The sequence below is a fragment of the Zosterops lateralis genome (genome assembly GCF_965231275.1).
Source record: "Zosterops lateralis genome assembly, chromosome: 12".
Classification (NCBI taxonomy): domain Eukaryota; kingdom Metazoa; phylum Chordata; class Aves; order Passeriformes; family Zosteropidae; genus Zosterops; species Zosterops lateralis.
The window spans coordinates 8,486,024-8,630,202 of record NC_139772.1 but is presented as its reverse complement, the minus strand read 5'-3'; the positions used below and the strand labels follow the sequence as shown (position 1 = coordinate 8,630,202).

Genomic DNA, 144,179 nt, shown 5'->3' with positions numbered 1-144,179 from the left:
TCCTCGGGGCAGTGGCTGCTGCTCACATCCTGAGATGCACAGCCAGTGGCAACTCCTTGTTCTCCTCTTTTAACCCACTAATGCCAAATTAGTGGGGAAGAAAAATGAAGGCAACTGCAGTGATCAAAGGGGAAATTTTGCAGAGAGGCATGTGTGGTTGGTTGCTAACTGAAACACAATGTCAGTGGTTCCTTTAAAGCAGGAAGTCGATTCTCCTGTCACTCATGGGGAGGCTGACGGAAATTTGTGCAGCCTTTGAGAGAGGCTGTTTGGGAACATCCCCGTGGAGGGATTTCAGGCCAGCTGCTGGCAGTGGGATGGAGATGTGGCTGAAGGGGCTGCTTTGTGGCTTGTAAGGAAATGGATTACAATGGAGCCCCCAGCCAGGGGCAGGCTCTGACCCACTGAGGGAGGAGGTGGTGATCATGGGCAAAAGGGCTGAGGAACAGGTGGGCAGCAGCCCCTGCCAAATCACCATCTTGACCTCATCAATAGCAAATAAAGAAATAGAGCAGAAACAAGCTACAGATGGCAAATAACTAAAGAAAAAGTCCTAAAACTGCAAAAAAGGAGCTCTTCTGGGGAGTAAACTGGCTCTCACACCACCAATTCTGACTGAGAAAAAGAGATTAAATTGTTTGCCTAATTTGCCTTATGTATTCAAGGCATGATTCAAATGCCCCAGCAGTCTGAATATCTTGAAGCATTTAGATGGTCAGTGATTATTAACAAGGCAAATAAAGATGTAAAGATGTAAAATAATAATAATAATAATACATAATAATATATTATAACAATAACATTGTAATATTTTGAAGATGTAAAAATATTCTCATTCAAGAAAAATCAGTCAGGGACATAGAAAAAGAAATAAATCCTGGAGACCAGTTTCTAATAATAGTCGATTGTAAAACAAAATAGAGAGAAGGAAAATGATACATTAAAAACCAGAGCATTAGATTACTTCAAAAATCAAGAATGCAAGTAAGTAAAATAACTCTATTTTTAGGTTTTAGGGTTTTGTTTGGGGTTTTTTTGGGGGGAGGGTTGGTTTTTGGGGGTTTGTTTTTTTTTGGGGGGGGTGATTTTTTGGGGTTTTTTTGGGGGGGTTTTTTTTTTTAGAATTGAAAAAATTCAACTGCAAACACACCTGCCAAAGATTAAAAATTCAAATTAACCTGTGGGACAGAAGCAGCAGGCAAGAATGGCCTTTGGAATGTGCTACTGGAAAAAATGTGTAAGATAAATGAAACACAACAGTCAAAACATCCAAGTCTCCTGTGAGTCATGACAGATAATTGTCAGGAACGTGGTGGATGGGGATAGCCAGAGAGCTTCAAAAGACAAGGACAAAACATCAGTTTAGTAACAGCTATTTACAAAAAAAAAAAAAAAAAAAGCAGGGACTATTTGTCCAGGCTTATAAGAAGTTGTTAGATGAACATCTTACCATGATGAGGAAAGAAAGATGGGAGCTTCTGGAGGAGAAAGTGACAACAATGGAGTTATGATAATATTGCCTTGCTAAAATGTATTTGTAAGACAGAATTAAGCATTGCGTGTTAGACTTTTCTAATACAGCAATCCAGAGAGAAAGGGGGTGGAGGGCTGTAGGATTTTGTGCATCCATAATGCCCTAGGGTAACTACATCAAAGAGCAAATGGAAGCAGTGTCCAACAGCATCCCCAGGTGCTAAAGCAGAAATACCAGCTCTGGTAAAGTGTCCATACGTGTAGGATATTATCACTAAAATACACAAGATAACAACTCCAGAACTGCCTCATCCTTAGCAAGAGTGATGCTGGAGATCTGTCTGGCCTGTCAGCCTCACCAGGACACTCCTCCCTTGACAATCTCTCTACAATAACAGTTATTAAGCATTGTTTTGTTTTGTTTTGTTTTGTTTTGTTTTTTCTTGCTATTTTGTGTTTGTTTGGTTTGCCATCGAGCAGAAACAAAACGAGTTTGGTACCCACATATGGTCAGACCTCAGTGGTACCACTCAGCATGTCTGAATCCCAGTGGCACAGTGAGAACAAGTCTCCAGAGAAACAAAGGAAGCCCCAGCAGCCACAGGGAGAGTGGCAGAGCCTGAACTCTGCACTCAGGGCCTGCCCAGGTTTCCGTTCCTGCCTCACAGCTGAGCTGGGACCAGCACAGTCCCTGTAGGAGATGCCACACTAGGACAAACCCCATCCCCACCTCCACACATTGTGTCACAGAGCAGTGCAATGTCCCTTAAATCCCACAGTCAAAAATCCCTGTGCTCCCTCCAGCCTGATCTGATAGGAACAGGGGCTTCCACTAGTGAAGAACCACACCAGGGTGGTTGTGTGAGCTACTGCACTCCCCCCAGCTCTGCCTGCAGCTCTCCCTGGGCATTTCCCTGATGAGGTGACAAATCTACAGCCCAGCTTAGCCCTTGGAGGTGACCGTTTCTGCATGGGCTGTGCCACAGCTGTCAGGTCAGCTTGTGAGCATCACTGCTGGGCAGGGCTCAGCTCAGAGCAGCAGCCTTGCACACAGACTTGAGGGTTTATTGACACTCCAAACCACACAAACCCTTCCCTGCAGCATGAGCCCTGGTTCCAAGAGGTCTCTATGCACCAAATGTTACCAGGCCCAAAAGTTCTCTGATTTTCTTTTGAAAACTGGTAACTACTTATTAAAGGTAATTATTAAACTTCAAGTTTCAGCAAATGCTTAAAATACAATGTCGGGTAGGAGCTCATATAAACTGCACCTGTAAGTTACATCTTTGCAATGCTCTTGTACATAGGAGGCTCAAAGCTATTTCTTGCCAGCAGCAGTGATCTGCAGACTTTAGATGTTGTTAAAAAGCTTACAATATCAGCAGGGCAACTGCTGCCTCCATTAGAAACATGATACTAAGATGCTGATTAATACCAGGAGGGGGCTTTAATCAGCCAAAGCCATATGCTATTTCACTTAAGATGAAAGTGCAAATGATAATCATTATTTCAGAAAGGATGTATTTAAAAGAAGAGCAGAACAGCAAGTGGCATCTTTTTATCATTAGAGCTTCTTCATGCAGCCCCTTTTTTTCTAAGGCTTTATAAGCTTTTATGAACATCTGGATCATTTCTTCATTATATAGGCTTCCAATATCATTATGTTTGATGTAGTGTTTTTAGTGGAGTTATGCTAAATGTCTAAATATACAATTAATTCCTATTAATTATAGTTTTCAAACTGGTGAAATTATCCATCATTAACTTAATCACTTGTATTTTATCTTAAAATTGTATTCACTCTTTTATAATCCCTACATCTAAAGCCATTTCTTCCCTGGGCTTTGTGTGATGTTTTGCATGCTGTTTGTATAAAGGTTTGCCAGCCATTTTCAACTGCTTGTAGAACTGAGGCTGCCAGCAGCAGACCATTTTAAAATAGAACCTAATTCAGCTTAGTTGTTTTACCAAGAAGTGCTTCAGAGAGAAGGGAAAAAAAAGAGGTGAATTTGGATCTGTAAAGGGCAAGACTTCATTAGACCTGATGAATCTTTAGTTCTGTATTCCTTACACCAAGGCATGGGGGGTGAGGGAGGCTTAACAAGAGCAGAGTAAAGGAAGAGAGTTATTCACTGGTTTCCACTTCACGTGGCAGTAATTCAGCATGAAAAGAGCCAAATTATTTGGAAGTCTACATTGACTGTACTTGAAGAATTAGGAGCATCTTTAATGTCAAGTTACAGCACATCTAAAGAAAAAAACCATCTCCAAAGCTTTTTATGAACACTCTGGCCTCATTTTAGGCTTCTTCTGTGGCTTAAATTGGAACTTATATTATGACACATTAGTCAAATGCCTCCCCTAGTTTTGAAGCTTCAAGTTGAATGGATATTCCCTTTTCTTTCATATGGCATTTGCAGAATGAAAAGAAGAAGAATCAAAGGATTAAAACCACCAGAACAGACCTGCTTGGCTCTCATCAGTCTCCTTTCAGGCACTGAGAGGCAGAAGGAGTGCAGCAAAACAAAACTGCTGTTAGCACTGATGAGACACAAGTACCAGCTTTGTGCTATGTTCTATGTCCAGTATGGAAAAACCCAGTTATTGTCATTGTCACTTATTTGGTTCCCAGCACTCCTCCTTCCTGCAGGAACACCTGGAGTGGGTGGGCAATGAGAACAGACCATGTGTCTTGGTTTGGATAAACAGGTATCTGCTAGGGAAAATTGGAGTCTCCCTTGGAATGTAAGCCCTCCTCCTTTCCAAATTATTATGAATTTGCAATTAAAAGGTTGTCAGGCAAAGATTTTGGGAATAGGTATAGCAGTTCTTTACTAGGGATATTAAAAATACAAATGTAGTACAAAAGAATAAGCAAACAAACAAACAAGGAATCCTAAAAAACCCTGACAGAGTCAGAAAATACAACTTGATGCCCTGTTGGTAAGGATGTTGGAAACAGTCCAAAGTCAGCCCTCCTGGAGTGGCAGATGCGGTCCTGTTGGAAGCAGAGATGATCCTGTGGAGCCAAGGGTCCAGAGGTGGGTCCGGTCTTCCTTTGGGAGTCCTGTGGGAACACCAGAGTGCCTGGTGACACTTGTGGCTCCTTTTTATCCAGGTGGAAATGGTTTGGCTCCTTCTACTTGGGTGGAGCATCTCACATAGGATGATGAAATGTGTCATGTCATTGGTGAACTTTGATGGCCCATTAACAGAAGATATTCCCATGGGGGTAGTAGAAGAGTGAACAGAGATAAGAAACACTACTCTACCTGGTTTTAACAGCTGGCTTTGGAAGCGATGGAAGACTGAGCAGAGATAAAAAACAATGCCCCACCTGGTTTTAGCATCTGGCTTGTTATCAGAGAAGGCAGTTACCCCCTCCCTTCTGGAGTTACAATAGAGAAAGTGTTTCAACCAATGGAATAGAATAAAGATGGGTTTTTTGGTTACAAAAGCCAAGACACCATGGTTTTCACTCCAGTCAAGAGCTTCCCAAGCCCCGAGTGCCCTGGGGCTCTGTCCATGCTCAGCCCAGCAGAGCACAGCCACGAGGAGCCTGTGCAGCATTGCAGTCCATCCTGCCAGCCCAACATCCCTGACAACACCTTCTGGATTTGATCTGAGGCCCATAGAAATCTGTCCATCTTCTGGACTCTTACCCCACCACAGCCCAGGACATACCTCAGGTGCCTGGTTTGACACACCTCAAGGAATGAAGCCATTGAAAAAGACAGTTCTCTTAGAGGTTCATCATCCTGAGCAGCTATTTTCTAATCCTATCACTCTTCTCCACTGTTGTAGGTTTTCTCTTCTGGACCTGAAGGAGCTTAAATGACAGTCATATGCATCTTTTACAGGGAATGTTATATTATCTTGGTTTTGTTCTAAGGGCCTCCTCTGCTTAAATTTACAAAGAACTGTTAAATAAATCAAGAGCACAAAGACCTCGAATTCTCACAAATACAGCTGTCTTCTTGTCTTTGCTTTCACTCGCATTTTGTGGTAGCATATATTTTCTCCAGTTTCAAATCTTCAATTCAAATGTCTCCTACAATTTCAGAGAGCTCTTGCCACAGCTCTGGATGTCCCATTCTTCTAGTCAGCTTATTTAGGATACTCTCTTTACTCATTATATGATGTGATGGCAAATGATCATTTGGGGCTCAAGGTTCCTTGAAGGAATACATTTCATTTACAGTTCCAGCTGCCTTGGAGTCACAAAACCATGTGCTCCTGCTCTGCTTGTCTTCCAGGCTCCCATTTTAGGAGGCTAACATACTTAAACTACAGTTCCCAGTACCTTAGATTACAAAGAAGCAGATTCTGCATTGCTCCTCCTTTTCCATAACATGTTGGAAAATTCTTCCGTCTGTCAAAAAAGCTTGACTGACACTGAAAATTTTTGTTCCAGGAGTGACATTGAGCAGGAGCTAAAGTTTGCTTTACTCCTTCTGTAGTGAGACAAGGTTGTTGGTGTTTTTGAAAACTTGTGGCAGCATGTGAGACCCAGCAGCAAAGTTGTGCCGGCTGGGGATGGGACCCTTTGGTTTGTTTTAATCGCTGCTCTCTTTCCTTTCAGCTCCTGCCCCTCCTTTGGCTTTGCTCTCATTTTTACTCCCCTCCTCTAAATGGAAAATTTAAAATATAAGACTCAGGTGTCCGACCCATGGCTCACCTCCAGGTGTGCCACAAAATGTCTGCTCATCACAGGGGCTGCTTTGGCTCCAGAGGGCAAAGCTTCTAGCTTTGATCAGTCCAGATGTATTTTCTCCTCATAATAAACTGAAAATTACTATCATCCCTTTTGGGTCTCCAACAGCTCATTTACCCTTTATTTCTTCAGTAAGGCATTCTAGGAATATAGTGGTAAAAAGCTACACAGTCTAATGCAGTTTTAAACCAAAATTCAGAAACAGTAAAACTGAATGGTCTTTCCACAAGTAAATTAGCTGCCAGGTGCTCTGAGATCAGGACAGTGACATTCAGACCCTGCACGAATTTAGGATTCACTTCAGAAGTTTCTAAGTTAGGCTAACAAGGATGGCCCAAAGTTGGCTCTTTGTAGTTCTGCATAATGTGCATACCATTCCTTTGCAAATCCCTCCTGACTAAACACAGAGAGGAGAACACTCTCAGTTGCTTCTGGGTAATGCAGAAGACACTCACATGGCCACTTTTCAAACTTATTCTGGAAAAGAGACCGTGACTGATTCCAGAATATAAGAAACACTGGACTAGGCCTGTGGTGCACCTAGACCAGTATTCTGTCTCCAGCAAAGGAGAAGTGACCTTTCAGCTCAGCCCTTTATTTCCTGTATCTCAACCGGTTTTCAGTAAAATAACCTGCCCACTAACATTTTTGCAATGTAGTTTCTTCAACAGCCTTTTGTGTGTAATGTTCAAAAAGATCTTTTGAAAATTGAAATATTGTTGTACACATGCATATTGACACCTCATTGAACTGTAGCAGGTCAGAGACAGGGCTTCCTTTCCCAGAAATTCTTGCCCACTCTGCCCTCACTGTTCTGTTTATCTCAGGATCCCCTCTAAACCTAATTTAATATTTTATTTAGTCACCATTTGACAGAAATATTCAGATGAAGTCTGAAATTTCTCATGTTCCTCAGGCATAGTTCACAAATGCCACAGCTACAGTGTGAATTGTCTCTGAGCATTAGTACCACCTGCAGCCTCCCATGGGTTCAGTCCATCTGGTGGTGCAGTGGGTGACAAAAAGCTTGCAGCTGCACCTAGACATATGATATAAACACAACATTTTGTACCTTCACTGCTGCCACAAATCAGCCCCTTCTGGAGACCTTCTTTTAATTTTTTTCCCCATGGTAAGATTCTTTAGAATGAATATACAGAACCTTTAAAAGATTAAGGTGCTTGGCTCCTAATGATCCCTTTGTTTACAGAAAGAGCTGGGGCTTGCAGCCTAAGGGATCTATGGGATCCAGGGTAAATAAACAAACCAGTCGATTTAAACAACAGCACAAGGACTGATGACCGAGAGGCTGTTTCTATTAAGGTGCCTCGAGCTGGAGTCCCAGCTCTGGCAGACTCCGGGACCTTTGAAAATCTTTCTGTATCCACTGCAGTCTGTAATTATCTTGTCTGTTTAGATTGTGATCTCCTCGTGTCAGTGATTGACATGATACATTTGTACAGTACCAGTAAAACAGGAGTCACAACACAACCCAGGTTAGGACCCTGAGGTGCTGCTTTAGTAACATCACTCCCCTCCTCTGGCATTGCAGTAATCCACAGCCACGTAAGAATATCCACCTGCTTTGGGCCATCTGGTATACATAAATGTCCCTGTGTCTTTTTACATGTAAATATAACTCTTTGAAGACTCTTCTTATTGTTACCAGTCACTGCTTGTTAAGTGCTGTCAGAGTTTTCTGCCCTACAGGAGAGAGAGGTGGATCCCAGGAGCCCTCCAGTCCAAGGAGAGCAGCAAAGATGCAGTGGGTGAGCCAGGAGCTGCTTCCCATTCAGTGTCCCCAGGAGGGGACTGCACTGGAGCTGCTGCAGGTTACAGGGAGCTGGGAAAGGGGACAGGGTGTGCATTCTGTTAACAGCCATGCTTTTGAGTGTGAGGGAAGCTGCAGGTTCAGGAAGCACAACAGATGAAATTGTGCTGACCAAGGAAGTAGATATACAGACAGAAGAGTGTGAAGCAAACAAAAAGGAACAAGAGGAGGGGACAGAACAAAACCATGGCTGCTCTCTAGGGGCAAAACAGATCAAAGCTCTCAAAGCTAAAAAAATTTAAAAATTATATAAAAGGGATTAAAGAGATGGAAAGTTTCAAAATTGGGAAGGGGGGAGGCTTCGGTTGTCACATGCCTTCTAGTGTCAGAAAATGTAAGAAGATCCTCACTTTCTTCACTATTGCAGTGACATCTGCCTTCCTGTGACAACGGCCCTGAACTGCAGAGCTCCAGTGTGACAGAATCCAGATTCCATAACAGATCTGCTCTACTAAGCAGGGATTATCTTTGCATAAGATTTGTATGAAGTGCCTCACACAACTGAAGCTGAATAGAGCTTTTAGACCCAACTACAGAACATAAAATGCAAAAAAATTCATCAGCATCACCCCCTCTGCAGGCTGAAGAAGCATGCAGCCCATTGAGCACACTGCAGTCTGAGAGAGAGGGTGTACTTTGAACTAATTAATTCACTGGTTCTTCTATATTTTTTAAAAGTTCAAATGCCAACATCACCCCTTACCTGCCAGTCCCATTTTAATTCTCTTTGTCTGAAAAAATTGAACTGAGAGAGAATCATAACAAAATGAGGTGATTAAGCCTCCTAGAACAAATACAGTTCCTTCTGCACAAGTGTTGAGGGGTAAAACTTTCTTACTTCCAAAGTCTTTTGAGAGTCCTGAAATTCTTTTCTTCTGTGTTGCATTTTGAAGTTGCTCCCCATGAATATCATTGTCAGACAATAGTAACTCTCCACCTACTGACTGTCAGTAGTTTTCACAGAGATGACATTTAAAAGACTCAGAGCTTGAAAGCTAATCTCTCTTCTCAAAAGTTATATTTCCCAGCAAATATTTGGATATATACCAGACAAATAAAGTGAATGCAGGTGTTCCTTGTAGCTGTTCAACCAAAAAGATGAAGACTGTATAAGAATGGGACTTAATTTGACAAAATAGTGTCTATTTCAGACTGGGGTTTTAGGTAACTGCAATTCTTTAGGAAAACGACAGCGATAATAATCTAAATTAAAATTTCATTTGATGCTGTTTTCTGTTGAATCCAGAATTTCTATGAATAGTGGATCAAATCCTTCAGCATATTAGCATGGGTCTCAGTGAAAATACCCACAGTGCCATGAGAGCTGTGATGGTTGCATTCAGAGTATCAAATTGTTTGTAACCCAGCCTGGCTACAGCTCAGTGCTTGTGTGACAGGATAGGCTTGAGCGTGCTCAGCAGCCCAGAGCAGTTCCACAGGCTGGGCTGAATTTCACCCTGTGACAGGTTCCCTGGCACCTACTCCAGAGGCAGCTCAGGTGAACTGGAGGGTGAATTGAAACCCCTCACTGCACTAGGAACGTCTGAAGTCCTTGACAGTGTCTCAGGAATATTTTTGCCATCTCCTTTCTTAGATATTGTTATTATTTTTTGGAACTATCCAATCCATTTGCACTTCAAATTAAGCCTAAGTTCTGAATGGCAGCAAAAGACCTCAGACATTTCTTTTAGACCTTAAGTTGGAGAGTTTCAGATGTTGCACACCAGCTTATGACCAGAAACATTATTTCAGCTGTTCCTCTTGCTATGGGTCACCCCTTTGACCTAATCAGTCAGATTAATGCAGAAGCATTTTCTGTAGTTGTGCCCCTACACCTGAGAGCATGAGATGTGATTACAGACCTTTGGAGAGCCCACCCTTTGTTTCACTGCTCCTATACAATGGTTGGTGTTAGTTCTGCTGCTGTAACCACTGCTGCACAAGAATCTTCTTTCTTGCTCCCATATTCTGCTCAAACCCCCAAACATCGTCCTGAAGCCTTGGCTCAGTGAGGGTCTATCTGTGTGCAGTGACATTCAGTAGGAATTTTTCCAAGAGCTCTCCGCAGGGTAGTGCAGTTGCACACAATCTGCAGGGAAGCTTTCCCATTCTTGAACTTTCCAATGCAGCTCTTTATTGGACATGAAATCCACAGGTTGATGATAAAACTATGAAAAAATCCAAATTTAGAGGAATTATTTAGCAGTTGAGACTTAAAATTGGGCCAGCTCTCCCTTGCTTATATCCATGATCTGTAGGTTAGCACGTACTACAGCCAGCTCAAAGAACTCACCATCAGATGATCTCTTTTCACTTTTGTCAGACCTTAATTGAGAAAAAACACATCTCAATGTTGACTTTGGATTTTCCCATAGCCTCTTCCATACCTAATCCTCTTCAGCCAAAATAGTCTGAATCTGGCAAGGAGATCTGGAAGGAAGTAAAGGTCCCCTTTCATCCAGATTTTTTTTTTCATCTCTCCACATTGTTTTGTTAAAGTAGAAAGAGATGAAGAACAATTCAAGAAATACAAGAGATGGTTCTTTAGAGTGATAAATAGCTTTCCAGAGAAAACTTAGGCATTCTCTTTAATAATATTGATATCTTCTCATAAGATGTCCCTCATGTAAGAATGAAAACAGATAAGGTGTCAACGTTCTCATGCATTATACCCTCACTTTTCTTTTATAAGTTATTATCCCAAGGCTACAAATTTTCCAGGGAGTTTTAGGCAGCTTGGAATATGTGTTCTTAAACAGAAAAAGTCACTTAAAGTTTATGATTATCTCTCCCCTATATTCAAAGAGCTAGTAAATACTGTTTTCTTGTGGTTACTCTCAACTAGCAAAAGAAAACCTGATGAGAATATAGGTGCCCTGACTGAAGCTATGCAGTTTTACCCCCTATTTCCCTGTGTTCCTGTGGATATCCATTCCTTAACTATCATACATGAAACATCCAGCCATTTCTATGTCCTGACAGGTATGTCTGATCTTAATGGGCAAGACTCAGTGTCACACAGGTCACCCCACACAAAAGCAGCCTGGCTATACCTGGAAACCCACCTACACACATTCCTTATTCAGATACACCCCACTGCAACAGGCACCACTGCAAGGTTTCTATGCCCTGCTCATCAATCTAAACTGTTGTGCTGTCTCACCCCTGTTTTCAGCAGACAGATGGTGATATTAAGAGGTTGCTGTATTTCAGCCTGGAGCCCTGCAGAGCTGTCTCAGCAAGGCAGAGCCTGGCTGGCACAGAGCCCAGGCTCCCCTCGCAGCCCCTGTGGGTGCTCCCTGTTCCAGGGCAGAGTGCCTGCTGCACTTGCTCTGTGAGTAAATCAAGCAAAGCACACTCAGTTCATCAAACCAACTTTTTACAGCTTCAGAAATAATGAAAAAGAAGCATAAATTTAATATGCTAGCAGCTGGAAGAGCAGAAACACCCTCTTCTGCAGCTAAGTTTCTAGTAACATCACTGGATGTCGTGGTCCTGAAAATTATGGGGTTTGGGTCCAGAAAGTGCCTTTCCCTTCATCCCCACGCTGCTCAGCCTCCCCAGGTGACTATCACTCTGTTAGAGTTTCTAGATCCTCGGAACAAACCGAGTTAAATAATTGACACTCTCCTTTGTTTGATTCAGCACACAGCTTTTGCCAGTGTTCAGACACCAGGGACCACAAAGCAGCCACTATAAATTTCCAAAATGCACTGTGCTGGTTTAGACTTTCCTCTCTGATGCTTTTCCCAGTATTAACTCTGTATCTTCTCAAAATTACAAATTGTCAAATTAAGCACAGTTGGTGGCACATTTATTATTGTTAAGTAAAGCCAATGAAAGAACATTCATTCCTTACAGAACAACAAGGATTTTTACAGAATTCCTGTCTTGGTTCCACACTTTTTAAAAATCCACTTTTTCTTAATCTCTTAAACTTGGGCTAAGCAGAGTTTTGAGGTTTGCAGAGCTGTTCTCCAGCTGAGTGTTTCCTTTTAGATATGCACACCTCCTTGTTGGACATTCATTATCAAACCTTGTGTTTGCCTTTTATCTACAAGTCCTCTTCAGTGTTCAGCATAAACTACATGGACACCTTGCAGATTGACATTTCTTCATTCATGCTTTACCTTAAACAGCATGCGAAGACATCAAAGAAGAGGAGCCGACTTTGATGTTACAAAATGAAAAACGCCTCATGATTTGCCAAGACCAGGGGAACTTGTAGTTTGCTCTTTTTTTTTTTTTCCCTTAAAGAAATACTACCGCTTTCCCCACGGATATGTGAAAATCTTTGCCATTTTCACCAAGCCCATATAAACATTTTGTTCCCAGTAAAAAAAACAAGCCAGATCTCATTGCAGTCTGTTAAAAGTGGGCCCCAGGACCTAAACTACAGTGGCTTGAACACACTCTTTATTTAAAGAACTTTTTTGGTTTTCACCTGTGTCTTTGCACACTACAAGTGTCACGACCCTCAGCATCACCTCACTAATAATGATAATGACAGTGCATGTGCTGTGTTTTTTTCATTCACAGGTCGCTGAGAGGGATTTAGAAAAACATGATCATTCCTATATTGTAGATAAAAGAATTGTGCAATGAGAGATGTTATTTGGTTTGGCCATGACAGCAAATAGCCAGCAATAAAAGAGAGCTGTCCCAATTCCTTGTGGACACTTGGCTCAGCAGCTCACTCTGATCATGAAATCAAATGTGACTTCCTCAGCACCAAAACAGACACAAAAAGTGCCAATAACCCTGGGAGGAGGCCGGGCATACCTTGTCAGAAGCTGCCACACAGCACAAGAGGAAAGAGCAGATTTGGTTCAGAACTCATGTTCCTATTGTTTTGAATACTGGGAAGGGAGGTTTGCTTTGCGTGTTTTCTTTCACTGTTTGAAGTGAAGAGCTGCCCTGTCCTTATAAGGACAGAAGGAATGTGCATAATTAGTCCAAGACTAGAGAACAGAGACATTCAAAATGAACATTTGTTATTGATTTCCCAGGCTGCAATGGAACTGAGAAGAATATCATGAGGGGAAAAGATACGTAATTAAATGTGATTTGCTCGAATGCTGCCAAGCCAGGTCATTGCATATGTATCATTCAACTGCATTGCTTCAACATAAAGTGCACAGTCCCTCTCCCTGGCACAAACCCCTTTGATTAACCAGCCTCCCTTCACTGGTGGAAGGGGCCAGCCCTTTTGTTGTTTTGCTGCCGGCAGTGTTGCTTGCGCTATTTCTTTAAGACTCTTCATCAGATGTGGTTTGTCAGGAACATGCCCAGACTGTAAGTCAGAACAGAGCTCATTTTCTTTGATGCGCATTTGTAGTGTGCCTGCTCCAAAAGGAGGGGAATGAAAACTTTGGTCACACTGTTAATCTGCAGGAACTGCATTTTAAACAACTGGATGTGAACGGACTATGCACAAACTGCAATGTTGGCTACTCCTTTCAAACAGAATTTTATCAATAGTTGGTGCCAACACAAGAACATATGTCAAACACTTAACCACAACCAACTCAAGAGAAATGTGTTTAGTCCAGACCTTCTGCCATAGAAAGACTTTATTTTCAGTTTAGGGCCTGAAGTTTTCCAAAACACAAATAGCAGCTTTAACCTCCTTTATTGCTGTATTGTGCTCAAGACCAGCACAGATATGATCAGTTTGGCTGTTTGGCTCTGGTGTTATAGGTTTTGTACTCAAGGCTTTTCCCCTCGAGCAAGTGTTTTGCATACTAAAATATCTGAAAGTGAAAGGGTTACACTTCCTTGAAGGTCCACTTGAATGGCTGTGAGAAGAAAGCCAAAATGGTAATCACATCCCTATGAGATCATATTGAAAGCAGCCATGCCTATTGCTCAGTCTTCTGATGTTGCAGGGGTCTGTAAAACATTTAATCACTGGAGTTTCATAAGTTGAGATTTGTTGTGAGTGCTGTAGAGAGCACTCGTCTTAGATAAAATGCTGCCTGGTAATGCTCTTACAGCTACATGAGCCAGAATGCAATCGAATATCCATGGTGATTTAGCCTTGCACCGTCATCCCAGAGAAGGGGATGCAGGATTTTCACAGCTACATAGCAGTGGATTAATATAACTATTCATTACAATTCATGGGAGGCCTGATCCAGCCTCTGAGAGTGGAAGGAAAGATGCCATTTGATTTTACTGCGAGTTTGGATGGGGTTTCGTGTGTCTAATCCTGTAACTGCCCTCCACTACCACAGCAGCTTGTCCAGGGCTCTCTATTACTCTGCTGCCCAGGTGGCAACTCTACAGCTGCTGGTTTGCTCTTATTTGTCAGTGGAGCCCAGGTGATCTTAATTCTGCCAAGCAGCTAAGCACTGCCACAGAGAGGTTTAATAGCTAAACCTTGTCCACCTTGTTTTTATTTATTCAAGCCTGTGAAGTTCTGACTGACCTAAAATTTAAGTTTGGCATAAACCACGTCAATGCCTGTCTTGGAAAGAAATAAATAATGGAGTTTTGAAAATGGCTCTGCAAAAACTCACAGATGAGTCTGTGTGTGGATGAAACCCAAGTAGCTCCACTCACAACATACTTCTCCTCTGGCCCAAAGTGTGCAGGGAGCCAAGAGACAATCCTCATTAGCCTATCTTCATTAAACTGCCAGCAATCTCTATCCAGTTAAGCTTGCACTGAATAAATCTTTTATTAAGACTATATTCTGAGGAAGTGCTTCTCCACCAATGGCATGGTTTGAAGCTTACTTTGAAAGATGCAGAAACCAAGCTAAATGTGGACCAAGATTAAAGAGGAAATCACTCACACAGTGGGTCAATCCAGATGACCTCTTCTGGTTTCTTGCAAACATTCAAACCTATAAACTGTCAATGTAACTTGAAATACTGGAGAAATTGGAAAGGCAGCTTATGCCTCTCAAGTGGTTAAAACAAAACAAACACCTGAGCCCATTTTATTGTAAAGGTTCTGTCTGAGCCCATTTTATTGTAAAGGTTCTGTCTTTGCTGCCATTACTGAGCAGCAGAATGAGCAAGTTTGTACCCTTGTACCAAGGGTGAAAGATGGTTCAGTATATGGTTATGTTTTGTCCTTTGTGCCTATACAATCCAAATACACATTAGATGAAAAAGCCTACCTGGTGTGCTAGAGCCAAACAAATGAAAAGGATGCCTCTGACCAAAGAGCACTGAGTTTTCACAGACAGCTCCTGAAATATGCCAGGTTTGAGGATGGAAGCCTCAGAGCATCAATCCTTTCCCCTTGGCTGACAGGCTCTTGCAAAAGAATAGAAGAGGTTTTCCAGCAGATATTTTGAGTGTCAGGGAAAAAAAAAAAACCCTTATGAATTAATGTGGATTTTGAGGAGAATGATATTGCCTAAAAATATCATTGTTAGTACAGGCCTTTTTGACAGACTTGGCAGGTTTCTATAGCACCTTCTGACTATATGAAGTTGTGTGTGTGACTTAACCTTTTTATTTCTGCCTTTTGGAGTTTAGTTTCTGTCACTGTTGCCCTCTGCATTCAACTCCTTTAAACCCTCAGTGCTCCTGACACTCATTGTTATTCTGCTCTCTGCTTTCAACAATATTCCACTGAGATTCCCTCCCTGTCAAAGCAGTGACTTGGTCTACCTTAGAAAACTCTAAGGATATGTTGATCTCTGAGAGACAAGTGAATATTTCTAGTTTCACTATTGTTATTAACAGGCCAAAATTCCAGGATTATATTGTTTAACAGAAAAAAAAAAGTGTTCTCAATGTTATTTATATCACTCTCAGCAAAAGAGATTTCATATTTTAGTGTTTTGCTGTGCTTGAATGGTGAACATTTTTAAAAACTGTTTGTCAGCATCACATTCCCTTCCCACCTGCTTTGCTGCTACGGCCCAAGTCCCACACCATGGCCCCAGTTTCAGGCTGCCTACCAGATATTGTTGAAAAGAACTATTTGGAGGCATAAGGATTAGCCAGGTGAAATCCTGTGTGATCCCTTTGTTTTGCAGGCCAAACACTGAAAAGCACACCATCTATAAGCCAGACTTATGCCCCTTTGTTCAAGAGCCTGAAATAAAGTCTGGTCAAATCACCCTAAATATTCTCATTAAGCATTAGCTCGTTCTTAAGGAAATAGTTGTCAGTATCAACTGCAAGAAGCCCTGTTCAGGTTTGTACAAGCTGTGTAGCAGCAGACTAGAGATGGGAAGGTAAAGGAAGCAGATTAAGCCCTCATGCAGTGTTGTGCCAGTTTCAGACACCCACATCCTGTCACAAACTGCACCCTCATCTCCAGCAGCAGCAGCCACTTCTCTACCAGTTTTGATGTGTGCAGACACCAGGGAAATCCCCCAGCCTGCAAGGGCCTTATTTCTAGCCATGGTTTCAGCCAGGCCCAGGATTTAGTGAGCTGCAGCCAGCAGGGACTGCAGCTCCCCCAGGCCAGGCTGCAGCTTCTGCTGCTCCTGCCCTCCCTGCAGCCTCCCTGCAGCACTGCCAGGACCCTCTGACACCCCAGAGTCTCACTTGAACGTGCCCAGCAGCTCCCCAAGAGAAAAAACAATGTCCCCCATCCTCTCTGAAATCCCACTCCGTGCCAGAAGACTAAACCAGCCACAAACAAAAGTGGAAGCATAAATATTTTGCAGTGAGTAAGAACAAAAAGAATCACCAGAATCACAATAGCAAGACCAGCACCCAGCATTAAGGCCTGAGAGCTTTGGAGAGGACAGGAGCATCTGTTTGTTGCATGGCTCAAGGCACTCTCTGCCTGCTGAGAAGCCTTGGGAAGCAACTCCTCAACACTCAGGAGTTTATCCCATCCCTCAAACACCTGCAGCACGGGCTGCTGTCAGGACTGCACTGCTATGCTGAAATACCTGCATTAGGTATACCTGAAATAACATTGCCTATTTTGGTAAAACCTGAAATAGCATTGCCTATTTTTTGGTAATATTTGATAGCACAGATTTGGGACCTTTATGCTGTATCATGATCTCTGAAAATTTCATAAACAAACCAGTTCATTACTGGCATAATGAACTGATCTCATGTAGCTGCAAACTCTGCTTAAGGAAACTGGTCCATTTCCTCCACGCTGGCAGATAACAAACATTACACAGCAGTGACCCAAACACTTCTGTGAAATCTTCCAGAAAACAAGGACTATGTTGTATTTTTCCCTTGGCACTACAGCTCTAGGATATAGTACCACAGTAATGTCAGATTCTCATTTATCTTTCCCCCATTGCTCTTCCACAATTTTGGAAGAAAACCACTTCACCTGTCTTTAAAGACCTAAGAAATGTCATTGGACTTGGAATTATTACATACATCCAACTAAAAGTATCATCTACATACTTTTCTCCTTACCTGAGAAACTCAGAAGTAGAAGTGAGACATCTGAATTCCATCAGTAATAAAAAAAAACAAGGAAGAGGGAAAAAATTTCAATCTATTGCAAATGGCCAATACAGGAAATAAGATGTGATATGTTGATAAATGATAAATTGATGACCAGTTGATAAATGGCCAATACAATAATTGAGGTATTACAATATCAAACAAAATTATTAAGGACTGAGCTGGGTCTAACAAAATACATGAGCAATTTGGGGTCTTAAATGTAAAAAAATAGCAATATTTTATTTGATTCATCCACAGCACAGCAGACTTAACAACGTGTTTGTGTATTCTAGGGCCTGACAGCTTACAGGACATCAGCTCTCCTGTGCATGAAGATGTAGCTTTGTTGATCCTTAGTTCCCTCAAGGAGTCAGTTACTTGTGGGTTAAAGATAAAAAAGTTTGGGTTGAGCACTTAGATCTCAAAGACTGAAAAATGGGACTGTTAAAAGATTAAATCAGGAACACCTTAGAAAAAGAGTCACAATAAAGAAACTGTGAGCATCTCATCATAACTGGATTGCTGGTGATCAAGCATGAAGTAGCCTGAAATGATACACCCTTCTGAAAACTCAAGGGTTCAGCTGAGAGATCGAGTCTGGAATTAAAATAGAGTCAAATTTAAATTCCAGAGTTCACTGGATGCTGTACTGGGATAAAATAAAGTCTGTCCTATGCTTTGAGTTGAAGCAGCTTAGCAAGGCAAACTTAAAACTTATACTTAGGAAAAAAGAGCATCTCTCCACATTGAGCATTTCCATCCCTCAGTCTCTAGCTGAGCATCATTACAGGAAAACAATTCAAACCTGTCACAGCCCCTCAAGCTTTACAATTTATAACCTGCTGCAAAACCACACTTGAGCCAAGCCTTTCTTGGAACTCGCTGGAGCAGCTGATGGGATTACTGCCCCAAAGTGTGTCTGCTGCCTCCTGTTGGAGCATAAGAGACTTTGAAACATCACAAATTCATTTTCCACATGGAAGATGATTTCCAGATTAATTTCTCTCTTCTATCGTTAAGGTAGTTTTCCACCCAGAAATCTGAGGAAAAAAAAGGGGCAGGAGGGTGTGGGGGGTGTGGTGAATCCTGGCTCGTATGCAGCCTGCATCAAAAGTTACCAGGGCTACAAACCAGTTAGGAAGCAAGCTGACAGACCTAACCAAGACTGCTGGGCCCCCTGAAGGAAAAAAAGAAATGACTGGAAGACATCAGAGGAGGAAAAATAAAAAATTAAAGTCCATCCTGTTGTGCTAAGCTGGTCAGAGCATGCCCACTTCATCCTATTTAGGGTGAAAGTGTCTAATATTATATCTGACTGGGAAAAAAAACAAAAAAAAAAAAACAAAAAAAAAAAACAAAAAAAAAAAAAAAAAAAAAAAAGAAAAAAAAAGAAAAAAAAAACACCTAAAGCAAGAAACTTAATTCAAAAGTTCTGAGCATTTTTCAGGCTTTTCCCCTGGCACTGGATGCCGCTGAGGGGCTGCCAGGGGCAGGCACAGCCTGTCCTGGGAGAAGGGATGGCAGCCACCAGGGCAGAGCCTGGGCTCGGGGGATCCATGGCCAGTGACAAATCGAGCAGTGATTCCATCAAAGTGAGAGAAACAGAGCTGATCAAAACAAGCAGAAGGCACTGTTCTGTCTGCTCTGTACACTCTGTACGCTGCCCCTTGGGAGCTTAATTAGTCCACATGCTTTGTGTTTCTATCTTGAGTCTGATGGCACACAGCTGCTCTTTTCAGCATCGCTGCCTCCTGCCCTTCCCCTGCTGTTAGGGGGTGCTTGGAAATAGAAAAGGTGGGATTGCCTTGAGTGTAACCCTCTGCCAGCCCTTGCTGATTGCCTAAAACAGAGCATTTTGGCCCAAATCATGAGGTAAATTGTTTCATAACCTCATGGGGGTTTTCCCACCTGGCCAGGGATGGGGAGGAGTCCCACAGTCTCAGAGTGCTGATCCCACCACAGAGCCACCCCTCAGAGCAAAAGTGATGAAAAAACAAAACTAAACCCTTTTCAGGGCAATCTTATCTGCTGGGGTGAGGGGAAAGCATTCTTGAGTCACTGTCAGCACGAAGTGAGGGGACAGAGCTGGTTCTGCTTCCCATCTCAGCTGAGGTAGATTTGTGGCAGAAGAACAAGCCCTGGACATGAAGTATGAAGGGATATAGATTATTTCAGGCTATTGAGACCTGGTACTTTCCCCATGGCCAGCTATGGTTGACAGTGACCAAGATTGTGCAAGGATTTAGAAGTAAAAAAAATACTCCAGGACCGAGATAGTGGTGATCTATTTATACCAAAATGCAGGGAAAAAAAGTATCTACTGAAGATGCCCAGCTGGCCAGTGAAGCCAAAACCGGGAGAAGACTCAGGAATGAGGCATGAGCTCCCACTCCTGGTTGCCTCTGTGTTCAGCATCAGGTTAAGCCTCACCACCATTATTTACAGCACAGGGAGGAGGACAAAGCTGGCTTTGTAGCCTGAGTCTGCCCAGGGAATGCCCCTATGCACTACATCTAATAAATGAAGGTCTTCAAAGCCCCTTGGCTGATGTCACTTCTTGCACAGGGTGTCACAGCCTTGGCCTTTCAGCTGGGACATTCCTATCTCCCAGCTGGAATGCAGCTGGCATCCCCAAGCCTGCCTGGAACCTCCCAGCTCAGAGAGCAGCTCATTTTTCTGAGCAGTTAAGAAGTTACACATTCATCTACTCCCGAGGTTTAACCATATCAGTATCCTCCTCCTCCTGCCTCCCCCATTAGTTTTTGTCTCTTGTAATCATTTTTTTTTCCCCTCATATTTTAGAAATCCCTGCTTCTCTACCTTGACAGTGATGGTAATGTCAGGTGCAGCACATCATGCCACACTCATGAGTTTTACATTCCTACAACATGCCAGACTTTGATACAATTACAGCTTGGCTGCACATCTTAATTTATGTTACAATATTGCTGCAGTGATATCAGAGACAAATGTTTAATTCGCAGAAACTCGGTTTCAAACTACAGTCCCTGAATGCAAACAGCAGACTTCAATATTTTTTCATCAATTTCTTAGTTCATAAAAATCAATTTTTGTAGAGTTTTTACACTGTACATAAAAGACTGTGGCATCAATTAGCCTTAATTCTTTTTTTTTTTCTTTTTTGGAAACCTCTTTGTAAGAAAATCTCATATTTCAGCAATTTGCATTATCCACACAATCTGCTTTGAAGTTCTAAGTTATGGTAAGAAAAGGATCCACTTATCTGCACATAAAAAATGTTCAAAGCTTATAAATTCCCTGAAACAGATGTACATTATCATTGGATTTGCCTTTCTCTCTTTGCTGTTGCATGGCTAATAGAGTTTCATGTGCCCCCTCACATCCTCCCCATTTAGCATCTTTTCTCTACAGAAGCATGCACCCTACTGTGCCAATCCACACTTCAAAGATTTCTGTCTATCTATTAGAAACAAAGCACAAAGTGAGAACATATGGCCCCTTTTAAATTTCCCACATTTAAGTCAATATCGTTTCTTTTCTCCTTTGGCAAAGAAACATAATAAGGTTTATCTTCTCCCTTCCTAAATCTGCTGGCTCTCTCAAACTGCTTGTGCCAATTCAGCAGTTACTTTGCAGTATCAGACTTGGCAGCACATATGAAAACAAAATCTCTAATTTTTTAAATTGCTTTTATTTCTTCAGATCAAGAAGATGCATTTAAATGATGAAAAAGGACAAAATGTAACTGCACACTTTCAGATAAGTGGATTTTAAACCCATGAAAGGGCACAACAGAAAGTCAACAGCAAAAAAAAATTGTCTTGTTCAAGTTCTTTTCATGGTGACATCTTTCTAAACTGACTGAAGGGATGGAAGAGTATTCTGGAATATAAGGCCTTGCTGCACCTGCCTGTGACATGGGCCAGGGGCTCCACAGAAACTCAGAGCTGGGGCTGAGGGTTTATCAGACCCAGAGACACTGACACCCCTCTGGGGACAAGGAACAGCTCCTTGTCTCAATGGCTTTGGCTCCTTGTTTTTCTCTGTTGGTGTCACAGACGTGGTGAACATTCCTCCTGTGTGCCTGGGAGAAGGAATTTTGGACCATTCCTTTGGAGCTGCTCCATCCTGCACACCCCTGGGGAGATGAGTCAGAGGGCACACAGGATATGCTCAGGGTGAGATCTGCTCTTCAGTGGATTTCCTTTGCAGTTGTGGGCTACAGAAGCAATATCCAAAGGAACACAGGCTCCAAGTAAAACAAACTTCATTAACTATTGTTAGAAAGATCAGCAGACACATAATATCCTGTGAGTGCCGAATTCCTGATTCAATTATAGCAAAAGGGGTTGCAGTGATGATGTTTTTAGCAGAGAAAGGAATTAAAGTCCTGCCCTGCTCCTGGAAACACAATGACTTGCTCCTTTAATTCATAGTTACCAGCTAAAATGACTTTGTGTTTCAGGCTCATAAGATATCAAGATTGTAATCTTTGAATTATTTTAGCATCCATTTATTAGACCAGGAAAGTTCTAATAAAAACCTGTCCCTAACCAGTGCAAGCTCTGAGTGTCCCAGGGCCCTGATTCCATGGGAGTATAAATTGAATACTTCTGTTCATCCAGTAAAGCTGCACAAAATTTCCAGTGCAATCTATGGAAGTCACACGCTCAGAACCATTGAGGTTGTGGCCTTAGCAGATGGCACACTCAAACAGCAAGTTGTGATTAGGGACATCAAAAGTAAAAAATATTCCCTGAAAAGGCTGTAAAGAGACCGGAGGAATGTGAGGCCCACAGAGCTGCCTTATTGCTTCCCTTCATACTTCTGCACTTACTGGAAAACTCTGAGTCTCTTTAATTGAGCTTTTCCTCCCCTCCACTCCTCGCAGGGTGAGAGGGTTAATTGCTTTGGACTGAAACATTACAGTTTTTGTACTCCTGCTTCCTACTGGCACATTGAGTATGCAGAGATGTTGTGTGCACACAGCACAGAGGAGCCCCCCAGCCCTCAGAGCAAGATGAGAACAGCTCCAGACCTCCCAGCCATGGGATGAGAACAGCTCCAGACCTCCCAGCCGTGGGTATCTATAGAGCACCCTATCTATGGCTTTGAAAATCAGCACTGGCCAAGTGAGATCTTAATGCTAATTGCCATAGCCTTTCACTGTTTATCTTAGTCGAACTAGCATTACCAGTCATGGTTGTTAACAACCTCAAGTGGCACTTTATTCATCTATCAACAGCCTTACCCTGTGAACAAGCAAGCAAAGAACTATAAACACCCACTCCAAAGTCACTCTGTAGGTTTAAGCTGAAGCCCACAGAAAAAAGGCTGTTCACAGATCATCAGAGAGCAGACAAAATACAACCTCCAAACCAATGTTTTAATCTACAAAGTTTTATTTGTCTTTTTAAACTTGTAAACCATAAAAAGAGCTTATCAAATATGTGAAATTAGTACAAGAAAAAAAGGATGACTCATAATAAACTGCATTTGTAAGGTCCAAATTCCAAGACATGCATGGGGCTCTCTTCTGCTTCCATTTATGAAGCTGAAAACAAATTTGGCCCAGTTTGTTAGGTGTTTCATTAGAAATTCCACAAAGCCTCAGCATGCTATACTTCATGAATTGAACAGAATGGGAAGGATCAAATGCAAGAATAAGCACTCAGCACCAGAAGGATCTGAACCCCATACCTTCATCCACAAAACACAACACCAAAGGAGTACATACATCCCTTAGCTGGTAGCAATTAGAGGCAGCTTTGCCTCTATGGACTAGGCACTCAAAGGAAGACACACACCCTCACAGACATGTCCTAAAACCCAGAAAGCACAATGCACATCATTACCAGTATGCCTGTTACTGGTAATGTTTGCCCACCGCCAAATTTATGAAGCCCCTTAACGTTATGTCTTCAACATTCCTAAAAAAACTTCTGGAACTTTTGACTCTCAGACCCCAGAACACCAGCCTGATTGATCAGGTTGGCCTGATGAGACAACCAACAGGCCCAGTCTGTCATTCCTCGTGGTGTAAAGATTATCCATTGTGTCAGTAGATTTCACAGGCATAGTTAGTGCTTAGTGTTTAGAAAAATCAGGGCAGATACTGAAACTTTGGGTAGTTTTGACCAACTTCTATGTGTTTGTAGTCAAAGAGAAAAAGAACTGCTATCACTATTCAAAATGTGTTCTAAAGGAATATTCCTAACATCTGTAGAAACACCTCTGCTTCCAAAAACATTTCCCTCAGCTGGGACAGGGACTCAGGACAACGGGGATGCCTCCTTATTCTGCCATAGCCCCACATCTGCAACTTTCCTGCCCTTTTCCTCCCCCTGCACGCTGGAGATCCACCTCTTACAGAGTTTTTCAAGTTTTCCCAGTGAAAAGCATTCTACAAACTACTGTTGCTGTTTTATGAGCAAAAACTGTACCAATAGAGATTCATAAAATATGAATAAAAACTTCATGCAGCATTTTCCTGCCTGTGGTGTGTCTCCCCCAGCCCTTCTGTTGGACAGTTCTGTGCTATCCCTACACTTCTCAAATCTTTCCCTCTTTCCCTTGCCAGTCTTTCTTCACAGCTCTTACCCTCACAGCAATCTGCTTGAACAGTCCTGCTAGTTTAAAACAAAGAAATTAGAAGACTTAATCCATGTGACTCCTATCATTTTAGCTCATTTAGGATTGAAGTATCTAGAAATATATAGAAATATAAAAGTAAATTAAAGCATCATTGAAAACCTCATTATTGAACAACTATAATGCAAGTTTCAGTAAGTTTCATTTCAGTGTATATCAAGTAATTTCAATATCATTTTTCTCTGTCTCTTCCTTTAAGACCATTTTAAGCACATTTTAAATGTGCACAGAATAAAAAAAAATACCCCAAAACAGACCCTTCCAAATCAAATCAACTCAACATCTGTTCAAATATGCAAACAAAATACATTATTATGTCATAAATAGAGGCTGGTTTTGCTGTTAAGTGCATTAGGAAAGAAATCTTCTTTCAGAAGCTATTTAGAAAACACATTAAGTTCAATTTTTAGTTCATGGCTTTTCAAACATGTTTCTGCTGGTATTTAAAAAAAAAAAAAAAAAAAAAGAAAAAAACAAAAAACCAATGAAGTCTGACAATTAATAGGATGCATAATAAGACTTGGTTCCCAGCAAAGCCATGAATAAGTCATGTTTGAGAATGTATTTTCAGATCTTGATAAATTGCATCAAGGTAATTAAAGGTGAGACTTGATTAGCTGACATGTTTCCAAACATGAACATTCTTGCCTGTACTCCAGGCAAAAATTATGGTGAATGTTTTTGTAAATTTCCGAGCATGATGAATTTTTCTCAAGTATAATCTAGGCCCAAAGGGGCCCAACATTCCTGTTAATTGGAATACAAATGAAATCTGTCATTCAGTAATTGAGGTACACGATGACATATGGAGAACAGTATGCATTCATCAGAGCTGTGTGTTTATGTGGCAACTTGTGGACCATGAGCACACACAGTGCTCATCCCTTTAGAAAAAATCCCCTCTGTCAGAATCCATTTTGTTCCACTCAGTAACTTCTGCTAGAGGACACACTCACACACACACAACACACACACCTTCAGAGCCCTTCTCCAGCTAAACATTGCTGCTCTATGCTCACCATGACTTAGAGTAGAAAGACCATAATAGAGGTCAAACATTTGGTCATATATTTGGGGCTGGTCTGCCAAAATGCCAGGAGATAATGTGTGCCTCATCATCCAAGGGCAGAACTGGGTCTCCATCTCTAACAATGACTAAATGGTCTGTGGCTGTTTCAAAGACATTTGGAAGTGCCTTGAGGTCCTCCAATGATATCAGTGTAAAGAATATTTGCTGCTAATTCTAATTAATTTACCAGCCTGATCTTTTACAGCAAAACTTCCATTTACTATTGGCAAACCCATCAGCAGTAAGATGCAGGGAAAATAAATACTGAAGTTACTGGCTGCACATTATGCAGACTTCCAACCCACCTTCCCGCAATGAAATTATAGGCACCCTTTAGCCAGTGGGAACCTGGAAGTCCTGGTAGAGATTTCACTGGGACAGAGATTTTACTTCACAGCCTTAGCTTAGGTTAATTTGCACTGTGGTCATGAAGTTGTGAGAAGAGCTTAGCAATCCTTTTCAAAACACTGTCCTCCCCAGAACTGCAGTTGATAGGGATGAGCAAAATTTTTCCATTGAATTTTTTAGCAAATAGTGCAAACTTCAGGATTGACTTCATTTTGCTGAACTGCCTTGTGTAAAAACAGAAGAAGGAAGTGAAAAGTCTGGAGTTTTCATCTGAAATTACTTAATGCCACTCCATTTTACTTTTCCCTATTAACAATATACTCAACTGATATTTTTTCTTTGGAAATAAATATTTTGTTTAACCAGAAACTAAACTCTTTCAAATTTTGATTCAGTTATGGTTTTGAACAACTTAAAACAATGTTTTTATTTCTTTTTTAAGAAAAAGCTTTCAGAATTAAGAGCAAGATGAAATATCAGTTACTCAACACAGGTCCAACAGCAGGGGACAAGAAATTTAACTTTGAAACTTGATATTTTAAATATTAGACCAAAGCATACCCAGTCCATACGTAATTTCCTGATCCTGTTCCCAAAAATGTTAATGCAAGTTCTTTCATCAGTGGGATCTGCAAACACTGACAGCAATTGCAATAGGCCCCTGAAATCCACAACAAGAAGAAAGAAATATACTTTCTGAACTAGTAAAACTTTAATTAACAGGGGGTTCTCTTGGCACAGTTTTTGCTGTTAAATAAATAAAGCATTTAGTCAAAACCATCTATATTTACTATACAAAATACTGAAAAGCAAACATATTTAAAAGATACGGAAATTTAAGGTTCTGTGAAAAGAAACTGTGCTACATGTTATTCACACTTATAATGCACATAACACAACTGCAACACAGTATTTAGATACTGTATATTCATACATGGCTGGTGTAAAGTTTTCATAAGGGGATGCCATGTTATTAAAATGTATTTGTGTTTCACAGACTCTGAGAAAGGCAGAATTTGTCTTTTGAATGTCCAAATACAATAAACTAAAACAAATGAATGCCAGGCTGTAACAAATGGTCAGTCGTGTTCCATGTCAGAGTTCACTTGGCACAGCCAGTACTGCACACTCCTCAGTCAGATGGGATTTTGGTAGTGCTGCTGTTTTCTTCTCCAGCAAAATATTTTTGGGTGAAGGAGCAGTTTTACCCCTCTGCTGCCCTTTCTTAGAAAACCCCACAATTCTGAAAGCACTCAAGCTTTCCAGAACGTTTTCTGGTTTTCAGCAACAATCTGCATTAAAAAAAAAATAAAATTGACTAAGAACAATTTCCAAGTCTCAGTCTTTCTGGCATACACTCTGCTGAAAAGAGAACAGCTTGAATTACTTCTTCAAAACAAATAGCATGGCATCCCTTCTTAGATGGAATGTACACTGTGTGTTTGCATGCGGTATAATGTAAGTCACTTGAATACATCAGACTTTTTTTAACACTATAATATAAATAAGCTTATTCCTTCTACTAGACATATAAATGCCTTTTTTTGTTTTTTGCAGTCCATAATTATATATACATTGAAAAAGAATGATACACAAGCAGCAAAAAAGGCTTAGACTAGAACAACTCAGTGGTAACTAACCAAATTCGTGGCCTTTTCATATTTTCAACACAGAAAATTCTGCATATAAATATTTTTGGACTTTAGGAATTTTAAAATAAACAGAACAGTATAGTTGTCACACAGATCAAACACATTTTAAAAACATTTTGTTAGATTTTACAGAACACGCTGTTGACAGCTAAAAAAAGTAAAATAAAATAAACCAGATTTTTTAAAGGGGACAATAAGTCTAAACATCTGCTGATCCAGGGAGACAAGAGACGGACCTAATTACCATGAAGTAGTGATTATATTCCAATTCCACAAGAAGGCAAGGCTTCCCACTGTTCTTTTACAAGGTGATGTCTCTGTGTTCTTAGAAAGGACAACATCCCTCTAAAACTGGTCAGCAGTAAGGTAATACCCCATTTTGGACTGACCAAAACTCTAGTCAGAAAACAAAAAATACCCTAATCATAAAGGGCTTATAACAACGTTGGATAGTTACATTTTACAATATATACTATTGACAAAATACCACAACATTAAAAATAATTAAAACCAAAAGCAAATACATTTATAGAACAATTAAGTCTTTATGTAGGAGTTCTCTACTTTAATGTTCCAAAAGAAATGTAGGTGTTTTCCAGTCACTTTCTACCTGCAAAATGGTGATCTGTACAAAATCCAACTGAATCTATTTTAAATCTGGGCTCCACAGAAAGAAAAACTCAATGTACTGACCCTTTTTTTCCCCCTATTTTTCCAATTTTCTTTTGACCTTCAAATTTCTCAGCAACCATTAAGGTCCTGTGAGTGTGGTCTGATTCTCCTTCATGGAATTGAAGCCCTTTGATATGGAAAAAGTAGAAGAATCCAGAAAGATTGTGAATGATATTTTTTTATACATGTCTCTAAAATGGGAGAAGCACAAATTGATAGGTGCTTGGGAAATTCAAATTGGAGGCACCAAGAAAATGCCATGGCATATGTTTCTAAAAAGTCACTGTTGTGGAAAAAAACAAATATAATGTTAATATTCAAACCACAGATTTCTAAAACACAACAAAATGTACCTGAGAGTGTGCATATTTATATATATATATATTTATATTTATATTTTATATATATTTGCCAACATTTAAAGTGAGAAAGTATATTTTCCTCAATTCTTTCTCAAAACAAAGAACTGTGGATTTAAACAAAACAACCCCCCCACCCCCAGTCAACCCCTCTTCTTCTCAAACCCCCATGAATGATACTTATGGCCCAAGCACTAAAGTCTAGTAATGCTTTGGAAAACCCAGTTTCACATCCTCCTCTTTTCAAACGGTACCCCAAACAGAGTGGAGAATAAGTAAGAGAAAAAAAAACAACCAAAAGAAGTATATTTAAATATTACACAGTATATAACAGACTGTACTTGTGTCAATGAAGAATCTCCAAGAAAATAAAGTGTAAGTCATACAAATGTAGCCCTGTTGACAAGTTTAGCTAATATTTCCTCGCAATTAAGATGATTTGAAAGGATGTGAACACAAACAGGTTACATGAACACAGTATATTAAAATTCCCCCCTGTAGCACATTACAATCAATAAAAAGAAAATAAAATCTGAATAATACTAGAGGTAGCAGCTGTTTGTATTTTCCATTATCTGAGTATCTCTGGAGTCCAACCCTTCCAACATTGCTCCCCTGATGAAAGGCTTGTGTGCGATCAGCCGACGTACAGCAGAGTGGAAAGCTCGATGTCTGCAAGAGTGTTTGAAGTATCTTTCCGAGTACAATGGAAGTAGTACTTGTACACAAGTGCGTTGACGACCTGTATTAAATCACAGCTCAAAAAGCTATGGCTGTTTGCTGTTTTACAAGCCACTTAAAAAAAACAAAACAACAACAACAAAAAAAACCCCAACAAAATCCACAAGGTGTTTGAGTAAGCTATGCGGTTCCACAACATATAAATAGGGTGAGTTTCATGAGTTCCATATAGCCTCTAAAATATATGCTAGCTGAATATTAATGGAGTAATGATAACATTAATCATAGTAATGCCTTAGTTCTGGTATCACAAGAACGCATTTCCTTCATTTGGGATGATTCTTGGAGGATGTTGGTAGGATCTCCTCTATGTCTGGTAGAAGTGGTGGTAGTGGTGGTGGTGCTCGTGATGGTGGTGGTGCTCATGTCTTTGTATCATTTGTCCCACTTGGCCTTCATATAAAATGACTGTGGGCAGGTCTCTCACATGTTCCTTTTCCACAACTGTCCCCGGAGACTGGAAGGTTTTGCACATTTGGTGATTCTCCTTTGCCCTCTGCTTATGCTTCTTGTGGATCTGTTGGGATTGCAAGGGAAGGTACGGGAGGTTCTGGCCCACCCGTGCACTGGGGGAAGCCATGGGCAAGGGCACCCCTTGGAAAGGTTTATTTCTAACTGCCCTTCCAGGGTGCACAGGGGCGACATTTTTGCCCTGGGCTTTGGGAGACCTCACAAAGTGCTTGTTTGAGTCCTGGTTCCGGAGCCTCTGTTGGATTTCTGCAATCTTGGCATACGAACTCTCGGCCAGATTGATGTGGTTTGGATCCACCACTTGAGATTTCCTATGGTGAGCATGGAAGGTCTCAGGCTCATGAGAACGGGATCTAGTTTGATTCACAATTCTGCCTGGTGGGTCATGTTTTTGAGCTGCTGGAGGAGATCCTAGGAAATAACAAGCCGAGTTAGTCATCTAGTATTTCAAAGTTTTAATTAGTAGCATGCAGTTGGCAGGGATAGCATTATCGGCAGAACAAATTTTTCCTAAGGAAGTGAATGCAATTATAGCTGTCTAGTTTAATTACATTTAATAATTCTGGCCAGTAAATAATACACAAATATGAATACCTATCTAGAGAAGACTGAACGTGTGTGTGTGTGTGTGTGTGTGTGTGTGTGTGTGTGTGTATAAAAATCCTTCTGTTCCCAACTCTTGGTCATCAAATTAACTGTGAGGGGAATAGTAAAACTCTGGCAGAGGGCAGGAAATTGAAGGAAATCCAAATCTCTTTGATTTGGGGACTAGAGCCAAAATTCCAGGTATGAACACACATTCTCCTATTTTTGGGTTAATGGGGAGTATAAAATATGAACTGGTCTCATCTTGGGAACAAGCTCCAACATCCAAAAGTCAATCCTTGCCTCACCCATACACTAAACTTAATAATTTAGATGTAAAGATTGTTCTCCTAGGCTCAGCTCCAAGTTTAGCTACACAAACAAATACATCAAAGCATCCTTGCAGCACATTAGCCACTCTGTTGTGATGCCACCTTCATCAGTAATTTATCTTGCAGTATTCACAGCCCTGCTCCTGAGTCACTACAGACAAATCACACAGCTTCACAATTCACTGTCCCTGATAGGGAACATGCAACTGAAGAAAGAGAAGATCATGACGTTACAACATAAATTACCTGGCCCAAACTTTGATGTGTAGTTTTCTATTCCTGCAAGATCCAAATAGTGGTTTCTCCTTTCAATGTTCTCATCAACACAGTGACGATAGCACCCACTTTGCTCTGGATTGTTCTCGCTCTGGTGGTATCTGTCAGCAGGAAGCAAAATTACAATTCAGCAGAACTTCTTTACAGTTCTTATCACCATCTGCAAACCAACAACTAATGGACCCTTTGAAGTGACAGGAGCTGCTCACAAAGAAACAACAAACACTTGAAATTCTGGATGACCAGATTTGCTATGACGATAGGCCTAAACTGACTGTTCCTTCCCCTCATATAAATCAACCCTGATGTTGCAAAGCAAAGGAGGCTTTCAAATTGCATCATACATGCAAAAGCAAATAAAACCACTCCTGGCATTTATTACTTTCTGTCTTAGGGCCAAATCATTCAACTGATTCTCCAATTTGGACATGCCAAAGAAAATCTGCTGTTTGATTCATGACCATTCCCACCGCTGCGAGGAAGTGCTGGGGTAATCCAGATAAATGTTCTTGTGCTCCTGCTTCAGAAAGACAGGCAACAGCACAGGTGTAGTAACTAAAGAGAGCCTAGGAAGACAAGGTGTTGGTAGGACACTCAGATGTAACTGCTGCTTTTCAAAATATAATTAATAAGATCAGATCAGATGCTGGCTTTAGAATTTCAACTCCTTTTCCTGCTCAGCTTTGCAATTTTATTTATAGCAGAACTATTTCCTGAGAATGAATATCTGAAATACCATTCATTTATGAGGCAGAAAAAAATCAGGCAGAAGTTTACAGTATTGTAGCCCATAATGCCAAACAATTTAATTCAGCAATTTAAATGGGAAGTCTGCAAATATGAACAATATTTTCAATATACAAACAGGATAAGCAGAAAACTCTTGATTAAGTTGCTGCTTGTCATTCAGACTGCTCAGTCTCCAAGAGCATGAGATTGGCTCTGCTATTTCTCTGTGCAAGTGCACTGATGTCAACCTAACACCAGAATTTGGCCTTGTATCCTACAGCAGTTGCTAAATATGGGCTCTGTACTGTATGGTGCCCAGTAGTCTGCTTTTAGTCTATTAACACATTTCCAAGTTTCCAGAGGCTGCTGATCCCCCTGAGCTTTGGCACAAATGGCTTTCCTGGTCTAGCTTGTACTGTTCAGGGACATTACAGAGCTGAGGCCCCTCGTGTCTCTGTCAGACAGGTCTGCAGTTTCTTTGATAAAAGTCACAAGACTCTAACCTACCTAGAAAATCATTTTTGCTCTGCTTTGATTGAGGTAGAGTCTCCTGAATGGAGAAGTCTGCCTGGAAAGCAGGTAAGGTTTAAAGATTCTGAGTCAGCTTTGAACTCCAGAAGTGACAAGGGGCACGCTCAAAAAAAAAAAAAAAAAAAGAGTGTCCAGATATTCTTTACTTTTTGGATACCTAACCAACTCAGTACCTTTCCTATCTCAGACACAACTTTACAGGTTGTTACACTTCAGCATGGCAACATAAAAGACCTCTGGGGCTAGAACTTGCCCAAGTGCAGCTGCCAGGCATGAATCACCTACAGAAACCATTGGGACTTGCACACATGTGCTGAAGACAATGCACAGCTAACCCAGAAAAATCACACTGAGTTTAATCCAACACAATTAAGCAACACTATATACAGCACTGTCTGTTGGAAATGAAGTTAACAGGGAACCTGTTATTTTGTTACTGTAATAAAATCAATCTCTCATCAAGACAGAGAAGAAAAAGTGCTGCCACAGCCCTACATTCTAATAACTTTCTTACATGCAAGATGACATTCAACAATATTCATGCAAATGCACAGAGTGAAGCAATTATACACTGATGAGAGATGTGCTCCACTGTCAAAGGGAACTCCAAGTACTCCTGAGAACTGGAGGGTCTGGCATCCAGGCCCACAGTGCTGTCCTGCAAACACATGGGAAGGCTTGGGCAGGCATCAGCCATGCCTCGAGGACTGTGTAAAAACACAGTGCTCTTACTGGGTTTGGGCTTGGTTTTGGTTTTAATAAAAAAATGGCAGTTGCTGAAGTGTTTGTGAAGTGTATGAAAGTTCTTTCCAAAATTCCCACGCTGATGTGTCATCCTGATGGCATGAAGCACACAACAATATAGCAGGAAAAGGGCAGTGACAGAGCACAGGGCAGAAAATGCAGGGACATCCCCTGAAAGCCTCACTCACTGAGAACAGAGAGTACAAGTCAGCCAGGGAGAACCAGGCTATCTAGCCATGCATCTAGCTACTTATCTTCATACTCATATTAGCCCTACAGGTGAAAACTCCCGCCTAGAGCTTCCAGCAAATGAAAAATCACACCCATCTGTCTCCCAACCTTCAGGATAAAAAATTTCTATCCGTTTTATCTTGAATATTAATCATATCTTGCCTAGAATTCCTAAGTGAATGAACATGTGAAACGTGCACTTTTCACAAGTTCTCATTGCTGATTTCAAAGGGGAGGCAACTGCATTAATATTGTGAGATTCTGATCTGAGCCTCAGCAGCTTTCCTGAGGGTTGTCAACTTGGCCAGGGTGCACAAACATCCCTGAAACACACACAGTGTGAACAGCACACCCTTCAACCTGTCTACATTTACTGGGATGCAACAAAAACTGGCAGATGCTGCCCATTGTCTGATGCTGATCTACTCAGCTCAAGAAACAGATTTGTTCTGGGGCAAAGCCTCTCACCAAAGGAATGAGAAGGACAAACATTTTGTCCCAACATTTGATGCTTCCATGACTGTGGATTTAATTGGAAGTGCCTGCTGTTCATAAAAACACAACATTTGCAGAGCCATGACTTTAAGGTGGATAAGAGGAGGGACTTCAAACCGAAAGGGGATTTTTGCACTAGATTATCAAACAAAACCTGCCTTTTGAATTCTCACAGGGCAAAACTTTGCTAATGGGCAGAGGGAGTCTGCACACCACATCCAGGCCAGCAAGTAAAACTACAGAGTATTCTTCAGTTCACAGAAGATTTTGTGCAGAGTTGCTGACACAAGATTAATAGTAATTTTATTCTTCTTTTAATCTGAAATTTGATTGTACTGGGATTTGCTGACTGGGATAACTCACTAACATTTTTTTCTTCATCCAAAAAAGGGAGGTACTGTTCTCTTGTCAGTTTTAATAAGACCGAATGCTCCTTCTCCTGATAAATTTGTTATGTATCCAGAGAAAAATCCCTAAATCTAAGGAAAGCCAAAAGTTTGGGGTTTTTTTTCTTTTTTAAATTTGCAGCTGAAGAAACAAACATAACTAATGAGTCAATGTCATTACTGTAACATTTCAGCAAACACTTCCCTCTGCCTTATGAACAATATTTGTTAAGAAACATAAAATCCTAAAATATATCAAATATACACCAAGATGACCTGTTAGCACTCTGGTTGGGTTATGAGTTGGTAACCAAGTTGGCCCATGCAAAGCTTGGCATTATTTGAGTTGATGAGTGAAAATGATGGGCTGGAAGGAGGAGAGAGAAAGGCAGGAGATGGCTGTGAAGGAGAGGAAAAGGTTTTAGGGCACTTTTAGCCAAAAACTTGTGCTATTAATCTCACTTATTTGCAGATGGCATCTAAAAAGACAATTCAGATCCTCCGAAGAGCTCATAGATAAGGAAAATTTCAGGATTTTTTTATTTTTGTTTGTTTTGTTTTAATATAAGTATCCAGCTATGGAATCTGGTCCTAAAGTCCACAATGAAAACTCCTGCAATTTTTCTATTTTAAAGTACGTTTTAAAAATAAAACAAATCAATGGTTGAGGTTTCTTCAGAGGTACCCAGTGCCTGTGAGGAGCCAGGGTTCATTCCCCTTACCTGAGGGAAGCCCTCTGCTTCTTCTCTGAGCTTCTTGCTTCTTCATTAGCTTTGTTTTCAGCTCTGTGCCTGGCACTCTGCAAATCTGCCAAGAGAAAGTACATCATTGTCACATTGCTGTCCTTGCTGATCAGCACAACCAACATCCTACACTGCAAATACAACTGTTCAGTAGATCAGGGTGTGATGTATCATTGCATGTAACCCTCCAAGTCTTGCTTTTGCCCACACACAGATTTTATTCAGATGTAGCCTCAATTGGAGAGTATCAGTCAGGGTGAGGTTGACCCTGCACTCCATGTGCCAGCCCAGGTGGAGCCACATTCACTGACAGGCTCAGTGTTGGCAATTCAGTGCTGTACTAAGGCATCACATACCTCCCCACCAGTGAGAATTTGCTTGTGTCTGCTCTTGAGGGAGTGATTCTTCTATTAAAATTGAGGTGACCAGGCTCTCCTTTTAGATCTGATGCTTACATTTTCTACTGAAATATTAAATACTTTTAAGTATTTCAATTTAGTACTACTCTACTACACTACTGAAGTAATTATGCTGACACAATTATTATTACAGTGAAGATAAGATGGATGAGCCATCATGGTACAAATATTTTTATAAAGGCAGACTGCCAGCACAGAAAATGTGCAATTTTTATGAACAGATTCTTAAAGTTTACTTATGCCTAATTGTTTATTTTTACCAGGAGTGCTGGTAGATATGCACTGGCAAGAAACATTTTACACCCCTACTCCTGCTTCCACACAAGCCAAGTGCTGCAATATCATCAGAGATAAAGTGGTGCAAGTCAAGAAGGCCTTAGATCTGCCCTTGAGTGCACAAGACAATCACACTACATATCCATCAGAAGGGGAAACCCTCATTTGCTAATGAGACACTGAAAAGAGGGCAGGTAATTTCACAGTCAAGATCATAAAGCAGGACCATGGGGTTTAAAATACCTACATAATTATTTGCCTTTAAGTATATATGTATTTGTATTAACGAAATACAGAGATGGATTTTCAAGGGACTCTGGAAGTTTTTTGTATTTTTTTCAATGGCTGACTGCACATCCTTACCAGTATGATTTAACAAGATACTCTTTTTCTTCTGGCTGCCATCTGGTGCCACAGTAAGTTTCACTCGCAGAGTTTTGCTGGAACTAGGAGAATGGTTTACTGATGCATCAACTACCTCATAGATGGTATGAAGCAAGCTGGTAATGTCCTGGAGTTGGATGGAAACACAAAAAAATACAGTATTGTGAAAATGGTATGAAACCTACAGTTTTGATGCTTACTATTGTTTTGGATTTGGCACTATTAAATGCTGAAGTATCCTCAGAAGTCACTGAATTCAGAAGAATTCAAATTGCACAGAGCATTACAATCTTCACCAAATGGGTTTTGGAGCAAAGCAGACGAAAACAGTAATAACAGCACAAGGTATGCAGGTTTCCCGAGATCTCAATCAGCAAAATGGTGTTCTGCCTTTTCTTTTCTTTGATTTACACAGAACCCATGGATAACTGTTCATACTTCACTAAAATTGAGTTCCCATGGCCAAAATAAATATATCAATTGAATAAAATCTTAAACATCACAGTCTTCCTTCCTTCCCTTGGTATAACAAAATGGTTGATTATCTAGAGGAAAATCAGTAAGAAAAGTGGCAGAACTGTAAACCTCAGGTTTGGAAATAAATTATGTCTGTCTTAATGTCACCCTACTATCGGTGTTCTGGAGTCTAGCTTATTATGCAAAATTCAACCAGTTTTAAACACACATTTTGAACTGCAAATATTATCCAGTCAGGCCTATTACAGAACCTTCTTCACAGATCCCTTTGAAGGCAATGGGATGTGAACAGAGGCTTACATGTCTGGCTATATTGGAAAGAACACCAGCCAATTTTAACAAGCCAGTGGTTTCAAACAGGAGAAACACTGTTTGGTAGCTGGTGATGCTCAAAGGTCTCTCAGGTTGATTTAATCCAGCCAGGCTCAAACAGGGTACTACCTGAAATTGCCAGGATGAAAAGGGCATCTCTTGGCTCACTGCTTTTCCTCAAAGGGATTTTACCCAAACTGGTCTTGGGCACCAACCTAAGGCCAAAGCATTCTGATCAAGCCTTCTGATCATGGCAGGCTATAAAGAGCCCAATGAATGCATATCTGAGAACTTCTACATGCTGGTCTTCCTTTTCCTTGATCTATCCTACCACCTAAGCTCTTTCCAGATGCCTGCAAGCACAAAGGAAATACCTAAATCATCTTTTGTTAAGTATAACTGGTTCTGAGGATTAAGAGTCAGGTCTATAAAAATTCAAAACCTCCATATTTTTTCCTTTGCTCAGGGGTCACACCTGCAATATGGGCAGCTCAAAGTTTAGTATGCCCTAATGGAGTTCACCAGCACTTCAGTAATCAATAAACCACACAGTCCTCATTATGGAACCAGCTTTAAAGATGACAGTAATTTCTACTCACAAAAAATTTAGGCAAATACTGATCTTATGGTCAGGACCAATGATATTAGAGGAGATGATTTTCCACCTCAATAGGAAGAATAAATAACTAAATCCTAGGGGTCCTAACTTTGTCTTAACACATAACCTTTCTAACTCTGCACTCAGGGGAATTTCTCCAGACTTGTAAGTTCAAGACAATATATTCATAAAAAGAGAAGTTGCAGTGTCTCATTTATTTTTCCACTGATGTTTTTTCTCTCATTGCTCCAAGAGTCTGTATGGGGTGTTACTACATGTTTTTCACATGTCACTACATGTCAGTAACTGCTTTCCATGCTCTTGACAATCACTGTCTAAAGCCTGAGTGTGGGGCAGAGTGCTCTGTGTCAATCTGGTGGACACCTCACAGCTCTATAACACACTTCTCACACTCCCTTCTCACACTTCCACCCTAATCTGAAACCTAGCCAGCCCTCTAAATGTGGCCAGACAGAGTCATATCCAACAGCCAGCTTGAAGGGCTGGATTTTTATTTCATCTAAGAGGAAAAACCCAGGCAAGCACACAAACAAACAAGCCATATCTGTTGTTTTATACACCCTCCATAAGTCATGTTCCAGGAGCATTGTGCTATAATCCTACACTTTGATAAACCTTCTCCTTCAGAAAAATACTGAAGCACAGTATTTATTCTTAACTGGGCTCCATACACTCAGCACGTGGGTGAATGGGGCTTTTCCCAAACATTCCTGGACAAGTGTTGGTTAACCAACATGTCATCTTTCCACACAAGGCTGCTATCAAGAGGTTATTATCAACTCTTTCATTCACAATAATCTGCCCTTCTTCCTTTCCTCAGCTATGCCAGATATTTGTAAAGCCAGATGTTTGTACATCTAGCCTATTTTAGCTTCAATAACCAAAGACAAAAAAATCCCCCACTGTCCTTTTACATGATTTTTTTTCAGCGTTGAGGTCTAACTTGCTAACTGGCTGACAATCTGCCCCTTGTGTTCTGTGAGGGTCTTTCTCAACAAGCTGCTTGACTCAGCAGTGTAAAAACTGCTCCCAAAGGCTGTCAGGGAAGGCCAAACATGGCATTTGTGTGACACATACTTGGCAAGTCGCAACTTTGTGCACACACATATCACATCAGGACAAGTTACATGTCTCAGCCAAACAGGCTCAAATTAACCCAAATTAATGTCCAGGCTGTGAAAAGGCTGCACAGAGGACTCAGCACCTTTGTGAACTTCCACACTACTGCCTTTGCATTTTGTGATGTGTTTGACATGCAGCTTTCTGCACAGAGCTCTGAACTGCTCTGCATCCTGGCATAGCAGGAACGTGGTTGTCACACTGGATGTGTCCCAAGATCGAGGTTAGGGACAACCACTTAATGCTTATGTTGATCTTTTAAATACTGACAACAACCCTGGTTTCATTACAGGATTCATTTACTTGTGGTCCTAATTTGGGGTTGGGAATTTCAACAAATTGACAGTTCTGATTTGGTCAAACAAGGCTGCTTGGGTCATTCTGTCTCATGTGCCACAGTCCTGGCTGAGCAGGCACCAGCTACAAGGCAGCTTAAGCCTTCTCTTGCTTCACAATTATTGCTTCACAATTATAATATATGAATTTCTGAGGCATTGATCTACTGGGAATGGTCTTTGTCAATAAAATCTGAACTGTGACTAAAGCTCCTTTCTCACAGCCCTGTTTCGGCAGCTAATATGGTAATGGTTTCTTGTCAAATTGGTAGCAATAGACCATTAAGGTATGGGTTACACACTCTGTATTTTATAGTTACATATATATTTACCTCCAAAAGTATTTTCATCTTCCAGTTGCCAGCAGACTTGTTTCCCTTGAAAGCTGTCCCACTGAACATTATCTGTATTTAAATTTGTTTAAAACCTGCCTAAATCCATTGAGACAGCTTTACCTTCTACACACCAGCTTGTGCATTTCACTATCCTCAAGAAATTTAGCATCAAAGATCAAGAATAAAACCTAGTTAAATGTTCCTCTTGCCTGGTACACAAACCAGCATAACCCAGAGCTCACCTACCGAAGAATCAAACTTTTCTGCACAACGAATTATGAGTTTTACAAATCATGGGATTTTGCAACTGTTGTGCTTGAAACTGCTTGGCCCTTCCCCCACAAAAAGTGTATTTTTAGACTACTATATTAAATGGGCAAAGAGAAACAAGAACAAACAAAGATATTTCTCTCCTTTATAGCAAATGGATTATATTTAGAGGGGAAGCATGCTGCATGACTCTAACTTTTGAAGGGCTTCTGGTATGCAGAATTTCTGCTGGGATCTCTTAATCAAGTACAAAAAACTGAAACTATGATATTTTTCCACAGAGAGGAAAACAAATGCTCATTGAGCAGTATCCAAACAGCCAGCACATGCCATACCCAGATTTATTTGTCTTTTGCTTATTGAACACCACAGTTGGTTCTTCTAGGGTGAAAACCCCATCCTTTTTTATCAAGCAGCCAATGCAACAAAGTATATTAAAAAGAGAAAAATTAATAGATTGCCTAAAATATTTCCCCTCAAAATATTAAAAAGCAAACAGTTAAGCCCACACATGTATGCTGCATTCACACATCTATAGGCAGAATACTTTATGGATCTTCAGTAGGAGATCAACAGTAATTTATAACATCCAGAGAAACCAATGGGTCTGAAAAAAGAATGACAGCACTGAAGTATTCCTCATTCCTGACAGAACATATATGAGACTGAGAAAGTCCCTATTCCATGCATTATTTTCTGTTTTAAAGGAATATTAGTGGTACAGGGATGACCTTATTTTTCCCATATTAACATAGATTATCATCATAAGACTGGTTAATAAATTTGAGATTTTTGTAGAATACACTAATAGGTTTTTCCGTTAGAATCAATTTAAAGAATGAGATATTTGTACCCCAAAAAAGTGCCAGCCAACAAACAACCCCCCAAAAATCATAAACTACCAGCCTCCTTTCAGAAAAAAAACACCTAAACAAAATAAAACCAAACTACAGAACACCCACAAAACCAAAGAGTTTAATAAAATGGAAAAGATTCAGTTTTATCTTTGTAGCTTGCCTGAGAGAGAATTCTTTTACTCCCCCTAAAAACCAGGAGAGGAAGTTTTATTTTCTCTTAATATTTCTATCTGACATGAAGCCACCATTTCTAATGACTGAAATGATGGCCACAGATACAGACAGGCACTGCTCCTCTATCCATTGGTTTCATTGCTCCTTCTATATCCTGAGTTAGTATAAACACAGTGAAAACCAACAGATTTCAAGATAAGGGTCAGGCTGATAAATCCTTGCCCCAAAAAAGCCAATATCCTTCCCCAAGTCAATGACTCGGTGCTGAGTTCTGAATGCAGATACAACCTCAAACCTTTTTATTCATAAGAGCATAGGAGTAAAAAAAAAAACTAAAAAGGGAAAGAACAAGTCACAAAGGAAACATAAGAGGAAAAATTGGGTATTTAATGTAAGACACAAAGAACATTTTTAGCATTAAAAATGCATGAAGAAAAACATCAATACCAGTTCATTACCTTTCCCTTGGAAAAAGATAAATACAAATGTCTCATTTGTACTTTGTTTGTAGTCTGATTTCTACATACAGCAGGATGTTTTTATTGCAACATCAGCTCTGTTTGATCACATACATTTTTGAATCATTCTTATTTGGAATGCAAAAGGAGCTTCACTTGCTATCTGCTCAAAAGCTGCTCTAGAAGAAATTTCTTTTCCTTTTTTTTTTTTTTTTTTTTGGTCCTGACAAGCAACTTCCTTGTGTGCTTTTTCCTGTGCAGCAGCTCACCAAAGAAACTCAATTTTACAAGGAAGAACTGATTAAAAAAAAAAAAGGCAAAAAAAAAAAAAAGCCAGTGTTTATGAAGTATAATTACATTCAGAGAGCTCAATATAAAACCTCATGGATCAAAACACATTAGTTCAATTATCCAAGTTTCAAGTCCGATTACAAATATTCGTGTGAAGATAATTACAGCGCAGCTGTCAGCTCTAAAAAGGCCTGCTGCACATAATGAATTGTCCTCTTATGGCTTATGGAATGAAGGGAAGTGTTATTAGCCAAGTTTTGTAATATACATATTAGAGCAGGAAAAGTTATCTCTCACTAAACCAGAAAGGACTGAGAACTGGTCATCTTTGTGACAGAAAAAGCAGAAGTTTAATAACATACAGTAATGTTAATTTATAATTTGCCATCCCAATAATTATGCTTTCATAATGGGTGTATCTCTTCAGGAAGCATGACTAGATATGAATTTCTAATTACAAGGACTACAGAATCAGTCATACAGACTCTAGGAGGAAATCAAAGCAGCATTAAGTTCTGAAGACATTGTTAGATCTACAAGAAATTTCACTGAAATGGAATTTGAATTCTCTAGCAGTGATCTGTCATTCTGTAGAACTCAACAGAAGTTGTATCAATTAAACATACACCTTATTTACCAATTCTAAACATTTGAATGAAAAAAGCCCATTCGGTCCATCAGTAAAATTGCTCCCCACCTATGTGTGTCTTACAAACTTAACACCGTGGATTCCTTTGGAAACTCTCTGGACATGAGGTACAATGTTTTAAACACTATGATTTTGAATCAAATGAAACGGATGTGGATGGGAAGCCACTTCTTTTCCACTGTCTCACTTTTACAATGTGGTGAAAAGCAAGAACAATGCTACTGACTTCTTTTTGTAAAGCACCTCCAGGTCTACAGGTAAGAAATTAACTGAAAAAATTTCATATCTCTGTTAAATCTAGATATAAATCCAGGAGACATTAACGGGAATTTTTCCAAGAAGGAGAAAAGGTCCATGTTAAGCTTTTCTCACCAGAACACAGGACCTTTGTTAAGAAGAGCTGACTGGTTGTGAATGCATTTTCATCAGCTCACTTAAAGGGCACAGGTACAGATCTGCCTCTTCCTCAGACTGCCCATTTTGTCCCTGCTCCAGCAATGTACCTCGCATACTTTTAACTGAAAACATGTCTCTTATTCATTTTAATTGAAACTATTCAAATGTTTAATGTTCCCCCTCGTTAAGTCATTTGCTGGAACAGGAGCAGAGTTGCTTAGCAAAGGACAGTATCAGGCACACTGTGTCTACCCATCTCTACCCCCTGGGCCAAGAGAACAAGAAATTCTGTGTCATATTAAGAGTAACTTCAGCCTCCTCTTTTGTGGCCAGGATTTTCTATGAGCTGGTAATGTTGGTCATTCTTGCTCAAAAAAAAAAACCCTCACAAATTGCACCTGGATTCAAGGAAAGGTAAGCAAGAAGATATCTTATAGAAATGGCCCTGGAACAGTTTGAAAAAGAAGTGTGTGACATAAAGGGAAAGATTTGGAATGGTGCATACTACTTGTTTCTGTCTTTGGTCACATGTAAAGAGCTGAAAATTATCAACCTATTTGGTCCCTTGGTTGAAAGAATTTTTTTTGGCACAAGTTCAAGCCTGAATGTATCAACCTCCAGACCTCAGAGCAGTATAATATTCAATCCCTGCACAGATTTGGTTTCAGTTAAGCTGTAGTCTGCTCTTGTAGCAGGGAGAGGTAGAATTTGGCTGTAATATATTCTCAAAGTACAGTCAAATTAAGCTCTTTGGTGTACCACATAATCACAAGTAATTATTGTATACATACTTGAAAGCATATTCTTGTTATGTTCAGCACATGGAACCCCCACTGACATTAATGGGAATTCCATGCCTGAATGTAAAAGACACCCATGTGTGTGGGTTTGGGTTTTGTGTGTTTTTCCCTTATTTTTTGAGAGTCACAATAATCTTGTAATGAAGACTTAGCCTTTGGTCTAGAAAGACCTGGGTTCAATCTGCCACAAGGTTCTTCTGAGACTTCAAGCAAGTTATTTCATTTTTCTACTCTCTGTTTCACAAATATTAACAATACAATACTACTTCCTCACCTGACCCCTCCTTCTTGCCCTCTCTATCTCATCTTCCTATTTGAAACTCTGGACTTAGCCTGCAACTTTTCATCTGCTTGTTCTGTGCACATGAGAGGCACAGATTTCACTGGACTATTCAAAGCACTATCAGAGTAGAGACAATAAAAATAGCCTTGTAATGATGTTCAAATACATGTTAAAAACCCTGAACAACCACCATGTTTGGTAATGTTAAAAGAAATTTGCTTCACACTTACAGGAAAATTTCTGCCCTCAGTTGGTGTCTAAGGCCATTTTCAGTATTTGCCCTAGGGCTTTCAATAGTTTTTAGCAATTGTCACAGGCACCAGCATTAGATCTAAGAGAGAAAAAGCCCTTGATTTTCAGTTGATTATCTAAAGGCACTGGAGCCAGTAAACACACAACACAAAAATCAATGACAGCATATGGCATAAATCCCAAGTAAAAGACATTCCTCTAGAAGAAGTATTATTCAATTTGGGCAGAAATAGTTCTAAAAAAAGATATCCTAATCTATGCTTCCTCTTATTTGGCATGAAGACATCCTGATAATAAAAAATACACACAGGTATGCTTTGACAGCCATTCTTTATGGTCCTCCAGAGAACATCATCAGTGTTATTTATACTTGGAGGGAAAAGACAGAGATCGGCTCAATATTCATGAAAACAATAGAAGAGTATAGTTAGTAATGTTGGAAAGAATGTCAGCAAGCAACCTTGCTATTTGGTTAGCTTAACTCTGAAAAGCAGGAGAGAGGCCAGAACAATATACATTTGCAGGGGTTTATTTTGACAATGTGTTTAGCTGTTCAGTTGTTTCAGATATTTTTCCTCCTCAAATACCAGTACTATTTTTTAAAGGCTAATCTCAGGTATTAAACAACAACCAGCTTAAAAAAATGGTACAGTAGATCTGAAAACAGTAAACTACTGGTGGGATTGTTTCTAGGAGGGAAGGGTCCATGGCAACTGCTGTTTAAATTGGCAGGACACCTCTACTTCATAGTAGAAAAATGTTCCTGTTATAAAACACTTTTCTTGTTAGCAAGAGCTGCACATAAAGGGGCAGCTGTACTTTGCTTACCTCACGTGTGACTCTTCCGTTGTTATCAAAGTCATACAGTGTGAAGGTCCATTCTTGCCTGTTATCTTCCTCTACAGACACATCACATTGCAATTCCTAAGAAACATGCAAAGAGCAGCTGATTACCTAAAGCAAAAGGCCTGTTTGCAGAGGAGACTCTCTGTAGGAGGCTGCTTGCTTTCTTCCTTCCTCCCTCCCTTGTGGGAGGAAGCTCTCAGGATATGTCATGGAGAGGACTCTGTCCACCACAATGAAGAGGTCCCACCATAATCACATAACACTCCTAAACTCTCTGGGCTACACCTCAGGGAATTCACATCTGGCTTTCTACTACGTTGTGGAACACAGGAAAAGGTACAAGAAGACTGTTCCCTGAAGCTCTTGAAACATAGTAAGGTTCCCCACTAAAACATGAGAAGGAAAACTCAGGCAGAGGAAGACAACAGAAGCAGACTCACAGAAGGAGGGGGCACACCACAGGGCTGGGAGTAAGGACTGAGGCAGTGTGGACAAATCCCCACCCGAGAGATCTGTCATCAATACAGATATTTGATGGGCAAAGGTTGTCAGAGTTAGTGCAGTACATCCTGCCACTGAATCTCCTGAAATAGAGCCTGCCTTGGAACTGGCAAGAACAACCTGGGAGTAGTGCCTGCTCCTTGTTTTAACTGTGCTTCTGTTAGTGACAGTGTGATCTGTGGAAACCCTGAAAGAATCAATTTGTTATAGGGGAAAGAAATCCCCAAACCAAAACCAAGAACAAAGGATGCACTCTGACTGACTCCAGTCACCTGGGTGCAAATCGTTTGCTGTCTCTCAAGGCCTCTGCAATCAGAATTATCCAGAGCCACAAAAAGGCAAAACAGAGAAGTTACAGTGCAATTAAAATGAAAGTCACTGTATGCAAGTAAAATAAACAGCCCCAAATAGCTTCAGCATGATAGACCTCAAAATACCTGGTTGATCTTCTGACTTGAAACCAATTCCCTACAGCAGTTATGGGCACCCCGTCCCCTGCCGAGTTCAAAGGCAGCCTCCTCTCAGTTGTAACAAGCCCGGCTGAGAGCTGCCAAGTGCCCCACACTCCACTGTGGAAACACAGTTTCATATTACATAAACATTCCCGGCACCTTTATAAGCCAAATCACTTTCACCTCAGATTTAGACCTCTTGTCGCAACACCGGCGTTTCTGATTCTTTTCTACCTTTGACGCATTTACCAGTCTCTCAACTCCCAGCTTACATTGCTGGAAAACTTTCATTTGTAGAACAAGAGGAAAAAAATATCAATACTTGGTTTCTTGCCACATATTAATACTTCCCTGTCCCGCACTGCCTAACATAACATCTTTATGTGAGGATGTGCTCTGCTTAGTTAAGAGCCATGGAAACCTTCCCTGCATTAGTCACGGTGCCTAGAACCAAGTGCTAACCTTTATGGCATGCCAAGAACTACTTGGGAACAAACGCAGACTTTGCTGGTACAGTGGAGCTCCAGCTACCCTGGCACCAACCATGTTGACAGGTGTCCTCCAACGTTCAAATGTCAAGGCACTGTTAATTGCAATTTATCATGCCTTTCCTGTCTGCAAATGTCTGCTACTCGAGGTAGAATAGAAAATGGGCCTGGAAGATGAGCTATGGCTGTGTGGGGAAAAAAAATAAAAAGAAAAAAAGAAAGAGAGGAAAAGAAAAGTCACCTCCCCTGAAGGCACACAAGCAACACCTGAACTACCCATGGGAAACCTACCTCCCCCTAATCTGCTTTAAAACAATTTAAAAAAAAAATATTGTACCAGACTGAGAAGGAAAAGAACTCTCCAGCCATGCTGCAAGGTGGCTGCATGGTCTTTTAAACATTAATTGAAGAAACACAAAGCTCATTACTTAGAGAGGCTGACAGCACTGAAAGACAGATGTTTGCCATATCTGCTGGAGTGCAGAGATGAATATTTGTGCTGTTTTTTGCTGGTGCCAGAATATCTTCTGACCAACCCACTAGCTGGGTGACTGCATGTTTCCATACCCATATTTATGAAAACACTCCCTGCAGAAACAAAACCTGCCAACTACACACAATGTCTGCCAGCTATATGATGTCTGCAAGTCTACAAGGAAATAGCCCATAGGACTCATCACCCTCCCTCTCCTCCTGCCATGTGATCAGATGGATTTCCCATGCAGCAGGTCAGGGTTATTTCACTTTGGAGACCTGGGCACAGAAGATCAATTATTGCAGAAGTTTTCACAAGCATCTTTTGCTTTAGACAGATTTAACCAAGTGCAATAGTCCATGAAAGTCAATCTAAAGATTTGATAGCTGGCCTAATAGAGAAAGGGTTAAAATGAAAGATTCTCCTTACTATGTATTTCAGATCCTGCAGAGAAATAATCATCATTTGATCCTCTCCAAGCCTGGAAATAAGTGTCACTAATCACCTCATAAGCAGCACCAATAGTAAGGCACTGATTTGTGCCAGTTCTGCTGCCTCCTGTACCCACTACAAACATTGGGAGCAATAAACATGCATCAGATGACACTATTTGGTCCACAGGTTATTTTTCTACCATAATTATGTCAGTACAGTGAAACTTTAAAATACAAAGGACTTACTTCAAATTTCAGTTGCTTCTTGGAACTTGTGCGTGTGTCACTTTCCTTTTCTGCTTTCTTTTCATCTCCACTGCAAACTCCATCTGTCTTCTCTGGAGGCAAAGCCACTGCGAAAAGCATATTTAAGAAAAAATGCTTATAAGGAAATGTCAAAGCAGTCTCATATTTGCAAATCTGTCTTTATATTTAGGGTGAAATTGATATCAGCACACATGTATGAGAGGATCATTATACTTGATTTGCTTTTGTGTTCACTACACATCTGGGATAATTTCAGCAGACAATCTACCAACAGCTTTTGGTACACAGCCTCTCCTACAAACATCACTAGAGTCACAGGAAGTTCAAACACAGTATTATGAGAATATAAAATAGCAGAACTGTTACTGCAAATAAGCTGAATAATTTGCAAAATATTGAAAGTTTCTGACATATTGCAAAAACCCATCACATTCACTAGCAGTGAGTGAAGTAATGAAGCTGAAATAAAGCCCTCATTCTGTTCCAGTTTCACTCTTCAAACACACACAAAGCTTAGTACTTTCCAAGGAGGTAACACTACCTGCCAAAAAGGTTAAGCTGCATTTTTTCAATTCATGAAATTGCATATTTCACTCAAGTTTCAAGTTAAAACACCAGGCACTTGCATAAATCACTAGCACTCATAAAGAGCATCAATATTAATATCTCTCACAACATATCATAACAAATATCAGATATATAACAGAAAGATATATGCTTCTCATGTGGATTAAAAGACAAATGCCTGGAACTCAATAGCTGCTCCTTTGGCTTCTGCAGGGGCATTCAGCCTTGCACATGATGAAACCCTATATCTGAAGAAAACTAATTCTACCTTCATTAGCATTATGAAAACATACAAAGACTTTTTAAATCTGCCCTGAGACGTGATTTCTTACACATCCACACACCTCTGCCAATGTTGTGCCCACACACCATTACATACAGCAGCAACTCTTCCAACTACCCAAAACCCAGCAAAACTGCAAAAAACACGGGTCCTAAAGTCAGCATTTTCTTCTCCTTCACTGCAGCATTTGCATCTACCCAAAGCCTTTATCTTAATGCTATGCTAGGAACTGTTTCTTGGGGATGCCTGTGGCAGTAGCATCTCATTAAGTGCCAGTTCAATCAAATCAGACTCCTTACAAAAAAGTGACATGATCCCCTCCAGTTCAGGGTGATCCATTTCAAACTGGGTTTGCTGGCTCTCCTGGTGCTCCACACTGCTGAGCTGCCTCCCAACCATCCTTCCAGGAAAGCAAGTCACTAGCATGCTAGAAGTTAAGATACTCTATTAGCCATCTTATAGGACTTCCTTTCATGTTTAAAATACAAAAATTAGCTTCAAGAAACCAACCAACCAATAGCAATCACAAAAAAAAATCTCTTACAACTCCTATTACCTTAGCTTCATACTCTCAGAAATTCCAGAAGATTTCTTCCCCAACATTCACACTGTCACACTGCAATACATATCACAGTCTCATTTACTTGTTTAACATTATTGTATTACTTTTGTTTGTTTTCAGAACTGTGGTATGCTACATAAGATGGATGTACTGTAAAGAAAAGGGAATAAAGTAGAAATGCTGACCTTGGGAATTTCCTGTCTTTGATATTTACTTGTGGTTTTGATGTTATACTAACACCAGCTTCCCAACACACACACATAATTTGCATTACACCAATGAGATGGTGTTTATTGTACACATACTGACATGTTGATATACTTTGATTTCTTCTCCAAGTCATGTTAGGATTCCTTACACCAAACGTAAGTAGGAAGGTCAGACAAAGGAAGACAAAGCTGCTTCACAGCAGCTTCTCCCCTGATTCTTTTAAGCTGGATTGGATGAGGAGAGGACTCTTAGGGTTTCTTAGGAGGCTTTTGTACAGTGCTTATCACAGGTAAGTCAGGTATTAAAATAAATATTATTTCCAATACAAAACTTTGAAGTATGTATGACAAAGTGCCATTTGCTTTCTACTCACTTTGCCCATAAATACAACTCCACATCCCTAGAAGTTCAAAGCTAAGGTCACAAAAAAGACCCCCATAAAACAAAAGACAATGTTTTTGTTTGTCTGCTTCAGTCCAGCTTTGCTGCTTCATTCTAAAATCAACAAGAAATGAAAAGGTAACCTGGGCCTTCATAACAAGCACAGTTACACTGACAGTGGTTCTTCATAGCTATTAGACACACCCCTAGATTTTCAGTGCCTCGTCCTTACCAGGGATTGGTTCTTCACATGCACAGTTATAACCTGATAAAACCTTCTGTAGAAGAGGCTTTTGCAATCCCTCCCAAGCTTGCTGTAGGGAATGTGAAATAAATGAAAGCTGGGCTGCTATGACCCCTAACTTCTCTGGGACAGTGAACAGCCATTTGGAAAAAAAAAGATCCATTCCTGTTATCACACATTCTTTTAAATGCTTAAAAGTACCTGATGGCCAAAAGACTTCTACAGTTGTCTTTTATCTGTTGAGGGTCAACATCCCTCAAATGACAATGGCATGGCAGACTGCATTAGGCATAGCACTGTGAGGCAGATCCTGCACGAGCTGACTGTTCCCTGACATAGTTCTCTCTGTTGGGTTTTCTGTCAAAATAAAGTGCTCACAGAACATTCCCACCTTTCCACCACCATGGAAAGATTCCTGTCCTGTGCTGAAAGCCACTGCCATAGCATAGAGCACCAGAGCTCCCCAGCCCACCAGAGAAGAACAGCACAGAGTTACCTTCTGCTGTCAGGAGCAGCCCCTCCCCTGGTATGGTTAACAACCTTCCTGGATGTACAGTTTTGTCTTCAGATAGGAAGCTTTCACTTTAATGTATAATTTATGTAACAGGAAAAAATGTGCACTGACAAATTAGTCTTCTCAAAAAACAAGGGTTCAACTATTGGGGAAGGAGGGGATACATCTTGCAGTACACTCCTTGGGAGAGTTTAAATACTGTATGCCAGAAATTATCCTCTTTGAGCTTCGCTGACCTTTGATCTGAAGAACTTATTGGCCTTGCTGCTCTGGGGAATTATCCTTTGAAATCAGTTACTCATTTTGGAGCTCAGATGAAATGGGGAAATCTGGTGATCTCATCCTGATGTCAAGTTTCATTCAGCAAAGAAAAATTAAATCTAACTGAGGAAACTTTAAAGGGCAATATGGAGATACTAAAATATTATTTACAAGTGATCAAATAATGTGTCTGTGCACATATCCCCACGTGCCTTATCCAAATCCAATGAACATTTAAAAATACATGTTGTTTTGTCTGAGAAGAGAAGAAGTGTTTGGTATTTGCTGCTATACTTAGTTTTGACTATTGACATGTGCTCAGTTTCATGAGGGCTACAAACACATGCAGAGCCTACTTATAAATAAAATGAGAATGTCTGCTTGGGACAGTTAAAACTGGCAGCCTGTAAACAGAGATCCACCAGTGAGCTGCATGCCAAGGTTCAGATATATTCACAATGTGAACTTCCTTTCAGCTCTGCCAACGATATTAAACCAGACCAGACAAGATAGCTATCTCAAAGGAGTGTGGAGAATTAATAGACTTGTGTTTCCAAAGTCTAGGCCATCAGAAATAGGTCTGCATACAATGCATCATCTGTGCAGAAATACTTACTTACCTCCCTGCTCAGATAACAAGTCCTGACAAAAAGAACGTGCTACATAGACAAATACACAGAGAAACATACTTTTGTTGTGGGAATCCACAACTGGAGGGAAAAAAAAATTATATATATTGCTTCTCATGGGAATAACCATATGCTCTGAAAAACAATGTTCCCTAACAGAATGTTTCATGAATTGAAATACTGCATATGTTTTCTTTATTATGTTCTTTTCTTGTTCATTATTAATGGTCTTGTATTCACTTCCATAACCTTAAGACACTATAAAAATGCGTCTGGACAATATTTGAAATTGGAAAGACAATAAAGGAAAAATATTAACTTGGAAAAATTGTGAAATACCATTCTTTCACGAAAAACAAACTGGCTGGCTTAAGTGTACTAGCAGATGTTTCTTTCTACAATTGTTAATTACTACCACCCAATTGCTCCTAATTGAAGTGGGGGAGGAAAAGAGCGAGAGAATGAACATCAGTTTAAAGATATTAAGACTCATCCCAGAAGAATTAAGCCTTTTTTCCAGGTTTTGTTTTTTTTTTTTCATTCCTAAGGAAGAGGGGTAATAATTCAAAATGCTCATTAAGAATCACCAAAATATTCCAAAAATGAGGTAAACTGATTGTTGTGCTGTGTATTGAATGAGGTTAGAATAGTAAGCTTCAGGGAGAAAAACCATTTTTCTCCTGTCTCCATCCTGCATCTGACAATAGGAGAAAAAAGAAAACACCAAAATAGAGTTGCACTCACGTGGAAAAGTGACTGTTTAAACTTTGTCTCACTCACGTGGCATGTCATTCCATGTTTCTCAAAGGCTCATTCCAGCAAAGGACCATGGTTTTTGTCAAATGATCTGCCTTCTCAAAGTAAAGGACAGCTTTGCTCTAGTTTTCAACCACCATTTGCATTTTAGTCAGATGGATTAACAGGATCTTGAGGCCAGAATCAAAGGTGCAGCTCTGAGGAATGTCCAAGTCTAGGCTACCAATGCCAGGTTTTGCACAGCAGTTAGGAGAGCTCAGGCTGAATAGACAAACAACTTCAGAACCTCTTTGGAAGGACAGCCATTCCAAAAGGCATGTGATTGTTGCATCACCTTAATTCAAAAAGGAGAACTATGGGAGAAGCTGTGCAATTCCACAGTGGTGAATTTACTGGACATTACCAGTGATGTCTTAACCCTATCTTAATGTCAGGGCCGTTATTGAGAGAAACCAGAGTAAAGGTAAAATTGGAGAATTGACAAAAATGCCACCTATGACATTCAGCACCTGCCATACATGAAACCAAACCTTTGAAGTGAAATATTGTTAGTCCTCTTCTCATTTTGGACAGACTGGACTCCACAGCAATTTTTTAAAGCTACTACCAGAAGCAAAGGGACAGAATTATCTGTATGTGGGGAAAAGAACAAACCACACACTAGAACCTGAGACGTGTAGGGGAGTAGGATAAAAGCAAAATTTAAAAATTACTTTTTCAGACAAGGAGGGGAAGTCATAAGCACTTCTATAACAGGTAAAATTGAGCTTCGGGAGCAGTTTTTGACAGGTGGAATTGGGTGTCAAAGACCTGGCCAAGCTCAGCAGTAAAATTCCTATGGACATCAACAGGGTCAGGGTTTCCCTCCCAATGTACAGACCTAGCAGATGCAGCAGGACTTAGAGACTATGAGAACCAAAGGAATAGAAAGAGAATTAATTTCATTGTTTTATCTGAGGTCTCTGATGTCTAAGTTATCTGGTTCTGCCAACATTTTTCTCATTGCAAATCAGGTTTGACAAACATAACTGACATTCCTCACTGACTATGCAACAACCAGAGCAATAACAACCACGTTTGAAAGTCTAAATTGAGAAGAAATCCTTTAATTAGCAATTACATTCACATTCAGATTTCACCTTTAAGTTCTCCTGGAGGCCATGGATTAAGAAACATCACCCCCATTAAGCACATTTTGTTTTATTCCACTGATTTGATTGAAATATATCCCTGATGGAGATAACTTTGCTTGAGCAAATGCCCTCTTCTCCAGTGGCAAATGAACATAGGGAGAACGGGATCAGGGAGGAACATTCCTGTTCCACAGCCACCAGAACAGGCACATAGGAAAACAGGCTTGTCCTGGGTCACTGCCAGAAGCTCCTATTTAACTTTCCCTGACTGAAAGCTGAAGCTGATGAATTAGACACACCCTTCAGAACAACAAAAATCAAGCTGCCTTCTCTGAAACTTACTATAGGGAAATTAATTGTCCATTTTACGTCCAGTGGGACAAGTCAAAACCAATTTAGAGGAAGCTGTACTAGCAGTGCCTCCTACCAATCTGGGATGGGTATTTCAACCTAAAAATATGGAGAGAACCCATGTTCTTCTATTTTGTGGATTCTTGTTGTCAGTCACAACACAAATTAAAGGCTTAATTGCACACCATAGGGGAAAAAAAGAGTCACAATGTCACAATCAACCTACTGTCAGCACCTGACCAGGAGGAGACAGAGCAGAGGGTGACTCAGACCTTGTGACAGCTAGCAAAAAAAGAAAGAAAAAACCCAAACAATCCAAACCAAACCCCAACAAAAATAGACAACCAAAATATGTTTTAAATAAATATTCAGGCATGGTTCTAACTGACAACACCATACTAGGACAGTGAGGAATGGCTAAACCGAAATTCACTCCAAAATTCAGAGAACAGTTTCTCTCCTGAATGAAGTTTAGTCAAACTCACAGGTGTGTGCAACACCACCTCCCTTGAAGGCTCAATTCCCTTTGCCAATCCCAATAATTTGACATTTCTAAGTAGAAGTATTTCCAAATTTGATGCAGATTCTATCTAGGTTTCTATCTACATCTGGCTTTTTTGGTTTGGTGGTTTTGGGGTATTTTGGTTATTATGTTGGGGAGAGAGGGGTGGATTTTTTTTACTATTTCCTTACAAAAGAAGTTTTGTACTAAAGATGCAGATACAAAGGACAATATGGTCTCTCTCTGTTAGCCAGGGTGTAACTCATACATGCATAAACACCAAACCTAGATTTCTCACACTTTCTCTGGAGTGCGTTTGCTAAAGGGAGGGAGTTTTCTGAATTTGGCCAGATTATGATTCCCTTTTCCAATTAGTTCCTCAACTGGCTGTATTTTATCAAGAGAAACTGCCAGATTAAATGCCTTACTTGACCATCTTCACCCAAAACACTTTGATGTTCAGTTCTCAAGCTTCAAAATACCTTTTGGATGAAGATCAGACAGCACTAAACAGAATTACTAATTAATTAAGCAAAGTTAAATTTTAAACACTGTTTGTTGTGTTAGCCAAAAGCCTGAACAGAACAGTCTTTTTTTTTCTCCTTCCTCACTGGAGATCAAAGAAGATAATTTCTCATTCCCCACCCCTATCTTAAAGAAAAAAAAAAAAAGGAGGGGAAGATGAAACCAGGGAAGAATCTCCACAAGCTTTGGTCAGAATAGTTCAGGATAATATCTGTAGAAGTAAGATTTTTGTTTGATCAGTGGACATACCAAACCCCTCATGAAGAGCATGCAATCTGTTGTATCACTTAACATGGGTAAGTGTTCCTTAAGTGAAAACTCTCATATGGAACACTTACCACTTCCTTACAGTATTGTATGTCCCTGGGGCTCTGACTAGGCCTGTGAAATGTTGAATTCTGTTACTGAACAGGGATAGATGGGACATCAACCGATCACTTGTGATTCAAAACAAAAGAAAAAAAACCTCTCTTCTCTAAAGTTGGTCCTACACTGATTTTGGATACAACTTTGCTTTTTAAAAATCCATTCTCAGTCTAAGTTGCAGACATGCATGTTCACATAAGATTTTCTATCTTACATTTCCTTTGCCTTTGTCTCTTTGGATTCTTTTCCCCTGAGATTCTCAAGGGAAGAAAAAGAAGAAAAAAACCCAGCCCCTGCATAACCCTTTATTCAAATGAAGACTGAGTAGGCAATGTCATTAATAATGTAATCTTTGATATTAACTTGCTCCCATCTAACTTAGATGTTCAATAAGAAAAATGTATTTCCACCACCTTTGCTGTGATAATGGGGCCTCTAAAGGTATATGAACTGTAATTTTCAATTCATCAGAATTGCTCCCCATGAGGATAAATGTCACTCTGACCCTCACAGAACTAACCTTTTATAGAGAGCAGTGTTGTCTACCTATGCTGTAACATTATTTTGGCATAAATGAATTGTTACAGATCTGACAACTCTTTAATACTTAATATGCAGTAATAGGTTCAGTGTTCCTATCCTCACAGCCATTCATATTACTCTGACGGGGGGAGGAGAATGGAGATTGATCCACAAAACAAGAGAAAAGCATTATTGTGATTAATATTAGCAGTCCAGCATATACATGTGCACATATGTCTCTTTCCTTTTTCATATTCATGCATGGTGAGGAATGGTACTGAGAAGATACATCACATACTGCTAAACATGCAGAGAAATAAATTTCATCAAGGCTTGACCCAACCACCTGAAGTGTGGAGAGTACACAGGATCTCATCAGAGAAACAATTCCCACAGGATTAACCCGGATCCCACTTTGCCAACAATGTCCTGCCTCTCTTTAAAGGCTCCTTGAAATAGCAAAACAAGGGTCTGCAGTATCACACATCAGCTTGATGGCTCCAATTCCTTAGGATGGACTATAACTCCCTCCTAAAAATATCTTTCTCTCACAGAGTCCAGGGCTGCCTTGGCTTCCCTTGGAAACTCCTGTGCCAGCACCGAGCCCTGAATGCAGCCCTGGCTGCCAGGCACAGAAATGCTCTCCACTCCTCCAGAGCCCTCTGAAAATTCCTTGGGGAGCAGCTCTTTTACTTCTGGATATTTCAGTTTACAACTACTATTCCTTTCCTCTCTTTCTGTTACCTTTACAGTTTTAAATCCTTTTTGGTACAAAGTTGAGAACTCTGGATGACGTATTTTATTGGTGAAAGGACCTGGATTGCTGGATCAGATTTATAAAGCAAGAAAAAAAATGATTGCTAGTAGTTTTATTTTTTTCTTGGTAGACTGGGGGTTGGGACTTTCCATCTAACAAGAGCGGCTGGACTCCAAGCTCTTTCAAGAACAGAAATGTTGCTTCAGGTTCATTTCCACAACCCCACAGTGCTGCATTTATTATTTGCTTTTACTCACAAACTAGTTGTGGTTACAAAAAAAAGCTTGTCTTCCAAACAAATGACATTTTATCTCTTTCTCCACAGGAGAATAAGGTTGACTGCTACTTGTGCTTTGAGGTTTGGATATGATTGAGATGAAACATCTGTTAAGAAAAAAGGTGTTGGGGGGACTTTTTCTGCTAAAAATATCATGCCTTCTTTTTTTCCACCAAACTTAAAACATGTGATGAAATTCAACTTTTAAAATATAACCCTGGAGCTACTTGAAACTATAAAAGTCTCCTCAGTATCTGAGGCAAGTCAGAATTTCCACTGTTCAAGCTGGGCTTTTATGAAGAGCAGACTTTAGAAAAACCTGTAATCTGTCTAGGTAACAAAGGGCACTTGTTCTGCCTGGTGAGGTAAAACTTTGGGTTTCTGTAGCTACTGCAGTAGAAGTGGAGTTGAAACACACAAAAGCAGCCTGACTGATACACACTTTGAATTTGGAACAGCAACTGGCAAAGCAACATGCTTGTCATGGAAATTGCCTGCACAGCTCTGCATCTACACAGCCCAGTGTCTGCAAGGCTCAGAGGTTGTTGTGGCTAAACTTACCCAGCACAAGGCTCAGGCTTCTATCTAACTTTGCATCTATCAGGCAAAGTTATCTGTGTGTATATATATATCCATCTGTATAAAACAACTGCTCCTTAACTCAGCCCCAGAAATGCAAGAACTATTCAATCCTGTCATAAAGTGTATCCACACCTGAGACACTCCAAGACACAAAATCCCTACAGGGAGGAGAGAAGGACCTTAACACAATTGTGCACATGACATCTGAACAAAAACCTTTTGCAGAAAGCTACAAAACCCAGCAAAGGCAGCACTCAAGCTCAGTTGCCTGGCTCTGTCACAGGCCAGTGAAACACAAGAGAACTTGCAACATCAATAATATTTGGGAGTTGCAGCAGGACATGTTGCTTATTAGATGCAGTGTTCAAGGGTTCTAAAAATGAGATAAAATGAGTGCAGGGTTTCATGTAAAGGCAAGGAATCTGAAACATACATGTTGTCTTCTGAAATATCAAAGGCCAAAACTTCTTTCAATTATGAGGACAAAAAACTGGAATAATTCTAGGAACACCAGCATGAGAGTGTTATCTAGTCCAAAATCTTTGACTGGAAATATGCACTAGCTCCACATGGACAAAAAAAAAAAAAAAAGAAAAAAAAAAAAAGAAAAAAAAAAGAAAATAAAAGAAAAGAGAGAGTCACAAGAGAGTCAGAGAAGAATGGCATTTTGAATCACTTTTCAAAAACATGTTTAATAAAACCTCCATGAACTGTGGTCAAAGCTACAAGAAAAATAACTGGTAATAATCGTTGCTGGGAAATTAAAAGTAGAAAAGAACCTTTGTTCAAGTAGAATAAATGAAACCACTGGTATTCATCATGTTTCCAGAGAGATTGTTTTCAAACTCCTGACTTGTTCCCATATTTCATTCTTTGTTCTTGGTGGTGGATGTCCTGGGGCAAAGTTGAAGCACATTATTATATTGCTGCCATGTATGTGCAGCTTTATCTCTGACCACAGGCATGGGACCCTCTCTCACAGGTTCACCAGAGCCCACCCGAGCTTTGCCAAGGCACAGCTGAGCTTGTACCCAGCAGAGCCAAGGCAGGAGAGCAGGACAGTCCTGGGCAGGGGTGAGCCAGCCCTGGCTGGGGGTCAGGCTGTGCCAGGGGTGCCACAGGGTGGGCAGCTGGAGCAGAGCTGTGCACTCAGTGTGACTGACCCAGCCTGAATGAGCAGCTCACCCACTGAGCCCAGCTCACTGAGGCCCAGCCCTTCCAAGCTCCAAGGACAATCCACAAGCCTCACCTCCCTGGCACCCATATTTATTATAAATACCATGCATATAATATTATTTTAAAGCTTTGTATATTGAAGATATTCATTAAGGATCAGCTTTTGGCTTGTTTTGAGATGCTTGTTCACTTCCCTATTTAACATTTGATTTTCTTCAGCTGTCATAAAGAATATAGACCACTTGTAAGTTTGGAAGGCTTTCTGGAGTATTGTGCTTTGTAACTCTATCATATGCCAAGGGGCAGGCATGGCTGCAGAAAATCCAAAGCTTTATTCTCAGCCTTACTAGGGTGCTCCTGAACCAAACATGCAACTTACTCATGTTCAATGTAACAACTTTCCAGCTGTGTAGAATGATCTGAACACAGAGATCAATGTGAAACTACTACTTACAGCGGGTATGATCTTCCCAGTCTAATGTAGAGGATTATAACCCAGAACAGATTGAGACCATAGACAAAGCACATCATCTATGACAGTCTGTTAGAGCAGGAGCTGGTGGAGTGTCAGCTCAGAGGGCCACACTCTCCGTGCAGGGGACACACAGGACATGGGGAGGAGAGCACACGCTCTCCACACAGCAGCAGCTCAGTGTGAGGAGGAAAGCTCACCCTCTGAGGTGTCCTAACAGCCCACTTTTCACTGCCTTTCTGTGCTCTGCTTGCCAACATGGGTGGGAGCTGTTAGACACACTGTAAAGGTTCATTTGGAAACACCTGGAGACCACTAACTCATTACACACAGGCCATGGGCAACCGTTGGATGGCAACAGTCTTTCATCACTACTGACCTGGCTGCACTTGAAACAGCAGCTCCAGAAGTAAAAGCTTCTGATCCAAATACCAACCCCCCCTCAACTGGAACAGCTAATGTCAAGAAACACTTGTACAATTTTATATTTTTTTAATTTTTTTTTTAAAGGGCCTCATGCCGTAAGATTTTCCTCCCACTCATGGCAAGCAGCCTACCTGCTTCTTATAATTTCCTGGATCTGTGCACAACCACAGGAAAACTTCTGCTAATCCTACCAGTCTCATGTTCTTTGGTGACTTTTATTCTAACTGCCAAACTAAGCAGTTTTCTCTTGGCACTTTCCCCTGCTCCTTCCTCCCTACACCCCCACGTCCTTCGCTGCTCCTTCCAGCCCACAGTAACCAGCTTATCAGCTGCCAGCCTCAGCAGGGACCTGCTGCTTGTCACATACTGGTGGCTGCTGCCAGTGGGTCACCCTGTGGCCAAAGACATTTTTCAGAGTTGTTCCATGTCATATTGAGTAGTAGGAAAGGATACAGCAGAAACCTCTTGGGAGCTGAGAAAAACACAGCCAGTGAGTGAGTGATCAACAGTCCGAGGTGATCACACAGCATATACTCATGCATGGCAAATCTATGGTAAGTGCATAGGATTAGCAACAAGTCATTAAAATGCAGAGTTCCCATATAACATCCCAGAAGGCTGACCACAAGGGCACTTTTAAGGTGGAATTATTAACACTCTATTTGCAGTGTCAGGGATAAATAGGCATTCTGTTTAAGGACCTGAGAGAGAAGGGACCATCATTTTCTGCAAAGCACCAAGCCTGCATCAATAGTACCATACAGGTACTAACAGTGGTGCCAACATAAAGAAAATTTGCTTGTGTGCAAGATGCAATCTATGCCTTTTCTATAAATACACTGGAATTTCATGTATATAAAATACAAAAAAATATTTAAGCTTAAAAAATGAATAGCTATTATAACCAAAAGCATTAACTAGGGAGAGGAATGAAATTTGAAATAACTGAAATTATTACCTATTCACAGCTCATCTTAGAACAATTCATTAAATTATTAGAGTTAAGAGATTAATGAAGTATGGGAAAAAGTGTCTCCCAGACAAGTAGAAGATTAGCTAAAACTAGCTCAAATGTTTGTTCAAGTTTTCCTCTGCTGACAAGTTTATAAACAATCTGGCCCCAAGTACCATACCTTACCACCCTTCCTCTGAGCTGACAACCCAACAAATATTCTTTCAATCACTAATTTTAGAGAAAACTTCAGGAACTAAAGCCTTCACTGAATCTTTCCTGAATGTAGAGAGAGAGAAGAAAGGGAGTAACCTGACACACGAGCAGCCCCACTGCAGGGAGCACTGGGGAAGGATGTTCCCCCCTGCCTCCCCTACCACCACAGCCCCAGCAAAGGAAACATCCTGCTGGAAGCCAAGGTGCTCCACCACTGGGATGTCTGGGATCAGCATGGAGGGGGAAGGACATGGCAGCTGGGGGGTCCAGGCAGCCTGTCAGAGCTGGGCATAACATCAGCAGCCTTAAACCACCAGTTCATTCTGTGTTACTGGTTCCTCGTTTGCTTGGTTCTTATTAAAGTCAAAAATCACAACACAGCTCTTCATGCTGCAGCACTGCTGACCACACCTCAGCTCCCTCCTGACCATGGATTCCCTGGATGCTGTGGAGGAAGACATGAAGAACAGACTGCATAAATTAGCAAAAAGTTGAAAGACATATAACAATGTCAAGAATATAATGAATTATTTGTCTGCTTTGCTGAATACAGAATGCTTTAATTGCAGGTTTAAAAATTCCATAATGGCTTGTAAATAAGTGAAAAGTGCAACAAGTAGCTCTTTTACAGATCTGCTAGCTTTTTTTTAAGCAACATGTGCTTTGAACTCTGCTGGAGGGCTTTCTAATATTAATGGGCAAGTAGATGACCTGAATAATTTGTCCTTTCTGGTACCAGAACAGGGAACATCTTACATCTAGGGATTTAGATACATCTGTCTTGGGAAACATATAAAAAATTGGGTTAGTTGATTCAGGCCAAGCTCTGTCACTACTTTCAGCAGGGCTTTGGATATCATGTTCAGATAAGGCACCAGGAAGGCTTGGATCTTCTCCAGTCTTCTGTTGAGAGAATAATAATCAAGACATCACCCTCAGCTGACAAATGAAACAGGGAACAGATTGCTATCAGTGTAAGAGGCAGCTCCTCTGACAGCTACAGGACTAGACTGATCTCAAGAGATTCAAGATTTCTGATTAAGAGAAATAGTCAGGTCATACTTTTCCAGAGAACAGTGACATGAGAAATCACATTATTGCATAAATAATTGGGACAATAGGTTAGATATCAAGGTGAAGCCCAAGACTATGAAGTACAAAAGGCATCTGTATCCCAGAGGGCTCCAAAGAGTTTGTACTGGGACAAGGAAGAAATCACCCCTTTATACAATCAGTCTGCATCAGAGGACTGCATCAGGAGATCCTTCCTGAGCTTAACATTCTGAAAAGTTTTAAATGTTCAAGTGATAAGATGGAGAAACCCCAGTTCATTTCAGAAAGACATGGAGTGGTCAAGTTAAGAAACCTCTCCAGGTCTACAAGTTTTGCTGCAAAAATTTCTAAAAGGGTCTAGGGAAAGGAGGTAATAAAAGTTCTGGAACACAAGAGCAGGACTCTTGAAGAATTTATTAGAAGCCTAGAAAAGTTGAAGGGGAACTGGGATGTCATTATTGAGCACACAAATAGCAGATATCTTTCTGACACCTGCTTGTCTCCACGGCAGAAGAGTGACTTGCTGTTTGATCCTGTACTCGATTCCTGCCTACCATTTTAGCTTTTCCACCAACACCAAATGGAAAATATCTCCTAATGTCTGTGCTAGTTTTTGTGACTTCTTCCAGAGCCACCCCCAGTCATTCAGTTCTGGTAACCCATTATTCTAGCTCGGAACAAGGAAGAGAAAATGGGAGCTCTTTTACCCTGTGTGAGAAGGGTGATGAAGCACATCCTTTCTGTGTTGAAACTGGGGGACAAGGAAGTTCAAGCATGAGACACTCCTACAGAGCCACAGCAGATTGTACAAGTACTCCAAGTGGAAGGCTCTGAAATGTACTGGGGAATCGTCTGGAATGCAAGATGCAAACAAATCCTCTACAGAACCCATATCCAGCATGGCCAATTGCTGTGTTATTAATGAAAGAGGAAGAAGGGAAGCAGAGTAAGAGTAATATGAGACTGAGGTTTCCCCTGGTGTCTCTTATCTAAGGAATCATTCTCTCCACTGACCACATAAGAGAAAATCCAAAAATTTCAATTTAGCGACTTGCCCAGCAGCAAAATCAAAGGCAGGTGGTGGATATAATAGACAATGCTGGTCAAACCGTTTCTTTCTGCATAGCACTCAATAAACAGAGTTGCCTCTATTGAGTTCTAACCTCTTGTCATGCAGCAACATTGAGTCAACAATCCGCTCTCATGGCTTAATGCTTTTGATGTTTACTTTGTTCTTTGTATAGTTCAAAAGAAAGCACTAATGCACCAGTCCTCTTACCAAATACAATCTTAATCCCAGAATCCCGAGCCTTTTGCTGTTGGCCAGTTAAGTCTGTTAAGACGAAAGGATTTGATCAAGCTTTACATAACAACACAGAAGTTAAATCCAGCAAAGAGAGTTCTTTTTATCTGTACTGCTCAGACAGCTAAGAGGGGGAAAAAAAGAGGGAAGGAAAAAAAAAAGGTAATGAACTTGGCTATGTAAAACAAAACAAGGAATTCAATTATTTCTCTTATTGCCACTTTGTCTTCTCAGTGACAGTCTTCTAAAGAACTCAGATTTATTCTCCAATAAAGTTCCTGAGAGAAAAGGCTCTAATGTTCCCCTAAACCAGAACTGTGGCATTTGCTGTCCTTTTTTTGCAAATCTGAGAAATGTTTCTTTTTCATCCCTACCATGTATTTATGAAGACAGAATACAGTTCACTGATGCATGGCACTTGGTGGAGCATGGTATTTGCCATTCATGTCCTCTCTGAGCTTAGTCTAACCAACTATTTTCTGGGTTACAGATCCCTGTCTGAGGTTGTTGGTGATTTTGATGTTATCTTATGACACATGAGCATATAACCATGCAGCACATGTGCTATAACAGTACATATGCAACAATCATGAAGCAGAAAATAGAGGCAGAACAACTATTTTAGATGAACAGACCAACCTCTGTTCTAAAATATTAATTACATTTTCCCACAGAAACATTTCTGTGCAGAGAAACTACAGTTGCCATCTTGTACCTAAGAATTAAAGATGTGCCCTATTGATCTCAAATCATGTTTCAGCTTCATTTTATATAATATCACAATTTTGTGCTAGTACTAGACCAATTGTTAAAGCATGATGCAAGTAAAAAGTTACACAAAAAGGATGCTTTAACACAATGATTGTTGTACTGTCTGATAATTATAAGATTCTCATTATCTGAATTAAATAGGATGTGATTAACACTGTCCCCACCATGGAAAGCACAGCCTGGAGATGTGAGAGCAGAAGGGATGAGGAGCAAGCTTTGACAACCTGTACGCATTTGCCTGAGCATGGGGTGGGAACAGTCATCTTCCTCCCAGCTGGAAAAGGTGCCACAGAACAGCTCTTCCCTGGTGACAGCACACAAAGGATAGACCACTGCTGGTACCTAAATCTGGTCTTCACTACTCAGCTACTTCATAACAAACAAGACTCATCAGAAGCAATAATGTGAAACTGCTGAAAGACTGAAATTACAGTTACCTAAAAGCTTTACACTCTAACAAAAAGAATCTTGTTGCTGACTAGTTTGAAAATATTATATATGGAACATTATCTTTGCTATGCAAGATAATGCTACACAAGAAAGAAAGAAATAATTACAGGCAAGGAAAGATAGAATGAGACAAAGAAAATGAAATTATTCACCTTGCTGACATTTAATATCCTGTCTGAAGTAATTTCTCCTGTAATCTAAAATTAAAATCCTATGTCCTGCTAAGGGGAGATTGGAAAACTGTGGTGAAGTTAAATACAGAACCACTCAACAAACACTGACACCATCATGGCAAGTATAGTTTGCCTTTGTGATTAACAGCAGCCTACAAGCACCAGCCAAACTTGAGTTCCTGTGTTATGGCACATACAAGACATGTATGAACTACAGAGATGAGAGAAACTTGGAATCCAAGAATCACTCCATATTAACACATTGCACAGGTAAGGAACTGGAAGGCAGACATTCTTAATAGATAATCTTTCATGTTCTGTTTATACAAAAGCTTCTAATATCAGAAACAAATGATTGGATTATAAAAGTATAGAAATGTCCAGATTAAGCTTGACATGGTTCATTGCTCTAAATAAACCAGGCATATTGTTTCCACTAGTGTATACTGTATAAATCCAGCACACAGCCCATGCAACCACTTGTTACACTAGAGAGTTTCTGAAGTCTCATTTCCTTGAAAGGAATGACCAACAAATTAATCTCCTGTATTCATGAATCCCCACTTGTCCCTGAAGCTCAGGGTACCTTGGATGTGTTCTCTGGCAGAATACAGCATCCATACTCACCAGCACCAAAGGCTCTTCCCACCACAACAGTGATTCCATCTCAACTGCCTCATCAGAGGAGATGAGATGGAAAGAGAAACTGTCTGAGGCAATAATGGTTCCATTCTATTCAAGAAAAATGTGTTGAGTAAGAGCCTCCAGTCCTTATTAGAAATGAATGTGGGAGTTTCTAAGGCTGGTTTGTGTGACCCAGAAGGGAGTGCAGTGTCCCACACAACCCAGTGCTAACAGCTTCACTCATTTGCCACCTCTGCCAGGGACAGTGACAACCACCACTCCTACCAATGTCAGAAGTAGATGGAGAAAATGGTGAGACCCTGAATTAAAACATTTGATCTCTGATTCAGCTGGGTGACTTTTTCCAATATAAGTCGTAGCAGATACAGAAATAATACCCTATTTCTACCTTAACAGGTTTTTTCTTCAGACAAAAAACACATCATGGATCAAGAAGTGCACTGTAAATATATGCATTCTCACACTTTTTATTCACTAACTTACTACAATACCCCTTTATATTAGAAAAAAATGTTGTTCTTTAAATACCTTCTAGATGAAAATGTTCATCACCAATAGAGTCTCTGTAGCCTTCCCCAGATAAATCCTGTTTAAAACAAAACAGAATAAATTAACTACAAACATACTACATATAAAGTGTTGAGGTATTAACAATATATATTTATTATTGTCAGAATTAATTTATAACATGAATGAGAACACAGGAACTGTTCTCCAGGAAAGAAGTCAACTGCCTTATTAGTGGTAGTCAATGCATTTGGTGCTATTTTTCAATGCTCTGGACCTACTTCTGGACAAAAATTTAGTGAAGATCAATTGACTATATAAGGGAAAGAAAAAAAAGATCACATTTAAATAATTTTATAAAGTAATACTCAGCATTTCAATGTTCTTTCAATCAAGCAAGATTAAAAAGCTCCAAATGGAAATGATAAAGGAGAAACAAACCCTTCACTACTCAGAGAGGAATGTTATCACTTGGTTCCACCAACAAACAGAAAACTTCCGTATGCCAGAGGTCACCCAAGAAAAGCAGATCCAGATTCTGACAAGCTGCCTGAGCCTTCAGTTCTGAAATTAATGAAATTCTGTCAGCCCCAGTATGTCTAGAACAATACAGAAGCAGATGCCATAGATATGCAGATGAACTTATCTCAGACCCAAAACACATTTCTCCTCCAGTGGTGCTAAAGTAGTTCTAAAGGGCATCAGTGGGATTTGGAGCTAATCCCAGTTACAAAGACTCCAAAGAGCATTCTTACTCTCTTATTAACAAACCCTTCCAGCTCCACCACCCCACACCAGCTAAACCACAAGCAATGGCAGCTATCCCCATATCCTGACTGCTCTCAGCCAGCCCAAAGCTTTGGCAGCACCACAGTGTCACTGTCACTGTAGTCCAGGTTCCTGGATTCTCCACAAACACTCTCTGCCTCTGATAAGGTTATGGTGACAAAGGAGGATATGGGCCTAAAAAACTGGTGTGCTGCACTCACAGCCACTCCAGCTGCATCTGCAAAAACACACCAGCAGCACAGAGCCAGAATTCTCAGCATCAACCTGTGGGCTGGAAGTTGACCTTGGAGAGCTTTTAGTACCAGATAAGGATAAGGGAGTAACCTGTGAAAATTAATGTCTGGTTGTATTCATTAGCTTTACTGTTAAGGAATTTGATCATGATAAAGGCACTTCACCTCTTTTTCTTGAAAAAGCTGGCAGAGGTTCTTTACCTTCCACAGGCCCAAATGTTATTCTTTGAAATCAGTTACAACAGAGTAAATAAGCCACAAAAGTATATCTTAGGAATTCTTCAGTATCAATTTCTGCAACAGCATGTTAAAAATTAGATTTCACTAACAATACTGGATACCTAGCCCAGAAACCCTGAAAATACTGCCTCTTCACAATCACATCCCCTGAAGTAAAGTTAGACCTTGCAGGACAAATGTCTCTGAGAAATGCTGGCAAACTGGCCTGGAACATTGGGATACAGCACAGCACAATGATGCTAAGGTAGAAAAATCACAAAAAACTACTTTTGTTCCAGTAAAAAAACCCTCTCTTCTTCTGGGCATGTGCAAATATCAATCATAATATCAATCATTACCTTAAAAATTATGAAAGGAACAAACAGAGAATGAAAAGACACAAAATGTTGACATGACACATCATAGATCATCAAGATGATGATCTTTTCAGGACCACCTAAAAGGTAGTGTACTTTTGTTTGATCAAATTCCCCCATGTCACAATTTTCCATGAAGCTGTGAGATATCCCTGCCTGCTCCCACAGATACATAGAAGTGACTCTGCTCTTCCACAATGCTAAATATTGAAAAACCGTTTTGTTTGGGGTTTTCTTGTGTTGGAATTCCCACTCTCATTGGAAGAAAAAGAAAAAAAATTCTATTAACCTGATCAGCAAATATGCAATGGGTAAGTACTTGTAGTGTTTCTCTGAGTATACTATCTAGATGGTAGCTTTCACCTCCTAAAATTTTAGCTAAGCAATCATTGCATCTGGATATCAGATATTGCCTGTTAAAATCATGTCATTAATCTTTTTGCTCTACAAGACTCACAAGTCATTAACTGTTGTGATTTTTCATATATCAAAAGACATCACTTAAAAATAAGCATGAATTGTTGATGAAAAATGCACTATCAAGTAACTCAAAGTAAAACAGTGGAAGACAGGGAGTGTAAAACAGCAGAGTGAAGTATTAATATTCATTACACTGGCTTCCTTATTTCCTCACTTTTAATCATTACATGGGTCTTAAGCAAATATGTTTTATATTCCAGTCTAGTTTCACTCCTTCTCTAGCTCCTAGTTATTTAAGTTAAAGTAGTAACTTAATGCAAGCAAATTTCCAGTAAGTGTTTCTGCCTTAAACCAAATTATTATAAATTAACACATTCTAAAAAGTGTTTTTCATGCTGTTGAACCATAATATAGCTGTTAGACAGCACATAAATTGACAATCCATCCTGAAACTGATGAGAATGTCATTTGAACACTTAGTGACACATTTAGGCAGACTTCCTCAGCTCTCATTCACAGGTATTCCTCTGTGGAAGATTCTGACATGTATTATCTTTGGTAGACAGATGTGTATCTGAGAAGGGTGTGGGCAACTCTTAAGATTTTACAGGGAAAAAAATGCAGGAATAAAAATAGATATTCTCTCATCCATCTCATCATCATTAACTTTTCTGTCAGAAAACCTGTGAGAGTGTTACCTGTATATTTTTAGCACCACCGAGACAGTTGTTGCAACCTGGACAAACACCAGAATGCATCTGCCTGAGAAAAGGTTTCTGGGCAGTGCATGTGAGTTCACACAACAGAAAAGTATAAAAGCTGAGCAAGCATCAGAGAAAACAGTTCTGACTGCAGCTCATCCTGCATAATATTCTCCCAGTAACCCACAGAAATTTCCTTAAGAGTACATAAAACAGTGCATCTACCCCCAGCAACCCAAATTCATAAAGTGGGCTGGAGTGAAAGAAAAGGATCAATGGGTAAAACAGAACACACAGCTCAGGAAATTCTAGTGGGAAGCAAACACCACAGCCAGGTAGGAATATCTGACACTGGGGACAAGTGTGCTCAAGCACAAGGAGGATGAAAAAGGCAGGAACAGCTCTGCCTTCAGCCAGGCTCTGCCACAGGGCCCTCAGCACCAGCCAGGGCAGCACCAAAGCCTGACAGCAACAGCAACAACATTTGGGTCACAGGCAGCTGTATATCACCATCCTGACACCGTGCTTTAAATCACTGCACTGCCTTTCCAAACTGCAACACTGAGTCATGAAACAACCAAAACCAGATGTACCCTGTGAAATACTATATAAATGAGGTCAGCGAGCACTTGAAAGAATAAAGAAAAGAAACATTTACACAGAAGGATTATTCCAGCATGCCATTGCTATGGGTTGCTGAACAGGAACCCATCTAGAGTAAGTGTCTCTGCCTCACCAGGAGTTTCCCAGATAAATAAGTTGGCTGCTGTTAGCTACCAGCACAACTCCCAGTGAATGACTAAGACTCAGGCTCAAACATGTGCTTCAAAACGCAGAACAGCTGGCTGCCTGGCCTGGCTGGAAAGTGCCCCATATATCCCACTCTGATAGGTGCTGCTGTACTCAGCTCAGATTTAAGAGGGCGGGGGTGGAGATGAGAGTTAATTAGCGCAACTCCCTCAGAAATGTTGCTGAGTATATACACACATGAGGAGAAAAACAGCCTTTAAAAGCTCCCACACCCCAGAGCTTCTATTCAGTTGGGTGCAAGTCCAGCAATCATCACTCGCCTCCCACCTTTGCTGTGCAATCAGACATCAATGAATCCTAACTCAATGGAAATTTTAATTTTTTTCACCTCAACTTCAGCCCTAACTTCCCTGTGCAGTCTTCTTCCTGATACAAGCCTCTGGAGACAAAGCCAGGCACTCACTCTAGGGCTTCCAGCTATTGACTTCCTTCTCACGAGCCATCTGAAAATGCTGCCATCCAAATACTCACCCTTCATTCTGCCTACATCACCTTTGCTGCCTCCCTTTCTGCTTCTGCCTTGAGGTGAAGTTCCTTGCCTTCACTTCCCAGGCTCCATGCAGGTGTATTGGCAGTCACATCCCCTCGTCCTGCCCCCTGGGCCCTACACCCACCTGTTGCTCCAACCTTGCTGTGGAGTATTTCTCCCTCCCTGTCCTTGACAGGCTCTGCCTTTCCATGTCACCCCCACAACACCCAGCACATTTATGGCACACAAGAGCCAAAGCTCCTGACTGCAACCAGAGTGAGTATTTCAGCAGCCTGTGCCTGACCTAACACACTGCTCAATACAGTTTTGCTCCAATGTTAAGTACAGACAGATACATCCATACATGTATTAGATATCACAAAGGATAACCTTTGATTTAAGTGGGTTATCATGATAACAAGCACATTTTTAAAGCCTGGGCCCCCCTACTCCTTGTATTACATCTCAAGTCAATATTGCGTTAACATTTTTCTAAAAGGTGTTGCTCTTCTCAAGTAGAAACAAGTTGCTTTACCTCTCTCCTTCTTCAAACACCTCGTTAAAATACTTTGATTTAGCCTTAAGATACTGAATTTTCCACATTTTTGGCAGAAGATATGCACATATTTCCTGTTTAATTAAATTTTTGTCGAGGAATCATATATATATATATATATATATATATATATATATTTTTTTTTTTTTTTTTTTTTTTTTTTTTTGCATAACACATGCAGAATGACAAATCATCAACCAAAAACCTTTCCTCCCTATTTTTAACCATCTGACTGAAACACGGGTTTTTCTCTCTTTATTCTCATATTGATGCAATAAAGTTTTGGAATGAGCAAAGTTGAAGAAATGCATTTCACAACAGGACTTCAAGGGACAAGATATGTGGTAATTCTAATGTCTTGTGTAGATTTTAAATTATTTTAAAGTTGCTGCCAACAAGAATGCTGTGTCACCTATGCACAAACTTCAATTCTTGATGTAGAAAAAACAATCCCGAGAAATAGAGGCTCAAGAGAATGTTGATGCCCTTTGGCCTTTCAACCAAACCAGTGAGGTCCTGTCAGGTGCCAAGTGGCCATTCTGAATGTTTCAGTCTCACTTGCAGGAAACAAGTTTCCAAAATAAGTCTGATTTTTAACAGCAAGTGCTAAGCAGACTGTGAAAATGTGGAAACCTCATCTATTGAAGATGCTTCAGGAAACCCACCCAATTCCCAAAGCAGTCATTATTGTTTTACTTTATTTTAGTCTTGCCCAGACTTGAAGAGAAAGAGGAAAAAGACTTTTGAAAAAACAGTTGATGGAAGGAACCTTGTTCCCCTTTGGGTGTCTGAAATTTCCTATGGACTAGAAACACAGCCATATGTAACTATGATCACCTCAGGCCTAGGCTTCAGCACTAGGAACCCTACTGACACCTCAAATAATGGTGTAGTTTCTTTTAGGCTAATGTAAGTGGAAGCAGATACCTCAGTTATCCTGAGGTGGTCATCGTTTTTTAAATACAGGTTTATAGCCAGGCTTAAAACTTGAAAATTAAATAAATAAGGAAATAAATAAATACACTGCTCATAGTCAGACATATGTGGAGAGGACACTGTGCCAGGCCAGCAGCTTCCATGAACAGGTACCCATGCAGTCAAACATACATCAAAGTAGGTATTTATGCACACAATTTTGTGCAATCACTACTTACAGGCAAGAGAGAAGAATGTGCTTTGGGCAGGCATCTGGCTCTCTCAGCATTTGAAAATGAAGAGTTCATTGTAATATTCTCTTTCAAAAATGCTTGAAGATCCCCCTCATAAGGTTTTTCAAATAAACAATACACTCCTGTATTACAGTATTCTATTTAGGACTAGAGCTTCCTTTCCTTCTCTGTCCACAAGTAATCTGCAAACCCAGGGTCTTACACAGATAAAAGTATATATGCCAAGCCTCACTATACTAAAAATTGAAACCAGGTGAATACATGTAGGAATTAAACATGCCATACAAAAAAACACTACAGAGAAATACACATTTATGCCTTGTCTTAAGCCTAATATTATTCTTCTACAGCATATTTCCCTTTTTCTTCTACAATCATGAGGTCTGACTTTTTTGAAGTTTGCCATTCTGGATAATTTAATAATAAAGATAATTTACTAGGATGCAACATTCTGCAGAGAATGGATAACTCAGCACACACTGAAGAAGTCAAGGTGACTCTAATTTTTAGACTTGCATTGAGATACACACTGCAACTGCAATAATGTAGATTGTTCAGTAGAAGAAACAAGCTCAACTTCTATAATGTTTTCTTTCTCTGAAATAAGAACCTGTGCTCTGTCATTACAGAAGGATTTTTCCTCCTCCACCATGCGTTGAAGCTTGTCTCAGATAAAATTTCATCATATAATCACAGCAGGTAGAGTTCTTAAGAAAAAAGACTTTTCCTCTAAGATCCTTGATAGATGATCTTGGATGGGTTTAACTGCTGTGGCTCAGGATTTTACTGCCTTTATCTGCCTTGTTGGCCCCAATGCCCAAAGTTATGGTCTTCCTAACAGAGAGAGCAGGACACAATGGGCCTCATACCACAGATACCAAAATTCATCCCTTGGCACCTTAGCGTAAAGATCACTCTAATCTATCAGCTCTAAAAACAAAATGGAAACACAAATGCCTTCAGTTTGGCTGCCTCTGTTCTCTGGGAGCAGTAACTCCCAGCCATAATAACATGGCATCACTTTGAAATCACACATCTGTATCCACCAATTTGACAGAATTGGCACTCCTGCAGTTTCATCTCACAGAAGGGACCTGTAGAGCAATTCCAGCTGCCGGTAAAATGCTGTGATGATAAAGATAGGATGGCAAAAAGACCAAAAACCCCACTCTTAAACTCCAGTCACAAAGGATCATGGACTATTAAAGGCTTATGAGGCAGAAAACATCCCCAATACCTTTATATCCTGCTACAGGCCCCCAAATGGGTACCAGGAGCAGTTGTATGACACACTTTTAAGGATAGCCCATTCACAAGAATACAAACATGAGCCTGTTGAAGAAGTGAGCATGGACAGCAGATGGACACTTGGTCCCTCATGGTGAACACCTGAATAAGAAAGGAAGCATGGTACCTTTTGTTCCAGGTTACTATCAACATGCAGCTGAACTTCTTTTGCCCAAAACAAACATATGGACCAGGCTTTCCTACAGGATGAAGCACAAATCCTTTCTTCATACTTCTAAGCTATTTCTTTTCACCAGCCTGTGGAAATCAGGTAGTGACAACAATGAAACATGAAACAATTGCAAGTATCTTTGTCACCTCTACTGTAGTGGGGAAATGAGCATCCTCTTCCAGTGGTCAGTCACTGCAACCTGCACCTAACAAAGGCTACCTGCCTGCTCATTTAATTATATGTAAATATACAGAGGGGGGGAAAAAAGACTAGAAACAATAGCTTAAAATACTATGAACTTTCATCCAATGTGTGTTAAGACCTGTAGATACTCAGAAGATCAATTTAGGGTACATTTTTATTTAGATTATTCCAGTTTCAAGAAGAACATTACTATTCTTATGATGTTTTAATCCTGGATTTCATGGATATTTATAAACCCTTGCTAAGTGTTTGCAAAGTGACATCTTCCATTTACACTATTATTGGAATGCTGTAACTATTAAGGCTTCTAATTTTTAAGGTGATAGGATAAAACACCGTTTTTCAAGGACTTCTGCCAGATAAGAGATCATATAATTGAAAGCAACTGTTAGAACAGATGTAGAGAATCAGCAGTTACTTTCCTACTGAAGGGTCCAGCCATCTTCAACTAAAAAAGATCATCAGTCTTTTGAGATTAAATAGAACTGAAACAAGAAATGACTGCTTTTTGCTATATTTAAATTCACTTTGAAGCTACTTCAGAAGAATAAATGAACTCACTCTACAGATTGAGCTATTTACCTTACTTTGTTCTAACTATCCTCTAATCTCCTTGCTGGTTGGAAAATCAATTGTCCCATGTTCCCCAAGATCTTATCTTCAACATAGATTATACTGAGGAACATGTCTAAGGACATGAATGAAAGAGGACAAATCTTCATCTTCCTTCAAGCCTGGAGAAGCTCAGTAACTTCTCTGAATTGCTTATTTTGGGCTTCTTCACACAGCAGACAGATGGGCGTAGCTATGTAATAAATCTGATTTTCTGTTCAACGTCCTTTCATGACAGATTTGGTTACCAAGAAACTCTTTAACAGACAGGCTTAAGTGCACTGAGGTGATTGTATCCAGGCATGCACTGGGAGGCAAGCCTGCAGAAATGGCTACAGAGCTTGAGGACAGAGTAACTTGCTCATTTAAGATGTGATCACCAACTTCAGTGGTCATTATGGCTTTAACACACTGCATTCTGAACCTTTCTTGTGAGAATAGCCTGTGTCTTCCTATATGGCTCAGGTTTTCATACAGCACACAAGGGCTTAAAGCTCCCCTAGAATGATAATCAATGCTCCTCTATTATGTTTATAGCTCTAAGGCTTTTCCTGCTAATGGATGACGTGTATTTATGCAGCTGGAGGAAACCTGGATTCAATAACTGCTCCACCACAGACTCACTGTGTGGTGTAGGGTAAATCACTTAAATCTCTCTGTGCCTTCATTTTTCAACTGTAAAGCAGAATTCTTGATGCCCACCTTTGCAAAGAGCTCTGAATCCTCAGGATGAAAACATTCCCCGCTAAATAATATTACCTTGTTAGGAAGCACAGGTGTGTGACCCTGGACACATATGCTAATGTTGAGCTATAAATCTGTCAACAGGAGGTGCTGGCAAAACAGATGGTTCACATTCCTTTTTAAACCACCTCTTTGTCCCCAGAGCCCAGGTATGTCAACTAATCATTTTATAACTGGTCGGGGTTTTAATGGGCCAGGAAGTCCCAGCAAAGCACAATGCCATCAACATTAAGGCTAAAAACAGAGCCAACAGGAGGAAAAGACAGACAAGGAGGTTTCTTTTCTCCTCTGAGGCCTGGCATGTAGGACAAGCATTGAAGAGCTCTGCAGAAAAAGATAAAATAAAAAGCAGAACCTATCTCCACACATTCCTGTAAGCAGTCCAGCATCAGTGGCCATGCCTGAATGGTGACTGATGCTGAATACATGAAAACAGACACATGTTTTTTAATTACAGGCAATAAAAACCACAGACACAGACCATTTAAAAACCTGATTTAGATGAACAATTGCATGTTGATTCACAAGGACAGGAGGATTACAAGCAGATAAAAAGTTCCCTTTTAAACATTTTTTAAAAAAAACTTAAGAGTTGCCTGTATTATTAGAAATTCCAATTCCTTATCTCAATAGCTGAAAACTCAGCATATGGCATTTTCCTTGAAAATTTTAATGTAGCAACAAGGGCTCAGGCAGGATTTGGGCTGCAGGCTGGGCAGGTAGGTGACAGAGAGTGCTTGGACTGGCAGGGCAGAGCAAGGCAGCAGACAGAGCAGGGCAGGGAAGGGCATTGGGCAGGGCAGGCAGGGAAGAACAGAGCAGGCAGGAAAGGCAGGGCAAAGCAGGCATGGCCAAGCAGGCAGGACAAACCATGCAGCACAAAACGGGCAGAGCAGGCAGGGTAGGGCAGGCAGGGCAGGGCAGCGTGGGCAGGGCAGGGCAGGGCAGGGCAGGAAAACCGCACAAAGCAGGCAGGGCAGAGCAGGCAGAGTGGGCAGGGCAGGAAAGCAGCACAAAGCAGGCAGAGCAGAGCAGGCAGGGCAGAACAGGCAGGGCAGGCGGGGCAGAGCAGAGCAGGCAGGGCAGAACAGGCAGGGCAGAACAGGCAGGGCAGGCAGGGCAGAGCAGAGCAGGCAGGGCAGAACAGGCAGGGCAGAACAGGCAGGGCAGGCAGGGCAGAGCAGAGCAGGCAGGGCAGAACAGGCAGGGCAGAACAGGCAGGGCAGGCAGGGCAGAGCAGAGCAGGCAGGGCAGAACAGGCAGGGCAGAACAGGCAGGGCAGGCAGGGCAGAGCAGAGCAGGCAGGGCAGAGCAGAGCAGGCAGGGCAGAACAGGCAGGGCAGAACAGGCAGGGCAGAACAGGCAGGGCAGGCAGGGCAGAGCAGAGCAGGCAGGGCAGAGCAGAGCAGGCAGGGCAGAGCAGGAAAGCAGCACAAAGCAGGCAGGGCAGGCAGTCGTGCAGGCCCGTCTGCCACGCACATTCCCATAAATGGAATGGCAGGGCCAGCGGCCCACATCAAAGCATGGAGTTTAGCAGATTTCCCCTTCCCCTCCCCCTGAGTCTTTGAGACGGAGACTTCATACTCCAGAATTTAATATCTTTTTCCTCCCTCCCCCCATCAGCCCCTTTGTCTGTGTCTCTGTTCTCTAAGAGCTAACAGATGTTGATGCCATATAGTTTCAAAGAAAACTTTTGATGCCCACATAACTCATTACAACTAATATATTCCAAGAATGCTTGTAGCTCAGGAAACACTGGGGTGAAAAAACAGAGGAGAGGGGGCAAATGGCTACACTGAGTAAGCCTTGAGAGAAAATAAATAGTTCACTTCAAAGTCATCAGGGAATTCTTTAACAAGCTCTTTCTTCCGCAAAACACAGAACAAATTCAGCAGAGCCTAGAATTCCCAAAGGAAAAAAATAAACCCAAACCCCATACAAATGGCAAAGCAGGGGGAAGCATCTGAGAGGTTGCCTGGCTCGCCCATCAACAAAGTGCAGCATTCTCAAGGTTCACTATTCCCAAGCAACCTGCACTGTGCCAGGGCACAAAAGCACCACTGAAAAGCAGAGTCTGTCAACAATAACAACACAGAGAGTCCTAGAAAAAGCTAACCCTGTCCCTCTGCACGGAATGAATGCAGATGGCAACGAGATTGCTCAGTTCATGGAGCACTGTAAATCAGCCTTAAACACATGAGGAGGATGTGTCATGAATGTCACAACTGAGAACAGAAACATCTCCTCATTTAGCAAAAGCAGGTGATTGCATTTTTCAGGGCAGGCGGGTCCGTGTTCTTAGCTGTTTTCTAGGATTACATCTAGGATACAACCCTCCATAAATTTTGCTAGCAGGTCTCCTCCTCTCCTCTGCTGCTTCAGCACACAGCTGCATCCTCCCCTCCGTTTGGTGAGAAGCCCCCCAGGAGTCACCAGGGGTTGGTGGAGAGAAGGGTTGAGAAAAGGGGGGAGGGCGAGAATGCGATTACATCAATTTCCACAGCAGGGGGATCAGATTGCATCATTGTACACAACTTGGGGCCCACTCTTTTATCCCTGATGCAGGCAAATTTCCCATTGAAATCAGTGGGAGACTTGTCTGTGCTAGGACTGCAGAATTGTGTGTTCTGTGATCACAGAATTAAAAAGCAGTAGGAAGCCACACCTGGCAGCACCTCTCCCTGTGGTTCTCTGCCCTCCATGGGGATGGATATCAAATCACAACAAACAAAAATATAACACCGATGTTAAATCCCTTCTCCCCTCATCTACAAACTCCTAAAAATCCACCGCTGCAGTTACTGTATAAAAGTCCGTATAAAGTTCCCGCCACTGTACAGCAGATTTTGCACAAAGCAAGTAACAATAGAAAGAAAATATCAGGGGGAGGCACACATTGACATCTCTCATCTAACAACTAGAAAGCAAAGAGTTTAAAGGTTTTAGACAAGCAGGTGTGTTCTACTGCTTGGTGTTTTTTTCCAGGGGTTTAGTTGGAAGAGGAGAAACAAAGACAGCCCTACTGCAGCAGCAACAACCCATGGTCTCTTTCTGAACCGTTCAAATACAAAAGCACAATATGTGAAATATTACTTTTTCACTGCTGCTCACTTGCAAGCACCACACTTTGCATCCACTCACTTCTGCATGAAAATTTTCCATGCAGAAGCTCAATAGTCTCCCCAGTTTAGCTGCTCCTACCCCCCGTTCCCACCTTCTTTGCAAAATAATTATCCCTCAAACACACTGGTAAACAGCTTAGGAAAACCAGAACTAAAGTCCTTTATCAGATTTGTTGAGGATAAAATGTGGTTCCTCGTAAAATGATTCCTTATTATCTCTCCTGCCTCACTGTTTGGGGATAGGTTGTTTCCTCTAGGGAATCACAAGGAAGGCATCCTCAAGCCTTGTGGCTTTGTAAATTAAATACTGCATTACTGAGGTCATCCACCATGTTTCAGAGCATTAGGAAGCTTCAGCAGGAGAACAGAGAGCAGAGCTACTCAGGTAACTCAAGTCTAGTCTGTGGCTGAGTGGGGCTAAGGTGGGAAACATCAGAAGAAGACAGGGGATGGCACAGAAGTACCAAACACTATTGAGCCCATAGGGAATCAGAAGATTTGGAAATCTATTCCATAAATTCAAAGCCTTACCAAACTCAAAATAATGCACCTTTAGGATCTGGGCTCTAAGTTTGTTCAAAACTCCCCACCCGCTCTGGACTGAGGGGACTGTGGAGGAGGAGGGGAGGTTGGCAGCCCCACCAGGAGCACTCTCAGCTCTGGGGCTGCCTGGTGCCAGTGGCTCCAGTGCCATCAAACCACAGGTTCTGAGCCACCAGGGCAGCAACAGGCTCAGCTCTATCATGACTGTTTTGTGACAGCAAAATAATTTTGTCTTTAGGATAAAAAAAATTAGCAAATAATAATTAGAAGGTAAAAAACCTCACCCAGACCAAAAACTTAGTAGCAATTACTTTTGGTGGCTATTGGCAGCAAGAGCTGGAGTTTCCCCCATATAAGATGAAGCACAACAGGAGCAGCACAGTGACTGAGGTTTTACATTAAAGAGAGACTGAACTCCAGTCTGGGATTCCTCCTGAAGCTGGTGATGCTTTGCCTTAGAAATCTGCATATAGGAATAATCCTGACTTCATATCATGGTTCTGCTTTCCGTACTCAAAACTTTAACCACAGAGCAACTGATACATCCAGTTTATCAGCAATCTTGCTGGACTCTCTCGGCCGTTTCTATATATTGAAAATTTACGTTCAATAGGGTTAAGTTACCTTTACTAGAGTTTGTCAAAACCTTCCCCCAGTTTACAGACAACCCAGAGCAGAGAATTTGTCAAGTGCATCTCCTTCAAATAATCTCAGTAGCAGGAGACCAGCAATATTGAATGCTCTCAGAAACTTTTAATTCCTTTCCACTCTCAAGCAGACAAATTAAACAGAAATAAAATTATTTAATGTTCACAAATTCTTTTTTAACTGTCAAATATATCACTGATAGATTTTCAGCTGTGTTGCCCTGAACAGTAAAGGTGTAGACAGAAATCATGTAGATGTGCATATCTTCCTTAAACAGAACTTCTGGTGATAAACATGGGAAATGTGCTACAGGTAAGAGGAAAAATATCCTATTTCAGCCAGCCAGGATAGAGCAGATCCTCATTTCGATGCAACTCTGACACTCTGGACATGCAAAACCCTAAACTTTCAGCCAATGCCATGGTTTGTCTCCTGAGCAGGGCAGAATGATGCCCAGAGACATCCAAAGACTTTGGAAGGGCATTTGAGAGTGTTTATCATCATTTCAGGAAAAATGTTTAGTTTTCTGATCTGTGTGTGTTGGAGCGTGTAGGATTTGTTTGTTACATTGCAGCAACAGAAAGGCCAAGGAAAAAGACTAGTTTTGCCAAATATGAAGTTTCCTCTCAAGAAACACTGATAGAAAAACATAATGGAGCCTCACAAACATGGACAGCTCTTGTCCTCAAACAAAGGAATTGAACTTGCAGTGACCCAGCCAAGCCTGGGTTGCTGAAGCACCGAGGGAGGTAATATTTATAGGACCTCTTTCAAAGGCTTTTTTTTGCCTTGTTCTCCTATTTCCATTTACAAGAATTACTGTATTACTTAGCAGTACTGTAGTGCTTAGCCATTACCCTTCTGCAGTGCACCGTGGCAGGGAGCACTGCCTGTTCCTTACAGTGCCACAGACACACAGAGCCTCCCCAGCCCAGGGGAACACACTCAGAAAGGTACAAGGGGATTTATTTTTTACCCCCTGCAGGTGCTTGCAGTAGAGCAGATCCCACTGAGTTTCTTGCAGTGACCAAGCCCAGAGAAAGGTCCATGCACAGGTCTTGGGCAGCAACACTGAATCCATTCAGCCCAGGGTTCATGAGTGCACAGGTACTTCAAGATCAATCCCCCGTGCCAGGGGTGTGTCTCCAGGCACAGTATGATGTGTGACTTCAGATACAGTGAGGGTACCTGGCAAAAGCTGGCCTTGGCATCAGACTCCACACAAAATGGGAGAGGCCAAAACCAGCATTGAGAAGCCAACCAAATCAAGGATATGGTTGGCACCATTTCCTCACTCTGAGAACATCAGCAGGGCTAGAAAGTCCTCAGTGTTCTCCCCTTGGAAAGGTACAGCCCCCTTTACACAGGAGGCATAGGAAACTGCTCTGTGACTAGCACAAAACACTTGGACAAAAGTAGAGTCACTTTGGGATCACAACAGGCATTTTCTGTTCCCATAGAGGGTGAGAGAAAGCTGAAAGAGAAACTTAGGGTACTTCAGTCTCATCACGATCCACAAAGGCCTCAGACAGAAATAGTAATTTTAACAGTCCCATCAGGTTACCATCCCACCTTTCCTTTTTAAACCAATTTAACTCCATCTTTGTGGCAAGGTTTTGTACTCATTTGCTATGATTTATAACATCTCATTTAAACATAAAGGCCCATGGAAATCCTTTACAATGTTTATACAATTTTTAATGTTTTCCATGAGGACCAGACACATTTGGGAGGGGAGGGAGGAAGGATGACAACCCAATGCAGATTATATGGAGAGCAGCAGGCTTGACTGGCCCCATGCACCTATAAAAGGGACAGCAACATTTTAAAATTCACATTTGCCCAGAAAAGTTTTACCTAGTCCTATGTAAACACCAGAAAAGCATTAAAGGAAAAAGAAAGTCTCAGTATTTCCAGACATTTCACTTTGACTTTAAATATTGTTTCAATTTAAACCTGGTGGTGCTTTTAATATGCTCCAGTAAGAAAGGCACAAAGAGTGGTGCTAATAATCATGAAAACAAAGGAGAACAGCAAGGAGACTTTACTACCCCAAGCTACCTTCATTTAAATTTTTAAATATAAATTAGGGGAAATATTCCATCAGAGTCATTACTTGCATCTTGGCTGACTTTTTTTTTAGGTGAAATGCTGTTTAATGTTGCTAATTTTTAATAGCTTGTATTTAAAAAATTAAATAAAATTAACACAAACAGATCTTTCTCACTAGGCACAGCTCTTAATTTCAGTCAGAAAAGTCTGTCAGGCAGCCCAGATTGCATCAACAGCTTCATGAGTTCATGACACACCAGCAGCATAGCACAAACTGTTGCCCAAGCTGTCCTGGCAGGACATGCAAACCTTGATTTTGATCCCGGTTTTGCCCTAGTTTCACATTTCTGTAACTGCAGCAGAACAAAATCAGAGTGGCTGGAAATAAAATTGTGCCTTCACTGGACATTCAAGACCAACTCGTTTTCTAGTCAGTTATAGCATCAATATCGGTATCAAAGTAAATATTTTAACTTAAATTGAAAACTCTTTCTTTTTCTTCCACAAGCAAAATATTTAGAACTCTGGCCTAGAGAAAGATAAAAGGAGCCAATCTCCCCTTTAAATTACCAAGCAAGCCTGGGCTTTGACTCCCTTTTCGATGGGAAGTCAAAACGTCTGACTCCAATCAGTTTGTATAAACCAGCTTTTGTTTTTCCTTTTACCCAAATGACTCCACTCTTAAGGATTTATTGTAACTGGATTGCTTTTCTACCCAGCAGGGAGCTGTAGCACTAGCAAAGCTGTTCCACACAGTAGGTTTTCCGCTGATTGAATTTCTAGACTTTCAGCTCTTCGGAAATGTTTGCTCTTGTACAAGCTGTCAGAGGGAAATTGTGTGCAGTCGATTTTGTCTCAGCTAAAGCCAGGCGGGGTTCCATATGCAGCCAGCCAATGTGAAATTGAAAGAAGGAGGATCAATCAAATTGCAAAGGAAAAAAGGTCTCAGCGCAAACAAATAAAAAAAAAAAAATCCAAAGAAACAAACCATACAACAAAAAAAGGGCAGAGGGAAGCAGATGAGAATGAAAACCATTCCTGCAAATAGGTGCATTAAAAAGAATCAGCAACATCCTTTCTTAAAAGGAAAGCTTTTATTTAAAAATCACTAAAACAAGGGCTTGGAGCCATATGAAGAAGTCATTCCATTAACCATGCACAAAGCCAACACCATTATATTGCTCCCACTCCAAGCTGCTGTATAATCCCTCATCCCTGGAGCAGCCCACCCCACCAGCAGTGCCCCAGCTGTCAGTAAGTACCACAGTCACAGCACAGACACAGATACTCTGCCACACGGGCTGCTGGCTCTGTGTAACCAGGAGCACACACTGGGAAGATGTAGGAAGCCACTGGAAAGCACCTCAGCTGCCATGTGTGTCACAGACCATGGAGGAGGATTTAACAAGAAGGATTTTTCAGGCATCACGTTCTCAGAACCTCACAAAGCTACCTCCACTCCAAGTGGATCATTGACATTCTCTTGCCACTTGCAGGATCTAATGGTGCCAATTGCTGTCTGCACCTGAGGTTCTGTTTTGTGGAAATACAATAACTGACAGGGCTAAAAGTGCACGTGGGGCCAACACAACCAAGTAAGTCAGAAGCAACAAGAGATTAAGACATCTGTATTAAAGGTCTCAAAATCTGAGTATAAGCAACACTTGCCTGTGGTCTGGTCTGCAATAGCTCATGTTTCTAACTCAGCTGCAAGAAATTTTGGTTCTAACTGCATTGCAGTTAAATGTCTAAATGCTTTTAGACATAAGACAACACTTGCAAATGACATAGTAACCCATGAATGTCACAGCACAGGTGAACATTGGACTAGGAGTCTCTGCCCTCCCAGCAATGGACAGATAAGCCTCACAATATTTAAGTACACCATAACAGAACCAGGAGTGGTTGCCTTGACACCAGGCACACCATCTTGCCTCTCTGCTGAGATTTGCGTTGTGACAACCCTGTGTTAGAAAAGTTGTGTCACCTGTTTGATCTTTTTAAGAAATATTTACACCTAGTGGGTCACTCTCTTTAGACATGCAGTGGAAATCAAAAAGCCATACAACAGGGGTTTGGTTCTAAATTACTGACTTGACCTTAAAATACTTTTTAAGTCCTACTCCTTTGTACTGGTCTGGACTTATCCTCATGTGTAAGTTCAGTAAGTAGCCAGGCAGTGCAGCAATATCCTTACTGTCTTCAGGGACAGTCATTCTACTTTTTAAATTTTTAATGGGGAAAAGCATATTGCAAAAGATCTTTGTTAGAGCATCCAAAGTGTCTGCAACAGTGACTGGTGAAGAGCCTCGGTGATGGTGCAAAAAGGAGCCTTCAGTTTACTGTGCACTGTCTTTCCTCAGAAGGCACTGTGCAGTGAGAGAGGATGACATCTATCATAAAACAAATAATAATAATGAGGATTTTTGCAACAACTCTTCCCCAGTCAGCTGCCTTCCATTAACAGTGGTTTTCCCTCTCAGTTCCACCCTTATTTCACCTGTTAAGTGTAGCTCAGTGATTTTCCTGCTGGGAGTCTGTTCAGACACGCTTTCCCAACTCAGCACACTGACAGCCTGACATTTGTGCTCCTAATCAACAGTGCACCTCAACAAAGCCATGATGATGAAAGGAAATATTCTTGCTCCAAAGTCTTCTAAAGGGCCACGTGCCTGACTAAGGCATTTGCACCACTATTTACACCATATTTAATGAACTTCATTACTGAATCAGTTGTCTGCTCATGTTAGTCACTGAAGAGTTTCCTCATTTTTTCTTTACCTCTTGGGAGGCTACAGTTCCTCTTCGACCATAAAGAAAAATATTGCAAGCGGAAAAGAAAGGGGGCAGTGAGCAAGAAATTCTGATACACAAGAAGGAAGCACAAGGCTGCAAATGACCTGAAACTTTGATCAGTCTGTCCTCCTGATACTATTAAGATTTGCTCCAGATGTCCCAGGCACTACTGCTAACAGTGCCCCAGCCCAGAGCTGTAGCCATGTACAATAGCTGAACAAAGTATTGCCTTAAGATAAAATTCACTCATAAATCCCAACAACAGCTATAAAAAGGTTATTGTTCTACAGTTAGGATACACTGCCATTTTACACTAAATGCAGATTTGATTCAGAGTGACACAGAATTTAGGATTCAATATTGCAAATGCACAACCTTCAGTGTTCTATGGGAAAACCAGAACAAGGACTGGTTAATTCTTCCCATACAGTCTGAAGATGCTCTGATTGCATAACAAGCTTTTTACTTCATTATCAATTTCTACCACGTTTTCTATTGCACAATTTGGTTTGAGGGCACGTGGCTGCACAAAGTGTGAAGGATTATTCTGGAGCTCACAGACATAACTGAAGCAAGGCAGGTCAACAGTCATCCCTAACCAGCTGCTTAATTCCTTAGATCTATTCCACTTTCAGGTGCTAAAAACCAGAGAACAAAATCTGAACTGTCTATTAATGTTAGTGTTCTTCACTACAACCAGCCTTAAACATTCTACAGACTTTGCTCTATTTACCTCCTTTGTATAAAAGCCTGTCTTGCTCTTTTGCTTCTAAAAGAAAAAGTTATGAGAGAGAGAAAGAGAAATAACTGAGTGGAGCAAGAGGGAACCTGGGAACTTTGGAAAAGGAGGAGCACAGCTTGGAACCTCACAGCTCACCTCCACATTCCCACAGAGGAGACACCAACAATCTCACCACACTAACCCACCTGGGCATTGCACCAGAAAATACAAAATTCCTCAAAAGGTTAGAACAGAAGTTTGAATGTATGAGTCACTCCACTCTGATGTGTGCTGTTATACAAAACACACACTGTGGATCTGCAACTTCTCCCATTCAAGTAAATGGAAGCTTTGTCATTGATTTTCATGGAAGGAGACCCTATTCCAATGCTTAGCATAGGCCAGCTGCAGATTTAATGCCCTAGACCATATGTCTTGCCTTGCAGATCTCACTTTAGACTACAATTGTCTTCCATCCCAAACAAACTGCTGTCAATCTGCCTTTATTTGCTCCAACTATCACCTTACAGTTACTATTGGAAACTTCCAACTGACTGTTTTTGATGGAGCAAGGCAGTTTCACACATAACCAGGACAATGACAGCAGAAAAATATAAAGTAAGAAATCTAGGAGAAGTTAAAATTTTGTATTTTCTTACTGCTGTTTTTAAAAATACAAAAGACATTGAGGATGGATGACTTTAAGAGACAAGACTTAAAGACACATGAAGACTGGAAAGCAGAGAAGAAATTAAAGGTATCCATAATGGAAACCAACTTGACTCCTTAAACAAGTAAATTTAAATTTGCAGGATCAATCATCTAAATTAATGCTTAAAATAAATGAAAGAAAGATACAAGATATCAGAATACCAGCACATGAAATACTGTATCACACTAATACTAATGTTAATCATCCCTCATTAAAAACAAACTTCAAAGTGGTACAAGAAGCCTAAATGGTAATATAGGCAAGATTTAAAAGTGATGATAGAAACAAGGCTAAGGTATAGAATAGCACAGGCAGTGAAAAGGGAATAATCAGAAAGACTAAAGCAAAAAGGGAAACCCGCAAGGACTACAGCAGAAAGGAAGATGGGGCGGATGTACACAAAGAACATGCCCAGCTATTTTACTCCTGATTTATTCAGGGCCACAACCTGTAAACACTTGTCACTTGATGAAAAGACTAAAGCCATGACCATTACTATGAATTTCGATAACCTGGGTCTAACTCCTAAGGATATTCCTAGATTTGGAGTTGCAGGGGCTTCCCTTCTAAATGAGCACACACATGAGCATCTGCAGGGTTTGATCATTAGCTCACAGCCATTTCTGAGTTCCAATTTCTTACAATACAGTTCCAACAGCCACAGCCTTATCCAAGTGAGAATGAACTGCTGGGAGTGTGACAAAATGTGGTGCAATGCAGAGACAGATATCCAGTGGAGACTAATATTTCCAAGAAATTATTAACAAATTCTACTGATCATCTGACAGAAATGAGATAGGCTGTTGGCTGACACCAGAAAGCACTGAGAACAGTGCCCTAGTGAGAAATGTTTCTGTGACGTATAAATGATATTTCCTCAGATCAGGTATATGTAAAATATAGGTTAGGTATCAACACCTAGCACATGCAGGGAACTGCTTTAAACAAAACAGATTAGCAAGAATTCAAATGAAAAAAAATGGATATGAAGAAAAAAATTCCATGGATAATGTCTTTCAGTAAAACTCTTCTACTCTTCTACAGCCTTATAAGATGGGAAAAGAGGCAGATGAATTCTCTGTCAAATTTCTCTGAACGAATTTCTGCCAACAGTGTCACCCTGAAGCAGCGTGGGCAGCTGACAGTGCAGGACCTCACCCAACACCAGCTCCCTGTGCTGCCCTGCACTGCCAGCAGCATCTGAGCAACCATTCCAAAACAATCCCCAAAGATCCTCAAGGAGCTGTTCTTACATGTGTGTTTCTAGTCCAGACCTCACCCCCAAACGTGCTGTATGGAGCAGTAAACAGTGACTGTCTCCATGGACAATGCCCAAATGTAGTAATCCATAACAGGGATGCCAGAAAACAATAAAGACCTGAGAGGTGGGAAAAGCACATAGAGATTTTCTAGAAAAATACATATCATGGAAGTAAAGGCCCTGAAAGTTATGCCAAATTGATGGAAAAATGAAATGCTCAGCTGTTCCTTGTAAACCCACATTCTTTCCAGGGTCAAAGGAGAAACCCCAGCAGCCTGAGTTAGAGTGGCCCTAAACAATTCACCTGCTGCAGACTCTGCAAACAAAATACGGAGGGTTTGCAGTGCACAGGAACAGAATTTTACACAATTTTCTGGTCCATTTGAATTGATGGATACTGGAGACTCAAATACTGCTGGGGAGCCCTGGGGGAGAGTGTCTGTTAACATGTGACAAGCTTTTAACTCTGGGAAACCTGAACACAACCCGTCTTAGATCACAAAACACAGTGTGTGGGAGAGTTTTGGCACACCAGTTTAAAAATTCTCTGCCCTAGGATGGGCTGACGTGTTTCACATAGGCTGGCAGTACATGGATTTCACTGAAGTCTGAGGTATTCTCCATTTTCTCACACTGTACTAAAACCAGACCATTTTAGCTCAAGTTCATCTTCTTTTATAGCAAATGACTCTGCATACCCAGTATTTGTCCATTGTAATGTGGCACCAGAATCCCTGTTAACAGCTTAATTTTGTGAATCTCTTACACAGCACCAGCAAAGAAAACTTTGCAGCTGCTGAGCTTGTTATGGGTTGGGTACTCCTTTGCATCCTGACTGAATCCTAAATAAAGCTCCATTTATTTTAGCTAGGGATATTTCCATAGGCCTGTTTTGATAGGCAGAGCTCCTTCCCCTCTGCTTTAGTGTCTTTTCCATTTAAGAGTAAGAAATTTAAAAGTTTGAAAATAAATTTAAAAATGGAACCAGAAACTATCACAGCTTCAAAACCTCATTTTCTGGGTAGAATTTAGGACAAGGGACAATACTAACAAATACAATTTGTACCAGCCTTTAAAGCCCACATGCTCAGGCCAATGATCACACACATACACAAATTCACGCTGTGAATTCTCTTACAAGTTTGCTGTAGATAACACACAAAAGCTTGTTTAGAGACCTCTGCCCTTTTTTTTTTAAATCACTGTGTTTATTTTTGTTATGCCCTTGCACACAGAGCCTCAGCTCTCCCCTTGCAGTGTGCATTCTGCTCCTCTCATGGAAGCAGGAGGAGGATTTGAGGAGAACAAGTTTGTTAACTGTGCACAGAGCACGTCACCACACCAGGACACGGAGTCAGGCATGCAGCCCTCTATGGTCAGGGCTGCATTTCAGCCTTCTGCCAACAGCCCAGGGTAGGCAGGTCTGTCACTCTGGACATGTGAAACTGCCACCAAACTGCAGCTCCTTTGAACATTTTGTGTGCAGGGTAACCAGGCTGGCCCTGCACTTCAGCAAGGCAGCTGTCACAGCCCTCCTTGCCTGCTCCACCTAGGGAAGAGTGAAACACAGCCAAGGGAAGGGAAGGTTCAAAGGCCTGAGCCTGAGAGCAAGTGCTAAAAGAAAAAAAAAGGAAAAGGAAAAATAAGAACAAAGAAATCTTAAGCTGGTTTGTCTGTTTTTCAATTTACACAACTGTAAACAAATTCAGAGGTTTATTAGTTTATAATGCTTTTTGTGGTCATGTAATTCAAATGTGAGCTTTGATTTAAGAAATGGAATTTGGCAAGAAAGGAGTTTCAAGGCAGCCTACTCACTTTCCCATTAAGAAGATTAAAAAAGAATTCAAAATATTTAACATTGGTTAATAAGGTCTATACTTGTGTAGCAACTAATCTTGTGCTCATGCACATCCCAATTTGGTACTGCACTTGCTTAACTTTGAGCAAGTAAGTAATCTCACTGACTTCCCTGATACTTCAGGAAACACTAAGTGCTTTGCTGAAATGGGGCCATGATCAGATTTAAACAGTGTCCTTTAATGAGGATTTACTGATTAGAATAAAAGGTCTCCAGAAAAGCCACTCAGCCTGCTAAAAGCCAGCCATTCACCTTAACCAGCAAGTTTTTATCTAATTTTGCTTTTAAATAAAGCTATCATACATTCAAGGGTGGAATCCACAAAGAGTTATTTTAAACAGAACATTTCAAGTTCAGCTAAATCTGGGAAAAATCAGAGCCTGGACTCTTAACTGTATCTGGACTGGCTGTGCCTATATGTAGAAGGCAGCAGCACATAATCCCTTGGTGTACCACAGCCACTTGGGCACTCAGCCTTAACTCTGAATGTGCTGCCTTGCTTTTGTAATCCAACAGGCAACATCCCTATTTTCCGGCCAAGTTCTTTTCAGTTATGATTTTTTCCAGATTTCACTTGCATGCAAAAGGAATTGAATTCAAACCTTAATGCTACAATAGGCTCTAATTGTATATACCACATACTTTTAAACACTAATCATTCTCAAGAGCAGCAAATAAGAAATAGCCTCACTTGGCCTTGAAAATATAGGATGTAGTTAGGAATAAGGGAAAAATTTACAGAAGAAATACCATGTACTTTCCCACCTCCAACTCAAAGATTAGGCCAACGTTTTACACTGTGAACACTCATGATTTCCTTTAAAAGCAGGTTTAGGTCTTTTTCACAATTACTATTATTCTACTATTGCTTTAGCAGTATCCTCTTGCAAGTGTTACTGGAGAAAAAAAATCTTTATTTTTAGGAAAGTTACCCTAAAGAAGAAATTACATTATCCCACATCCTCACATAGCAATGACCATCCATTTAGCTGTTTAGAAAAAACATTAGCAAAGCCACGGAAGCTGCAGCTTTTATAGCAGTACAGATTTAATTTTCCCAGTGGGAAGAGGGGGAAGTTTTTTCTGAGCAGGTACATCTGCACACTGCAGAGAGGTTGCTTGGCTTTACTCCCACAGCACTGCTGGGTGGATGGGCCTGTCTGCAAAAGGAAGCTCTGCTGGATTTAAACAGGAGGCTTAGTTTTAAACAGAGTTCAAGTGCAAAAGTCCACGTGGACATTTATTTCATGTGGTTTATTTTTATTTGGCTTAATTGATTCTGAATCATTTAAAGCCAAATAAAAAAGATAGCCAGAATCCTTAATGCCCACAATAGAGTCTTCACCATTCAATCCAAATTAAAGTAGCAGCTTATTTAAACTAAAGTTGTTGTGTTTGGACAAGGGCAAAGCTAATCAAGTGTTGTCTCATCACAATCCCAGCAAACAGTCTGAGCAGAGATAATGGCAACCTCTGTTTCCTGCCACGGCAACCAGCAGTGAGGGAGGAAGACTCTTCAGTCCAGAGGAAGACCACTTTGGACTGCACAGGGAAGAGAGAGAGGGGCTTCCTACTAGATGGGGCTGGCAAATCTATTTCTGCACCAAAGAAACAATCCCTTCAACGTCCCTCCAGTGTGTTGTCAAACCTGACCTGTGTGAAATTTGAGAATGGATATAAATCAAAGGGAGAAAAAGTAATAAAAAGCTCCCGGCAGACTTGATGACATGTTGATAATGTTCTCGTCCTGGAGTCAGGGTGACACCAGCCCAAAGATGATATATAGAACTAAGCCCACATACCGACGATTTACTGGCCTAACGACAGTTTTCATTGATCAGAGGCCAACAATTACTGGATTCCTTCCCACTGCCTATTTCAGTATCAGGCTCTGGCGTGCAATCAAAACACTGGCCCTGCTTCTCCACAGTTCATGTGCCAACTTTGCAGTGGATGCTCAAGCCAAGCAAGAATGATATGCAAATCTGGCAGGTGTTTGGGGCATACCAGTGCTGCTCAAAAACCCAGCCATAAAAAAGGAAGCAGCAGACAGGCCAGGGGAGTCCCGATCTGCTGCAGAAAGGCTGCAGGCTCTCTACAGTACACAGTAAACAGGTCCCAGAAACTGGAGACATGGCTTTCAGGCAGCAACAGAAAAGCTCAATTATTTTATCTCAGTATAAACAAAAGCACATTCTTTATATCCCCTCCAGATTGTCTAAAGGCCTCTCTTGCCACTGCAGCTTATTTCAAAAAAGAACAAGAACTTACAAACAAATAGAGCATCCGGTGCTGGTACCAATCATATAACATTCCTTTGTATTTTGTTTTGCTTTGTGCCTTGAAATAGGGAACCAGTAGAAGGAGATTTCCTTCCCAAGTGTATGGAAAATGGATGTGTCAAACTGAATTAATATCTGCAATAGCACATTTAAATGGCCATGATTAAGCTGCTGGAACGAGATGAATCAATGCGGGAAAGGTGCTGGCAAAGAAATATTTTTCCAGTATATTGCTGTCTCTTACAGACAGGCAAGTGCATGTAATTTGTCTTGGTCTATCAGGATTTACCTATCTGTCCCACAGTTACCATAGGGGAATGCTGCAAATTTCCAAAAGCTTCCATACACCCTCTTTGGGACCCAAAGAAAAGTTGGAAAAGGCTCCAAAGAAACAACTCCTGCTAAAAGATGTAATTTCCTTACCGTAAAACTCATGAAACACACATTTAGAAACTACACAGGAGTTCAGACTGATCCTACAGTATTTTTGTATACAACATTTTTTAAAAAAACATGCCACTCAATACTTTCCATCTTTCTTGACCCTCTATCCTCTTTCTATTTTCCTTAAATCTGATTTGGCCAAGTTTTTCAACAGAAGCAAAAGCAGCTCAAGAGTTCAGAAAGAGAATTACTGTTTTAGGAACACAGACAATAGATCTTCTTAAGAACATATGTCTTTTGAAAAAAGTTACTTCCAGCAATTTCATGAGACATCAGAGTTGACTACTTTTACGGGAAATACAGGCAAAAAGGAAATGTGGGTTTGAAGAAACTCAGAAGATTTAAGGTTTTCTATATCTCAATAATATCTGTATAAAATGAAGCTACTATCAGAAATACTTGGAAGAATAACCACCACCACCCAGCTCAACCTGAAATTTGCATCATTTTAACCATATGATCTTTTTTAAAAAGAAAAAAATGATATAATACACTTAAAATATACATTTTACCCTCTTCTGCAAAAGGGGAAATGGTGTGACTACAAGAAAAAATTAAGCAGACGAGTATTCGGAAGATGCTACCAGCACATACTCTGAAAAGAAAGGAAGTCCTCCTCTATTTAATCTTCCCAAAAGTAAAACTTTTAAGAAGAGAGTCCAGGAGGCTTCAACACTAGTAGACTTTTATAGAGAGAATTAACTTCTGTATGAATATTTTGCACAAAGGAAGAACCCCTGAAAGTAGACGAGCCTGACAGCCTTTATGTGCTGCCCTCTTCAATAATGGCCCTAAAGCTCTTCCTTGCTGACTCCATCTAACTTCACTTAATATGGCATTTTAGCCTCCATGTCTATTTACTCCTGAAATGTGACAGGCCAGTAACCACAGTTATTTGCACTGCAGCCATGCCCACAGGGCCCTGGCAGGGAGCTGGAACCCTCTCACACTGAGCACTGAATTGAGCTGAGCAGGCTCCTGGCTGTCCCTGTGCAAGTGACTCCTTGTCATCCCAGAGGAAAAGCATTCCCCCAGGAATCAGCACCACCCTGCCTCAGCTGCACTAGATTATCACAGAGGGGAGTACACGAGGCTCTCTAAAGCCAAGCCACAGGCAGAGCACCTCAAGTACTAAAAATACATTTATTTTCTGCCCAATGCAGACAGGTTGTTGGAAAGGGCTTCTCTGTCTTTTCCTTTCCAAAAGATTAAATAGAGAATGAAGAAAATGGAAGCAGAACTGAGGAATATGCTCTTGTTTTCCTTCTTATGAAAGGAGCAAGAATTTACTTGAGGGTCCCCATTGAATACATACTTCTTTCAGCCTCTTTCCCATTCAGTTGCAGTACTCATATGGATCCTAACTCTCTCCTGCAACTGCTGAAACTAACCATCTTTAGTAGTTCCATATCTCTATCTTTAGTTTTTCATTCCTGGACAGGGATTATTTCAACAGCATATTTCAGTGTGGAATGAAAGTTGGCATTGTTAAACATCTTCTATCAGAAACTGATATCCATTCATCTGAGCCCAAAAATTAAAGGAAAGCCCCACCTGAAATGTTGGATCTGCCTGCCTGCATCATACACCTCTTGGGAGGAAATACAGGACACAGCTCACTGAGAGGAGTGTCCCCACTGTGTTATGGGTGTTTGAGTTAATCCTCAGCACATTCTGACCATGTACCCAGAGGCCATAGTAATTTTGCTGAATCATGTTTTTCCCCACTCTTTCATATCACTGTTCTTTCCTTCTTTCACTAGTATTTAGACAGTCTGGTGTTCATCAGCATGCCCTCCTGGTCAGACAGGCATCTGTTTCACCCTCAAGTGGTCTATGGGGAAAATAAAAGCTTTCAAGGTCAATGATGCCAAATTATCACCTGAAGAGGGTCCCCAGTTCAGAATATTTGTACACAGTAAGTAAGTGTGCTTCTAAATATCAGATTTTCGGTAAATAACCTACAAATGCAAAGGTGAAAGATTTATTCACATCACTTACTTCAAATAGCAACCCTACAAATCAAGGTTAAAATCTGCTTTTCAGGTAAAGCTCTTTCCCAAGGGACTTGCTTTATGTGCATGGTTCCCCTATGCAATTCACTGTACATCAAATGCAATGATAGGGCCAAATGTCATTGTATCAACTTATCTTTATATCTGTACAGAGGTAATATTATGGTCAATAACCAACCTTCTCTTTGTCAGTTGCTGAAGGTGCCATACTCACAGAACTGCACTGTGTCTGACAGTTTTCCAGGGGCTCCTGTGCTGGATTTATTCAACTGCATTTGATTGATCTTTGATGAATCTGGGTTATGACAGTAAAACTATTGTAATGCATTGAGTGTCAAAATCAGGTCAACACCAAGTTTGTTTTATGCCTTTTGTGACATATGAATGATTTACAATTTTTTCCTAAGCAGCAGGAGATTGTTTGATGCTGTTCCAAATTGTCCTGGACAGTAACTACTCACACTTCTGAAATTTAAGAGTGCTGTAGAAGCTACCAGAAGCTCTGGCATTGCCTACAGACAGAGGCAGGTGTGAGGACATCCCACTCAGCAGCAGCCTGTCCAGAGGTGGAAGGCTGGGTTAAGTGTACAGTCAGGCAAAGGAAGTTTATATTGATCATAGAGATCAAAACTTCCTCGGGAGGACTCTCCCGACCCCTTCACTCAGGGCTTTGTTTTTGGCTGGTGCAAGGTAAATTGTTCCAGCTTGAATTCAAAGGATGGGTTACCTGGTAAAAAACCCCAGAAAGCATTTGCCAGCCTGCAGAATTTGTTCCTGCATCTTTATTATGGCTAATCTTTTCCACTGTTTCTATCTCACATTTCAAATCCCAGCCTTTTCACCACATTAGCTTTGCTCTTTCTGGACAGTTGGAGGTTTGTGTTTATGTACAGGAGTCAACATACATCAAAACATTCCCACGTGCCGAAAATCACAGACTTAAAATGTGTGCCCAAACTGAGAAACACAAGAAATAAATTTGCAGAATTAAACTTTAAGTAATTTACCAGACCAGATGCTCTAACTTCACCTCAACCAGCAACTTCATCATCCCTCCCTTTCAGCTGATACCAATAATTTACAATAATACAAGTGAAATGTAAAATAGGTCTGTGTGAAATGGTAGTAAAAATAAAACTAAAATGAAAGAAATATGAAACATGGAGCCATGGTGCACTATGTAATTAGGATCATTTAATTTTCTATTTCACTAAGTGAAAGTTGCACACAGGGCTGATCTCTGCAAGTGCCTGTGAAGTAAAAAATCAATTTCCGAATATTTCTGCTCTGTCCAAGGAACAACTGAGTAAAAACGATATATACCCCTCCTTGTTCACAATTTGACATCATCTGACAGAACAAGTTTCTCTACACTGCTCTACTGAAAAAATAAAAATCAAAGCAATTCTCCTCTTAACTGAGAGCCCACTCCACCAGAGAGCACAGCTGGGAGATCTGGATCTTCTGCACCCTACCTGCCCAAGTGGAATTTCTCCCCTTTATTAATCTCTCTGGCAAGTGGTGGGGCTGCCACTATATTTAGCCAGCTCATGCAGGACTGGCTCCTGCTGTCTTCAAAAGGCATATCAGGTGCTGATGCCTATTTTTAAACAGGACATCTAAACTTCCCAAGTGTGGCGACCCATGAGTTTGGGCATTCTGCTTTTAATCAAGTGAGTTAATTAACTACAGGGCTATAAAGGAAAAAAAAAGGCATCAAAGAGGAAAAGCAGGCTACAATAAAGCAACTCAAGATCTGAGTGATAGGAGCTCCTCCTTCTTCATGCACAACTATCCAGGGAGGGAATTTGTTCCCCTCCCCTTATCTATGCCACTGAAATACAGGCAAGGCTTCTTCCTTCCTGCAAGAGGCTGACATCATCTTTTGTTCAAGAAAGTCTCTAGCCCTGGTGTTACTCACTCTCAAATGAAAAGTTATTCAACAGACAAAATTTTGTCCCTAAAGACCATGCCACCAGGAGGATACTAAGAAAGTGTTGAGATCCATGACTGAAAGTAACTACAAACTGCTTTACAGACATTAAGAGAACCTCGTAAGACAAGCATGAGAACTAGCTATGGTATGAGCAGTGATGGCAAGTGATAGGTTGGTACAGTATGCAAGGGGGGTTGAAAAAAACTTCAAAGTATTTTCAAGAGAGATAAAGTATGTCATGCAGAAGTTAAAGAATTTGGGAGAGCCAATCATAGAACCCAGGATTTCTTCTAACCTCACCTACTTTGTAACCTTCGGCCAATAATCCTTCCACAGCGAAGTGACAGGGTTATGACTTCTTCCTTATGCTAATTATGCATGTGGTGAAAAAGACATCCAATATTTTCAACCATTCTGAGAATTAAAAAAAAAAAAAAAAAAAAAAAAAAAAAAAAAACCAACAAAAAAAAACCAGCTTATCATTGTTCCCGTTATTTACACAAACACACACATCTCACCTCTTACATAGTGGAGATGTGATTTTGAGCTGTGCTGCTGGGGAAAATGCAAGGACTTTCTGTCTGTTCAATGTAAAAGGCAGATACAAAGAGATATGGGATAAGTCATAGTTTAGCACAAGGTTGAGAAGTACTGCAAGTGCTTATCCAGTTCTGTGACACACAGGCAAACACTGAAAACATAGAGAACATGATGATCAATGGACAAAACCCCTCTATCTGCAGAAGAGATGCACCCACTGTTGATAGTGGGTGTCATGTTCTGCTTCTGCAAAGATAAGTCCTCGGTCCTCTGTTTTCTCTCTCTCTGACACTTGTACACACAAACACACTGTCCCTTAAACACCCACACTTAACAAAGTGCAGCAGAGGCCAAGCTTCACGGGCAAAGGTTCCTAAATCTACCCCTTTTCAGATAGATGAGATTAATGTTTTCGTGTCAGCCTGCTGACATTCCAATTTGCTCTCCAGCTTAAAGGCCTTCCTTAAAGCAATGAATAAAGAAAGGACAGTCAGCAGCTTTTCTTTCTCCTTCTTCTGTCATCTGCTCTTCCCCATTCATACATACACATGTTCTCTCCCAGATTTTTACCACGGCATTTCTTTTGTTAAGTTTCTCCCTTCTCAGCCATTGGACATGGCTGGGTTTTCTTTTTCCCCTGAGAGACAGTGACAGTTTTGGACACAGTGACTTGCAGCACACAGGGTGGACATGAATCTATCCATGGAAACCTGATACATCTCCTCTGGTTAAAATAGCACAACTAACTGTAAAATTTCAAAGCAGCTAGACACTGAGCAGCTAATCCTACCTTACTTACCTCCTGCTATATATTCAAAAATAACAGCGTTCTCCATGCTCTAAGAAAATTCTCACCCCTGATCTATATATATATATCAGCAGCACCCAGAGGAGTCAGCCAGAGCTGAGGTCTCCTCCTGCCCCCAGTAACACAGGTCAGACATCCCAGCTCACGTGGCTTACCAGAAACAGTCCCAGTGTTAAAACTGACCTCACTGAAGTTTCTGTTTCTTTCCACTGATGAAAGGAGACAGCCTGACTGGCTCGGATGTCAACATTTACCTTGCAGACATCTAAAGTTAGCTGAGCTGAACTGAGCTGAGCTCCAGACATGACAAGGAGTACAGGGCACTGCACAGCGCCTGGGCAGCTGTGACAAGAGGGAACCAGAAATTAAACACAGATTCTGCATGGGAGTACTATGAAATCTGGACATTTTACTGTGCCCATTTTATTTAAATAGGATAATGAAACTGTTGTCAAATTAGAAATTAAGATCCTATTTGCAGAAGCTGAAAGTCTTAGAATAAAGAAAACTATGGCAATTTATATGAGTAGGTACTGCAGATTTTGACTGTAGCTTCACTGAGTTAAGATTTGTAACTTTTCCAGGTTAATTATAATTCACAAAACTCTTCATAGCTCAAGTCATTAACAAATCCAGAATAATTTTCTGTATTGTGTGATATGCAGCACATTTTCTTTTCTCATTTGTTATTACAGGCATCATTTGTGCCTTCAGTAGCCTCTTTCTTAGTGCTCTGCTGTTTTTCCTTTTTATTTTCATTCCTAACCTTTAATGGCAATTTTGCAGGCAAATCACAGCATTACTTTCATTATTTCTTGATTCAATATGCTTTTCTGCTTTAAAAATGCTCGTAACATCCCCATTGCAATGAGGGCTGATTCCCCCAGACAGTTTTTGCTGATATTATTGTATGCTTAGTTTGTTTAATAACCTAGTCCTCAAATACAAGTCATCAAGTCATTTTGGTCAGCCTCATTTCTGAGCACTCAAGTCAGCTGTTTAAACAATGTGCTTCTACTTCTCATCTTCAAGGTAAATTACTTCATTGGGGAGCAGAGTACTGTTAGCAGCATTTGCTGTGGTTGAATTAAAGACAACAGTCAAATTCTCTCACTCAGTGTTTTACAAACACTGAGAAATTTTTTGAACCAACCAGATTATTGAAAATTCATTATATAGTTTAGGACAAAAAAAAAGTTAATTGAAGCAAAATAAAATAAATTAACTCTTACCCCTATCTGGTAAGAGATATGTTCAGACACTACATGTTTTCTGCCACATGCTGGCTTTGCAGTAGAATAACAGAGTTCAGAGGCTTCCCCACCACTCACCATATCCTCTAAAAAACTAAAACTAAACAGGCTTTTCCATCCATCCCTCAAACTGATTTGAGCAGTCATTTACACCAGTCCCAGGGAAAGGATTATCAAACTGTGAACTTTCAAATGAGGGTGAACTCACACACATCTGGTAACCTGTAGAACTCTTTCAACCCAATTTTCTTCTGGCTGATAGCTCTCCTTAACATTTATGATACTCATTCACGGGTCTGATTTAAAAGAGAACAGTTTCCTCTGACAAATTTGGTCGTGGGAGAAGACTGTAAGAGGCATATCTACACCTCTATTTTGCAGAAGTTCTTCCTAACTGAAATTCATTAAAAAGCAATTTTTTTATCAACTTGTGTGTGCTTTTGAAGTTGTGAGTTTTTCTTTCCTTGTGTCAGTCATTCAAGCCATCAGATGTCCTCTTTAAAAATTAATGAGGAAACCAACATATATGTTAAAGGCAAAGTCTGGAAAACACCAAAGAAAATATTTTTCTCATATATTTATAAAACATTGGGCAACTTTGTACACAAGGATCAAATTTAAGGGAAACTGAAGTTGCAAAGCAATGTCTCCAAGTAGGTACAATCCTGAGCTCTCAGCTCGGGTGGCATTTAGGAGATGGACTCTTGGAAAACTTTGCCCTTTGGATAAATGTGTGGCCTCCTGCACTGGTGGTTATGATTCTTTCATGTGATATCGAATGGTACATGAGCAGATTTGGACAGTCAGCCCCAGTTAAACCTCAGGAAAGTGAGAATGGGTTTTTAAGCAAGGGCCAGCTTGTATTTGGTTAGCAGGTTTTTAAAAGCATGTGTGTAAAAGGATACTGCTGCAAAGGAAGTAGCCCAGCTTCAGCTCCCATTAACCCTTGACAGGTATGACTTAGAGCTGAAATCTCACACCTTCCCTGGTTTAGCTCTAAGTGCTCAGATATGTACATAGATAATTCTCAAATTCCCTGGGTTTATAGTTCCCAGCCCCATCTAATGAAGAAACATCCTCACAGTGTTTACTTTTTGAATGCACTAGCAAGCCTCCCTGCTCTCAAGTCTCTGAATGCCCATTTCAGCCAGCTACCAATTCATGTCACACTGTAATGAGCATGAAATTGAACTATAAACCACACTTGGCCAAATTAGTATTAACAGAGACGGGGGAAGTAAAAGAGGAATAAGGGAAACCCAGTTCACAGCTGTGCAGATTGTAACTAAAGTGCCACATACATGAACAATATTACATTTTCTAACAAATTCCATAGAGATTAAGTCATCAAAGTAATTGTGATAGGGAGGATGGTTAATTTCACTATATAAATCTGATATATAAAAAAAAGGAAGTCTACTTCCTCTAAAATGGAACCTATGATATATTTAAGAATAGCTGTCATGGCTAAAACAAGTGAACTTTATGACCACAGCAATGCAGTTGATTATACAATTAGGCAAACTTTGAAATTATCAATTGCATTTTGTCCAAAAGCGTCCAAAAATCCAAATATTCCCATTCTTAAACAAAAGAGGAAGATATATTCTGCCATACACAGTCTTAGGAGATGAGGGACATAAGTAAACACAGTACTGGCGAAAAAGATCCAAAGGAAATTAAACTACTTATTTCCAGTCACAGAGGGATTCAATAGAGAATTGAAAATAGTGTGGAAGTCCCTCCATCCCATCTCCTGAATGATGACCCTGAGGCTGTACATAATTACAGAAGTATAATAAAATGTTCCATGTAATACTTGCTTTGTCATCCTTCTTGAATAGACACAGACACAATGCCAGGCAGTTTTAGCAGTATTCAAAGAAAAGTTAAATTTTTATTCTCTCTCACATCTCTATATTGGATATTTCATGCCTCTGAGGAAGAGGGAGAAAAGGCAGACTCAGGTGTAGCTTTGGTGTGCTGGAGCAAAAATCTCTTATGGTCTAATTTTGCCCTAGGACACAGAAGAAATTTTGCTGTTTTTCAGAGACCAAGACATGGAGAGAAAGAACAGACATGGAAGAGAAAGGGAATGTCCAAGACAGGTTGAGTTTAGAGGCTGAAAAAAGACGAAAGTGATGAGAGACAGAAAACTAAAATATTGGTTAAAAGACCTAATATGGCTAAGCAAAGTATTAGTCCATGGCCTTAGGAGAGCTCTTCTTAATACTGGGCTCTCAAGACATCTCCAGGGAAGCTTTTCCTTTTCTCTGGCACGTGTACCAGTGACATGCCAATAGAGCAGGTCACTGTAAGGAGCAGCTCTGCACTGAGCACAGTCAGGAACGAGGAGACACAGAAACTGAGCTGGTGGGGAGCCCTGCTGACACACTGCTGCAGGCAGTGTCCTACTGCAGCGCAGGGAAGGAACGAGAGCATGAAAACCCTGGGGAAGCAGGCCCAGCTCTAATTTATTCTCTCTCCATGGAAGTGGCAGTTCCCCTTAGTCTGGGATGGTGTACACATGACCTGTTCTGAGCACAATTATAACCATTCAAAGAAAATTTTCTTTGCCAAAGAGTACCATTCCAATCATCCACACCACTCAGTTTCAAGCTATCATGTCAAATAACACTTAGGCACAATTATTATTAGTAGTAATAATCTCACCACCAAATTAATGTTTTTGCCTCAACATGATCACACCTCTTAGGATCCACAATTAGAGAAAGTAAAGCATTCATTAACCACAGATTTTTTTACACAAGACATAGATCTGCTGATGCATTTGCTTTTCCTATCCATCAGATCTTTTAAAGAAATGAAGAATGGTTTATTGCCAAGAGCTGCATTCTCATCCCAAGGCAACATCCAATAAAATACACCAATACCTCAGTTATGCAAACATCTCCTTTGTGGGAGGACAAGTGCTGTTCTTGTGTTTGCTCTCACATTAACCAACTTCTAGTCATTCTTAAAACTTGTTTATCCCAAAAAAAGTATCACATATTATTAATAGCAGAGATGTAAATAAAAATCAGACTTACTACACAACGAACTAAACCCACAAGACATTATCCTCTTTTTGATGTTTAACTTGGGGTATGTGAAGAGAAAAATTAATGCAAGGTGAAATAGATAAACCTTATACATAATATTGTTTTTCAATACTGCCACTTTAGATGAAGCAAACATGCAAAACCAGACAATCAGCTTGCAGGATGAGAGCTGAGCTATCTTTCTCCAGTCTGAGAAACAACAACGCTTCCCTGGCACATAATAAATAAAAAGGGTTCAAAATTTGGGCAGTAACAGAAGCCTCAAAGAGCTTCAGACTGCTAACCCCCTGTGGTAGTCTGCCAAGCCAGCTGAGAAAATGGTGTGGTTTCTCTTGGTAAAAAAGAAAACCAAAATTTGAGTAAAACATGCCACAGTCCCAACAAATGCTGTCAGAGGAACAACACGAAGAAAGAGCTGGAATCTGAAATGCTGCTGGTGCTTGGGCTGAGTTCTTGCCTCAAGAAGAGCTGGGAGGACTGTGACTTACATGGAGGGGAGGTAACAGGACAGGTCCCTGAGCCAGGTGTAAGGGCAAATATCATCCCTGGACATGACCAAAAGGTTCTCCAAGAGCTGAGCAGCCTGAGCTGCTCCACAAACTGCTTAGATAAAACGAGGCCATGGCTATGGTTTCCTAGGACAGCAGCTTCTAAAGTTCATTTCCCCCCAGTCCAGGGACTCAAAGCCAAAGTCAACAATGGAGAGAAAGCTCACTTTGATCATACACACAGAAACACAGGTGAACCCCTTACCCAGGATAGGGCAATGGCCTGTCAGCATCTCCCAGGTGAGATCACCATAAGGGCACCATTTGCTGCAAAGTATTCATGTGTGGCAAACCAAGTGTGCTTCTGGTCTTCCCTGTCCTCTTCCCATCTGGTAGTCTGCCTCCAGCTCCCTCCACATCTCCAGGTGAACCCCTGCATGACCAGCAGAGCCACCCAATCCCTGTGCTGCCACTCCAGCAGCTTCTTGCTCCACAAGCAAACAGAGAGATGGCAGAAACAAAAAATGAGAAGTAGAGGGAAAAAGAATGACCTGGGGAAAGGCAGATACAGAGGGAACAAAAATAATAATCAGGAAGAAGACATACTGCACAACAGCAAAGGAAAAAGAGCAAGTTCAGAAGACACAGAGTGGGGTGAAAACCTTAGAGTACACTAGAGCTGAAAAGGAAGATCAACAGCAACAAGTATCTTTTGTTACACAGTGCTCTCCATAGAGAAAAAAAGGGGGAAATTTTGCCTCTAATTAGAATTAACTACTTCCCTTCACCACCACAGTGCATCAGGTCCCAAGTTTCTTTGTCAGTTTTCTCTTTCCCTGTCTGTGCTGGGCAGAAACTCTGGTTGGAGGGAGGTTCAGCCACCTGCAGGCCCCGGGTGCTGCAGGGACCAGCCATGAACCAGTGGGAATGGCCAGGGGCTGGCCCTCTGCAAAGGGGTTTTTCACCTGGTATCACAGCAGGAACTGTCACAGCCCATTACACAGACCTCAAATACAACAAAACAGTGTATTCATTTCTATTCTAAAGAAATTGCCATGTTCATTTGGACATGCCTATTAAGGCTTAGAAAAAAATAAATTTGAGCAACTGCCAAATTTAAAGCCTTGTGTTTGATAATTTTTTTTTCCCCCAAGTAGCATAATGGGCCTAATCCATATTGTGGGCAAGTATCCTGTAAAATTTAATTAAAAGCCCAGAGCTGGTAAACTAAGTGATATTATGACACCAGAAATATTCCAGTTTTGTGAGGTTTCAATGTAACTCAAGGTGGTTCACAGTCCATGAACCCCTTTCCAGTAACTACCCACTGTACTTCTTTTGTACATGTTACACACTGGGGCTTAGTGCCCCTAAATGTTTCCTGGAGGAGGAGATGAAATAATTATCTTGGTATACTTAGCCTTCACTAAACAAAAAAATATTTCCATTTCCACCCTTTGGGATTTCATACACCCTGAAGTTTGATGGTTAAAAGTGCTGTACTAAGTACTAAGACAGATCATAAAAAAGGTTCAGGCTTTTCTCCAGGGAAATGTTATGCTGTGATCTCACTGTTTTCCCAGATAAATTTCATTGCATTGTTTCTTTTGCAGCAGTTTTAGGCCCATGTGAATGCCATAGCCAATACCAGATGTGCCTCCACGCACTTGCAAGAGAGCTCTGAACAAAGAAAATCCAGGAGAGCTGGAGTTCTGCTTAATGAGAACAGCCCTGGGACAAAGCTTTAATAGTTTAACTAAAATTACATTCAAAACTTAATTAGCAGAAGCTCTGAACTCACAAGCCGTGGCCCATGAGTTCTAATACACTAATTAGCTGAGACACCCTTTAAAGCCAAGTACAGCCAAACCTTCTTGAAGAGCTCTTACACGAGCCTGTGGATCTGAGGCAACATTTGTGCTGCACATGGGAAGTTCAGCGTTATTTCACTGCAGTGCTGCTGCACATACAATTATTGCAGGTCCCAATTACCCTGAGCAACAAACAGACTATAAAATGTTCATGGCAGATAGTCCTGCACACGGAGAAAGATCAAAGCAAACTTTCAACGTGGGCTTTGAGCAACTGGGTGCAGTGGAAGGTGTCCCTGCCTGTGGCAGAGGGGTTGGAACTGGACAGTCATTAAAGACCCATCAAGCCCAAATCGTTCTGTGATGATCCTACAACTTACCTACAGTAATGTGAACCAAAAAACTTGGACAGCTGGATAAGAACTTTCAAAACTTCAGAAAAATTACATCTTCAAGAAGGATAAAAACATTAGAAGTAAAGATTCATTTCAAGCATGCAAAAATCTGATGTTTCATTAATTTGGAATAAAATGTGACAATTTTTTGAAAATAAGTTTGGTGACACAGTCTGTCTATTTTGACAGATTATTTTGTCTGAGAAATAAAATTCATCATAGGATCTCAAATCAGTTCTGGGTGGTCCCACTGTCTCTAATGACATTATTTAAACAAGATTGCTGATTTCAGTAGAAAATTTGGTTAAGTCCAGATTTTGGGATATGAAGAAGTACTGCAGGTATTGCAGAGCCTCACAAGGAATACATACAGATTTTTTTACTGTAAAATTTTTCCCTTTGAAACCAATCCTGAAAAATATTAAAATACCTTTTTGTTATGCTGCATTTCACACAAACATCTGTATTTCAGCTGTTACCATTTCCACAATATTTTAAACGTGGAAGTTCTCAACATGCCTTACACAGCGGAGAATGAGAAAAAGAAAATTTAATTTAGGGACATCAGGGCAATTTGTATTTATTAAGGAGATTATCCTACAGCCCTAAAGAAAAAGAACAAAAGGAAATTTTACACTCCCATGACAGATTTCCAGCCAGTGAAATCCATAGTGCTTAATTTATTTACCTTTGAAGGACAAACAGAGACATTGCCAGGATTTGGATCTCTTGTGCCAGGGCATTTCAGTGGTTGAAACCTGATGCTTCTTTCAACCAGTCATTACTTTTCTTTCTCTGAGGCCTTATTTTTCCTGCTAAAGAGGTGTGTTTCTACCTTTCAGGATAACTAACTTAGGATAAAATTAGACATAGTTTGCTACCCAATGGTTAAGAAAAGAGCAACGTTTCCAACAGGAAAACTGGGAAATCTTCTCTTTCCCTGCCTCTCAAAGCAATCAAAACCCTTGAAGCACTATTGGGTTATTTTATTTTAATGGATTTTGGTCAGTTGATAAATGTGCTCATATGGCTGTCTGTAGCCACAGGAAGCCCAGAGGATTACTCCAGCCCTTTTCCTCACTTCTTCTAATGCACATGTGACACTCAAGACAGAGATAGAAGGTTTTTAAATATATGGCAAACTAGACAGAGCCACCCCCTGGCTGGTGCTGACCTTGTGTAGCCAACCCTGAGGCACAGCTGGAGCACCTTGTACAGCCCCTGGGCTTTGCTGTGCTCCTACCTTGAGACAACTCAGAACTCTGGGGTTTAAAAACACACTTCTGCTGGAGAGCTGTCCACTGCCAACAGCCAGATTTGACAGATAATACAAACTAGCAAACTCTGGCTAGGGACAAAGTACAGTGTGCTGTAGGAATCCCACACACATGTCTGAAAACTGGGCTCAACACACGGAACAAGATCTCCCCCACCCTGGTGGAGTGGACACTGGGCATCCATTCTGCTTCCACCAAACGCTGCTGAGAGCAGCAGGCAAACATCAAATACTACTCATTGCAGCAGTCCTGTCACGTGCTGACCACTCTTTTACATGTGGAACTGTATAAAACTCACACTGACACAAATCCATAGCTAATAGCTATTAGGGTGCTTACTATCCACATGAAGTGTCCTTCTTTTCAGCTTTATATAATGTACATGAGATCCACAAAACATCAAGGGAAATCTTAACCAGGAGTGCAGAAAAACTTACTCCCAACAGGTTGAAACTAATAACAAAATAAAAAAAGAGAGAGGACTACATCAAAGTACAGTATTTAGTTCTGCTTGTATGTGTAAAGCACTAAGTCTTCCCTTGAGGATACAGAGTTGTGATGTTTGCTCCTGCACTGTGCTGCCTCCATTAAACCCATAGAAAGAGTTCAGGCCTCATGATAACTTTGCAACTGCTGATCCAGTAAGCTGCTTAAAAAGACTCTTGATCTCTCAAAGCAAATTTTTTACTTCCAGTTTCAAGTTACATTCCCTATTTCAAGTGACTAAAAAAGAAGAATCAAGAGGAAAAAAAATTTAAAATGAAGAAAAATTAAAATGAGACATGCAAGCTTTCCATAGAAATCAGCCAGCAAGAATTCCACAGCCACTGTTCAGATTTCAGTCCAGACTGTTCAAGGTAATAGGCTGACAGCAAAATGAGGTTAATCTTTCCCCTTTCTCCTGTAAGTAAATGTAGAAAGGAGTCTAGCTGGATCTGCAACACAAAAATAAGTTTCCATCTCAGCCCCAGCAGTGACTGCTGCTCTGCAGTAGTGAGGAAATGCTCCATGTCACATGGCCAGGAAGAGAAACCCGTGGAGAAAGAAAGCTCACGAGGTTTGTCATCCTGCCTCCCCTCCAAATCTTCTTTAGTCCCAAAGGAGAGATAATGCAATCTAGAATTGGGTTAGATTTTCCATCCACTGTCAAGACAGACTGTCCCAGCCAAGGGGCACTCTGCAGAGGAGCTGGTGAGCTCTCAGAAGCCCAGGCTGGGACAGCATCCAAGCACCTCTCTGGCTGCAAACCTATCCTGGCTTCCTTCTGTTTCAGAAAATAATTCACAGAAATGAAGAAGTTCACCAGAAAGAGACCTAAGATAGTTTTCCTCTTTCCATGTTAAGTTTCCAATGAATTTCTCACAGATGGGGAAAATCTGATCTTGTGCCCTGAAACTCCAGCTTGTAGAAGTGTTTGCTCTGTAGACTGTCCTGAACAAATTAAATGCAAAATTAATTTATCAGGGGGGTTTATTTCTAGTAAGCATCTGGGAAAAAACCAAACCAAAAGAAGTAGGCAATAAACAAACCAACAAACTCTTAGAGGATCAGTAAGACACTAGAAATGCATATCTAAACATGCAGAACAGTCACTGGGCTTTATTTCTACTCGTGAACCAAGACAGGTTGAATTATATAATCTGTGTCCTCTCAAATTCAAGAATTCCCGTCCATCCCAGGTGAACAATGAATGAGCTGCTGTATAACAATGATGCCCTCAAAGGCCCTGTAGCAATTTAATTTATACCATTTAGACTTGACTTTAGTTACTTTCAATGAGACAGAGTTCAAACAATACCCGTTCTTATTGCCAACAATCTCATTCCTGCACATTATTTGACTAAGAGCACTGCTTCCTAATAACCATATTTGCTTCGTAATTAATGCAGCCAGAGTTTGCAAAAATTGCACAAGTTGTATGAACAAGGACGAAGCATAAAGGCCTCAGGCACATTGAAACAAATCTCTCCTTTTCACACATTCACTCTCAAAGTGTAAACATGAAAAAAAAAAAAAAAATTGGCTCATTTTCACTTTATTTAGACCACACAAGACCAGGAGGTGGCAACATTTGGATACTACTCTCATACTGAAATCTTGAGCATCTGGGAGAAAAAAAAATACTATAAATAAAATACTTAGATGATTAAAATAAATGGGGTCTGCACATATGAATCCAAGAACTTTATTTGGCCCATAAAATGGAAAACTAGCATCAGCTAAAACCACAACAGAAATGGATATAATTTGTCAGGTCCAAATTCAAGATTACAAATGGAAATGACAGAAACAGAACTGCAAGATGATCTGCAATAGACATCAAAATACTTACAGAAATTACAGAGCAACACACTTGAAAATAAATAATTGAGGACAAGCCTGTTAATATAATTAGTTCCTCCAGTGCAAGAAAGGTAAAATAGAGTACAGAAGTCAGGATGTGGAAAAAAAGATTTATCACAAATAGCATGCTTCTGTCTACCAAAAAAAATTTAAAAAAAATTTAAAAAATCAGTTAATGGTAACTTTCTACTTCCACCTCTTTCCTCCCTAACCAGCACATGTCCTCACCAGGAATATTTTATTTATGCTGTGCACAAATCCAGGAGGTTCTCGTGCCAGGCAGTGTAACCACTGAAGTCCCTGTGATTGTGACAGCCAAGAGCTTTTATGCAAAATATGACTTAAAAATCACACAGCATGTGGAATGAATCAATAATTGAGCAAATCTGCTCTCTCATGAACAGTTTTCAAATTCCTGTGTGAGGCAAAGCATAAAGCAGAGTCCTTGGGTAATCAGACAATACACCACTGAACTTTGGGCAGCAAGGCTTGCTCTTGGATTACATTTTTGAAATATGGTTGGCAAAACAAACATATCTGTCTTCTTGCCAGAGCTTGATAAGCTCCTGTTGGAGAAAAGGATGCCCCTGAAAAAAGCAGGCAGAATTAGGCTTTTCTGGGAAATGGAGGTATAGAGAGTGACCACTTTAGTGTTTGTGTTATCAAGTGCCTTGCCAACACTAAAGTCTCAAGACGAGTACTATTTCACTCCAGTAATATCTAGCAATTATTCTCCTCCATCTGGATCTCAGAATATCTCTGGATACAAGATGACAGTGTCTGCCCACCACTCTGCCAGTCTATCAAAGAGCTAAGCCTTTTTATCACATACTCTCAACTCTGATGCACACCATACATAAGCCTCAGCCCCTTTCAAGAAGACATTCTTACAGGTATCAGGGCTCTTCTGTAAGGGCCTCTGATCTAGAAAGAAAGAAATTTGCTGGGATTTATATTCCCTTTCTTTTTTTCTGAAGCTTTTGGTATTCTGTCTTTATCCTTCATGTCTGATGATTTGAATATCACTGTTCTGACAGACACATCATTTCCCTCCTTACAAGTGTTTCTACTACTCTTTCGACTTCGAACTGATCATCCTTCTGATTTAAATGCAACAATTCAGTTAACAAGTTGTCTAAAAAGATAATCAAGACTCCTCTTCCTACATTTTCTTGTCACTTGCTAGCCTATAATACTCAAGGGCTTCTATTCCAAAATCTCTTTGAATTATAGCTCCTCATTCACTTCTGGAAGACTCAAGGTTGGATTAAACTTCTTATATTGCTTCCTGTTACAATCTTAAAAGTACTCTTTTTGTGCCTTGCATTACTTTCTTTCCATTCTTCCTATACTTCTTTGTCATTTGCACTTCAGGAGCACCTGGAGGTCCCAACAAAACTGTAGAAACAGGTTTGCACATTACAGCACTGGAATAGAAGTGCTCTGCCCCAGGAGTTAGAAATGGAAAGAAACAAAGAAAGGATCATTATCTCTGTGGGGAGGATGAACAAGTGAAATACAGAAGCTAGACTTGCCCAAGCTTACAAGGAAACTTCTGAAAGATGCAGAAAGAGAGGCCAGATCTCCTAGAGCTGAAGGGCTCCCCATCTCCTCTCTCTGATATTCCCTTTCCCAGGGCACTTGTGCCCATCTGGTCTATTCAATTATGAGAGACCAACCTATAAATGACTTTTGCAGCCTCCAAAATCTGTTTTTCCAACTGCCACAGATGGAGTTACAGTAGACCAAAAGCAATTGATTTTGAAAAATGAGTGAAAGGTGTGAACTGGAATGGATGATCCCCATTTCCATTCAGCAGCACCTCAAGGTACTGAGTGGACTAAATGTCCAGTCCAAGAAAAATTGATATTAAATATTAAATGAAGCAAACACATGCTTTGATGAACAGAACATAACATCACTTCTAACCGAAGATGAGATATTAATTTTTCACAAAAATACATTTATTGCTGAATGTCTTATATTTAAAAATAATACTTTAAAAAAAAATAAAATTCTACAAGAACCCCAGCCTGGAGCATATAATGGTTTATGCAACAAATACTTGTGAAATGCCTACTTAAAAAGTTAAACCCCCTGGAGGGCTTGTGAATCTTTTAGTTGTAATGTACCCCTGGAGGATTTTATTTTGTATCCGCCTCGCCTAAAGTTAAAGAGCACTTTTTGAACATGTTTGCCTTACTTGAAGCTAAAATCTGGGTTACTTGGGGGAGGGCAATGGAGAGTCTAATAAATCTTACAATATACTTCTTGGCAAGAAAACTACTTACTGGTGTCATGAAGAAACAACTTTACTGCTCTCTAAAGAAATATTGGTTTCAGAAGTTACTATTGTATTCAAGACACATGGAAGCTACATTAAATCAAGTTGTGAAACATACTTTGTAATATGTGTTTAAAAAAAAAAGCTAAATCTTGAAACAGATTCTGACATATTAAAAACAGGAGGAAAAAAAAAAAAAAAAAAAGAAAAAAAAAGGAAAGTTTCTAAGACTTCCATAAATTTTGAAGGAGGAAGTTTAAAACTTGGGTGTTCCTCTCTGTAAGTTACATTCCACAAAGAAACAGCTTGATTTTATGTATATAGTTTTACCATTCAAACTTCAGTGGTTTGGGGTTTTTTTAAGCTTCTATTTTCACCATTAAAAATTGTGTATTTCTAAGCACAGGAAACATGAAGAGGGAGCCCATTTGCTCTGAGAATACCAGCTAGAATATGTTTTCTTACTCATATTTGAGAAAGTGCCCCAACTCTTGGCTCACAATGCTCCCAGTTACTTTCTTCCCCAAACACTGCATCTACAAATGGATCAGCTAATTAATCTAGACATAACTAATTAAGGCCACCAGCAGCAGAACGAAACTGCTTTGCTGGTTGCCCATGCATCTGGATGTCCTCCCATATACTGCCCAGAGGAAAAAATTTAGAAGCCTAATCTGTACAGAAAATCAGCTGTAAAAACAATAAAGTGAATTTAGACCCTTTGAAAGAAAGCAGATTGAGTAGTCAATATATCCTCTGAACAGGCTCAGCTCAGACAAGAGCAAGGTGCCATGTTCAGTTCTGTACTTGAGGGACCATTACTACAAAGGAAACAAGTTGAATTCAAAGTCTCTCAATTTCTGTGCTTTCTGTTTGAAGATGACTACAGGAATTTGAAACAAGAGCAGGTGCCACAACTGTCCTCCGGAGGCATATTTGGTAGATAGTTAACAAAAAATGTTTTCTCGGAAGTGTTTGCAGCCATATAACCAGCTTCTAGTTCTCATTCCTCACATGATTTATTCTGGGCTGAAGAAGTCAACTCAGTAAAATCAAAACAACAATTTAAAAAAAAAAAAAAATCTGCATCTGAGTTAGACTCTGATGCTTGCAGTCCTTATTTCTTAATTCCAAAATGCACTTCCTTTCCCAAGCCTGGTTATAGTAGATATGGCCTAAACCACATCTTAGAACTTTCATCTTGTTGAATGCAGAGTGCATTTGTGAAATTACAGTCAGTTAGACCAAGTCTGTTGGGTTTTTGTTTGTTTTTTTAAGAATGTTATGCTAATGATACAGAGAATTACTTCTCCAGCTGCTAAAATGAATCTACTTGTAGGCCAGAACTAGAACCAACAGCTCCTAAAAGGTGCAGAACAACATTGCAAATGAGCATCCTTTTCCTAAATGTGACTGGATTCAAAATTCTATAGAACATTTTCAACATTTTTCACACAGCAAAGATTCTTTAAGGTGGAAGCCTGTTTCCCTATTTAGCCTTATCTTTTGCTTCCTCCCTCACCATTCCCATGGCACTGTGGGCAACAAAAAGAGGGTTATAAAGAAAAAAAACCTAAAAAAACCCCCCAAACCCTCAACACCTCAATGTACGCCTTTCAAAATATCTCAATTCTGATGCATCTAAGAATTAAACTCCATCGCTGGCTACTGATAATTGAAATTAAGCAAGCAGCATATTTTCAAAGCTTCAAATTCCAAAGTAAACTTTATTGGGAACTTCAGAATAATTGTCTCAACTCTGCAAATTAGAATGAATATTTAATGTTACACTGCTACCACCACAAAAGGCCTACTTCTTTTGATAAAGACACTGATTTATCTCCAAGTATCCTGGGAGGTTGAGGCTGAAATATTGCAAGAGAAGCTGGCTTGGATCTAGGTTTCAGAAATGACAAAAAAATTATCAACCCTCAGTTCTTAACTGTCTTACATTAGTCTTCAAAGTTAAAAGGGGGATTAAAAACATCACTAAGTAAAGCAAGAAAATACCAGACATGCTGGATTTCCAGCACAGTCCAATTTTATCTCCTAATTATTTCAAATGCAAGCTGCCAAGTGCACCAACCATTATGACAACAAAAATCTGATCCAACTTTGCAACAACAACAAAAAAAATGTTTATCGGAGAGGACTAAACCACAGACCCATTTTGTAAACTTGGAAGCAATTCCAGAGCTAGTGCCATACATCTCAAATGAAAAGATAAACCTTCACTCACATTTTTATGTAACAACAAATGCATCAGCGGCCTCCATGCAAAAAAAAATTTAAAATCCTTCACAGTTGAAGCCACAAGACTTCAACAACAACTCCTTCTTATCAGGGATATTTCCACTAACATAAGTGCAAGTGAAACTCTTGGCTGAAGTGTCCTGAGTCGTGCGTGTCAAGAGCAGGACTGAGGAACAAAGCTGCCTCTCAAGGGCTCTGAACACACACTTGCGCCCTACAAGAAAGGAAACATTTCACCTGCTTCAGGACGAGTCTTGCAGGATTTTGTCCCCTTCCAAATCATCTCTGATTTCCAAAAACTTCACACGGAAATTGAAGGCAAATGGCACCTGAGAACTGTAGACTGAATGGTGAACTGAAGACTTAAACAACTTGTGTGAGAACGAGTCGGAGGCAAACGCGTTTGAGGCAGGAGGAAAATTTCATGTTCTTACCCACCCCTCATATTTTTTCAAACACTTCTGGAGGACAAGCTGCCTCAGCAGATCAGAAAGGAAAATAGTGTCTTTCAGTAACAGGCTGCTGTTCCAAATTCAGCCCAGTCTAATGGTGGCTGAAAGCTATTATCCAACAGGTGGCCAATGTTGAATGAAATAGGGATTTCGCTTCCAGTTGTGTGTTGTGTGCCTGCAGCACACAACTGGCACTTTGAGCAGAAAGGCCAAGCCCTGGCTCTCCAAGCTGTGACCAAGGCATGCTGGCAGGGCAGGACAGTGGCTTATACCTGTTTTGTGGCAAAGGAATTCATTTAACCAGTGCTGTTAAATAGGAACCAGGAGCAAGCTTGTGTTTTTAAAAGAAAGATGAAGAGAAGAATATTACTTACAAGACTTTTGCCTGATTAATTCCAGCAACAGGAGATATGTCTAGTGTATTTACACTATATAAATAACTATTGCATCAAATTAAACTCGAAACAACTCTTAAATTTTGTTTGAAGCTAGAAGCTGTAGGACCTTGCCATCTGATACAGTTCTGCTATCAGGGTTTATGGAGCAAATGACTAAGCTATGAAATTTTACTGGATGAACCTCAGCAAAGTGCTTCAGGCTAGTTTCTCAACACTAGGACATCTGAGAGAATGGCTACATGGCAGGCATTCCACAGTAATAGCTCATGTCAACACTTCTACTGGGGTAAATAAAGGCATAAGCTGCCTCAAATTACCTTGTATTCACTGTGGGGTATAGGGGAATGCAGACAGAACTCCATGGAGCAGCCAGTTATTGGTGTGTCCACCACCTCATTTATGCAGAAACCATCTCCCCAAGACTGCAACCAAACTCCCCTATCAGCCTGAGATCTGGGATCCCATAAAACATGACATCTACACCCTAACCAGGCACAGTTTGCTACATGGAATAAGAGGGCATGAGCGGGGTTTAACTCTCCCAGCATTGCCATTCCATTCTTTGCCTGGTTGCCAAACATCTTCAGTGCAGACAACCTATTTTAAGCTCCCTCTGACACTGGCTGTTCCTATAGACTTAAAGGGTATGGCAAACCATCATCCAAAAGAACAGCCCCTAGGAGAAACCAAATAATTAGCAACATGTGTTTTGGTGCAGAAAGGTGCAGAGAACATGGCTTTTCCTTTCAAGGCACATGAAGGAAAAGCCTTGGAAAAGCAGGGAACTAGATACTGTTTTCTCAGCAATATTTAGTCTAACCCAGCCTCCACCTACATTCTGCACTGAAAGAAGTACAGTGTGTAAACTTTTTAACATTTTCTTTCCTTTGTATTCTATCCAGTGTCTTCTCTCAAGAGTTTTCAAAAACACTGGAAAAGGGCAGCATCTCCTCAGGTGACTCTACAGTAGGAAGTGTCTTCTGCAGCACAAGAGTAAAAATCGCTATTTCCAAAGCTGTGTTTTCACTTGGTGTTATTGGTGACAATGTTATTGATGACCCAGTAACAAAGAGAATAAACCCCACATTGTCAAGACTGTGACTACATACATACACATACATTCAGGAAAAAAAAAGGGAAATTTAAAACAAGTATTTCAATAATAAGTGAGTGTTACAAAATGGTATTTTTCCTCCTAAATGCATGGATAAAGGACCTTTTGCTAGTCTCTGAATTTGCCTTTCACAGCTACATCATCAAGCAATGTCTTACCCAATAAAAATATTTCTGCAGAATTTAATAACTACATCTATAGCACCTTGTCTGAGATTCAAAAGCCTTGGAAATTAAAATATGGCAAGAGCAGAATTTATGACAACTCTGTGAAGTAATGTCTATGCATACACTCCCTCTTAATGTCATGATTAATTTACTGTTAGGACTATATTGTAACAAACTTATTTTTAAGTTACTGGTTCTCCCCCAAAACAATGCCCACCCACAAAAGCCAAGCTGTTGGTCCCTGTGCCTGCTGAGCTGTTTTCTGCCTACTGAATGATGGCAACCAGAATAAAAGTCAACAATTCTCAGATGTGTTAAAAGCTTCAAGCTCTTTGCAGCACTCCCCATAAGCCATAAGCAAATGTGATATTGCAAAAAGGCTTGTCATCACCCTCTTCCTGCCCTTCCCAAGACATATATTCCTCATGAAGGGACCTTTTCTCTCCAATAGCACCTTTGAGATACTGAAACCTTACTGCTCTATTATAAGAAATAGTAGGCGAAGATGTCTGGTCTTACACAAACAATTCTATTTATGAACTGAAAACAACTTCCAGGGTTGGCATTTCCAATATATTTATTATTTCAAGGATCATTAATCTCTATAAAGGACAGAACTGAGTTATAACTAACTGCTGTCAGCATAAACTGCTAAAGCCATGCCTAAAGTAAAAACATTTCTATGTCAAATGGTATCGTGTAAAAGATATTCATTGAAAGGGAGAAAACTCACATACATCAATTTTGTTCATAGATACACACAATTATTCTATATTTTCAGTAGAAGAAAGAGAAATGGACAGAGTTCAATGAACTCAACTTTGAAGACCCTGTTCCTTTGCATACTTGAGAATGTTAAGAGATGTAAACTGCAGCTTTAAAAATTCTGAGTGGAACTAAAACCTGTACCACTTTCCAATAATTATTACACATTCAAACAGACTGCTACTGCCATGTCTTTACACCATTTTTTTCCAAAGTTCCACCGTTATTCCTCATCATTCTCCTTCACAGATCTCAGTAACCTTCTTTAAATGACAATTAACGTAGACTAAATTCTCATTCAGTCTTTACTTCAGTATTTACTGGCATGTTTACATATTGCAATAGGTATTCCAGAACAGCTGCTCTGCAAACACTCTGTATCACAATAAAAGTCTGCACAAGTAATCACATTAATTACTGATAAATAAAAGCACTTTTTATTCTTTCTTTTTATGTCTATAACAAAGGGTCTTATCAGCATCCCTACATAAACAAGCAGTAAATAATTTGCCCTTTCAGTCTTCTTGGTTCAACCACCCTTAGCTCTTCTGTGAACTTCCTCAAGCTTGCCCATTATCTTTTTGGTTTTGTCCTTTTTTTCTGGGAACAGAAAGATATCATAATGCTGGTAGACAATCATATATTGCACACTGCCTGTGCACACTGCCAGACTTAGACTCAGGATCCACAGCCTCAGTGTCCACACTGAAATACACCTAAGCTCCCCACACACACTTGTACCCACAGATCTAACAGGGCCAAGATGAGCACGAGGGGGAGGGCAGAGTAACAATATCTAGACCCATGCTAGTTTCTGAAGAAGTGATGCCCCCTGCAATACTCCAAAAGGAACAGCAATTTACAACTCAGCCAGGGTTGTTGCCTGCAATCATTGAAATTTCCTACTGATTTTCAAGAATTCCCTAATGAGGGGTGCAAAAAGTCAGCGAAAGGAAAATGATTTCTCTAAAGGTCACATTCAAATGCTTCTAAACGAGCGATTACTTTCAATTCTGACCTCTTTGGTATCAATTGGAACTTGGCCTGAGAAAATGGTTTCAGGACTCTGCCCACTGGTTTGTTTGTACAGTGGCACAGGAAATATGTAAATAGATTAAATTTACAACAAAGTGCCAAGCATTTGAGATTGCTGGGTCTGTAATATTCTCTGCTACACGATTGTAACAGCCAGGGCCTGACTCTGTGGAAGTCAGCACTAAAGCCCCTCTGAAAGCAGACACCCTGCAGTGTCCCATGCACTCTCTTTCCACCATCCCAGGACCATCACACGTGTTCACACATTATCAGCCTCTGCTCAGAGTGAGGCCAGTCTGAAATTACATTAAGTGCCACACACCAGGGTACAGATACAAAGGGTGACAGCCCAGGTGAAAGCATGTTCTGTGCCCAGCTAATTTGTCCTGTTCACTTTTGGGTAAGTGATTCTCACTGTCATTCATAAATCGTGTCTTCTGAAGAGAATTCAGATTTAGAGCCCTAACCTCCCACTCTACAAACACACCTCTGAGTCAGACCCAGCTTAACAGATCTGAGCAGGCAGCTTTCACCCAGTGTGAGAGTCTCTTAGTGTTCCTCTTCCCTGTTTAAAGTTCTCCAAAGCCAAAGATATTCATGTTTATTCATATTTTTAGTTTAACCCTTTACCATCTAAAAATTAATTTCAATTACTTGAGTAATGAAAAGTATTGGACTATCAAACTGAAATAAGGAAAGAAAAGCTTTCCTAAAAAGATAGCATGACAGGACATTTACTTTCTTCTCTCTACGAACAGACAAGTTTTCACTTCAAGAGACTATATGTGAGAAGCACTATTTTTAATAGACAATTAATGGTACATTTTCAGCTCTACTAGACCTAGTCAAGTTGTCCTTCTTTGCCTGAATATTCAGAATTTGCCTAGAAAAAGAAAGGATCTGACTTCAGCAGAAACAAATCTTTTCTGAAACAAAGACATGCTGAAAAAGTGGGACTTGCACTACACTAGCAGAGAACATCTCTCAAGCCACATGGGTGAATTTTAACATTTATATCCCTGCTAACTAGACACAGGCTCAAACAAAAACCACAAATATGGTGAAAGTCTGAATGCAGATCTGAATTTTATAGCTCACACCCCAACTCCTCTCTTAACAATGGCTGGAAAATGCTTTTAGAAACTCCTACAATATTTGTTCCATGCACAGGAAATTAGTTTAATAGTACATATTTGGGGATTAGCTTTGTTTAGCTGCCCAAGCCTTTGATTCAAAGGCTGTAGATAGTATTGCTTTAGTTGCTACACAGAAACAGACGTATTTCCTGATGGGATGCCTCCCTTGCTCACATGGTCATTCACCTTAATCCCTGTTAACTTTATAGGATGCTACAGTGCACATATCACTGGCTGCAAAGGAAGCCCTTTATACAAGTTTCTTGGCCTTCCTCTATTCACAGCACGAAAATGGTGAAGATAAATATACTGCTGAAGCACGGGAATTGGGAAGCTGGATAAAAAGTATCTCATTCTTACAGAGGAATTCCTCATTTCTAGACAACATAAAGCAGCTCCTGAGGATGAATTTAGTGCTTTTCTGCTTCAGCATAGTGGGCTGTATTATGACCCTATAATCCACTGTGAGCAAGGCAGCAGCTGAGAGCTGCACTGCCCTGGAGCTGTCTGAGAGATGACTGTGATTCACTGAATCAGTTTCCTTTCCAATTTCCACTCTGCCTCAAGTAAGGCAGCAAGCACTGCCTCTGCACTGTCTCTGATTCTGCTCGTGAGCTGGGCTATGCTCCACTGTCTTTCCACTCACAACCAGGCAAGTAAGGAAGTAGGAGACTTGAGGAGAAATTCTTTAAGCTCCAAAACTATGTATAGGCTAAACATGTTTTTTGTTAGCCATCTGTACAAGTGGCTATGGTACAGCAAGGTGGGGTTATTCAGTAGATATGGTGTGCACTTGCCCCAAATCTTAGTTTGGTGAGCTAGACAAGATGTTCTACACCAAATGCACATCCTGCTAGTTAGGCCACCACATGGCTTTGTTTCTCCCCCAAGACTTAGTTTCTGAGGAATGTGGCATTTGAATCCAGCAAAGGGAAAGGCAAGAGCTGCTAAAATGGAAGTATCTAACACATTTTGAGGCGTGAGGAACTGGAGAGGAAAGGAAAAAGCACAGGGCAAGTACTGAGAAAGTGTGATCTGTGTGAGCAATGGGTGGCAAATAAAGCTTTTAATGCCCAAAGGGAGAGGGGAAAAAAACCCAAAAACAATAAATGCCCATAACCAACACACAGACTAAAGCACCCTGATTCCAGCCAGACTGACCAAATTCTCCAAAACCACAGAGCTGCTAGATTAAAACCATCCTTATGATTCAATATTCAGAGAAATCATCCTTAAATATGCAATAATAGGGTTTGAGATGGCATAAAATCCTCTTTAGATAAGCAGAATATTCCTGAATTCTCTTCATATTTACAAGGACTGGGGAGCAGGGAAGCTACAGACTGGGATGTGCCTGGCTGCAACATGCAGCTCTGGGGCTGTGCTCACTGCTGTCAGGCTGACAGGACAATAAGTGCCTCTTCAGCACCATATATTTAGCTGTGCTCTCTATTGTTTAAAAGAACAAATTCCATTCGCGGCAGAGAATTTAGCAGCACCAACGAGCTTGGGAGTACCCATCACTAACCATCAGTCACCATTTCTAAGCATGACCGCGGGTGATGCATCACAGACAGCACCAAAGGAGGAGGGAAGAGGTGTTAATTAACCTGTAAACCTGCTCCACTTTGTGCTCCAGACAGCACAAAGGCCCGCCGGAGTCTGAGGCATAGTTCACCCTCATTACAAGGCTCTCCATTACAAAGCCGGTGCAAAGAAAAGCCTACTGCTTTGACTCACCACCCCACTTCAGGTCTTTGTAAACATTCTGACGTGCATTTCACTCATGCACAAACTCTGCTGCTCCAGCGAATAACCTTCAAGAGAGGGGGAATTTCGTTTTTCAAGCAAACACCAGAAAAACTTCATCTCCTTGCAAAGCTTCCAGTCTAACTGGTGCATCAGAGATTGTCTTCAGTCAAACTTTGAACAAACCCTTTCTTTCCCAATTTAGTTATGTCTGTGTAGTCCATTTCATTTAGTAACAGTGGTGAAAATCTTGCTTTCTCCTCATGCTGTATTCCATACCTATGGTGATTTACACAGATGCCAGCCATGCTCTCTTGTCCCTTCATTAACCTTGCCCTGACATTAGATGCATCACCAAGAGCAAGGTACAGCAAAAGCAGGAAGTCCACATCACTGGAATATCATATCCTTGGATATGATATTCAATGCTCATATCCTTGGACAGGCCACCTTGGGAGTGGAGATTCAGCTCATACATGAAAGGCACGTCCTTCTCACCACCTTCTACTGCCTTGTCCAAAGTCTCGTCAGAATGAGCAAGAAGTAAAATGTCTTTTCTCTATGTATGTCAGAATTGCTTTGATTAATACAAACTTTTTGGAATTAGACTTCTTCAGCCACTGGATTGTAACAGGAGCTGGACAGTTCAGAAAGGCCCCTTTCTGAAACATTTTAGGAAGATTACTGTAGATCAAAAGAAACAATGTAAGAGGTTGGGCTATTTTGCAAGGGGAGATTATATAAACTTCAAGGGGAATTCAAACATTCTTTTTCATTCTTACTTTGCTCAGGAAAGTAGGTGACAAGTACCTGGCTTGTTCATAAAAATACCTAAATGAATTAAGAGTACAGCTGACATTGAAGTTCTTCATGAACTATAAATATTTCTCTGATGGGGAAGAAGGAGAAAGTGGATAAAACCAGTAGGTTCTAAGAGAAGACAAATGAGACTAAATGAGTGGCAAGTGTTTCATTATTTTGGGTCTCTGTGAAGATACGAACAATTTTAGAAAAGATATACACCTAAAGCTAGGATCTGAACGAGAATGCACAGCTCTTGGATCTCACTCTTAAACCATAAACTCAGAGTTTCAGAGACCAGGCAGCACCACAGCAGTAGTTATCCATCCCTGCCACCCACATCACACACAGCTCCCAGCCCCACAGCCCAGACCAGTCTGCTAATCCTGGATGACTTCAAAGCCTGCCCACCTTGTGATCCAGAGAGCTTAAGAAAGCTGTGTTTAACCTATTAGCCCATCTCCTGAGGTACAGCAGGGCTGACATCCTACCCATGAAAATCCCAGCCACTAAGCAGAGACCCAAGGGGCAGCACCAGCAGCCCAGTTAGGAGAGGCACATCCTGTTATCAGAGCCTGTGTCTGAGCCATGCACAGCTTTAACCTCACAGGGATCTTTCTGCCACATACACCTGAATGTAAAATATGGTCCAGCACCACATGCAAATGGATAAATCTCAGACCAGAACATGCAGTTCTCAACAGACTGAGCTACTAGAAAGTTCTGTCACAAGATGAAAATACAAACAAAAATGGTTCTATGATTGAAGCTGAAACGATTAAGGGCACAGCCCAGATATCCCATCTGTACTGGCTGTACTTCTGATGTGCTCATTCTCACCTCTTCCACTTCACAACCAAGTCAATGATTTTGTTATATTTTATGCATGCAAATGGGACTAATTTATTTGACTGTGTCCCCAATATACCCTAATTTTGCCCTTTCCATCCTTTACCAAGCCTGTCTACATAAGTTGAAGATGCACTCCCTCCCCTGTCCACTTGCTTTTTTCAGGCCTCCTCTCAGAGGAGAGGTCAAGCCTTTCCTCTCACCAGCCCTCTCTGGTCTTCTTTCTAAGCAGAACATTTTCACCCAGTCTGAGGGGACTGCATTTTGCTCATTCCTGTTTGATGCATTTCTTGTGAGACAGGATCAAATGAGATTGAAGGCCCAGAAAACCCCATGCTGTGTACCTTGCATAAAATGTACTTTCTCTTACACTAGAAAAAGCCTTACATGACATATATTTTTTATAAATATATATCTATAAAATTTTGAAAGTAGGCAAAAAACATTATAATATCATAAGGTGGCAAGAAATACAAAAGGAAAAAAAAACCACAGTGAATAGAATCCCTTTTTATAAAAAAGAAAACTATGCTTAACACAAACTCCTTCATGAATTCTCTTTATACTTCCAGCGACACAAATTCACCATTCTGCTGACACTGTTGCTGACGCTACTGAAAAAGTCACCCAAGATGGCTCATTTTAAAATAAAATTTTACAAGGAGACAAAATGGGGATTTGTAATGGAACATTTCCTTCTACTTAATCACAGCATCATTACTGTGATGGTATAAAGTCCATTTGGTCTTTTAATTGATTTAATGATAAACATATAATATTTTGGGGATATTATGGATTCCCACAAAGACATCCAGTTAAAGGAGAAAATTCTTAAATTACAGTTGCCCAAAACAGTCCTCCCCTAATTTACTTAATGTCAACAAACAAGAGATCCCTGCAGTAATTCTGTGTTTCTAATACTGCTATCAATTTTAATATTACCTCCAGATTACACTCATTTTAAGTCACTTAGAAATTCTTAAGTATTTACAATCATCAGTCAAACAAGGAACCATTGCAGCTCTTTGACCTTAGAATCATGAGGTATAAACTTTCAACTTCCATAGGGAAGATATTTTTAAAACCAAGAGTGCATTTCCCAGAATAATGATGCTCTAATACTAAACAGCAGCTCAGTTATTTTGTGTTAAGAAACCAAAGCCCTTCTTACACAATTTCAAAGCAGCAGCTGTGACTTTGAAACCAGGAACTCAGTCTGGCCACCTGCTTTAAAACCAGCCAAAATAAACGTGGTGGGATGGTTCCTGTTGATAACCATGGGATGGCAGGGTAGCACAGGTTATTTGATGCTAGGGCTTAGGTCCTAGACATCACTAACTTCTCCAGGGTTTCATCTGGATAAGGACCTTGGGATCAAGCTGCATCTGAAAGCTGGGTTAATTATTAAGTGCTAGTTCATAGTACTGTTACTCAAGAGGAGCAAAACTTCATTGCACAGCTGAGACATATTGTTCACGGCATGCCATTCACAGTGTGATGTTTTACTCCCACAGCAGATGATACTTCTTAATCTCTTGCCAAACAGAAAGTATTATGGTCTGGCTTACAAGGTACTGGTTTCTTTGAAGAAAGGGTTTCTTTTGCTGCTGGTTTGTTTCTTATTTTAAATCAACACAAACCCATCCATAATAGCAGTAACAGTAAATTAAGAATTATTACTTTAAAACTTCAAACTAGCCCACTTCTTCTAACCTTACTAAATGCAAAAAGCATTGCAAAAAATAGTGTCTACCAGTGCAGCTTAGTGAACACTAACTAAACCGTCCCAGATCCACAGCCACAGTTAATGTAGCAGAGTGTACCTCAGAAGATATTTCAGGGCCTAATCCTGCTCTCAGCAGAATTAACAGAGAGTTACTGAACTTCAGCTGTAAAAAAATTTGGCCTACAAAACTTCAGCCATTTCTAATTCTTACTGTTGAAAAGCAAATGCAGTCCTCCTCAAAAAACTACACTACAAAGTACTACAGAAGAAAAAGAAACCTTAAATATTTAAAAACACACAAACGAGTTCCTAAAAGTTTAATTTAATATAACATTGTTATAGAAGGAGAGAAGAAAAGAAAAAAAAAAACAGGTCACTCACAAGTGTCCTAAGTTTCTTTCCTCTTTCTACTCCTCCTTGCCTTGCTTTACCCCCTTACACTCTCCTTGTGCAGAGGCACATTTCGGACAAAGCACCCACTGTAAAGCTCACAGGGCTGAGGTGGGAACACGCTCTTCTCCTTCTGGAGAAAGGACACACACTTTGATCTTCAAGGAAAAGACTCTGGATGGTGCAGCTCAAAAGGCTGCTGCTACAAGTTTATTTCTTTTTTCTTTTTTTTCCCCTATAAATTATCCCTCCTTTTGATATCTATTCTTGCTCTTAAAAAAAAATACACACATCAAGTTAAGATGAAAACTGCCCACACGACAAGTTTGTGTTTACAAGCTCAAGAGCAAGTTTCACTTGAACACAGGTCAATGCCTCTTTAAGAAAACATCACATACCAAAAAAATCACACATGGTTAGAACACATCATGAGCAGAGAGGAATTGTGGACTCAGTCTGTGAGGCACTGAGCCAGCCTGAGAAGCCCTTTGAAGTTAGAAAAACATCCTCTGGTCAGAGCACATTTGTGAAACCGTGGGACAGGCGCTTTAAACAACATTCACTCCGAGATCACCTGCGGTGTGCCAGTGGATTGGCGCCTGGGCAACTTCAACAACGTAACCCTTTATATTCCACCAAGATCACTCCCTCCAAAATCTCTCCCATCCACAGCACAGTCACAAAACTGCATGGCAAAGCACGTATCATTTCCCTCTCTGTACAACGTGGGCAGGCAGGTCCAGCAGACATGAGAAGTTTGGGGAAACCCAGCTGCAAGCAGACCTTGGCCAGCAGAAGAAAGGCCACCCTCCCTGGCCACAGCAGTGCTGACACAGATGGAAGGCATCACCCTGCAAGAAGGGTCATTGCAAAGCAGTGCTGCACAAGGCACAAGAGTTTGGAATGCAGCCAGGTGTGACACAGAATACTGCTCATCACCCCTGTCAGGAGATGGAAGGCCCTTGGCTGTGGATGGCTAAGTCCAGGTAACACAAGGGGTTTTTTCCTCTCCCACCTACACACAGATAAGACTGATCATCAGAAGCAAAGTTAGCTCCCTCCACCCAGCTCTGCCACCAGCTCTTAGCACCCAGCCCACTATCATCAGTGTGCTGTGCCAGCCCAATTTAAAGCACATCCAGCCCCTGATCTGGCAGCTCTCAGGCTGGAGTGCCCTTCAGAAGAGTCTCTAACTGAAGTGGCTACCCAATCCTCATGCTGCTGGATATTGGAATTGATGTGCAGTAGCAGATGACCTTGACTGGAGCCCACGTCAGCTGAGACTGTGGAGGGAACAAGCCTCACCCTGCCTTTGGATAGGGCTCCTGATGGTCTTCAACTGTACACTATGCCAGGACTCTTTCCTTTCTGAAAACATACCCCTAAAGGCACATCATTAGCATTTTTTTCATCTAACCATTCTGTTCTTCTGTGTTTGACAAGCTTTCCTAGTTTCCTCAGTGGTGGTGAAATTCTCCTCATTTTTGAGGAGACAGGACTGCCAGTGTTGCCATCAGAAACACATGAGGAGGGTCAGATTACTCTTGCAGAGCTAATAAGGCTCTGCAGCCTTTTTGCTTCTCCCACAGGACATTACCCATTGTCTGTTATTCAATTACTGACAAATCTAGGGGGCTTCCCACTGCAGTTGGTTTCTGCCTTTCCAAAATGGGGAAATATCAGAGGTGGCCACAGACTAAGGACAGATTGTTTTAGCAGAGATTTGTTCTGTATTTGAACAGCACATGTATATTTAATGAATAAGTACAAGCAACACCTGCATGCTGCAGTCTAGCTGGTCCCTCCTGGATAGCAGCAAATGTCCCAGGACACAGAGCTACTTCAACATGCCTTGCTTTTTAATTTCAGCACAGAGTTCTAACAATTTTTTTTTTCCCTAAATGGCATTTAAACTAAAAGAAATCAAACACCCATCTGGAAAAGAGTGCCGTGCTAAGGTTGATGACCAAACTCCAGTGAAGTCTATATGGCATCAATGAATACAATACTTCCTTTCCAAATGCCAGGCATCTTTTCTTTCTTTTCTGTTACACATCACCATGTTGCAGACCAAGAGCAACTGTCTTTCAAAGTAAAGCCCTGTACAATAGCTTTCACAGGAAGAGATCTCATTTACTTCTTTATGCTGTGCATTAGTCCAGAGTTAAAGATTTTGAGTGCTTCCTATTAGTCATAAATAAATGATTGAAAACACCCTTAGAATATAAGAATAAAAAAAGAATGATACTGTGGTTCAATACTTTAACAAACTAACCTAATTAGATAAAAAAAACCACCTCTATACAATAAAAACGTGGCATTTTAATGGGTATTAAGCAGTGCTATGGGAATAGCCTCTTTCAAAACATGCTTTTTAAACCTATCTGGAAAATTACACTGCTAATTACAAATGGGAATTTAAGTGGCAGTACAGCTGGGAAAAACTTTTGTGAACCTGTCACAAAATGATCAGATAAACTGCATCTGCAGGGGAAAATACACTGCCATTACACCAGAAATGTAGCTGCCAGATTAAAAGAATATTAGTCTCTTGAACCGTCCCTCATCTTCCACTGATATGGCAGAGAACCCAATACAAAACCCACTAAAACCAATGAGAAGCTTTCCCTCTATTACAGCAGGACTTTTGCATCAAAGCATAATAGAAATAATGTAGAATTTTTAAAAATATATATAGAAACAGTCTTACCTAACTGCACTGAGTTAGTTAAAATATACATTTAAATGCAATTTATTTATGGTATTTGAAAAAATTCCTTTTACATATATATCCACATCAGGAACAAGACCTTGCACATAAGCTTTGCATAAATAAGAGTGGCTTTAACTGAGATAACCTATAAAGTTTATCCTCAAAATAAAATTAAATATTCAGGATGGCTAAATGAGGCACAGTTTTTCCATGGGAAAAAAATATCAAAGTATTATTTATTTTCCTGTAGGTACTTGTTTTGAAAAGCCTTTCCTCTCCACCTGGCCTTCTGCTAAAAGCCACAATCTACATTTAAACAGTGTGTACACTTTAGAAAATTATCAACCATCTTTTTTTTACAGCAGGAGCTTATGAAATTATTTGATCCACTTTTCATATAGAAAGTCTACGGCTGACCATAAATAGGCAGGCTCCCAGTATAAACTTACCAGGATTACATCAAAGACCTTCCTCTAGGATCAGACGATTGATTTCTTCAATGCTTTTTAGAATTTCTTCCAGGATATTTTGGGTTATTGCCTTAGACCTTTGCTCAGCTGGAATGACAGATATTCTGTTTGCTAGACTGTGATGTTCTCTCTTTACAGGGGAACGAGTGTCCGTAGTGTATACACACGTACATTACACGAACAGAGAGAGACTTGGAAAGTTCACAGGCAAAATTATTATTTATTGTTTCAAAAAGAGTAGTTTATTACAGAAACACTGATACAGGCTTAACCGCAGCATCTTACGCAATACAGAGGCTGCTTGTTATTCTGTGAGCTCAGGACTGGGACACTCTATGCTCAGAGAAAATCCCCACTCCCCCAAACAGGCATTTGTTCTTTCCACGCACTTAACGCACAAGGCTTAGCCTTACAGCTACTACCCTCTTTACCTAACTCTCTTGAAACTAACTGTCCTGGAAGTATGAAAGATTTTTAAGCTAGGACAAGTAGCTTAGTCCTTACCTACCACTATCAAATCCTTGGGGAATCAGACAGCAAACTACCTCCGAGGGCAATGTGACACACTACCCGCCGTTCTCCTTCCTCCCCCAAGACAAATCTGTCACCTCCGTACCACTCATCATTCGCATCAGAGTGTGGATCAAAAGATCCAAGGCTGCTCCCAAATCCCATTTCTCCTGCAAGACTGTACTTTGTTCTGTCACTTCCCTACTGAGTCTATCTCCTTATTTTATGCCTCACAGCATGTGTGGCTGCACCCCAAGATCAAACACCCATGCATGATTTTCTTTCACAGATCTTGAATCACAATGTTATACTTTAATAGGAACCTCAATATACTTAATCCCTTTAAAGCTGCCACAGTAATGCCCTCAAATGCATTAAATTTCACCCTAATCGCCAAATACAAAGTATTTCCCTGGATGGACAGTGTACAGACTGTTCTGACCACATGCCAATCCACCACTGAGCTAAGGCAACATACATTGCCTGCATTTGTTAGAAGTCCAAAGACACATGGCTGAAAATTCCAAGCACTTAAATGTTCTCTGCTGCAAATTTTGCTCAAAACATAACATTTAAGGGAGGATCTCTCATTCTCAAGCCATTCTCACTGCAAATTACACAAGGGATGAGAGCCACTGAGCCTGCATTATCATCCAAGCCCATTAAAATTGAAAGCAAGGCTGGTAGATGTCCCCTTCCAACGCGTAATCGAGACATCCACACCCCATCACAGGCAACACAATGAGTTTCAGAGTCCAGTGAATTCTCAGACTGAGAAGGGTTATTGGATGAAATTACCAAACTATTGGAGCTTTGACAAAAAGCAGAAAAACTGCTTGCCTGATAAGACTTGTTCACAAGTATTAAACTTTATTAACAATAGCCTTAGGTTAAAGGAAGGACTACTTTTCATGTATGTTTGGCAGGGACCTTGGTTTGAACCAAGGAACTATAGGGTCTTCTGCTCCCCCTGCTGAGAGGTTGGTGTCTGGTGGGACCCTTTATGTGTGTTTCTACAGGGCTTTTCTTGGCCATGGAGGAGCTTCTCAGGCACTGATGGCATTTTAGTCTCCTGTGGCCACTGTCTGGTCATCTGAGAAGCAAAAAGATTTATACCACCAGAAATTTTACAGACCAAAACAATAGGATCATTTATTACCCTGTAATATACAATAGGCCAAACCACAGAATCACAGAGTGGTTCAGGTTGGAAGGGACACCATCTGAGTTATCTGGTCCAAGATCCCTGCTCCAGCAGAGCACAGGCCACAGGATTGTGTCCAGAAGGTTCTTGAATCTCTCTCTCCAGTGAAGGGAGACTCCACAGCCTCTTGGACAATCTGTTCCAGTGCTTGGGCACTGCACAGGAAAGAAGTTCTTCCTCATGTTCAGGTGGAAATTTCTGTGCATCAGTTTGTTCCAATTGTCTCTTCTATTACTCAGCCTTACCAAGCATAGTCTGTCTCCAGCCTCTTGACACTTTGGATACTGATAGACATTGATGAGGTCTCCTCTCAGCCACCTTTTCTGAAAGGTCTACAAGACCTCCCCAAAAGACACTGCAGCACTCCCTTCCTTAAACAATTAGATCCTGTATGACTAAACCACAAGTACTCCTGACGTATGACCGGCACCTATCAGGTGATGTGAGGCACAAACAGAAAGAGATTAGGGTCCAGTTGAACACCTGCTTACAGACATAAACTGTTGGAAAGCAAAGTCCATGGCAAGCCAATGGATCACCTTATTAAACAGTGGACATCTGGTTACATGGCAGCAGTATGTTTGGAATACACCAACTATACAGGACTTTCCAACTGAAAAAACGATGTCTCACATGTTCAGAAGTGCCACTGGAATTCCTCAAGTTAAAAGACAAAATACAATCCATACTGCTCTGATGACAATAAATCCAGAAGCCTGCAAAAGTGAATGCTCTTCACAACAGTACCCCTTGCAGAGACAGCAGGGGAGCAGTAGTTGAAGGTACACAAATCATTTCCCCTTTCTCTTAGCTTACACTAGAAGCCAGCACAGCCCTTTCACCACAGCCAACACCACTGGCCTTCCACCACTGCAACAGAAATGTCATGAGATATTGCAATACAAACATGCTTTGCTGGCTCAAAAATCAGACACAATGAAGATTTTGCATTTGGAACTTGGTTAATAATTCTTGAACAGAATACAGTCCAACTAAGTCTCCCATAGCTGTAGTTACTCTGTAGGAGTAAATACAGGCTTAGTTTTGCTGCCAATGTTGGCAGATATAACTAAATAAATTCACAGAGAAAGTGTATTTGACCATTCCTTCACATTAATTTTTCAACTAAAACTTTACCTCACTTTCCATATCTATAAATATCACATAGTTTGAAAACTCACAAGTATTCAAAGTCACTGGCATATGAAGAAGAAAAGTAGTTCCATTACAAAAAAAAAACCAAACCAACTTCAAGTATTTTGTACATCTGAACATCTACCATTTGCTTTCCAACCAGGGTTTGATGCTGACATTCACGAAGCAAAATCTGTCTGCGAGGATTTCAATAAAGGCCAACATCTGCAGCACTGGGAGCAATGTTCCGTTCTGATTTAAATATCATCACCGAACAATTATTTCCCCAACTTTGGAAAAACTAACTCCTACAAAGTTTCAGGACTCAAGAGACTTCTCTTTCCTCTGTTCATAACTCAACTCAAAAGAAACCATAAAAGTCAACTAAGATCTTCTTCTGAAGGGTGCATACAAATAGCCACTTACTGAGCTCCTCCTGGGTCTTATTACAGATCTCAAAACCTACAGAAAATCCTTCTTCTAATGAATGCTGCTGTGAAGAACATTCCCGGATGTCAACGATCATGTGCTACAAATGTCCCATTTTTGTTATAATGAAGTTTTAGTGTGAAGTCTGGACTGCATTATTTACATATAAGACATTAAAGAATATAATGTACTGTTGTTATTTTTCATCCTGGATTACAGGAGAAAATATACTCCATAACCAAGGCCTTCTCCTTCAGAAGAATTAGGGTTTCTAAAGCCAACAGGGACTATCAGGAGCCCAAGAGACACAGATGAGGACTTGACCCAGCTACTACAGAGAATATGTTTTCTTCTTACAAACACCAACCTAAGTAACTCCACTTTAGAGGGGGTGGGAGAAAGAGGGTTGTTAGAGATCAAAAAAAGTTCCTTTAATGAGATTGTTTGCAGAAACTTCATGGGCCATTCGGCTTTCCAATCAACATGCCAAATTAAACGTGCACCACATTAAATCTGAAACACCTATAAAACAAGCCCTGATGAAATACAGACAGTCTTCCATCTACCTCCTCCATATGGCTCAAGCAAAGTCAACTTTTAATTTCATAACACAAAATATTTAATTTATGCTTTTCTTCATATGTCAATTTAACCTCTGGCACATAGCTTTGAAACCATATAAGGATGCCTAACACTTTCCATATGGCAACTGAATTGTGGCTTTTAATTGCACCAACTGGTATCATTCAAGGATAATTCCCTTGGAATCCAGCTTTCTGCTACAGTATTGGCCAATTCACTAATCTCATCACCATGGCACTAATACTTTCAGAGACTCTTTGATTGTTAATATTCATATTATAATTTCCCCAAACCAGAGCTGTCAAGATATACTATGTACACCACTAATTAAATTATCTTGGTTTGTTGGCACCAAATTTCAACACTAAATAAGATTCTGCTTTTCTCTTTCTCAATACAAAGTTTGGTAATTTTATTTTAAATGCCACAGACAATATTTTTGTGAAATAAAATACTTTTTAGTCATACCAATATCAAGAACTGCTGAGTCTGTTGTTTATTTTAATCTTCAGAGTCAATAAAAATAATTATTTATATAGTACTGACATTAATGGACTTGAAAATATTTCCGTTTAAAGGATGACTTCAAGCAGTCACACAAGATAACATCCAAAGAAACTTTCATTGCTCTTGTCACCATACCAGTAAGAAGGCACTCTTTCAAATGTCACTTTGTCCATTAAATGACCCCAAAGTTGTGCCACAATTAAATCTTGCATTTCAACAGCCTTTAAGCCACAGTATGTACATAACACTAAAAAAGTCTCATTTCTATTTATTATTTTCATTTTGGACAAATGACCTACCCAACTGTGTCTTCTATAAGGGGATGTATTTTTAATATGCACACACACACACACTATTTAACAGTGGGGGACTGGGAAAGACTTCTTTTTTAATTTAAGATTGATCATACAAGAGGAGTAGTGAAGTTGACACTGGTGTTGTCTCCTCTCAGCCATGCAAGGAATGCCCATTAATGTCACTGGCAGTTACAGGCACAGAACAAATGGAGAACAAGCCCCACCTCTGGAGTACTGATGCGCCTCAGAATTTCATACTGTGTTAGTCCCAAACCAGATACTCAACTCTAATTAATATCAATTAGGGTTGAACGTGAGGAGCACTAGCACCAATGTGCACAGCAGAAATGGTAAGCTAAAGTCATTTCTATTTTACCTAAAATAATTACCTACAATGTGGCTCACTGAGAGTTGGTTTGAAATTCAATTAAAAATATTATATTTTTTCCATTCCGAAGCACAGATCTCAATGAGATGCACAAGAACCTAGTAAAATTTCTTATGGCTTTGAAGATAAAAGTAAATGGAACTAAGCAAATGTCATATTTAATATTCCCCCCTCTAGCATAGAACCATTTCTCAGTTAAATAAATAAATACATGAATATTTGCAAACAATGTCGATTTCCAAAAATAGTTTGTAAAAGTAAACACACTGAATAAATTTTAGCTTAAGAATTATACAAGATAATCCACAGTATCAGAAAACCTTTCTGGATACAAGTTAACTCATTCATAAAGCAGCAAAAGAAGCGTATTCAGTTGCTAGCAGATTTACAGCCTCAGTGGTTTCAATTAGCTTTGAAACCAGAAGATGACTCTGGACCTCATACTTTTTCATGGATGCAACAGAATTCCTTTTCTCTTTAATCCTTCACAATGTGGAGGCTGCAGGCCAGCCCCCGGCCCGCGGAGTCATTAAACCCCTGAAGCAGAGCAGCCCCTGCCGGGCGGGTGGCAATGGTTTAATGAGCTGTCCCCCAGCACAGCCACCTCGCTCCGGACACACTCCCCTGCCCTGGACCCTGCCTTCACCCAACCCTTCACCACCAGATCCTTCTCCTGCTGCTTCTGGCAACAGCTGGACTCTAACTGCTGTCCTTTCAGTGAATTGGAGGGGAGAGACAGATGGACAGGACACGACATCCAATGGATGGACGACACATCAGCTGAGGGAAGTCTTCTCTAACCAAGAAACTCTCAAAACTTCTCCTCAGGAGAAGGAAAAGTGTCATAATTGAACTCTCCTTGAGTGAAGTGATGTAAAGACCTCCCCTCCACAACAATTGTAAATTCAACCATTCTAGAGAGGACTACAAATGAAACTTTACTGCTTTCCTGTATTAGTCACTCATTCCTCTTGTAAAACACTACATGAATCCCCCGAACTTCAGTGTCATCTCCTCTGGATGACTAACTTTAGCAGAACAATTCACTGTCTGTTCTTGAGAGAAACAGCCTTCTAACTACAACCAAGACAGAATTTTTGACTTATAGACAGTAAAACAAATCAAATCGCATTCGAGTTCTGATAAAAACGACTCAAATTTTGAATTTTCAGTCTTGGAAGCTCTTCAGGCTAGGTGCTCTCCTGTCCCATCAAAAGGGTCTTTGGAAGTGAACAGAATTTCACCAAATAAGCCCTACATACTAACAAACCACCATCAACAAAGCTCTGGTTAAGGATTCCCACAAGGAAAATTATTTCTAGGACCATTATTTTTTTAACACAGCTGTACATTTCTGTAAATGCAGATATTTTCATCAGTGTTTGATCTAGCTCTTTCTACCATAAGTCACAAACACAGCAACTTGGGATCTATTTTGGCGAAAAAAACCCACATGTTTTACTGAGAAGTCACAGTTTCAGCTGTGACACAATAAACTGTTCCATTTGACAGAGCTTAAAAGCTTATTGAACATTTTAGGTTGAATTTTGAAGTGGTAAGAAGCGTCCTTGGTCAATTCAACTGCAACAACTTCTACACTGTTGGGGCTACACTACTCTTGCACAAACCCATGGCTAACCATTAGCAGAAGAAACTTCCATTTCTACATCTTGAGGGGACCAAAGAACCAAGAGGTTAAGCTACAATTCCCTTTGTATCTTGGTATAATTATACAAGAGATCAAAGAGATCTCAGAAGAGAAGCAGTCATGCAATCTCAGTTATGGAGTCAATAGCTGTGACTCTGTAATCCTTGTCAAAATGAGTGTACATATGGCACATCTGGTTCCAATGTAGGATTAGAAATGCATCCTTCCATATTCCAAAAGTTCATATTTTAAAGGAACTTTAATGTAGCTGTCACAGTGTGCCTGTGACAGGATGACAATTAAACTAAATCAACGAGTGGGCTATACATGCACACAGATACTACCAAATATATTAGGCAATAAATGGCAAATAATTTTGAACATTCAGCAACATCTCTATAAGGATGACAGTAAAAAGCCTCATGGGAACAGTGCATTTAAACACACTTAAACCTATTTACAGTTTTATAATGTACTAAAACTGTAGACTAATATTTAGTTAATGGCTTGCTAATTGCTGAGCCATCATGAGGAGGACTTCCTCTTGAGTAAGAGGGGAAATACTATTCTACTGTCATTCCAGCTGAGCAGACCTCATGAAGCTGCCAATTGAAGAGCATTGTGAATAGAAAGTATCTTTGACAAATGATATTTCTCTTTTTCAGATAGCAAATCACCTTTGTGGAAGAAAATATATTTCACAAAGTCAGAATTTTTTTCTTTAACTCTTGTATATTAAAGCTATGTGTAGTTTGATGAGTTGAGCTTCTTTTCTAGAAAATATACATGTGAAAGGTAGAACATTTGTAAAAACCATGACTTAAAAAAACTGGGATAATTAGAAAACAATTAAAAGCATGTGTTTTTACTCTTTGCATCTGTATCATAGTATATACTACTGTTAATGAGAACTTCTTTCTTTGAACATATTGTTTCCAAGTAAAGCACAATAAATATCACTTCAACCAATCATACCTGCAAGTTGAACGTGATTATGTTCATCAGTTACAAAAACATCAATATCTTACTCCCTTTGTCTTTACTTCTAGTGACTCTCACACAATTTACGCACCTCAAAATACAATAGTGGTGGAATCTAAAATGTCATCATTAGCTTTTCCCATACCACACATCTTCTACTCACTTCAACTTCCCACCTAAAATGAAGTATTGTCGACTTGCAAGTTAATTTTTCCTGAGACACAAGAATACAACTGACAATACAACTGGTAGCTAACAAAGCAAAGAGCCTGCAGGAGGTTTGGTGGCCCTGGCTCTGCTTGTGCTTTCAAAGCCACACTGCTTGCTGGGAAGCACAGATTCCAATCTCCCCATCTCTCAGGTTACCTTTCCAGTGATGAAGCTTTCAGGGCTTGATCCAAAGTCAATGGGAGTCTTTCAGTAAACATCAATAAGCTCTGGATCACACCCTGAAACACTATGAGGACCATATCTAAGTAATGTTAAGTCTGTTTACCTCCCATCATGCCTCTTTGTTTAAAGAGACAACATTAAAAATAAATAAAAGAAAACGGCAACTGAAACATTTCCTCAAGCCCTGCTTTACATGGGGGACTGAAGGAAAGAGAAGGGGTGGAAAGTGACCAGTGAAAGAACCAGGACAAGTGACTGGCACAGCAACTCTCGTGGAGAAAGTCAGCCTCACGTTATTAGCAAAGAGCAAATAAATAACAACAACTCTTCAGGGACTTCTCCTTGCCTGCCAAAATGTCACAGGCAAACTTGTGCACTAATCAGGGCTCGCAATCTATCGCACACCGGCCGGGTGCTGGGCTTTCCCCGGAGATTGTTTGTTCCTGTTTGTGAAAGGTTTCGCTCCAATCGTACTGCCCAGACACCAGCAGTCAGGTTCCCTCACTCCTCTGGCTTTTGTACCCTCACCAAGTTTGCTCTGCAGCTCCTAACTTCATCAAAGGACTGAAGGAAACCACCCACGGGGCAGCGCCTCGGAGCAACATTAGGGCAAAGAAAACCTTCCTTTGCACAACCGCCCCTTGGGAGGGAAAGAGGGATGTAGAAAGAGCTTTTGCTTTTCCCTATTTCAAAGGGAAGGGGCGGGGGGCCGCTGACATACCCTGGCGCTGGAGAGCCTGCACACGGCGCGGTGCTGGCAGCCCTGCTGGAGCCCCGAGCTGCTGCCGCCGCTGCTGCTGCCCCCGGAGTATTTCTGCTTCACCATCCAGTCCTCCAGCCCTCTGCGAGCCAGAGAGGCGTTCACCGCAAAACTATCACCTAGAAAAGAGGAGACAATGCCGCCGCTGAGCCGCCCGCAGAGCCCGCCCGACCCCCGCCGCCAAACCCGTGTCCGGCCGGGGCTGGAGCCGGGGCTGGGGCTGAGACCGGGACTGGGGCTGAGACCGGGACTGGCACCGGGGCTGGGAGATGAGGACCGGGAGATGAGGACCGGGAGATGAGGACCGGGAGCGGGGCAGCAGAGCGCAGAGAGCGGCGGAAAGTTGAGGGGAGAGGGCAGGGGCCGGGGGCAGCCCAGCCGGACCGGGGAAAGGTTACTCAAAGTTACTAACAGTGAGGAGCCATCCCTACCTTCTGGACTTTCTCTGGGTTTACAAACGGCAGCTAGGCAGATCCGGAGGAGAGTGTGTGGGGGAAATAATAAAGGAAGATCGTTAGACACCAGAATAAAATCACAGCAACAAACCGAGTAAAATCCGAATAAAGGGAAGGGGCTGAGGAAGTAGCAAGTGAAAGGAACTAACCATGTTTCGAGTGAAGTTTCCCCATCTCTCTGCATTGATCTGCAATTACGATTCATTGGACTGTTTTCAGTAGGGTCAGGATCGCTTGTTGTTATTTTTTTTTGTAGATATATAAAATCCCAGCGTGTTTAGAAATCCATGTGCTCCGCTTCTCGCCGCTAACACACCCGAGCGAGCTCAAATCTCAGCTCCTCTCCTGCAGCACGGTCCGGCGTCCCCCTCTCCGCTCCAGCCTTCCTCCTCTCTCCTCTCTTTCCCAAAGACAGAGGCGGTTACAAAAGACCTTACTTCACCCACCGGGGAACATGATTGACACCTCATTGAGATTAGACCACTTGCAGGCAGCCTCCGCCTTCCCATTGGGCCGCGGCGGCAGATGAAAGGGGCGAGTGAGCCTTTTGGAGGCTCAAAAAGGAAAAAAAAAAAAAAAAAAAAAAAAAAAAAAAAAAAAAAAAAAAAAAGGAGCAGCCGGGGCGCGTTTCACTTCCAGCCAGGCACGGGCGGCGGGCCGGCCCCGCTCCGCGCAGCCCCGCGGACAATGCGCCCCAATGCACCCGCTGCCCCCGCCCTGCCCAGCGCCGCCCTCCGCGCCCGCGGAGCGCCGGGACCGGCCCCGGCCGTGCGGGACGCGGAGGCTGCGGGAGGGGCCGGCCCCAGCCCCAGCCCCGCCGGCCCCGCACCCGCCGCCCCCCGGGCACCCCTGGACCCCGAGCTCCTGCCGAGCCCCTCCGGTCCCCACTCGGCCGTGTCGGGATGGAGAAGGCAGCCGGCACGTCTGGAAAAGCAGTTGTTGTGCTGAGTTCTTCGTGCGGATTGTTTTTTCACGGGCATCCCTTCGCACAGGAGTGATCCTAACGGAGTCACTGCTGATGGCAAAATGCACTTCTCGGGGTCAGCTCCGGGATCCTTTCTCAGTGGTTCAAAATGTTGGCAGCAAGAGGACAAAGTCTCCCTCAGCTTTTTTTCATTATTAGTTAAGTAGATGAGATTTACCAAGAATCTCCCCTACTTCTCCAAATTATGAATGGTGTGTTTTTTACACATAGCATAAAGTAAAAGGAAACTTGCTGTTTCATAAAGATAATTCTCACAGTCATTAAAAATTTGCCTTCTTCCTCTGGCTGGTCATTATATTTCTGTTTATGAAAATCACATCTCCCTTGAGATCCTTGTAGTTCAACTAGAAGAGATAAAAGGAAATGTGTAGAAGATTCAGAACAAGAAAAAATGAAGACTTCTGAGAATTTAACTCCAGAAACTACTAGTCAAACTATGTAGAGTTTGACCCAGATGGGCCTGGTCCAAAAACTTCAAGGCCACATCTGTGCTTTCAAATCCATACGTTTCAAGCACAGGGAGGAAGGAGTTAGACTTGGGAGCTCATCTGAAAAAAAGATTCAAAGCATATGTAGTAACACTTCTGTGGGGAATTGGGACCGAGAGAGGAGGGTCAGGCTTGGAGCTCATTTTTAGAAGGAATTCCAAAGCACATGGATGTGGTGAAGGTCTGGTATGAAACAACTGCACAGCACAGCCAATGCAATGCCATTAAATGGACCGTTTCAACCCAAATTTTTCTTTGGATGATTGCAAAGTCATTTCTCACATTATTCCAACTATTTATCTGTCTAACAGAGAAAGCCCTTGCATTGTGAAATGCAGCCATTGCAACAGCATCAACGGCTTGTCAAATAGCTAATAACACGCATCTTTTGTGAATTTCTTTTTTATGTATTTTAATAATTTATTTGGCCCATTTTTTTGTGTTGTGCATTTAAAGTGACATATTTGTTCATTTGAAGTCTGTCTCTTGTTTTGGAGAGGTGAAAGAGGGGAAGAAAGTGATTTAGATGAAGCAGGCTCATTGGGGAATGAGACTCACCTAGATCGTGAAAACTTGTAAAAACTTTCTCATCCATATTAAGAAATTCAAATCCTAAACCTCAGGTTGACATATACACACGTACCCTTTGAAACTTCACCAGCAAATGTTTTATTTGGAATATCACTTATCTTCACTGTTTCTGAGAAATGGAGAACAGCTTAGCATAAGTGACCCCAAATGGGATGGGTCTCTCCATTCATCTTGTGAGATGCTGCTCACATTCAGCTCTTGGGAATGAAACAAGGCCTTAGAAATGTCTCGAGTTCAGCAGGTCTGCTGAAGTGGCCAGGGGAAGAAGCCCTGGCTTTCACAGCAGATTACAGAGGTCCACTTGTGTCGAGGAACTTGCATTCCTAACACAGCCACTCTTGTGCAGAACTGCCTTCACATACGCAACATTTGTTGGAGTTTAAAGCGAGGCCTTTCTAATTACAGCTGATGACATACCCTGAAAAACCAAGGTTTTCACAGAAGAGCAAAATTGACAAAAGAATCCCGAGTGTCAGTATCTGACTCCATGGACAACGGGATTCATGACTGGGCTGCTTGGGTGCAGGAGTAACACAATTACAAGCCGGTTACATTTCTCTGGGTATGAATCACAACTGCAGCTAATTCTTCCTCCACCTGGGAGAAAAGAAAGTTTTAGCTACACTCAAAGTGACAAATCTTGCAATTCTTAGCATGGTTTTGCTCAGACATCAAATTCCAGTCAATTTCAGGAGAATTCAGTAGTGTAACAACAGGAACCTCAAGACTTGACTCAGTATGTAATGATCCTCAAGCTACAGGGATCTCAAGGCACACAAAGCCCTTTGTTTTTTCCTTCCATGGGGCCAGAAGTGTGTTAAGTTGTGACGTCTAGTAAAATATCAAAGTACACCATTCACAAAACAGTACTAATGATTAAAGGATCTCCAATTCCACCCAGTGACCTCAGTGGAATTCTTAAAGTTCGAAAGCTATGACGTAGAGTATTATTCATTGCCCTTTCATTCGTGCTGACTACACTCCACTTCTTCAGAAGATGGAAAGCCCTTTTGAACCTTGCTATACTATAAAGCAGTTGATGATAGGAAATGTATCTTAGCTAAGGAACAAGTGAATAAGATCATTCTAGGAATTAATTTTCAATGTTCAATAGCGTAGCAAAATTAATGACAACAGTTGCAATACCAAGAGTTACCTGATAGATGAAAGCATCACACTGATTTTCCTGTCTGGGTGGTGCTAAGATACTGCTTTCCAGTTTTTCTGCTTTATCTCCTTCCTTTTCTTCCCCTCTCCTGTCATGTTCCCTCCAGCTGGAGATAAAAGAAGTCTGGTATTGGCCTCCCACAGTCTCAGGTAGGTGCTGTTCTCTTCCACCTGAAGTGGCATGCTGGTCATGCTACACCACCTCCAGAATAAGTGAGGGTTGACATGTGTTTTTAAAAGTCAAGAAGCACCATGTAATTCTTAAAAAAAAAAAAAAAAAAAAAAGCACACAGAAGTAACAGAAGTAGTAAAGTGCAAACTGTGGTTCCTCCTCTGCATTAAACAATCTAAGTCCATACTGAACAGAAGTGTTTTAAGGAAAGGTTGCTCAGTCATGAAGGAAAAACATATATGTTTTTTATGTTTCTAAAGATGCTTCTGGTGCTCTCAGCAGCATTGCCAGGGACAACATGGATCCTATGTAAACTCTTAATATTTCCAGGATCTAGCTGATACAGAATTTTTATCCTCATCACTCTCAGAATCACAGATGGTCATAAACCACACTCAGCCTCCATTTCAACCACATTCCAACCAAACCCATTTTACTCCATCAACAAAGAATTGCCCACAGCAATGATACCTCTTTCAGCAGTTGCCTCAATCACTACCCTGCTGATGCATTTAGGGCCACAAACCCTGTTATGAACATTTAAATTTTGGTTTGGTGGCCACATGAATGCTTTGATTGCTCGTTCTCAACACATAGATGGGATGCCTGTCACAAGACACTGTTTTAGCTTTTGGGCCTTTGTCCTTGTACCTCTGGTCTCGGCAGTTTTTTCAGCACTTTTGCCTTAGGCATTTTTGCAATCTGGCGTGTTAGCACCTCCTGGCTTTAGCAACTTTGCAGCCTTAGCTCATTGCCTCAAAGCTTTGGCATGACTCTGCACTGTGGCATCCTTTCAACTCCAAACATACTTGCTTCACAGGTTTTCCTTGGGTTTTTCTTGGATGTCAGCAACTGCCCTGACCCTAGAGGGGGAAGAAAGACTGATCAGCAAGTTCAAACAGTGTCTGTGCAGCAGAAAGATGTCTATCACAAATGAGCACATTCACTACATCACTTGCCAGATATTGCACATGCTCAGGTACCATGAGAAGTTTTTCCAGGCCTTCTTCAAGATTATTCCTATAAATCTTCTGAGAGCCTGTGATGATGGTCTGGAGAAAACCCTGGCAAACTTCATAGTCCCAGACTGCAAGACCTCTGTCTCTCCATACTCCAGTGGATATAGCTTACATGATTAAAGTATTTTCCCTTTTACTTCTCTTCAGAGGCAAGAAAACCCATCAGCTAGAGATAGATGTTGAGTTTTAGGGCTGATAATTCAGGGTGACAAGTGCTCATTCACTGTTTTCCACAACCACCAGGAGACACCCAGTTGTCCTTTGTACTGCCTCCCCTAAAATACTCCTTTTCAGGTAATATCACACCTTCTTTCCATTGTAGCCAGAAGTCTTAAAATGGAAGAATCCATGATGATGAAGATGAAGGTTCATGCCAGGTTAATTTTTGTTTTCTCTATCTAATACTCTGAAAGTCCTCATCAGCAACTGCCTTCAGTGAAGGCCCGAGATTAAAAATGGTTTATTTTTGTGAATTCCTAATTGTCACCTGTTATGTCCTGCAACTTCTCTCTCAAAGACCTTTGTATAGCTAACTCAGTAATCCAGATTTCAGCTCACCAGCAAAGTGGAAAGGTGAAAAAAATCAGTTAATGCTGCCTCAGACTAGTGAGATTCCTTCTACCATGTATCTCTCTGTAGCTGAGGAAGCTGGGCCAGGGCTATCCCAGTAATTTAGAAACAATTGGCTTTTTTGTGCATGTTGGACCTACAGTCTGTTTGCTTGGAATCTGATTACAGATTCTCCAGAATTCAAAGATCATACAAAATTAGCAGGAATTTTTCTGTCATCGTTTCCCCAAGGAAAACAGTGTTTCTATCCAAATAAAATGAACTTGCAGTTTATTTACTAATCCAAAATTATGGATGTCCTTTATAAAAGGGAATCCTTGAGATATTTTAAAGTGTGATTTTTCTGAGTTTTCTTTTTCCAGTGGATATATTGTGGAGATGAAATTTGCTAACATCTCTAACAATATGCAGAGAAAGAGGAAAAGTAACTTTTTTCCACATCATGTATAGTGTACTACACATAAAAAGAAAAGAAGCAAAGTAGAAAGTACTGCCATGACTTCAATAATCAGAACCTTTCCTTTAGCATCCAAGAAATGACAAGTAAGAAAGTTTTAATATAGGAGAGGATTTTTATTTGCATTTCTTAACAATAAGGGTGGTTTATACTCCACCTGGTGTCTTTTCTCACATCATCTTTTATGGGCTTCTCTCAGTGACAAGTACCTTTGTACAAAGGTTTCCTCCCCCCCTCTCCCCCTTCTCTGGTTCTAACTCTCTAGCAGGCTTCAGCATACAAACACAATGGGAGCATTGAAAGGAAGACAGTGGGACACCTCCTTTGATCTTGTGTTCTAATAACTTGTGTATGTTTGTGTCCAAAAACAATGTTCCAAGGCTGTGAGGACTGCTGCTGCCGAAAAGAATACTCATCACAGGGGCAGTGGAATAGTTAAACTGTATTCAGGGGAGTAAAGTACTGGCCAATAACGTAAACAGCAGACTGTAAACTCTGCTAAAATGCTTTGATGACTGAAGAGAGCCCCACTCCACAGCTGACAACACAGACATCACAGCTCTGCTCAAAGCATGGCACTGAGGGTCACCATTAAATCATACAATTCTCTATTACTTTTCATATCCATTCTAGAGGATGCTCACTGCACATGGACAAAAGAAACATGTCTTGCATTAAAGCAAATGGCTGCTGTCAGATAAGCCAGCTGAGCTCCTCCTGCTCTGCTGCTACTTGCTCAGTGTTGTTGGGGGTTTTTCAAACTGCAAGAAGCTGGATTTCTTGTTTTCATTTTTCATTTTTGTAACTCACTGGTGCTTTTCTTTCTGAAAAAGGAAGAAATTATTGCTGGAAAAACAATTGGCATGGGAACAAAGTAAGACCAGTCAGACCTTGCACACAGAGCACAGTGCTTGTGTAGAAGTCACTTCTGACAAAGTGGCAGCCCACAGCAAGGGGTGGAGGAGGGAGAAAGTTGCTTGATCACTGTCTCATTATTTACAACTATGGGGTGGTAAAGTCTTGTACTGTCACATGTTGACAGCTTTGTGACCTTTGGAAAGAAAATGTAAGAATCAGGATCTTCACCTATATTTTGTATTTAGGTTCTTCCATCTCTGGAGTATTTTTAGCATATTGGAAACTACAGACTTTGACAGCCACCCAGGCCTGATTTTCAATATGATAGCGTTTGCAAAACTCTCATGAAATGTGAAAGGCTTGAATTCAATGTGTGGTGGCTCAGCACAGCACTTCTATGTTAGCTTTGCTGGTTTTTTTTTTTAAATAAGCGTAAAGTTTATTGAAGTTCTGTTGCTATAGTAAACGCGGTTGGTTCTGTGCTTACAAATAAGTAAGTGTAAGAAGTGTTAACTTAATAAATATCTGACAAGAATAAAAAATATTAGTAAAACTCCCTTTTAAGCTCTGCATGAATTATAACTATTTCAAAGTGTTTTGGCAAACACTCATAACCATATTGTAGTGAGAAGGAAAACTTAACTCTAAAAACTCTGCCTGGACCACCATGTCACTGTACAAATCTGGCTCCAGTTACTTGCCACAAGTGTTTTGTCATTCTAAACTAAATATGGCTATAAAAGAATGCCTTATTTTGAATATTAAGATACAGCAGAATAAACCATCATGTTTATCTCCAAGTTGTTTACATGCTGAGTCATTGGTTACTACTGATTTTCCCCACAGGTACCCATGCACACCAAGGAGTGGTGTTGGTACAAAGCCTGTGGTGCAGCAGGAATACAGAGAATGAGACAGGTGAGGGGCTGAGGCAAAGGAACTGCTCGTCTCCATTTCCCCGTGTGTGTTTCTGCTCTGCAAGACCAAGCAGAGCCCAGCTGCCTGTACCCACAGACAGTCCTGGGGATGAATTACCCAAGAGCACAACAGAAAAGATCCAAACTGTTAACAGTTGAGCCTGGTCCTGGCTCAGTGCTCAGCCTTTGTGCAGCTTACCAAGGCCGTTGAATCAGAAACAGACTCGTTTCAGGCACAGACCCAGAGAGATGCAGGCACTCAGCAGGAGCAGAGAGCGTGTCAGCACTGCCCAGGACAGCACACGCCCTCTCCAGGTGATGAGACACCGACAGAACCCCGTCTGCAAGGATTTCCTTGCAAGGAAAACAGAATTTACTTAAGCATTTCAACAATATTGAGGCCACCAGCACAGCCCACAGAGCTTGGTCTAAATTGTCCTTGATGTTTACCTATATTCTCTAAACTTTGCTGTAGAAAACAGCTTTGTTTTCAAAATTTACTTAGTTTTTTCTTACAAAGTGCATCCAAAGGAACCACAACACTGACTCGTATAGATAAAACACTATATTAAATGAGCTTAAAATCAAAGTCTTCTTCACTTCTACATGGAAAGGGCTGGCACATGGACAGATAAAAAATGACCAAGAAAACTCTGAACATTTAGTTTATACTCCTCTGCTTTTGTTTTACCATTAACTATCAGTGTTACAAGACTTTGCTTCTACCAAGCACACTATACATTGATTTAATTTGTGTGCTCAATACATGGCCTCTTCACTGTACCCCTGCAACATTTTCTGATGGCATTAATGACATAATTATTGCATTCAGATAGGCTGCATTAGTTTGAATGAAGATAACCCACGGAGATCCACTTTGCTGCTCCGTTCTACTTTCTGTGTCCTTTTACATTGTGCGTTTTCAAATACATGACAGAAGCTACAGGAATTCCGGGATTTGCATAAAACTAACAAGCCCTCAATTCTTCTCCTGGCATTCATAATTTTGCCATGGTGGTTTTGAACTAGTGCCAGACCACGTCTAACCACAGCAGCATTTCTGCCAGCGTCCTGCAAAGGCAGGGTGTATCATAGCAGGCTTTCCCTTCTACCTCTGTTCTGGCAGCCAAAGGGCAGACAAGTGAAAGAACTCAGGCACATCAACCACACACCTTGTACGTCCTCACAGCCTCCCTTGTAGAAGCCTCTTGCAATATCTTGAGAGAATCTTTCCCTACAAGACTCCTTCAGTATCATGAGGCACATATAGGACTGTGGCTGGGTCATTGCTGCTAACACCACATCCACACAATGAGAGAACACTCTTATTTATTCAGTCAAATTTAGATTTTAAAAAATACAAATCCTTGAACATATACTAGGTAGATTTTATCTTCCTCTACAGTCAATGGGGAGAAATGGGTGATTCATGTGACCTATTTTATATGTCTCTATGAAGTTGAAATGAATCATCTTCTAAAAGTACCTATTAGGACATGATTTGTCTCATCTTAATATAGACATTTAAAATAGGTCAGATGAACAGGTTATTCCCCTCCCTTGGCTATAAGGGGAGACCAGATGAGCAGATCAAGTGAAGATACTGTAGATGCCTAAAGTTGGGTGAGATGCATTCCACTTTGTGCATAGAGAGCAAGATTTTAAGGTTCTTCTTCCCCCTGGTCTTGAAGGGAGAGATGACTTTTCTTTTTTTAAACACGAAAAGAATGTTTCTGAATGCTATGCACTATGCACTCAATGTTTATTGAGGAGATCAGAGTGAACAAAATGCTACCATGCTGGACAAGGCTCAGGTGGGATATACAGAGATCACAGCTCTGTCACCATACAGAAGACAGTCAGTGTGTACATTACAGTGTGTTAAATCCATTTTTGTTGGTGTAGTTGTGGGTCTGTGGAATGTCCCAGGGTGTGTTTTCTGTTTTGTCAAGGAGTTACAATGTCGCCACAAAAAGTCTCTTACTGCTCTGGCCTTAGATTTTGCTCTAATCAGCCCCCTCGTGCAGAAAGATACTGTCCAGAAAAATACTGTGACCAGATCAGCCATTCCCATCACCTCAAGCAGACAAACACATGCAAGAAGAGCTGTGCAATCTCTGCTCCTCTGGCACTTCTAACCAGCTGAACAGTGGGAGTATCACAGCTTACATAGGCTCAAGGAAAGTTTGGGCAAACCAACATCAGGGAAATCCAGTGACAGTTTCTAAATACAGAGAAGTCATTTCAGACTCAAGAATTCCCTGAATAACAAGTTGTAAGAGACTGAGAGATGATTGAGTGGAAGTATCATGATATGTTAACCCTATTATATTCTTCCCCAGGCATCTGCTTTTGGTCACTGTTAGGGACCAGTGCCCTGTTCAGCAATTCTTGATCTACCTACCACAAAAAAATAAAGTGGATCATGAGTGTTTCAGACCAATTGAAGAAGTTCAATTAGTATGCTCCCCATGGAAGAGAGGAAGGAATTTCTTGCACCGAGTTCAACTAAGCCACTGAGCTGGTCTGGAGGCTCCATACTGATTTCAAGGGACCCATGAGGTACTATTCAGTCTCTTCATGTCTGAGTAGCTGTACAATAATATCCACATTATTAAAATAAAATCTTGTTTCATAAGACAGTTTCCTCATATGTTCTGAGTATTTCCTACTGAGAGTGGGAAGGCATTAATAAAACTGGATTTAAAATTCTACAAATCAGCATAAATCTCTATGGAAAAAGAATATACTTCAGCTCTTCCCCGCTGTTGGATTATTGTTGAATACCCTATGGTTCTCCACAAATTCTTTTCTGCAGCACAAACCAATGAGACGGATAATAGAACTTTTGTTTATAAATTCTATATTCTCTTTACTATAACGCCTAATATTTTAATAGCTCATCTTTCACACAATGGAATCATACTCAGAATTATGGCACCCTGGCAGATAGTTGAGGAGTTTAAATGTATCAGTCTTAAATCAGGCCCAACAGGACAAACAAACTAAAGCTGACACAGCCTCCCCCTGGTCATGAAGGAAGAGGTTTAACAGTATTTGGCTGCTGTACTGGTTCCTTGGGTACAGCACTGGTGCCACCTCCAGCTGATCCCAAGGCTCTGAGCCCAGCAGTTCAGCCAGGGTTCAGCCCACCTGCCCGTGCCTTCATCCCTCTCTCAGCAAGGATGTTACTGTGTTAGACTGTGTCAGAAGTTTTACTAAAGTCAAGATGAACAATATCCTCTGCAACATCCACCTTTCTTATGGAAGGCTGCCAGGTTTGCCAGGGATTATTCCCCCTCTTCCTAATGAATTCTGAGCACTCCCAGTCACCTTCTGTCCTAAGTGTGCTTGGAAATAGGTTCCAGGGCATTTGTTCCACTGCCTTCCCCAGGATCAGGGTAAAGCTGACTGGTCTGTGCCTCTCAGATTCTCCTTTTTGTCCTCCTTGAAGATATGTGTCACATTTGCTTTATTTCAGTCCTCAGAAGCCTCTCCCAACAGTGGTGACCTTTCAGTGATAGCAAGGAGTGGCCTCACAGATATCAGCCAGCTCCCCCTGAGTGCATCCCCTGGACTTGTGTGCATCCAGCTTCTTTAAACACCCCCTAACCTGACATCTTTTCACCAAGGTGAGTCCTCATTGCTTCAGACTTTCTCACTGGGCTCAGGAACCTGGGATTGCTGGTTTTTACCAGGAGAGAAGGAGCTGGAGAGTTCAGAGCACCTTGGCCTTCTCTGTGTCCTTTGTCACCAAGCCCACCCCCACATTTTACCTGCTGACACACCTGCAGAAGCCCTTTTTGTTGCCCTTCTCATGCCTTGCCTAATTAGACACCAGCTCTGACTTTTCCAGCTCCAACCCCACATTTGCATGGGTTGCTGGAGTCTGCAGTGTGGAACACGCCTGAAGTTTATGTCCAGAGCCAATCACAAATTCAATGTACCAACCCCAGAAGTAAACAATCCTTTGTGTACAAACTGGCAGGAGACTGATTTTGCAAGGACCGCAAACTATCCCAGCCATCTATAATTTTCACTTCAGCGATTAAAAGAATCCAGATGTGATTCTCTGCACTCATTTAAAGAAAA

General features: G+C 40.8%; 1 protein-coding gene across 1 annotated transcript; it reads right to left on the bottom strand.

Moving 5' to 3' along the window:
• Window positions 1–28,323: 28,323 nt before the first annotated feature.
• On the bottom strand, window positions 28,324–133,813 carry NKD1 (NKD inhibitor of WNT signaling pathway 1). Its single transcript, XM_083870037.1, has 10 exons — window positions 133,013–133,813; window positions 132,840–132,872; window positions 132,370–132,527; window positions 64,167–64,224; window positions 46,559–46,665; window positions 43,945–44,040; window positions 35,469–35,616; window positions 34,390–34,474; window positions 30,522–30,652; window positions 28,324–29,769 (listed from the first exon to the last, which is right to left on the bottom strand). The coding sequence occupies exons 1-10, from the start codon at window positions 133,035–133,037 to the stop codon at window positions 29,195–29,197; spliced, it is 1,416 nt and encodes a 471-aa protein (XP_083726163.1). The 5' UTR covers window positions 133,038–133,813; the 3' UTR covers window positions 28,324–29,194.
• Between the last annotated feature and the right edge of the window lie 10,366 nt (window positions 133,814–144,179).

Excerpts from the sequence above, each read along its gene's own strand:
- NKD1 (XM_083870037.1), bottom strand. The coding sequence starts at position 133,037 with ATGGGGAAACTTCACTCGAAACATG. Across the intron at positions 132,528-132,839 it reads ACCCAGAGAAAGTCCAGAAG|GTGATAGTTTTGCGGTGAAC; the intron begins GTAGGGATGGCT and ends CCTCTTTTCTAG. Across the intron at positions 35,617-43,944 it reads ACGGAAGAGTCACACGTGAG|GACATTACCAGCTTGCTTCA; the intron begins GTAAGCAAAGTA and ends ATCCAACTCCAG.